We start from the raw sequence: 114,952 nt of genomic DNA, 5'->3' as shown, positions 1-114,952 counted from the left end.
GAGGACAGAGGCTACTCCTGTCTTTAGCAGTCCCTGCCGCAGACCCTCCATCGGTGAACATCCGTGCCCTTCAGCAGGGTCCCCCACCCCTCACAATTTATTTCCTAATCCCTCTCCTTTTTTCTGGAGTGCCCTGGCTAACCTGGGGTAGTTCTGGCACTTCAGAGTTAGAAGGAAATATTTGTCTAACTTTCCTAAATGTTAAAGCTAAGCAAAGCACCAAAAAGGAAAACAGAAAAAGATTTATAAAAATATAATGGGTTCATCCCCCCCCATGCTTCCCGCATTATTTGTGGCATATGAAATGTCAAAATATAACGAACAGACTTTCTAAACATTACTATCTCTTCCCACCCGTATATATCTGAGCTGCAGCAGCCTCGTGACTACCCTTTCACCTCTTAAAACTTCACTCTGTAGAGCCATTATAGAATAAATCTACTTCATCCCACCGACCCCACCTTCCCGAATACATACCCATTTGCAGTTCCAAAGAGACTCTCCAAAAAAATAGACATTTGAAAAAAGTGCATCTGTTCATACTCAGTCTATCTGCATATTACTTCTTGAGATTATTCCTTTTTTTTTTTTAACCATAAAAAAGATTGCATATTGGCAAAATGACGGGAAAACCATGGCGGCCATTTCTGGGTGACAGTGGAGGGTAAGTGGGGTGGGTGTTGAAGCACAGAAGCGAGAGGGCTCAGAGAGGGGCAGGTGTGGTCCTTAGCCTTGAGACCTGAGGATTGAGGTGGAGTTGTCTTGATTATCAATCCTTGGGCCTCTGAGATGTCCCGTCTCCTTAGCCATTCCCTCTCTTCTCTCCACCTTTCCCCATTGCCACTACCCATGGCCAGGCCGCATAACCCTCTGGAAGCAGAGGTGGGATGGCTTTTTGGCATGTGTCCACCCGGGCTGGTTTGAAGACAGGCATGGCATTTGGAGGGCTGTGATATGGGACACACACCAGAGCAAGCTTTGTGACTGTTTCCACTCTGGGAAAAATTGTCCATCACTTCTGTGGCTTTAAAAATTTAAGCAGTTACTAGGCTGATAGGTTTAGAAACAAATCTTTTGTTCTTGTGGTTTTGCATTAATATTAAGCATGAATATATATCATATATTACATTGCTTTCCTTCTGCTCTGGGGCAGACGGCACTCTCCTTCCAAATAGGAAAACTGCCCGGCCCATGGACTCCAATTTTTGAAAGCTGTTATTCCCCCACTCCCTCCCCCCACCCCTAACCCTCCCCTTCCTCCCGACCCCTCAGCTCCGATATTAGAAAAGCCCCTCCCTCCCCCCTCCCAGCAGCCCACCCAGGGTTAGATAGTGCCACATTCTAAGATTCATGCATCACTGCATTTTGCTGTTGCACATAGTGCAGAGAAAGAGGGAGTTGTGTATGTGTGCCCCTCCCTCTCTTCTCCTCTTCCTTAGGCTCTCAGATTCCTGTGCTATTCCCACTCTGCCCTCTCCCAGCCTCCCCCATGCCCCTCCGTCCCAGACCCGTCACTGGTTGTGAACATCCTCCCTGCGGACGATCTTGTAGATGATCCAGTAGAACATGTTGAAGATGAGGAAGGCCATGGGGAAGCCAATGCGGGATATTTTGTCGATCTTCTTGGCCCTCTGGATGAAGAGTTTTCGCATCTCCTCCGGGGACTTAGATGGTGCGGGAGGGGGGTTGGTGGTGTTGTTGTTGTTGGCGCCTTTGACCGAGATGCCATCTTTGGCCTGCAGACAGGCTGGGCCCATCCCATAGGCAGAGAAGTTGAAGCGGCCCTCTCCGGCCTCATCCTCCTGGAATAGATTCAGCATGGGGCTCTACTTAAAATAAGACAGGGGCTGGGCACCCTCCCTGCAAGGCACTCCCCTGGGGGCCAAGCCAGGCCCATCTGGTTCTCCCTGCCCCCCTGCCTCTACCATTCCAGGTTTCTTAAGGCTCTTAGGCTGGCTGGGGAGTTATGCCTTATAGAGGGGCGCCACTTGCATGCTGAAACAGACGCAAACCAGGGGATAGGAATGTGGCCTAGAGTCTGCAGACCAAGTCCGGCTCGGTCACTTGCTGGCCATGTGGCCTTAGGCAAGTCACTTCTCTCTTTGAGTCTCAGGTTTTTTTACTTCATATTTTCCTATAAATGGGGGGAAAGATTGACCCCACTACATCCAAGGGGCCTCTATGACCATCAGAGGTTACAGATGAGCAGACATTCCGATGCTGTTTTGTTAGAAATCGGGACAATTTGGAGAGATCCCCTGCTTTGTCTCTGTTGCCTTCTTGCCCTTCTCCCCCACCCCGTCCCCCCAGTTGGTGTGTTCTCGGGCATGGGTTTGGGGAGAGAGCAAAGGCTGTGGGCCTCAGCCCTGTTTTACACGCCGCCAGGGAAGCCACAGCTGCTTTCTTCCGCCACGTTCCCACAGCCCTGGCACTTGTGACCTCAGACATAGCTCTGGATTAAGTTACTGTTCAAAGCCCTTCATCGTTTGGCCCCAAATTACTTTTACAGGCCTTTGCCCTTCCCCTTACCTTATGCTTGGCACACCTGCCAGTTTGGCTGCACTTTGCCAGTCCCCCCTGTGCATTTCTCTCACCCTGCCTTACGCTCACTACCAACACGCCTCTGCCCGTATTCTTCTAAAGTCTCCCTTTCCTAGCTCGTGGTGATCTTCTCCTGACCTGACTCGTGCAGACACTGTTGTCCACTGTCCTCACATCTAGCTTTGTGACCTTCCCCCGTGAGCTCCGCGCTGGCACCGAGAGGCTCCCATTGTCCTCCCATAGGGAGACAGCCTATCTTCCGCTTGTTCCTGTGTAGGACAGGGCTGACAGAGAACAGGAGACACCGTGTACGAGCCCCTTTCCAGCTCTGTTCCTGCCACCCTTGCTTGGGCCACACCACGGGCTTGTTGTGACAATTTCCAGCCCAGTCTTCCTACTGCCTCCCGGCCGGCCCCCTCAACCCAGCTGAATTGTCATAACACACATCTTATTGGTCATCTTCTGCTTGAACTCTTTAATGGGCTGCCACTGGCTTCAGGATAATTAAGGTCCTTACGTGGTGAACAAGGCCTTAGATGGCCCAGACGCTGCCCTCTCCAGTCTCATCTGTGCTATTCTCTTTCCAGCACCGTATGCACCAATCATCGCAAAATATTTACAGATATTCAGACGTGCCATGCTCTTTCGTTTTTAACCGTGGGCTTCTGCTCAGATTGCCCTCTCTTCCAGGAACGTACTCCTAACCTCTGCTTCCAACACCTTCTCTTTCACTGAACTAATGTCTTACTCAGAAGCCTTCCCCAAGGGCAAGAATAGACGAGGGGCCCCTGCTATGTGCTCCATGAGCTCCCTATACATCCCTTTCTGTTGGTTTTTTAAGGCTCTTATCACATTATGTTTCTTTAAAAAAAAATATATATATATAATCTTTATCTCTTGCAAACCTTTTTTATTTCTATTTTTTAGAGAGCGGGGGTGGGGGAAGGGCAGAGGGAGAGGAAGAGAGAGAATCTTAAGCAGGCTTCACGCCCAGTGCAGAGCCCAATGCAGGGCTTGATCTCAGGACCCTGAGACTGTGACCTGAGCTGAAATCAAGAGACTCTTAACCGGTTGAGCCACCCAGGTGCTCCACATTATGTTTCTTGATTAATGTCTGTTTCTCCCATTAGACTCTAAGCTCCATGCAGGCAGAGTCTTATTCAGGTTCATTGCACCCTCAATACTGAACATATGAACAGGGTTTCTGGACATAAGCTCAAAGCTCAGTAAATATTTGTTGAATAAGTAAATGTTTACCAGTATATCTTCACTCCTCCTAGCTTCCTTTTTTTTTTTTTTTTTTTTTTTAATGGGGTTGTATTCTTGGCACCAGGAGGATTTGAGACATGAAAAATGCTCAAGAAATCTTTGGCAAATCGTTGAATCTGGTCCAACACCCTCATTGCAGAAAGGGGGAAAGAACATGTGCTTGGCAAATAGATCCCAATAAATATTTGTCTATGAGTAGGGCAACAGTAGAGGGTTTGTGCCAGGTCCAAGGAAAGGAGTTGGGGGCAGCTATCCAAATTACTGGACCCTGTGGCTGGAGGGGGTATGGGTCCAGCTCTGTTGCTGCCCTTGCTGCAGGATGGGGTGCTTGAAAATGTTTTCTCACTGGGCTCTAGTTATGCAAGGGAAGCACCAAATTAATTTTATATACAGCTTTGGGCGAATTATTCTCTGCCTTCCTCATCAATTAAACATGGAAGTGGAAGGAGTGGAGGTGTGGCCTGGAGGCCCCATCTAGTTAGATGATCATCAATTTCACACTGTAGCCGGGAGAAAGGAAATTCCCTAGAAATGACGGAGAGAGGCTTGCTATTCCTGTTCTCCCCAGCAGATGGCAGGAAGTGAAGGCTTGGGGATGGAGCGGTTACAATCTGGTCGTCTCCTCCTCCCAGGGAGGTTGGGAGGATGCCTGCCTAGTCTGGCTCACAGATTTCCTAATAATCTGACTAATGAGGCCGGCCAGGGAATTTGAGGACCAGATGCTTAGTGCCCAACAAATGAGGTAACATGGGAGGATGGTGGGATTTGAGGAGCCTGGCGAAGATCACAGGCTCTGAGAAACTCAGGCATGGAGCTAGTTCCTTTTCACTCACCATCTGGGGCTGGAAACCCCCTCTCCAAACTTCCTGCTGAAGGGAGGTTTCTGCAGCCCAAGTTTATACCCTGCTGATGTACAAGCCACATCCAGAGGGGCTTACTCCAAAGGAAGCACTGCTTTATGGTGAACCCAATTCTGCATCCTTTTAGTTTCTGACATTTGGGTCAATTTCAGAGCCTTTAGGAACAAGGTCACACTGAATCAGCTACACACAAGGGGCCACACAGGAGAAATGTGAATGAAGAAATGAGCCAGGGCTGACAAAATCTCCAGTCAGAAGGGACTGTGTCAAAGCAGAGAATGCATTCCCTACCTAAGGGCAATTCCAGTGCCCCAGTATCAGGCGGGATGTGAATTCAGTGGGACCAGAGGCTGTGACTTTTTGAGTGAAGATTAAAGTGTGATTTTTAAATGCTGGCACCTTATTCTAGACTTCTAGACACTGCTAGTGAAATTAAAGACAGTTGCATGTTGCATTTGATTTCTGGCTACTGGTTTTTGACCTCTGCCTTGGGATACGTCTTCGTTCTTATTTTGATCTAATAAATCGCAGGGTTGTTTTTATCTGCTTCAGGATGGAAACATTGGTGAACAGATAAGCAACTGATGGTGTATGGTCAGTGGGAGCCATGGGATCTCCAGCACCTACCCTGCTTTTGCCACTAGTGCCTCTGTGGTCCTAGTGACTTGCTCCTCCTTGCGGTTGTCATCGGCATGGAGGAGTGGACAGGATGCCCTCTAAAGGGCTCTTTCAGCACGAACATGAGCTGTGAGAGAGCAAGGAGGGAACTGAGCAGGGATATCTGATCAAATCTGATAGTGGCTTTATTTATATTTCACCTGGCCCTAGAGAAAGGTTAGTTTTTCTCTGGTGTGTAAAACTGGTAGGGAGTTGGCAAGGGTGGAGGCAGCCTTTGGAGGCACTGTAGGCCCACCATACTGCACGTCTGCAGGGGGCTCCATTTGCATTTCTTTCTCTGCAAATAGTGCCCCCTGGAGTTGTGCAGTGCACAGTCTAGTGGGCTGATGCTAGTCAAATATGGACATAGTTTCTCCAAATAAGTGTCTTTTCAACAAATGTATTAACCCTCTTTTAGCAGAGGAAAGTGCAAAAAACAGCTAGCCAGTGGGGAAAAAGGAAAAATAATAAATTCCCAAGATTGTTATGTTTGGTCAGTTCCTTGCTTAGATTATTTTAATAGAGGCTAAGTATCCAATGGGCAGTAAGGACTAAAACTAGAAGTCTTTTGAGAAATCCTGTCTGGCTTGCTGCACCTAAGATAGTTTTCTCTTCCAATGCAGATTTAGAAGGATGGTTATACCTGAACTCCCATGGACATCTTCTGTCTTGAAATGTCTGCCTCTTGCCTATGGTAAACTGCTAGAAGTTAATTGAATTAGATTGCTGATGTTTAAGGAACATTCTGATGGAAATCTGTGTGTGTGTAATCATTTTATTCCCTGGCACTTGTGTGACAGGAACAAAACTTAAAGCTACTTTGTAATCTGATTTAATCCTCACCCCAGTCCCCCACTGTGCCAATTTAGTCCACTTTACAGATGGAGAAACTGGGCCCAGAAAAAGATGAGTGTGAAGTCACATAGTAAATAGTGATAAAGAGACAGGGTCCTCTGACACAGCACATTGTAGCTGGATAGACAGCTATTTGAAGTAGGTCAGTCTAAAGCTTGGGAGGGAGGGCCTTGGTGTGTGGCAGGGATGTGGCATGGCCTGACAGGTCATAGTGTATGGGTTCTTGTTTGCCCCAATCTGTTGCTGGAAAAACTTCTGGCTAGGCTGTCTGACCGGAAGGGCTCCTCTTTGTTCATGAGTTTATCCCTTTGTCCATCAGTTCAGTAAATGCCAACAGCATGTTCACTGTATGTCAGGCATTGTGTTAGGCACCAGAGACATAGCACTGAGCAAAAGTTGACATGGTCTCCACCCTTATGAAGCTTATAATTCAGTGGAAGAGATAAGCACAAAACAACTGCATCATGAATGTGTGATTATAAATCAAGATGACTGTTCAGAAGGAGGGAAACTGAGTTTTATTAGAGCATGACCTTTGCTAGCTCACACAGCATCCTTGTGCAGATGAGAAAAAATGGCACCCCTCCTTTGTAGACATATGAATTAGAATCCTTCCTCTGGCAGATACTGTCCATGCCAAAGCAGGACCTAGAGAAAACTGCCTCGTTGGCAAGGGGGCCCATGGAGGATACAGTCTGCATGCCCATACTTGACAGCTTTGCATGAGAACCTCACTACAGGACCTCTACCTTGACCCAGGTATCAGGGAAGATGCCTCAGCTGAGAACCTGAAAATGAGTGCTTGGTTAACACTAAGTAAAGTGCACTGGGAGGGCATTCCAGGAGAGAACAAGACATCTGAAGTCCTGTGTATATGTTTGAGCAACAAGGGAAAAAACCAGGGTGGTTGGTGCTCAGAAAGCAAAGGAGAAAGTGAAGATGAGGCTGGAAAGAAAAGTGGGTTCTCTGATCTCCAGGGGGAGAGGTCTTTTGGGGAAATATTTATTGACCAAGGTGTGCAACCAGTTTGTTCCCACAGACAGCACTCTCCCCAATGGCATTTGCTGGTTAGAACACAGCCTCTGAGTTAGCAGAGGGTGGTGACTTTGTATAGATGGTTGGCCAAGTAGTTCTGTATTCACACCCTCATAAAGTGAGAGAATTCACTCTGAGGGAGCATCTTGTGTGATGCTCCTTTCTTGCACGTAGGAAGCAAAGGCCTGGCACCTGGACATTCTACTCAAAGATCTTACCTTTTGTGGTGCAATTCCCTTCTGGAACCAAACCCTTGGAAATAATGCAGCCTTGCTGAAGACACCAATAAACATCTTTCAGCCTGCCAAGCTTCAAGGTCACAGCTCGTTATTATCTTAGCCCCATCAGTGTTTGCTCCATCAGTTCTGCTTCAGGTGTAACCTGATCATTTCTATAGTGTTATGGTTGGAAGAGTAACTCTCTACAGGCCCAACAAGGCATTATTTATGGGAGGGGAAGTTAGGAGTTGTAGGCCTTCAATCCCTATTTTATGTCTGCCTTACCCACTGAGAAGGATGGTCCAGTGAAACAAGTATCACAAGACAAGGCTGCCTGGAACTCTTCTGCTGACCACCAGCTGTCCCTCCTTAGGTAGCGATCCAAAGGCCTACCTTGTGATGTCTTCGCTTCCTCCTGAATCGGAGCAGCTCTTTGTGCTGCCGAGACACAAAGTTGACAGCAGCATACTCAAGCAGGGCTGAGAACACGAAGAGCAGGCACACTGCCATCCAAATGTCAATGGCTTTCACATAGGACACCTGGAGTGGGGGCGGGGAAGAATGCAGGGGCGTGAGGGCAAGGGAGAATTAAATATCTCAATATTTCTGCTCCTCAGTAACTCCCCCATCACTCACTGCTATTCCCTCCTCAGCTGGGATATTAGGAAAGTGCAGAGGAAAACAGAAGAAAAATGCACCAAGAAGACTGTACAAAACATTGGAGAAAATAGAATATGGTACCCAGAAGAGTAGTAAGGAGAGAAGGATGGTGTACCTCTCATGATCGTTGAGTGAAACCAAATGTTGTGTTTAGTCTAAGGGTGATAGGAACAGAAGGGTTTACCTAACATTAGAAGTAAACAGAGAATGTTAGCAAAAGTAGCAGAGTAAGATCTTAAAAAACTCTTCTCCTGTATAAGAGCAATGAGGACAACAGCAAAAATGGTCAGAATCAACTTTCTCAGAAGCTCTGTTAACCAAAGGCTAACAGCAATCTTGAAAGCATTTACTTAAAAAGTCAGCTGAATGCCAGTAAGAGCATCAAAATTTGTGGCATTAAAAAAAAACCACCAGCTTCATTGAGATAAAATTCATACACCATACAATTCACACACTTAAAGTGTACATTTCAATAGTTTTTAATACATTCAAGATATGTGCAACCATCATCATAGTCAATTTTGGAATGTTTTCACCACCTCCAAAAGAAATCTAGTAACTTTTAGCCATTATTCTTTTTCTTATTCCCGCAATTCCTGTCCGCCCCCACCATCACAAGCAACCATTAATCTACATTCTCTCTCTATAGATTTCCCCATTCTGGGCATTTCCTATGAATGGAATCATACACCCTGTGGCCTCTTATGACTAGCTTCTTTCACTTAGCATAATGTTTTCAAGATTCATCCATGTTGTAGTATATATCTATATTCCATTCTTTTTTTAAAAAGATTTATTTATTTATTTGAGAGAAAGAGAGAGAGTGTCTGCAAGCAGGGGAGGAGCAGAGGGAGAGGGAGAAAATCCCAAGCAGACTCCCCTTTGAGCACAGAGCCTGCTATAGGGCTCGATCCCATGACCCTGAGATCATGATCTGAGCCAAAACCAAGATTTGGATGCTTAACTGACTGAGCCACCCAGGTGCCCCTACATTTCATTCTTTCTTATAGCCAAATAATATTTCTTTGGGGGGAGAGGCAGAGGGAGAAGCAGACTCCCTGCCGAGCAAGGAGCCCGATGCGGGACTCCATCCCAGGACCCTGGGATCATGACCTGAGCCAATGGCAGACACTTAACCATCTGAGCCACCCAGGTGCCCCAAATAATATTTCATTGTAGGGATATACCACATTTTGTTGATCCAGTCATCAGTTGATAGACATTTGGTTGTTTCTACCTTTTGGCTGTTACAAATAATGCTGCTATGACCATCTGTGTACAAGTTTTTATGTGGACTTATGTTTTCATTTCTCTTGGGGCCTTGTGATGTTTTAACTTGCTGAATTCTCGTTCTCCTGTGCTAGCCTTGAAAACCAACAGCCTGCAAGCATAGTGAAAACCAGCATCCAGGCAATCAGTGAATGGGGCAGAACAGAGTTGGAGCTTCTTTAAAGCCCCATTCCCAGAGAACTGTCATTATTTGCTGAAAGACCCCACTCACAAGGAAGGCTGTCTTTATTTGACCTGACTTGGAGCTGGCCTAGTGTGAACAGCCTATTCCCTGGGGGCATCTGTTGAAAATAGTCGGTGGCAACTGTTGAACATCACATCAGCCTGAGGCATTAGGTAAAGTTGAAGCAAACAGTAGGTTGATTAACAAGCTTAAAAGGAAAATCTGGGGGAATGAGATATCCACAGGGGGCTTCAGAAAGCTTTGACATATTTCTGGGAATTGGTGTGCATGCTTAGGCCTGTGTGCTCCTCAGGAAAAGGCCTGAGAAGACCCCTTAGCTCTCAACTCTGGCTAACCTTGACATACTGAGCAAGCTGCAAGTGAAGGGTAAGGCAACACTGTAAACTGCCTGGCTGAGTTGTGTCCTAATACGTCCATAGAGCCCTAGGAAAAGGTTGGGAGATTTCTAGGTTCTATGCATTTAAGCAAATTTCTGTCCAATTTTAGCTAACCACCAAGCTAAGTGAGTAGAGACCAGTGATCCCACACAACAAAGAATACAGACCTTACAGAATTAGTTCTGTAGTAACAAGCGTTACTAAACAAACAGCAACAACAAATCTTGAGGAGGGAGAATCTGATTTCCAGAGATGCCACATTACATTATGTAAAACATGTAATTTGCAACCAAAAATTATAAGATATGCAAAAAATAAAGGATGGCCCTGCAATGGACTAAATGTTTGTGTCCCCACCCTCCACTTCGTAGATTGAAATCCTAATTCCAATGTAATGGTATTTGGAGGTGGGACTGTTGGGATGTAATTAGATCGTAAGAGTGGAGCCCTTGTGAAGGGATTAGTGCCTTTATAAGAAGAGGCCGGCTAGCTGGCTAACTCTCTTTCCAGCCTGTGAGGATATAATAATAAGTTGGTGGTTTGCAACTGGAAGAGGGTCCTCGCCAGAACGCTACTATGCTGGCACCTGATCTCAGACTTCAAGCCTCCAGAACTGTGAAAAATAAATTTCTTTTATTTATAAGGCACCCAATCTCTGGTACTTGGTTATACCAACCCAAATTGACTAAGACAGGCCCATACATAGAAAAAAAAAAAAAAAGGCAGGCCAAAGAAGCTGCCCCTGAGGAAGCCCAGATATTGGGCTTAATAAAGGCTTTATTTTTTTTTCAAATTTTTATTTATTAAATTATTTTATTATTTTTTAAAGATTTTATTTATTTGTCAGAGAGAACACAAGCAGGGGGAGCAGCACGTAGAGGGAGAAGCACGTTCCCTGCTGAGCAAGGAACCTGATGCAGGACTCGATCCCAGGACCCTGGGATCATGACCTGAGCTGAAGGCAGATGTTTAACCAACTGAGCCATCCAGGTGTCCCTTAATAAAGGCTTTAAATCAGTTATTTTAAATGTGTTCAAGGAACTAACGGAGACCTGTACAAACAATAAAGTATGAGAACAAAGTCTCACCAAACAGAACATAAGATAGAAATGATAAAAAGAGCCAAATAGAAATTCTGGAGTTGAAAAATAACTGAACTGAAGAGTTCACTAGAGTGGATAAATAGCACATTTGAGCAGACAGAAGAAAGAAACAGTGAAGTTGAAGAATCAGTGAACTCGAGGTTATCTTGTCAGAGGAGCAGAATGAAGAAAAATGAACAGAGCCTCAGAGACCTGTGGGTAACCATCAAGTACACTAACATATGTTTAATGAGGGTGCCTGAAGGAAAGGAGAGAAAGAAGCAGAAAGGGTATTTGAAGAAATAATGGCCAAAATTTTCCTGAATTTGAAGAAAAACACTAATGTACACATCTAAGAAATTCATGAACCCCAAGCAAAACAAAGGGCTCCACACCTACACACTTCATAATCAAACTGTCAGAAGACAAAGAGAGAATCTTTTTTCTTTAAAGATTTATTATTTATTTGAGAGAGAGAGAATGAGAGATAGAGAGCACGAGAGGGAAGAGGATCAGAGGGAGAAGCAGACTCCCCGCCAAGCAGGGAGCCCGATGCGGGACTCAATCCCGGGACTCCATCCCGGGACTCCAGGATCATGACCTGAGCTGAAGGCAGTCGCTTAACCAACTGAGCCACCCGGGAGCCCCAAAGAGAGAATCTTAAAAGCTGCAAGAGAGAAGCAACTTGTCATGTGCAAGGATCCTCAGTAAGAATGACAACTGATTTATCATTAGATTATATACTTTTAAATTGGGGGGTGGGTAGAGATTATTAAAGCATAGGGACAGATCTGGTGGGCATATAGAGCTTCATCATGATTGTGAGGAGCGAGATTTCTCATTAGAATCCAAGCAGTCTAATACAAATGGCTAACAGACACATGAAAAAATGCTCAACATCACTCATTATGAGGGAAATACAAACCAACACCACATTGAGATAGCACCTCACACCAGCCAGAATGGCTAAAATGAACAAGTCAGGAAAAGACAGATGTTGGCGAGGATGTGGAGAAAGGGGAACCCTCCTACACTGTTGGTGGGAATGCAAGCTGGTGCAGCCACTCTGGAAAACAGTGTGGAGGTTCCTCAAAAAGTTGAAAATAGAGCTACCCTATGACCCAGCAATTGCATTACTAGGTATTTATCCAAAGGATATAAAAATAGTGATTCGAAGGGGCACCTGCACCCCAATGTTTACAGTAGCATTATCAACAATAGCCAAACTATGGAAAGAGCCCAAATGTCCATCAACTGAAGAATGGCTAAAGAAGATGTGGTATGTATGTGTGTATATATATATATACATATATATATATATATACACACACACACATACACACATATACACACACACAATGGAATATTATGCAGTCATCAAAAAAACACCCTGAAGTCTTGCCATTTGCAATGACGTGGATGGAACTAGAGGGTATTACGTGAAGCAAAATAAGTCAAAGAAAGACAAATACCATATGATTTCACTAATATGTGGAATTTAAGAAACAAAGCAAAGGAACATAGAGGAAGGGAGGGAAAAATAGAATAAGATGAAGAAAAAGTAACAGGGAGGCAAACCATAAGAGACTCTTAACTATAGAGAATAGACTGAGGGTTGCTGGCAGGAGGTGGGTGGGGGGTGGGCATTAAGGAGGGCACTTGTGATGAGCAATGGCTGTTATATGTAAGTGATGAATCACTAAATTCTACTCCTGAAATTAATACTATACTATATGTTAACTAACTTGAATTTAAATAAAATCTTGGAAGAAAAAAAAAAAGAAACCAAGCAGTCTGGAGGGCAGTGGGATGGCCTATATAAATGAGAAGACATCCTGTGTTTATGGGTTGGAAGACTTGATATCATTAAGATGGCAACACTCTCCAAATTCATCCACAGACTCAGTGCATTTTTTTTTTTTTTTTGATGCAGCAAAGCAAGGTTTATTGAGTGATAGCAAAGTGCTAGTACAAAGCACCCAAGGAGGAGGGGACCCGAAGGGGTTGCTGCAGACTCAGTGCATTTTTAATCTAACTTCCTTTTTTTATTGTTGTTGCAGAAATTGACAAATGGGACTTGAAATTCATATTCAGATTCATATGGAAATGCCAGGGACCCAGAATAGCCAAACTAATCTTTAAAAGAACAAAGTTGGAGGACTCACAATTCCCAATTTTAAAACTTACTACAAAGCAATGGTAATCAACAGTATGGTACTGACATAAGGATAAATATATGGATCAGTGGAACAGAACTGAAAGTCCAAAAATAAACCCATACATTTATGGCCAATTGATTTTTGACAAGGATGTAAATTCAATGCAGGGAAAGGATAGTCCTCTCAACCAATGGTGCTGCAGTAAGTGGACATCCACATGCAAAAGAATGATATCCCTCCCTCATACCTATATGCAAAATGCAAAATGGATTAAGGCTTAAATTTAGGGCTAAACTACAAAACTCTTAGGAAAGAACATAGGTATAAATTTTTGTGACTTTGGATTAGGCATTATTTTCTTAAATATCATACCAAAGGCCAAGCAACAAAAGAAAAAATAAAGAAATTTTACTTCCACAAAAATAAAAACCTTTGTGTATTAAAGGACACTATCAATAAAGTGAAAAGACAACCCAAAAAATGGGAAGAAATATTTGCAAACCATCTCTCTGATAAGGGATTAAAACCCACAATGCACAAAGAACTATTACAACTCAACAATAAAAAGAGAAGTACTTTTATTATAAATTGGGCAAAAGATTTGAATAGACGCTTCTCCTAAGAAGATACAGAAATGGCTAATAAGCACATGAAAAGAATGCTCAACGTTACTAATCACTAGAAAATGGAAACGTAAACCATAGTGAGATAGATACTACTTCACATCCACTAAGATGTTTATAATCAAAAAGACATCAGATGATAAGCATTGGTGAGGAAGTGGAGAAATTGGAACCCCGGTGAGATTATGAAGTGGTGTAGCCACTTTGGAAAATAGTTTGGCAGTTCCTCACAAAGTTAAACATACAATTACCATATGACCCAACAATTCCACTCTTAGGTAAATACCTATGAGAGTTGAAAACATATGTCCATACAAAAACTTGTACACAGATGTTCATAGCAGCATGATTTATAATAGCCAAAAAGTGGAAATAACCCAAATGTCCCTCAACTGATGAATAGATAAGCAAAATGTGATTGTCCCATACAATGGAAATATTATTCAACCACAAAAGGGAATGAAGTGCTGATACAATGTACAACACAGATGAATCTTGAAAACATTATGCTAAACGAAAGTGCACATATTATATGATTCCATTTATATGAGATGTCCAGAATAAGCAAGGTCACAGAGGTGAAAAGTAGAGTAGGGATTGCCAGAGGCTGGTCAGAGTGGGGAATGAGGAAAGAGTGTTGATGAGTTATGGGGGTTTCTTTTGGGTGATGAAAATGTCCTGGTATTAGACAGTGGTGAGGGTGTGCAACTTCGTGAATATATTACTTGCCACTGAATTTTATGCTTTCAAAAAAGTGAATGGAGAAGAATGTGAGGTTGAGTGTTAATAGCATATGGAGCCAAATACCAAGTCTGGTGTTAACAATGAGTGGAGCAGAACGTTGAGTCTAGTGTAAATCATAAGTGAAAGAGAATGTAGCATCAACTCTTAATAGGCAGGTGAGCAAGATGTTGAATCTAACATAAGGAAAAGGAAGCAGATATATCTGCTGTTACAGTTGCACAGAGCAGAATGTGTTGTCACGTGGTAACAGTAAATGGGGTTTGGTTTCAAGCATTTATAGTGAATCTAGAAGAATGCAAAGTCTAGTGTTAATAGTGCAAAGGGCAAATTACTGAGTTTTGTGTAACAGTGAATAGAGGAGAGAGTGGTGTCTAGTGTTAATGGCAGATGAAGCCGAATGCCATCTCTCACATTAAATGCTAATGGAACATGAAATATCATGAAAACAAAACAAAAAAACAGTGGGGAGATTGTTCTAGATTAAAAGAGTAGCCATATACAGAGGTGCCTGGGTGGCTCAGTTGGTTAAATGGCTGCCTTCTGCTCAGGTCATGATGCCAGGATCCTGGGATTGAGCCCCACATGGGGCTCCCTGCTTCGTGGGGAGCCTGCTTCTCCCTCTCCCTCTGCAGCTCCCCCTGCTTGTGCTCTCTCTGTCAAATAAATAATCTTAAAAAAATAAAAAAAAAGTAACCATATACAATATGAATCTTGAGTGGATCCTTGATTGGATCCCTCACCATATTTACTGATGATGTTTTTTGACATTTGGGAAAACCTAAAGTTTCTGTATTAGATGATATTATGGAATTATTTATAATTCAATAATTACTGATATAAAATTGATATATAATATATAAATATAATTGATATAAATATAATTATTATTGAATTAATGTTAACTTTTTTAGATGTGACAATATCATTGTGGTCCTTATTCCTTATTTAGAGATGGCTTGTCATGATGTCTGTAACCATTAAATGATTCAGCAGAAATTATGTCTATCTACCTACCTACCTACCCACCCACCTACCTATCTATACAGAGAACCAAAGTAAATGTGGCAAGATGATAACAGTTGGAATCCAGGTGAAGGATATTAGACTGATCATTGTATAGTCTTCCAACTTTTCCGTATCAAAACAGAATGTTAAATGAGGCCTTAATTGGAAATGGTACAGAATGTTGTATTTAGCATAAGGCTGAAGGGAGCAGAATATGGAGTCTGGCATTAATGGTAGAGCTGAATGTTGTGTTTGCTGGTGAGTGATTAAAACAGAATGTGACTCAAACAGTAGTGAGCGTAGTAGAACGCAGGGCCTAGCATTAAGAGAGAGGAAAGCAGAATGAGGCATCAAGCATTAATAGTGAAGGCAGCAGAATGTTGTACCTCACGTATGGGTAAATGAAGGAGTATGTGGTGTCTGGCATTAATAGTAAATGAAGCAGAACATTATGTCTAGTGTTAAAAGTGAATTAAGCAGAATGTGAGGTTTGGTGTTAACAGTGAAAGGAACAGAATGTTGCATTTATTGTAAGGGTGACTGGTGGAGAATTAGTGTCTGGTGTCAGTAATGAAGTGGAATGCTGTGTCTGGTGTTCGAAGAATGGAGCAGAATGTTGTGTCTAGCACAGAGTGAATGGAGCAGAATGTGTATCTGGCTTATATAGTGAATGGAGTGAAATGCTGTGTCTAGTGTTAATAGTGAATGGAGCAGAGTATGGTTCAAGAGTGAATAGTGAAAATAGCAGGATGTGGTGTTGAACATTAGAAATGTGAAAGAAGATTGAGGTATGGGCAGAAAAGGGTTCACGTATGATGTTTGGGATGAGGCTGCAATCTTACAAAGGACCTACTTGCAAGGTTGGCCCTTGGTTGACAGCTGGGAACTTGGATTTTGGGAATGTTCCCACTTTCCCTAACTGATAAGGATGCCTCACTGTGCCTAGACTGCCCGTACCAACAATATGGATTGTGCTGAATGTCTGCTTTCCTTCTGGGAGTCCGGAGTTTTGCTATGTGCCAGGCAGAGGGGGCCTATGTGACCAGCACCCAATAAAAATCATCCATACTGAATGTTAATGAACCTCAAAACAATGTCTCTATCTCCCTGGGCAGAAACATCCCACACATGTGACTGCCTTTTTATTTTTAGGGTAAGAATGTGCTCTCTGTGGTCCCTCATGGCGGGGAGAAAACAAGGAAGCCTGCAGATGGTTTCCTACAGACCCTGCCTGTGTCTTTTTACTTTATCACCTAGCTGTGTATTCTTTTTTAAAATTTTTATTTATTTTTTTTATTTTTAGAGATTTTTGTTTTTATTTTTTTCAAGGATTTATTCATTATATATAGAGAGTGAGTGCTCGAGCAGGGGGAGGAGCAGAGGGAGAGGGAGAGGGGAAGCAGACTCTATGCTGAGCGTGAAGCCTGATGTGGGGCTCCCTCCCATGACCCTGAGATCATGACCTGAGTGAAACCAAGAGTCCCACGCTCAACGGACTGTGCCCCCCAGGCGCCCCCCCTAGCTGTGTATCCTTAATGCAACACTATAAGAAATCTTAGCCGTGAGTACAGTGATACGCTGCGTCCTGTGAGTTGTATCAAATCTCTGAACGTGGGGGTGGTCTTGGAGACCCCCACCACAAAGCATCTACTGTTAATGGTAAAAGGAGCAGGATGTTGTATTTAGCACTAAAAGTGAATGGAGGAGGAGGTGGAGTTGAGTGTGAATAGTAAGTGAAGCAGGATGTATGTGGAATGTTGGTAGAGAATGGAGCAAAACGTGGGGTTTGGCAACTGTATACAACATAGTGTTCAGTCTGGAGGAGAGGTTTGATGCATCAGAATGCTGGATCCTGCCAAGTGCAGCAGGTGAAGACAGAGTGACTAATTCCTTGTGCTCCCTTTATCTCAGGCAGGGTAGGGAGATGAGTGTCCTTCTTTGTCCAGGTGTTCTGTGCTCTTGGGCAGTAGGACTTACCTTGGGCAGGGATGCTCGGGAGCCAGAGCTCTGGGTGGTCATGGTGAGCACAGTGGTGATGCCCAGGCCCACACGGGCTGGTGCGGCATCCATGTTGATCCAGAAGGAAATCCATGAGAGGATGACAATGAGTAGGCTGGGAATGTACATCTGGATCAGATAGTAGCCCATCTGTCGCTCCAGGTGGAACCGGGCCTCAATGCAGGTGAATTTACCTGTAAGAAGTTAGAGTGAGAAGGCAAAGTAGCCTGGTGGGTAGGACCATGACTCTGAGGTCAGAACAACCTCAGCTGGAGTCCTGGCTCAGCCTCACACTAGCTCTGTCCTCGGTCAAGTGATTGGATCTCTCCGTGTCTCAGTTTCCTCGTCTGCGGAAAATTGGGGATGATGATGATGATGATGAAGATGATACCTACCTCATGTGGTTACCTGCACGGTTACTGTGAGTATAAAATGAGATGATGCCTATAAAGAACTTCTCACAGTCGTCACATCATTTATGCTCAGGGATGTCAGTTGCCATCATCCTCATCAGCCCTGTTTTGTTGCTAAGAGTGGGCCTTAATGGATCAGTTATCTTCCCCAAACATGACTTGATCCTGTTACTTCCTCTTATAAAAACTTTCTTTCCTTCCTTCTCTCCTCATACCAGAAAGTCCCCATTATCTACAGGGAAAAGTTCAAACTTTTCAGTCTGCTCTTCATAGTCATGCTCTAGCCTGTTTTTCCACCCACTTCCCTTCTTTCTTCACCCTAATCATGAGCCCCTCCACTCTATCCCTTGCCTTGAGCATGTCCTGCACTTTGACCTTTCTGAGCTTTGGCTCCTGCTAATCCCTCTGCCTGGGATGCTGGGACTCTTCCCCACAACCAGCCCCCTGCAGCGCGGTTACTAGGGGAGTTCCTAGAGCTCCCTGGACTGGTTGCCCCGTGTGGGCAGGGCCTCGTCAGCCTCTCCCCCTCGCATCCACAAGGCCTAGCACAGAACTCAGCTCTCACTGAAGTGGGAATAGTGAAGAGCAAATGAGATCATGAATGAGAAAACACTGTGTGAACAGTTTCGGGCTGTGGTACGTGAGTCAGTGTGACTATGTGATCCGTGGGAAGTCACTGCTCTCATGGCTGCTAATGGGAGTCCCATCACCTCTCTGCGTCTCAGTGTGCCCAGGGATCAGGAGAGTATCTCTGGAGGTTCTGAAGCATCTCGGAGGTGACCCAGGAAGGGGCAGCTGTCCTCAAAAGACCAGAGCCCAGGCTGCCTGCCCTTGCCCTGGGCCTTCTACTTGCAGCAGAGCACCCAGTGATTTCTCTCAACCCCCCTGCTTCACCTCCTCCCCTCCCTGGCCCCTGTCAGCAGCCTCTTTCATGCCTCCACTCTCCTCAGCTGGGCTCAGCAGCAGCCTCCTGTCCAGCCCTCCAACTGGTGTACTGACTGACTGCCTTTCTTCTGCTGTGCCTCCGTGAGCTCCTTCCCAGCCTGTGTCAGGGCAGGCGAGGCCAGTCTTGGTCTGACCCCAGTTCATTCCTGCATCCCATCTTCCTACAAAGGCTGTGCTATGCCTGGGAGACAGAGAGCTGAGCAGAACAGCCGTGGCTTCTTCCCCCTCTTGCAGCTCGCAGTCTAGGGGGACCCTTTCCAACTGCACTGTTTATGAACCTTAGTGCCACCTCTCAGCTTCCTCCTGCTGGGGTCTGACGAGCGCACTCTGTGTACCGTGTCCTGTCAGAAATGCCAGTTCCCCTGTGACCGACACTGCTAGATGTCCTAAAAGCAGCTCCTCCCTTCCACCTTGGGAATAGGATTCATTTTGACCTGGGCATGCTGCTACCTGGAATGAAGACTGTGTCTCCCACCTACCTTGCAATGAGCTATGGCCTGAGCTTCACTTATGTGCCCCAGGACATCCGGGAAGAAAGTACCAGAGTTTCAAAGACTATGCTCTTAACCACTAGGTAGTAAAGAACTGTGTCCATTACGGGCACCTCATAAGATCTGTTGGATCAAAGGCTGAATGAATGTTTGGACCTACCTGTGTTGTAATGCTTTGTGCAGTATCTCAAGTCCTTCTCCTCTTTCAGGATAAACTGGGGTAGAGTTAGTCCATCTGCCACCTGCACAGCTCCCTGCTCCTGCCACTCGAAGATCAGGTCATTCATGGTATATCCAACTGGGATGGGGGATCAGAAGAAGGAGCGGTCACCACCCAGAAGCACTTATTTGAGGCATGTCAGAGTTGGTTTGGGTTAGAGACTGAGAGGCATCAGGTACTAGAGGGAACGCATGAGACCCATGTTGCCTCACCACGACCCCCTCCTGACTCCCTTTCCACCCTCTCCCCACCTCCCCTGCAACCAAGGAGGTTAAAACTGGTTTTATTGTTTATATCAAGCCCCTGCCTTCTACCTCCCTTCCTGCCCCTACATTGGCTTGTCCTTTCGCCTCCACCTCTTACCCCCGTGGTCCTAGTCAGTTCACGTCTGCTGTTTGGCCTGCGTACCATCCTTGCAAGCTCCCTGCTCTGCTCACAGCAGCTTTTCCTCTGGGGAATGACTCTACAGAATACTGTTGTGGGACTATCAGCTGGGGGCCGAGGTGTTAATGACTCAACTAGACCAGTCAGATGCTCTGTCCCAGGACTTGACTCTTGAGTCAAGTGACAGAAGTTTCAGGAGTTGGCTGGTGCCAATTCCCTTCAGATGTGGTGCTCCACCCAAATCCTCTGCCCTCGTTCCTGTACTTTCAGCTTCTCTTTTAAGTCCGTGAGGAAGCCCTATGTCCTTCCCTTGAATGCCACCTTTTAAATTAGATTGGTTTCTGTTTGCAGTCAAAGTCAGCACCCTCCTCCAGTAGGTTCACTTGTGACCTCCTACATAAAGCCCCCTCCAGTGCCCCCTCTCAATCCCAGTCAGAAGGAAGCACTCTCTCTGCTGGGAGTCACAGCATTCAGACTTCCAACAACACACTTACCACCTGCTGCCCTGTGTTAGAGTTATTTGTGCAGCTAGCTGTCTGTCTCCCCAGCTGCAGGGAGCGTCCCCGGGAGTTCAGGGACCGTGGCTTATTCAAGCTCTTTCTCCTCTGTTCCTGGAGAGCATATTCACAAGGGACATGGAACAGTGCCTCTTGGGAGAATACCGCCGGCTCCAAAGCCGGGCCTCAGCCAGCCAGTAAGGGGGTTAGATTTCTAACGCATTTTCTAAAGCAAAGACCCCCATCTGGTATTTTGGGCTCAGTCATCTCGTGGGGTCCAGCAGTTAGGAGCAGCTGTATGGGAATTTCTGCAGGTCCCATGGGTAAAGGGGAGTCTGGTTCTTTCTAAAGCCCTCATGCAGGGCACTCACAGCTTTCCAGTTGCATGATACACGTCTGGACATCCATGGGGAAATTCTTCAAGTCCATGGGGCAGGCCAGTGTTAGGGTGATTCTGAGAAGAGAAGGGAGTTGAATGATGCTAGAGCCACAGACCAGGGAAGCTGTACCTCCATTCTAGTTATTACCAGAAAATCAGTTATCTTGGATAGGTCAAGGAGGTCAGGGAACTAGTGTTTATTGAAATAATATACGTATATTTCTACATTCCAGATATGGAAATAGAGGCTCAGAGAGATATAGTAGGTTGCCTAAAGTCATACAGTCGGTGGAACTTCTGGGTTTCTGTGGAGTCTGTCTGGCTTCTAGACATCTGCTTTCAGCAAGTGAAATGAAGGCCTGGAGGCCAGGTACTGCCCCTGATCCCTACTCTTCTGCAGAGGCTGAATTCCAAGTTGAGCAGCCCCAGGCCTCAGGCATCCAGGTGCACTTGCAGTAGGGGCTCCAAGTGGTTCTTTGCTGCCTCCCTTCATACACTGGACTCATCAAACATTTTAAAGAGGCCCTGGGTGTCCAAACAGAGCTAGCTCACACCTGTGGGCTCGTCCTGGGGTCAGTTGGGAAGTGGTGGGTGCCCCAGGCTTCTGGGAGAGCTGTGTATTTTGGTTTGTTCCACTCTTGCTGAGGCTGAGCCTTAGAACCAGAGGGAGTCCCCCAACAGAAGTAAAGTCCACAGTTCAGGCTAGGATGCAAGGCTTCAGCTTCAAAGGCTGTGCCCACATTGGAGCACCTGCTGCAGAGAATAGAGAAGAAAGGCTCTCAGAGCCCAAAAAGGCTTAGATCATCAGACCAACTCCCTTATTTGACAGTTGAGAAAACTGAGGTGCAGAGAAGGACTGGTCAGGACTCCTGCAAGGTCACACAATGCGTGATAGCTCAAAGGCAGGATTTAGAACTGTTTCCTGGCCATTGGATTCTGAGTTCATGTGTTTATTTTCTGACACTGCTCTCCTGGAAAGCGCCTCATTGGTGGTGGTCTAGGGACACTTGGCTGCTGGCACCTTACTGCACATGGTGAGCACACGGCCCTGTATCAACCTCCTCCCTCCAGCTCACACCCACTGCTCTGGGTTTGGGCCCCATTTAAGCACAAGGTATAAGCAAGCAGGGGGAAAAGGGAAGGGAAGGGGAGGGGGAAAGTGAAGAGAAAGTGAACAGAGTTGAATTTCTGAAGATAAAAGCTCCAAAGTAGGGCAGCTGTCACACTAGGTTAATTTTCTGAAGTTGAATGACCTTGGGAACATCACTTTCTGCTGATTTGTCCTTCTGTCATGCTGCATGGGGCTTAGCTTTGTAGAGATACCAAACCAGCCTGGCAGCAGCAAAATCCAGGCAGAGTAACCTCTCCTGCCCCAACCATCAGGGCACCTGTGGTCATCCTGAGCCCCCCACCCTTCCATCTGGATGTGCACTGGCAGGATGGGCTCCAGGGTGAGGAAGGCCACGTCCACCTCTGGCTCCACCCAGCCATCCCCTCCTCGGTGCCTCCTTTCCCTGCTGAGATTCTTAAGTCCCCTCTCCCACCTGGCCTGCTCGCAGGAGTCACCCTGAGTCCAGTCACATCTGAAGGTTAGGATGGTTGCAGCCTCGCCTATGGGCCTGGACATTTAAAGCTCATCTCCTAATGGAAACAGAAAGATTTATTCCCCGAAGAACTGGAGGGGGAGGAGGAGTCATTTAGGGCCAGTGTCCCCTTGAAGCTCTTTGAAATAAACACATACTCATTCATTCATCAAATGAGCGCCTCTTGAATGCTGGGCACTGTTCTGCTAGGCTCTGAGTGGGCATCGGATGCACACCAACAGATTGGAATCGGGGCTGTGCTACTGGGTGACTGTGGGAACTTTGGCAAGTCACTTAAATTTTCAGATCTTCACTTGTCTGATCTGCAAAATGGGCGTAATAGAAACTCTTTCATGGAATTGTTAGGAGGATTACAAATAATATATGTAAAATACCCAGCCTAGTCAGTAAATTCTCAGTGAATGCTACATATGTAAGAATCTAGCATGGACATTGGTCATTTTCTCCATGACTTGGGGGAGGGAATGGGGAATTACATGGGAAGAGTTGGCAGGAGACTCTGAAAGTTTGCCCCTAACCAGTATCTGCAGGATACCTCCCAGCTGAGAAGGGGGTCTCAGCTTCATAGACTCAGTACAAGGTATGGAGGATGGAAGGGGTTCATAGAAGGGAGGGAGCAGCCCTGGCTTGTACCTGTGAGTAGCCTGGCAGGCCCATTTTTGTTGAAGTTGCTATGACTTTTCAGGCTTTGTGCCTTTGCTCCTACTAATTTTTTTTAAAATTGTGATAAGAACATTTAACATGAGATCTAGCCTTTTAACAAATGTTTACGGGTACAATATAGTATTGTTAACTCTAGGCACAATGTTGAACAGCAGCTGTCTAGAACTTATTCATCTTGAGTAACTGAACACCCCTGCTACTGAGCACTGTCTTTGAATACTCTTTTCCCTTCTTGTTTTATTGAAATGCTGGGTAAGCTTAGGGGCCTAACCTTAACCCTTCTGTCTCTAAAATGCTTCCTCAGTTCCCCCGGTTATAACGAACCACTCACCCCTAGGACTTCACCCAGTATGTTATTCTTACTCCCTGAGTGTAATTTACAGAGCTGGCTCTGCACATTGTGCAAAGATGTGGGGTTGCCCAGGTCTGTGCACCCGTGGTTGGCCCACCTCTTAGCATCTGCCCCCAGGAGGCCATGGGACCAGGTGCATCCTGAGGAGGATGGCAGGGGTGAACCTGTGTGGAGCTCACCTGATGCTGTAGAGGACATTTCCATTCCGGGAGATCCTCAGCAGTTTGTTGTCGGTGGTGATCTCATGGAAGTGGGCCCCCTTCTCGTTGGCGAAGAACAGGTCAGGCTTCCAGATGGAATCCAACATGGATGGGTCCAGGTCCAGAGAGTCATCCGGGTATTCATTGTAGGCCAGCCGGGGGTCATTCCACTGCTGCCTCAGGAAGATGTTGACCCTATAGTCCTACAGCCAGGAGATAAGGAGGTGGAGTCAGGGTCAGGCCCCGGATGTCCGCTCTTGGAGGGCCCGGATGCTTTCGTTCAGTGCTCCCCAAAGTCCCTTTTGGAGAGTTAATGAGGGTGGTTGCAGCTTATGTGGGTGAGACATAAAGTCTGTGCCTCAGGGAAAAAGTCAGGGGAGTCATCCCTGAAAATCCTCTCCATGCCCTATGAAGTATATTCAGCTCTGAACTGAGATTATTTAAATGGTACTCTTTTGAAAAAATTTAAAAATAAAGTTCCACCTGATAATAATAAACACCTGTTTTCATCCTGTTGACATTGTGTCACGTTTGCTTCATGTTTTCGACTAGAGAAATAGCACATCTCAGATAAAGTTGAAGTCCCCCTTTTATTATGGAGGCTGTCAGGGCAGTAATTCTCATGCACAGTGAAGTTTGAGAATCACTCTTCCAGGTAGATTGATGGAGCAAAAGGAGAGGCTGAAAGCTGCTGCCTGAACATTCAAACTGTTCTGCTTGAAGAAAACAATTAGTTCCCAAGCAGTGAAGGAAGGATGGGTGAATTCTGCGGTGCTCCTCCTGGTTCTAAAGTACATACCACTCTGTTTCAATCCCAACCTTCTGCAACCTTCTATCACACATGTTGATTTATTTGTTTGGGGAGGATTTCCTTTTTAATTTTTTTTTCCTAATGTAAACTCTACACCCAACGTGGGGCTTGAGCTCATGCCCTCAAGATCAAGAGTCACATGCTCTACTGACTGACCAGCCAGGCGCCCCTGGGAGGATTAATAGACATTGTGGAGCCACATCTTACTGGGTTCTAAACTCAGTGCTAAGTCTAATGCTTCTCAGATGGGACTGCAGTGTAGTTATTCTGCTGGAAAAAAAAGTCATGATCAAACCAATTAGGGAAATGTTGGACTAAATCAAATGCAACTGATTTTTTTATTGTGGGACTTCTTGGAGACCGTAATATGCTAATTATTTGTATGTATCTCCAAGAGGGGAATAGAATATATATTTCCCCGATTTATTTTGAGTACAGAACGCTTGCATTTTGGGCATGATGCTTGCCTTCTACAGAATGTATGTAGGAATTGCCGGCCTAGTCGAAACTCCCTCCCCTACCCCCCACCTTGGTTTCTTTTCTGGATGGAGAAACTGAAGTCCAGAGAGTTAAGACTGACCCAGGATCACTCTGAAAAGGCAGGTCAGAGCTGAACTGTGGAGCGTAAGAGTTCTGCCTCCTAGCTGAGGATTTGTTCAGCTGGTCCTAGGATTGCTGAAAGAGTCCATTCAGCAACCAATCACAGCCTGAGAAGCAGTTAGTGGTATGGGTAGGTCTCCATGCCAGGAGAGTGGGTCATGAAGTTAAGAAATATTTTCATGAAGAAATATTTTCGATTTTGTTAGGGAGGCATTGTAAACCTGGGATCTATGAATATTATGATACCACAAGTAGAATTTGGGGTTTATTTGTGTTTTCCCAGGAAGAAGAACATGGCTGTCTATGTTGGATTCTCAAAAGGGTCTATAGTTCCCCAAAAGATCAATAACCTGGGTTCAAGTCCAACTCGGACTGCTGTCCTTCCAGGAATCATCTCCACATAGGAGTGCCTGCTGCCTCCCCTGAAGGTGCTGGAGAAATGAGGTCATGTAACATTTTCTCTTCCTAATCACTCTTGATCTGTCATCAGCAGGGATGGACTAAAACAAACAACCCTCCTCGCCACCCTCACCCTCACCCCTGCCAGGTCCCCCCCAGTACGTGCCTCATTCTGTTTGCGTCCAGAAATATCAATAGCTTCATAAAGTGTTCCAAGGTATTTTATAGGATTGTGCTATAATTTAATTGAAGCCTCTCCCTCCAGCCCCATAGAAAAGGACATTTGGTCTCATAATCTCATGTCTTATAAGTCCCGTGGTGGAGGGAGGGCTCTAGGCCAGACCTGGATGTTGATACTTGGTGTTTCCTGCTGACAGTAATGGACAGCTCCCAATCTGGCCACCTCTGATGGGGGAATTAGAAGTAGCCTCTCTTTCTCTCTTCAATTTTATGTGGAGTGTGTGTGTGTGTGTGTGTGTGTGTGTGTGATGGGGCACTGGGCAAGTCATGTCAGAGGAAACAGACCATGAATGGTAGGGCAGGAAAAGCCTCCAGTCCCCAAATCCCAGCTGCACTTTTGAGGTTCTTGCCAGTGACGTGTCAATGCTGTTTATGTGGCTGGAAGGAAGAAAAGAAAGTGGCCTTTCTTAAAATGGTCTGTTAGGCACCAGGCACCATTCTAGATACTGTCTCACACAATTAATCCTCGCAAAACATGGGCAAGCTAGACATCCAAGTTCCCGTAGTGAGGGGAAGGGGATCAAGGTTTGGAAAGGCTGTGAAACTTGTCCAAGGCCCAGAGCTAGTAAGTGGCAGAGCTGGGCTCCGAAGGCCCGTCAGCCCCACATGCCGTTCCATCCCACAGGGGCGGATAGCCAGCTGGGTGCCAAGGATACTCCTCTCCCCTCGCTGCCTCCGTGAATTCTGCCTGCTCAGCTTCAGCGGCTTCAGCTTCTGCAGGAGCCTCAATGCGCCAGGCTTCCATGGCCTCTTCCTTTTCTGATCTCCCAGCAAAACAGAATCACTGGAAACATGTCCTTTAGCACTGTATGTGTCTTATCTCCTCCACTTGATCAGCAACATTTTGAGAGGATGAACCTGACCTTACATTTCTCCTGCACCGTCTCGCCTACCCACCCAGTCAGTGCACCTAGGAGCTACCCAATACCCAGAGGGAGGAGGAGGCAAAGCCAGAAAAAGTTCACTTAAGAAGAGCTTTCCTCATTTGAGAGTGGAGAGCCTGAGACCCAGAGAGGGAAGGCATTTTCTAAGGTCAAACAGCAATTCAGTAAAGGACCCACGATTGGAACCTGAATTTATTTCTCTAGTGTTAAAAGGAGTTAGGATAGATGGTCTCGAAGAACCCTTCCAAATTGAATAGCTAATTGCTAGTTTAATTTTTTTCCGGCAACATTTAACTGAGCATCTACTGAGTGCTAGGCACTGTTCTAGGCACTGGAGGATCTGCTGAGAACAAGAAAGACATATTCTTGCAGCCACAGAGCCTAAGTGTAATGTTGACAGCACATGGACATAAGGGCTCCCATAAGGATTAAGTATAGGGTGCCAGGGAGGTGTAGAAGACAGGCCCTCCCACTAGACTGGGGGCTGGTGGTCAGGGAAGGCTCCAGAAGAAGTAATACTCAAGGTCAGACGAGATGTGGTTGAGCCAAAGAGGACAAGCCCTCTGGGGCAGGAGGAACCACATATTGGAAGGCCTAGAGGCAAAGCAGGGCATAGTCCTTTGGAAAGGAGAGCAAGCAGATGAGAAAGGGGAGGACCGTTTATGGGGCCTTGCCAACTGCCCTGAGGAATTTGGGCTTCATCCTGAGAGTCATGTGGAGGCTTTGAAGAATTTTAACATTATTATGTTTGTATTTTATGACTGATATTTAAAAAATATTTTCTTTTTTCTTATTATAAAAGTAAATGCATGTTGATGGTAAAAAAAAGGTAAAGGCACATCCCTTAAAAGAAGAAAAACAAAGTAGCCATAGGGTCTCGTGATGAAATGGCTAATGAAAAGTGAGAGCAGGAGACCTGGAGGATGTATCTGGTGTCCTCGGGCAGCTCGACTCCTCCTCCTGGCAGCCCACGCTCTGCCCACAGCAGCTGCTGCCCAAACAAGCTGTTGCATCGATTTTCTCCCCTCTGGTTGGGAAACGGCAGTAGGAAATGCAGTTTGGAGGCAATCGATGTAATTGGTGTAATAGGCTGAAGGCTAAAGGCTGTTTTGCTTAGTTAGCCCTGCAATCACGCTGGTCAGTGTTCAACATGCTGGGGGGCCCTGTTCAGGTTCAGGGGCCAGAGGAGCAACATTTGAGTTCTCTACCCTAGAACCTCAGGTTCCAGCTCTGGTAGTTGGCTTCCAGGTCTCAAGCTCTCAAGGGTGGCCCATCTAAGTCTGAGGTGGGAGGGATTTCCAGAGCTCTAGCTCAATAGTCTTTAGCATCAACTCACCCATCCTCCCTGTGAAGAGTCCCTGATGGTCTGCTTTCTGGTACCTAGGCAACTGCCTTGCTTCTAAGACCAAGGCAGAGCATTAATCCCTTCATTCACTCATTCTGTCATTCAATAAACATTTACTGGCCGCTTTCTGTGGTGCCACCTGCAGTGGGATTTGCCCCCCACTGCCACCCCCACTGTGTCTAATTTCAGATTCTAACCTTTTCCAGTAGACTCCTCTAAACTCAGTACTGTGGCAAAAGAGGAAGCATGAAGTGTTTTAGTAGGAAAGAGCCTGTGTGAGTGTAGTGGTGAGAAGGGGATGGGGTGGGCGGGGTGTTGTTACCTTTGCAATCAGAGCCAAGAGACAGCGCCCAAGCCCTGGACAAAGAACCAGATTCTTAGACCTTCCTAGGTCTCAGCATTCTGGCTCTCAAGCGATGTCTCTTCTCGAGACTCATTTCTACTCTATAAACATGTATTAGGCCTAGAATGGTGATGATGGAGGCATAAGGTCTTGGTTTCTATCCTCAGACAGTTCAAATTATCTAGCGGGTGAGGCAAGGTATGGACACAAATATCTACCGTACAAAACCGACAGTGACAGAGGTCAAGGGGGTTTTAAAACTTTGCTATTAGATATTGCTCTCAAGCTGTTGAGATAGTTTCCAGCCAGGTTGGATGAATCTGGAAAAGCTTTCAGAGAGACGGTGACATTGGAAATAGCCCCCCCCCTTTTTTTAAGATTTTATTTATTTATTTGACAGAGAGAGCAGCAGAGGGAGAGGGAGAAGCAGACTCCCCGCTGAGCAGGGAGCCCGATGCGGGGCTCCATCCCAGGACCCTGGGATCACGACCCGAGCCGAAGGCAGACGCTTAACCGACTGAGCCACCCAGGGGTCCCAGGAAATAGCCCCTTTCAGTTTGCCTCATCCTACTGAAGTTAGCCTCTCTAGGTCTGGTGTTGTTCTGAGATGGGAGCTCTGTCTAATTGCAGCTGGAAAGGAGGACAGGGGTGTGTGAGGAGAAAGTCCGGAGGTGAGGAGCGAGGCTTAGAGCAGGACAGGACTTGAGACCGGGATGTGGCCTCCTCAGTCTTTACATCACGGTGTATATAGCTCCTCAGAGTCTTTACATCACGGTGTATATAGCTCCTCAGTCTTTACATCACGGTGTATATAGCTCCTCAGAGTCTTTACATCAGGGTGTATATAGCTCCTCAGTCTTTACATCACGGTGTATATAGCTCCTCAGTCTTTACATTACGGTGTATATAGCTCCTCAGAGTCTTTACATTACGGTGTATATAGCTCCTCAGTCTTTACATCACGGTGTATATAGCTCCTCAGTCTTTACATCACGGTGTATATAGCTCCTCAGAGTCTTTACATCAGGGTGTATATAGCTCCTCAGTCTTTACATCACGGTGTATATAGCTCCTCAGTCTTTACATTACGGTGTATATAGCTCCTCAGTCTTTACATCACGGTGTATATAGCTCCTCAGTCTTTACATCACGGTGTATATAGCTCCTCAGTCTTTACATTACGGTGTATATAGCTCCTCAGTCTTTACATTACGGTGTATATAGCTCCTCAGCGTCTTTACATCAGGGTGTATATAGCTCCTCAGCGTCTTTACATCAGGGTGTATATAGCTCCTCAGTCTTTACATTACGGTGTATATAGCTCCTCAGTCTTTACATCACGGTGTATATAGCTCCTCAGAGTCTTTACATCACGGTGTATATAGCTCCTCAGAGTCTTTACATCAGGGTGTATATAGCTCCTCAGAGTCTTTACATCAGGGTGTATATAGTTGCAGGTAGAAGGAATCTCGTGTAGAAGGAACAGCACAAGCAAAGGTGTGGAAGTAGGGGCCTTCCGACCATTCAGCTTTGCTCAACCACTAGCCGTAGAAGTAATAATAGGTCCCCCTTATTGAGGACCTACTATGTTCTAGGCATTGTGCTAAGCACGCCACACATTTCCTCTCATTTTATCTTTAAAACAATCCTATAACATAGGTATTTTCAACCTAAGTTATAGACGAAGATTCAGAGAGGTTAAGTAATTTGTCCAAACTCACCCAGTAATCAGTAAGGTTGGAATTTGGATCTGGTTTGTCTGATTATACAAGTTCATGCTCTCAACTACTCTGCTGTGATAAGGCGGTAAAATGGGTTGATTTGAGACTGCAGATATCTTTAACTGTCAAACCAAGGGGTTTGGATTTTGTCATGTAGTCAACTGGGCACTGCTGGGGTCTTAAGCAGTGGAGCAATATCTCTGTTTGATTTCAGAAAGGTCAGTATGGCAGAAAGACCATGGAGTCCTGGAAGTGAGAGAAACAGGCACAGGGGGACCTGTTTTGAGGCTGTTGTGGCAGTCCAAGAAGGGCCAGCTAAGCTAAGACAGCAGGAATGGAGTCTGGGGTAGATGAGAGAAGCATATTTCTGTCATGACCATCATCAAATATTACAGTTAGAAAGAACCTGTGGAGAATTCTGTCTCAGCGTTTTCATTTTACACACAGCCCAGAGAGGGAAAGGGACTCTCCCTGGGCCACACAGCAATTCAGCGACTAAGGTGGGACTTGCATACAGACGTCTTGACCCCATCCCACTTCTTTTCCTATCTCCTTGTACACCTTTGAGGGTAGGAGAAGGAGAACCTAGTTGAAGGTGCCATTAAGCAGGCTCTGCTTTCCTTGGAGAAGCTCAAATGTGAACTTGGCTCTGACAGGATTTGGGATTAGCATGAGAGCTGCACCAGTCTGCTGAAAGCCAGGGCCTGGGGGCATCAGAGTAGAGGATGCCCAGGCTTGGTTTATGAGCCGCTCCTTCCTCGCCCACCTGCTGCCCTTCTTCCTAAGCACTTCCTCAGACCTCTGAGAAGCACTGGGGAGCCAAAGTCATAGACTTTGTGAGACAAGTCAGCCCCAGCTCTTCCCAGTTCTGTGAGAGTAAGGACCTGGCTCATTGGCATATGCAGAGTTTACTAAATCCTGCCCGAGTGCCAGGTCCTGTGCTAAGAGCTTTAGCGGACACTTTCTCTCTAAATTCTCACAGTGATGCCATTTTACAGATAAACTGAGGCCTGGGGAATATCAAGGGCTTTGTGTAAAGTTAGTGACAGAGCCGAGACTTGAATCCATGACTCGCTGACTCCAAAGTCTGCTTTTAAGTAGTATATAGCATTGGCTCCTTTTTATTAATAATGCATCATATTTAGTTGCTGTTCTGTGCCATTTGGCATGAAGAGAAGATTCTTCTCCCCACTGGACAGGTGAGGAAATTAAAGTCCTAAAATCTTGAGTTCCCACCGCTAGTCACTGGTAGATCCAGAATTAATAACAGCGGTGCAAATAATACTAATACTTAAGATTGAGACTTAACCACGTGTAAGGAATGATGACAAGAGCACGATGTGTGTTATTTTATCTTCATAATAATCCTGTGATGTAGGTTCTATTACCATTCCCATTTTACAGTTAGATAAATCAAGGCACACAGAGGCAAAAGTACTGTTTCTGACATCACACAGCGAGTAAGTGCCGAAGCTGACATTTGGACCCAAGATTTTCATGCCAGAGCCCACGCACTTAAGTCCTAGACTGCACCGCCCGGGATCTCCTAGAATTGCCCCAAGTGAGAGTTTCATGTCACCTGAATGTCATCGGATACTGCTTCTCGCTATGATTATGTAGCTGTGGGTTTGCAGAGACCCACAATTATCAGGAAGTATTAAAAGGACAAAGCTTCTGCCCCAAGTCCAGCAGTCCACTAGTGCTTCTACCTCAGTCCTGATCTGACCCTTGAATTTGACCCATCGTCTGCTCTACACTCAAGTCCAGTGCTGGCAGACTCCCCAGATCCCGACCCATTGACTCCTTGGATCCAGATGCTGGCTCTGTGGCTTGAACCTCTCCCAAGTCACCACACTGCCTGGTGCGTTCTCATTCGGATTTCACGCAACCAGAGATACATTTGTTGTAAAGAACTGTGGATGGTTTGGACCAGCGGAGCTGAGCGTCTTTGTTTGTCTTTAGGGAATCACTAAAACACAGCATGAGTTTAATAATTACATAAAAAGCTAATAGCAACTACTTTTATTGGGAGTCTAGCATTTGCTAGAACTTTATATGCATTGTATCTCTGAACCTTTCATCAACCTAGCACATTGGGTATTATTATCCTCATTTTACAGGGGAGGAAACTGAAATCCAGAGAGATCAAATAGAGGTTAAATGTCTGCCCCAAGCTCCCAATAGCTAGTAGGTGTTAGAGCAGGGATATGAATCCAGGAATGTTTGGCTCCCAATTTCATGTTCTTTTCACAACTGCATGCTGCTACTCTAGTTCCTTTTTTTTTTTTTTTAAACCAAATTCCTATGTGGGTAGGTAAAAGAAATATAACAGACATAGTATACTGGGACCCCACTGAGCCCATGTGACAGGTTGGCTCATGCATGTCCTTATAGTCAGTAGCAGGTGAAGAACTTTGGATTGGGATATTAAACAGTGAGGTGGCTTCATAACTGGTTGCCAAAGGGTGCAAATTGGGGGTGGATGTTAAGCTGGAAAGAGGAACGAGGACAGTGTTGGCAGCACGGGGCACAGTAGTGAGACATGCCACTAGCACATTTGGCAATATGGAAACCACAGGTTGCTCTGTGTGGGTTAAACTAACAGCAGAGAAGAATTTTCAGTAGAGGAGTTTGGCAAGGCCCAGCATCAATCACAATGTCCCACGTGTAATCCCGATGATTTGGAACAGGCCTGTGCTTGTAATTTAATAACTGGAACCCTAATTTACTGGACTGTATCTCATTTAGAGAACTGTTTTATAAACATATGGGAGTATTCATTTAGTAGTATGAGAAAGGGTGTTTTGAGGAGCAGGAATTTGGCAGTTGGTAATCTAGCATCATCTGGTGGGGGGGAACACCAACATTTTCATTCCTGCAGAGAGGGTTTCTGTGTGGTGAGGCAGGGATGCTTTCTTAGATCTCTCTCTGGCCTGGATGAAATTTTCCCTAAAGACTGTCTGTCTTCTTTTCCTGTAATTCCAGGTATGTCTAATGTGACTCCTGATTGGCTTCCCCGATATTCAGAGAGCGGCAAGGGAGTGCTTTCATGGAGGACATAGCATTCTTATTACTTGAATGGAAGGCCCCACTGTAAATTAAATAACGTGGCAGTCTTATTTACCAACTTCAGTCTTTTGTGGGTTTGATTGTCCTGAGTCAGCCTTTCTGAATCCGATGATAGGGAGCCAACTCTGAGCTGTCATAAATTCCCGATTGCGACGCCCCCCTCGGTGGTGTGCTGGGAGAGAGGCATCCAGCCCCGTTTTCTGTCTGTAACAGACTCTAATGGCATTTCTGAGCCTTCTCTCTTTGGCCTTCTTTTAGTATTCAGTTTATCGAGGCTTTGTGGAGTGTTGAGCCATATCTAATTGGATGACATTTAATAGACTTTCTGTTGGATTCCCCCAAACCCAAGAGTATAAAAAATGACCTAGCATTAGCTGTGTAGAGAGACAAAGTGTAATGGAAAAAAGCAACAACAACAAAAGGATCTCGTCCAAAACAGCAGCCAACCTCACAAAATATCCACGAATAAACCTAACAAGAATCTGTGACTCATAGATATTTAAGAAAAACCCCAACAACTCTAAAACTTTACTGAAAGGCATAAAGGAATACCTAGATAAATGGAGAGATGTACCGTGTTTATATGATATTGTAAAGATGTCAGTTCCTCCCAAATTAATCTATAAACTCAATGCAACCCCAATAAAAACCTGAGGTGATTTTTATCAGCCTCAACAAGCTGATTCTAAAGTTCATAAGGAAGGGGAAATGGGCTAGAAACATCAGGAAAACCTTGTAAAGAACAACAGAGAACTTTTTCTACCAGACATAGAAATATAACGTTAAGCCATAATAATTAAGATAGTGTGGTATTGGTGCAGAAACAGACAAATGAAGCAACAGAACAACACATTGAGACTGGAAACAGATGTAGGTATATATGGGGATTTAGTTTATGAGAAGGATAACATTTCACAGTGGAGAAATACTGACCACTTAAGAATAATGATGGGGAAATTACTATCTAATTGGAGAAAAATAGAGTTGAACCACCACCAAATACTTTACAGAAAAACAAAACCAACTATATTAAGGAGGTACATGTAAAAAGGGAAACCTATAATATTATTGATAATGCCCAGCACGCAAAAAATATGCAAAGATGCTCAAATTCACTAGGAGTCTGGAGTGAAAATTAAAAATGACAATGAGGCACCATTAAAAAAAATTCCGTTTGATAAAATGAAAAGGCTTGACAATATCTTGGGTCGGTAAGGATAAAGAGAGATGAACACTGTTGTGGGGACAGTGAATTAGAAGCTTCCTTGGAAGTAAGCTGGACAATGAATCTGTCAAAATCACAAAAAGTTGCATGTCCTTTGATCAAGTCATTCCACTCTGGAACATCCTGAGGAAATGTGCAGAGTTATGTACAAGAATATTCTTTGTGGCATTGTTTGTAATAGTAAAAAGCTGCATAAACATAAAAGGTCCACCAGGAAAAGAACTTTTTTAAAAAAAATCTTATTTATTTATTTGAGAGAGAGAGCACAAGCAAGGGAGCAGCAGAGGGAGAGGGAGAAGCAGACTCCCCACTGAGCAGGGAGCCCGATGTGGGACTTGATCCCAGAACCATGAGATCATAACCTGAGTTGAAGGCAGACGTTTAACCGACTGAGCCACCCAGGCGTCCCGAAAAGAGTGGTTTAATACCACAGAATGATGGCCTGTCCTGAGCATGGGATTTTTTTTTTTAAAGATTTATTTATTTATTTGAGAGACAGAGAGTGCAGGGGGAGGGGCAGAGGGAGAGAGAGAATGTCAAGCATGTTCCCCCTGAGCGTGGAGCCCGATGTGATGCGGGGCTCCACCTCACGACCCTGAGATCATGACCTGAGCTGAAATCAAGAGTCCAAAACTTAACTGCCTGAGTCACCCAGGTGCCCCATGGAGCATGGGATTTTACAGGCAGCTTGGAAACAGATTAGAATTATTTGTCCTATCTGGCATGTGGTAATAAACCAACTCTTATATTCCAAGTTGGTGTTGTGCAGAGACCTAGGAATGAGTTAGACCATATGTAGTCACGGGGAGAGAGATTCCAAGACACGGTGGGAAGGGAAAGAACACAGTCCTATTTATACAACGGTTGTGCATATGTACATATATGTATGTGCGATCGAGCGAGGTAGCAGGATGTACATGACTTGTTTGTAGTGCTTAACTCAGGATAGGACAGTGGGAGTTGGAGGAGAGTGGGAAGCAGGGGTCATTCTTCTTTTCTTTCTCTCTCTTTTTTTTATTGGACTGACTACAAAAGCTTGTTTTCATCTGTTACTCAGGTATTTAAAAGAATGTTCCAGAGTCTAGCTGTCTGTAGCATAGTGTGAGTTAACACTGGGACACAGCTACCTAATGGGAAATGTCTTTGAAGTGGTATGCATAGAAATGATTTTTGGGTTCTGAGGAGGTTCCCTGGGGTGGCCTTGGGGAGGCAGGGATTGAGGGAAAAACCAAGGGATAGCCTTGTTTTGGTTTGTTTAATCAGTTTGTCAAAGTGCTACAGAAGATTTAGCTTAAAACTGAACTGAGCTGCTGTTAAAAGCAATGCTTTGAAGCCCACTAACCCAGAATTGGGATGGCAGTGGCCTCACCTTGGGATTGGTTAGCCCGGTAATGGGTATTAAGGAGGGCACGTACTGCATGGAGCACTGGGTGTTTCACGAAAACAATGGATCATGGATCACCACATCAAAAACTAATGATGTATTGTATGGTGATAATGGTGACTAACATAACATAATAAAATTAAAAAAAAAAACAAAACCCCTTCAAATAAAAAAGCAAACAAGACAACAAACAAGTGAATGTTTACATTTGAGATGTTGCTTCAAGGAACATAGTGATGTGATAGTGACTGGAAGGGAGATCATTTTTAGATAGGGAGTCAGGGAAGAGCTCTCTGAAGAGATAGCTGAGCCCTGCAGGATGAGAAGGAGCCATTTCACACAGAGATCTCTCTGGGTGGACGGAACAGAACAGAATAGAGGAAGAGAAGCTGCTGTGGGTCTTGAAGCAGGAGAATGCTGTGATCGGATTTAGGGCTTCAAAAGATTCCTCTAGCCACTATGGGAAGCGGTAGGGGACAGGACGAGGGGAGGCATGGAAGCCAGGTAGGAGGTTGTTTTAGTCAAGCAGGAGAAAGATGATGTCACCTAGACTGACATCAGCAGGGTTGGGAAGAAGTAGATGGATTTAGTTTTATCTTCATGACTCAATGTATCTGCTTTATTCAATCAGTTGACCCCAGAAGTAGGTTGGAGTTGTAAAGTACTGCTTCCCAAACAATGTATTAACATTTAGGGTTGGACTAAGGGGTAGTGGTAGCTGTCCTTGTGTATCTTGAGGTCTCATTTGCAAATATCCAAAGGGATGGTTGGACAAGGTCTTGTTGTGATGCAAGTTCTGATAGAATTGCACAGATCCTACTGATTAACCAGACCACAGTGCAGAAGACCAGGATGAGGTCATGTCCTCCGATGGCCCGTCGTCCCCTTGGCTCTGCCACCTTTCCTCTTGCCTCATGCTGAGCAGGTGGGTTGGGCCAAGAGCAGGGCTTCAGAAGTCAGGCAGCCGGGGGGATAGTAACTGGTGAGGACATTTATCGGCTGGAAAGCCTTCAGTGAATTAAGCCCCTCTGAGCTTCGGTTTCCTCATCTATAAAATGGGATTGTTGGATTGCATGGAATAATCCCCATAATTTGCTAAGCACAGATGCTAGGTTTTCAATAAAGTGATCAATAAATGACAAACACTGCCACCTCACCCTCTCTTCACAGCCAAGCTTTTTGGAAGAATTATCTTCCTACTGTCTTTCCTTCAGTTTGTCTTCTGCTTTCTCCATGCCCCTGATGTTACATTCCCTAATTTCATTCACGCTCCCCTTCCTGCAGCCCCCACTGCCAACCCATTGGATACTATTGTCTTTTCTTACTTGACTTTCCCCCTCCTTTAGCACCGTTGAACACAAACAGGTTTCTTAAAACCCTCTTACCATTGGGTCATTCTGTGACATCATCCTCTGCTGGAAGGTTTTAACATGGAGAGTACCATGATCAGATTTCCACTTTAGAAAAATTACCCAAAGTCACACAACAGCGTTTTCACAGTACCTGGCACATAGGAGGTAAGTGTTGGCCAATATTGCTATGGGTTGTCATGATTCGCTATGTCCCATAGTGTCCTGTGATCTCTCTCATCACACTGTGTTGTCACCTTTGGTTTTGTTGTTCATTGTCTCCAAACGAGAAAGCAGAGACCTACTATTCTGTTTACTTCTGGGGATGTGGGGGGATCACACTTTTCTTCAGGCAGGGCCACGTGACTTCCTTTGGAGAATGAGGTGCTCAAGGCTTCAGTGCTTTCTTCCCTTGCACAACAAATGTGAAATCACATATTGATATGGAGATGCAATGCTCAGCCACGACATCGAGGATAATAGTCTTGGAGAGTCCCCTGGATCTGTAGCAGACTTGAGATGAGTGATAAATCAGTCTTTGTTGTTTTAAGACTTTGAGATTTGGGGGGTTGTTTGTTGCAGCAAGAAAGCCTAGACTAATATGAATAAAACAGAACTCTATTCCTAGAGCTTAATGCCATGTTCAGCACATACAGGACCTTAATAAATGGAGGTGGAAAGCATAAATGAATAAATAGGGAACAGAAGGAAAAAAACCAAGAAGGCATCTCCTCAGGCTTATGTATTGGAGTCCTTGGCTGATTGGTTCAGTAGTTAACAATCCTTTGCCTTTCTATAGCATTCATGAAAGTCTTTCATACCTATTACTCGTGTGTTCTACACACCATTCTTGGAGCCAGATACCTAGCAGGGACTCAGTATCAGTAGCATGAAATGGTGGCAGAGTTAGAACTCAACTCCTGGTCTCTTGATTTCTGGGCCAGGACTCTGTCCATTGTTCCTTAATACCTACAAATGAGGCCAAACTTGTGGACTATAGTTGGATAGGCTGTCACCAATCACTGGGGGTCCTGGACAGAGTGTGCCTGTCTCTATGCCAAGCTGGCCCAAGACTTGGCAAGAGAGGCCAGAGCACATGTCCTAATAATGGACATACTGGGATTCATGCCCAAAGGACATCAATACACACGCACACAGACACATATATACACACATGCACACACTCTGTCTCTCTCCCATTTGTTTACACATGAATCCCAGCTCTCAGTGTGTCCCCACATGTGCACACTCACACGTGCCCCTGCACACATGCATACACATACTTGTACTCACATACTGATACACATTTAAATACTCTTTCACTTATTCACATGTAATTGTGTGTACACACATTCACACGCATGTGCATACACACATAAATGTGCTCACTCAAATGCTGAAGTATACTTAAATATGTGCTCATCTACCCACAAATCCCCATATACAGTTGTGTAACTGAAGACAAGACACTTCATGTACATTCACTCTTAAGTACTTGTACATATTCTTACATATATGTGTGCACACAGGAACATGCAATCCATACTTTTTTACGTGTACGTTTATAACCACAGAAGCAGACATACTTATGTTCATACCTGTACTTGGTCATACACGTTTCTCTTGGAGGTTACCTGTTTCAGTATTTTTAAGCTAGCATATACATGTACAACATGCCTATGTGCATACACATTTGCACAAATACACAGCCCCACAGTATACACAGGGGCATAAATACTACACAGACCCGTGTATGCTTGTAGTATAAGCACTTAGTGCACACTTCTGTGTGTCCAGACAAGCTGGATGGATCCCTCTGAGTTCTAGCTCCCGATCTTTCTCTTGTAGCCTGCCAAGGGGGCTGCTCTAGTTCAGGACCCCCTTCCCTCTTCCCTTTTTTCCATTCCTGTTCCAACCCTACCTTCGTTTTCTGCATCGCCTCAATGAAAGTCCCTGGAAAGGTCAGATGAAGGGCTGGCAGCTTCAGCCCTCTCCTCGTCGGGAATGGGTAGAGACCCCTGTTGCTTTTCTGGCTGCCTCTCTCTGCTGTCAGGTCTATTAGCGCCAGTGAATAAAGCCAGGTGCTGGGACGCAGACAGTCAGGCCTGGGGACTCCAGCTGTTTATACTGCTGCTCTTGGAGAACAGACACAGCCTGGAAAGTTTCTGGCACTGGGACTACGTCCATATCACCACGGGCCCAGGAGGCACAGCTGGCTCTTTGCGTGGTCGGTGAGGCCAAGTCCTGGGCTGGGAGTCCATTCAGTGAAGCTCCCTTTCATCTCTGATTTCCTTATGATGAAAGGAAACAAGCAAGGGCTGGGGAATGCCAAACATCCAGGAATTAAATATTTATATATTTGGCTCAGGAGAAGATGGGCTTTGGGGGGAGATAAGATCTGAGTTCAAATTCCACCTCTGCCACTGATCAGCTGTGTGACTTTATGCAAGTGACTTAACCTTTCTGAGCCTCAACTTACTTATCTGTAAAATGGGGATAACATTTCTGTGCCTCATGGCAGTTGTCATGAGCTCTGAATGAGATGACATATGCAGAAGTGCTCTGCTCGCTGCCTGGCCCGCAGTAGCATTTAAGGCGTGGTTGTGGCTCTTGTTATTAATATGGGTCCAGTCTTGCTCTCTAAACATATTCTGAGTGACAAGGAAAGAGGCTTGAATGGGAAAGTGGTCCAAAGGATTTGGTCGGTGGGATCTAGATGAGAAAGAAGCTGAGGGTGAGGGGAAGCCTTGGCCACGTGAAGAGCATCAGACCTGGGTTTCTGTCACACCTGCTTCATGCTGTGTGACCTTGCTCCATGCTGTCCCCACTCTAGCCATCAGATTCCCTCTCTGTAAAATGAAGGACTGCCTTAGACAATTTCTTAAAGTTTTTCTAGTTCTGAGATATTAGGTTATGTTTTTCTGAAATCATCTGCAAAGTAAATTAAACGCATGTAGATAACTAAGGACCTCCTTTGTGGGGGGGGGAGTCACAGTATTGTGGAATGTACAAGCTGAACATGGTAACTCCTATTTTGGATTAACATTAATTAAGAAGGAGAAAACTATGTCACCTGTGGACCACTCCCAAGGAGGCACATCATTGCCAATTCTTCATTCTTCGACTGTGGATTCTGTTTCTCCACTGCAGGGGGCCGTGTCCTCCGGGCTTACCTTGTGGGCTCTCTCTGGTTTTAGTATGTACTATTTTCCTCTGAGGTGTGCTGATCCTGGCACGAGGTGAGGTTGGATTTCTGCTTTTGATACTGCTTAGGTGGTTGCTTAAGCATGCTGTGTGGGTCTGTGGTCCCTTGATTTCCTGAGTCTTTGCCCTTTGATGTAATGCCAGGGTGGTGCACAGCAAACACCTTCTAGGGGTCAGGAGAACTGGATCTTTATCCGTGCCTGGGGTGTCCATATCTGTTTCCTCAGCTGCACACTGGGGGACATAGTGTCTACCATGTCTCCTGTGTAGAGAGTGGTCGGAAGACCAAGTATTTAGTGAAGGAATCAGATGAGAGAGTGGGTGTGAAATGTGTTGAAAATTATAAGCGGTATTTAATAATAATGGCTGATATTCACTGCGTGTGTACTTTGTGTCAAGCCCCGTGCTTAACATTTTCTATGCTTTATCTCTTAATCCTCACAACACGTCACAAGGTGGATGCTACTCGTACCTCACTCTACAGATGAGGAGGCTGACTCAGGCTACCCCGCCCAGGGTCACGGAGCTGAACCTTAAGTTTTGTCTGTCCATGGAAGATTGTGTCTTAATTGCTGCGCTGTCTCTATAGAGAGCAAAATGCAGCAGGACTGAAGTCTGGAAAGGTAGGCAGGAGACATGGGGGAGGGGAAATGGAGGCTCAGGATCGTACAGCTGACCAGTTACAGCTTTGCAGGCTCCATTATTGTCATCATCATCATCATCAACATTATCATGGGAAACATTAAGAGTACTGACAAAAAGCATTTACTGTGACAAAAACTTTATTGCACATAATTTCCACCCATGATACCTCGATGAAGTCAGTATGTTAGTCACCACTGGGATTTTATAGATGGGGAAACCGAGGCTTAAAGACATGAAGCAAACTGACTCCTTATATATAGTGAGTGAGGCCCGGTCTATGTGATGCCAGAGCCTGGCTTGTAACCACCACACAAGCTAAGGGCAAACTGCTATTCTTTTAGGAGGAATCTGTGTCCAGGAAATAGATCTCTGTGTGGCCATTGTAGGGAAACAAGTTGGGATGGGCTTGGAGAGCAGGTATGTACACCTGTTCTCAAAGAACCAAGTTCTTTACATAACTGGGAGGTCCCTGACTTGATCTGACGACTATGTACCATTCCAGAAGGAGAGTGTCACCACACAGAGAATATGAACAATGTGCTTCTGATTTGGGAGGGACAAGAAGAAAAGCATTAGGAGCTCTCAAGACATCCATTCGAAGTGTGGAAAAACTTGTTTTTTTGACCTGGATACCCAGTGAAAAGCAGCCATGTTTGTTCCTAGTCAACAGGTGGGATCATCTCTGTTTGGAGATAATAGGCCTATTAAATTTTAGGGAGTTTGATCAGTTGTCCTTTGGAGGCAGGCAGGGTCTATTTGACCCTATCAAGACAGGCCTCTTTGCAAAAGGACAGATTTTGGACCATTTGCCCCATGACCTATAGAGCTCAGTGATTTTTACCAGTCCGGGATTGAAAGATTAGATCTAATCTCCATAAATGTTTAGGACCAAATAATTGTGTGAATCAACAGACACTATACTTGATGATTGGTTTATTTATTTTAAGAAGTTATTGAGTACCCATTATTAAATCACCGTGCCAGCTGCTGAGGTTACCACAGGAAATGAGACAAGATTCCACCCCAGAAATAAGTTACGTTATAGCGAGAGCAGGGATGAATAAGCAGACGGTTAACCCTGTTACATGTTACACCCCGAGTGGTAAGTGATATTAAGGCCACTGTAAAATGTGTCACGAGAATGGGTGGGAAGAACTCATCGTAGCCTTGGGGCAAGCATGCAGGTGAACTCACACGTGTACACATGTGTGAGAGTATGCAGGCTGCCTCTGCAGGCAATTCCAGCATAGACTTAGAGGAGAATAGGAAGGACTCAGCAAGGGAAGGGGGGCTGGTGTGGTGCTCTAGGCAGAGTCCTCAATGGCATCAGACAGAGACACACCTGTCTGGAGAACTCTAGGCCTTTCCATTATCCAGAAGGGGAAGCGAGAGAGAGAGAGAAAGAAGAGATGAAGCAGGGCAGAATCACCAAGGGTCTTCTATGCTTTGCAAAGGAATTGGGGCTTAATGCTGAAGGTAAGGGGAGCCACCAGGGAGGTGTTGAACAGGGCAATGGTGTGATTGGATCTGTATTTCAGAAAGACCAGTGTCTGAGAAAGAAGGCTCGGTGTGGGGCCGGATGAGAGTTCAGACTCTTCTGCAGTAATGTGAGCAAGCCCCATGGAAGCCTGAACTTGACTAGGGCCAGGGGGATGTCCAGAAATGGGTGGTTTAGAGGATTTCCTGGCAGTAACATCTGTCTATAGGACTTGGTGACTGGCTGGCTGCTCTCACTTGGCTCATAAAGAGATGACTTTAGGCTGCTTTAATTCCTTTCTCACGAGCTAGATCACTCCCTTCAAAACAAGTACAATTTATTTTTTGTTTTGTTTTGTTTTCAAGGATTGAGAAAAAATTTTTAAAGTATCATTGCATTTACTTATAATCACAAATGTAGTATTTGCTCCTTGCAGAAATTCAAAAAATAGGGAAAGACTGAAAGAAGAAAATTAAAAATGATCCATAAGTCTGCAGTCCAGGGATAATTGCTATTAATGTTTTGGTATTTTTTCCTTCTGGTCTTTTTTTCCAGTATAGTTGATATATTTTAAACTTTTTACTATGAGAATGTTGAAATATATACAAAAGCAGAGAGAGGAGTCAAATCAACCCAGTAGACCCACTGAGGCTTCTAGAAGCAGTCTTCTGCTCTTACAAGCAGCTCTTTACATTTTCTTTTTTTTTTTTAAGATTTTATTTATTTATTTGTCAGAGAGAGAGAGAGCACAAGCAGAGGGAGTGGCAAGCAGAGGGAAAAGCAGGCTCTTCACAGAGCAGGGAGCCCGATGCGGGACTCAGTCCCAGGACCCTGGGATCATGACCTGAGCCGAAGGCAGATGCTTAGATGACTGAGCCACCCAGGCATTTCTACATTTTCTTTTCATCTAAAACTTTAGCCTGTTGCTATAATTTTGTTTCTGTTATCCTGGGTGTTTGGCATATGCTAGCTCTGCTGTCTCTTTGGCCATTTGCAGATGTGTGTCTTCACCCAGAACATTGAATAGGACAGTAAAAATGCCCAAGTCGCACGGTATGCACTGGAGATCTGAAAAAAACACCAGATTCCCCCTCTCCTTGGGGAAGCCCAGTGCAGAGGGTACATAGTTCTGGGAGTGAGACGTCCCCAGCAGGAAATAGCAGCCTGTATTTTGACTCACTCACCATAGTTGTCTCAGCAATGGAACCGAAGCTGTTGATGAAAATGTTGCAGCTCACATTCACTGGGGGACCTGCCAATCAAGAGAGATTTCCTGCTTAACTCCATGGTCAGGAAGGAACCCACAAGATAGGACCCCTTCCTGGAATACTGACTTCAGGGATGGATCCCTCTTGGCAGAGGAGACCCTTACATGCCCTCCACCCCACCCCTGAGCAGCAGGGACTCCCAGCCACATCACTATGCCAGATTCCCTGGTTCCCAAGCAAGCACCAGGTACAGAACACCAGAGGCTGAGCTAGGATGTACTTTCATTAACACAGGATGATTCATCATCCTGCCATATGGCTGAAATCCCTTCCCCAAACCCCATTGGCTGCCTTCTAATTTGTGGCTGAAATGTATTTACGGCTCCAACATTTGGAGGCCATCTTGGGAATCACAAGGAACAGCAAGTTCCTTGCCTTGAACTTATGAACCAAGGATGATTGCCTGAAAGGGCGTTGATGGGAATTACCAGCTGAGGAATCCAGAGGGAACCTCAGGGGAAGTCCATAAGTCTTTATTAAATACTTTCCAGGCAAGGTTTTTGAATTCTACTGCAAAGGATAGGAAAGACATGGAGGAATGTTTGCTCTTTGGGATCTCATTGTTAGGGGACCTCTGTCCAGTTGAAACCCAATCTCTTCGTTTTTATACTATTAATTGGAGCAGTTACCTTCTGAGCATCACAGGGTTTGCTGCTATGCTGAGAATGTTACTGATACTATCTCATTATATCCTCTCAACAACTCCAGAAGATATGGTTATTACCTCCATTTTGCAGATGAGAAAACAGAGGCTCAGAGAGGTTATTTGTTCATGACCACACAGCTAGTAAGTGGTTGAGCCAGGGTTGGAGTTCAGATTTCTCTAATTCCAAAGCTGGTGACTGGCTGTACTTGGAGGAGAGAGGTTCGGAGAGAGGAAGGGGCATGCTCAAGGTCACAGAGTGGTAGAATGCTGGATTTTAAGCACTGGGCTTCCCCATGAGCTGACAAGGGGGCCAACAGAAAATAACCAGAGAGGAGTGTGAGACTATGGGTAAGATTGCTATAAACAGTAGGCGTCTAGGTATAATAGAGGTTCTGGGGAGCAAGGCATTAGGAAAGACCTCATGACAATGATAAACCGTGAGCTGACCTTGAAGGTGGGAAAGACTTGCTCATAATCCTTCACATGAAAATTGCAATGTGCAACCTGTGAATTTTTTCAGGTCTGCTTTCTTGTTGATCCCCATGAGGTCCTGAGGGAGCCAGGCCAAAATCACTGTCCCTGCTGTGGAGCTGAGAGTTTTAATAACTTCCTTGGGCTTATTTAGCCAGCAAGTGGTGGAGCCAGGACTCACACCCAAGTTTTCTGATTGTGGAAAGAAGGAAGCACATGTCTTTGTGTCCCCTGTTATCCATTCCTCTCTGTCCCTCTTTAAAAAGTAGCCCAAACATTTTACCCAAACTCAGTCAAAGTTTCCTCCTTTTCAGAAATCTTGGTGTGCAGGAAGGGACCCAGTCTTGTGGTGGGAATCCAGGTTTTCCCTCCAAGGGAGTGCCGGGCTCCCTGGGTTTTTGAAGCTCCAATACTCATTGGCTATTTGATTCAGGCACGCCCCTTCCTGTTTCTGGGTTACAATTTCCCCATAAGTCTGGGAGAGTAGCTGTTGATCTGGGTAGACACCCTGCACTCCTTTGGTTTGGAATTCCCTTATGGAAGCTATCCATGTGAACTACAAGGTTACAGGATTTGGGGGCTGGAAGGTGTCTTAAGGGTCACCTCATCAATTTCTTCCGAAACTGCAGTAGAATCACTGGGGAACCATTTAAACTGCAGATTCCTTGGCCCAACCCCAGACCCAGTGAACCTGAATCATTGGAGCTTAGCCCAGAATGTATTGTTTAACAAGCTAACAGGGTGATTCTCACGCACAGCCAAGTTTAGGGACCACTGCTATAGTGGCACCAGCTGCCCACTCAAGGCTGAGTGCTTGAACACCTCCAATAGTGGGGAACTCATTTCGTCGTCAGCAGCTCTTTCCATAGCTGGATACTTCTGTCTGCTAAAAAATTTCCCTTTTGCTGAGTGGAAATCTGCCTCCTTGTCACTTCCACCTAAACAAAGACCCATTAAAATTCTTTCCCCCCTCATTTAGACTCAGACCCAGGCTTTTCTTTTCATTCGGTCTCATGCCATTAAAATGCCCCAAAGAGTTACTGCCCGTGCCTTGAAATGACGCACTCAGAGTTCCCACCAGGCCCTGCAAGCGTCTGCTGCTGTGACTCCCATATAAATTAGATCCTGATTTATGTGTGTGAGAGGGCGCCAGCCAAAGGGACCCCATGGGGAGGTGCGGTTCATTGATATAAATCTGAAATTAAATTATCCTCAAGAAAATTACAATCCAGCTGCCTTTGGCAGCAGGATAATATATATACTTCATTAAATATTAAAGTTTAATTTTGCTTTTGTGTATGTGTTTGTATTAGGCTGTGCCCCTGATCCTGGGAGCCATTATTCTACACAAAGTCTTAAGGAAGATTCAGACTCTCAGCGCTAGAAGGGCCTAGATCCTACTGGATCATTTTACAGATGCAGAAACAGAGGCCCAGATATGTCAAGTGATGGCCTTCGCGTCACACTATCAGGTCAGCGGTGGGAGGACTGGATTCCAGTTTTTGCACGCTTTTCTTCTGTATTCTGGTTTGTATTGCCACTGTGTTCTGCAGACCGAGCCTGCTGTTTCTGCCACCCCATCTTCAGGAGAGTCAAGAGCAGGCAAGGTTTCTGGTACCTGAAGGGAACTGCCGGGTGATTAATCACTCTGTGGAGTTTTCAAACAACACAGGCCTCTTCCTCTTGTGTTAGGGTCACGGGGCCTTATCTACACAGCCTTTTCGGGAGCTCTGTGGTTTGTATGGGGTTTTGGGAATGCTATTTGTGCCTTGAGTGGAAATGTGAAGGGACCAGAGGACTCAGGGGCAGGAGAACCCTCATGCCAACGTTTTGGCTCTTACCATGAGGGAGAGCAGAGAAACCTTGCTTCCCAGTTTCTGGGGCATGGGGGTGGGGGAGGGGGTGTTCTAGAAAGATGTACCTTGCTCAGAGCCCAACTTGGAGGGGACTGAAGGGGGTAGAGACACTGCGGGTTTGGGAAAAACCTAAGACATTATCTAGTCCTGTAGATTTGGGGCCCGGATGTTCAAAGTAAGGCTCTCAGACTGGGGAGAAGGGTCCTGATTCAATAATTTTATAGTCTGGGTGAAAGTTTATTTCTTAAAACTGTCCACTGCTAAGCAAATAAGTAAGTAAATAAATGAATGAATAGACAAATCAACAAATCACTAGCATTAGACAAAGAATTGAGTACATGTAGCTAACTGAGCGGAAATCCTCGTCTTGACGGCATCCCTCAGGAAAGTCACTTAACTGCTCTAAGCCTTAGCATATATTTTGGTTCATTCGTTCATTAATTCACTTTTGAAAGGTTTATTGAGGGCCATCTTTGTGCAAGTGCAGTGCTCTGCATGAAGGATGACTAACACATGAACCCTGGATAAATACACATTGAACAAACGAGTTCCTCCTTTCTCAGAGAGCTAGACCGCAGCACTCAGGATGGAGTTCCGAGAGAGCCCACCAGGGGGAGTGGTGGGCCGGAATTCTGGAAAATTGTCCCAGGCGCGGGAGGCAACCTGGTGGTCAGCTCTTGAACGTGTTCGATTTGGCCAATGGTGTTTCTAAAAGATGTCATTTAGCTGCCAACTTGGAAGATTTCACAGAAAACCCTAGACTCAAGTCCTATCTTGGAAGGCCTGCTGCCCTGGGCCTGCATTCCTACCTGGCAGCTCCCTGAGCCTGTGCTTTCTGGTTTTCTCTTATCCCCATCCTGCTTCACTTATGTGTCATACCTGATCCCTCTGGGTGTCTGCGGTTGTGACGCTGGTGAGGGGCTGGGGTCCAGACACTATAGCAGCAACCCTGGTCCTGACTTACCTGCCCTTGAGGGAACCAAGGTCATGCTAAGGATGCTGAAAGATCGGGCCTCAGGAGAAGGGGCCAGAGGAGCCTGGAGGTAAACAGGAGTGGGAGGAGGGCCCCAACGACCCACCCCAGTGCATCTCCCAGGCCACCTTCCTTTTGCAGAGCTCTCTGAGAAAGGTACTTAGAGAACGGGGAGTAAGGTAAGCAAATATTAGGGAGCTGTTACCAGCTGTCACTTCCCTTGTTTGGTCTTGGACTTGAGCCAAACGGAACAGTGAGGAAGGGCGTCTAGAATCAAGAATTGATTAGAAGGCTGGCAGTTGGTCCTTGAAATAAGATTTCTGCAGGGGTCCTGGGAGAACAGTCGGCGTGCACAGGATCCTCAGGAGCTCCTCATGACCACACCTGCAGAAGTCTGCTCAGCGGCTTGAGATTACTGCAACTTCTGGGGTGTCCACGGACAAAGGGGCCCTGCCTCCTCTCGTAACAGACGTCAGGATCTCGTAGGACCCCGAGAGCTCAAAGAAGCTTCTCAGATCACTCTGGTAAGGATTTGTAAATTGGTTGCCCACAGGACATATCTGGCTCACAAACACGTTTTGTTTGAATTTGCATGTTTTCGGGATCAGGAAATTTTGCATAAATCTTGATTTCTGGCTCTTCTTAGAATATTGGATGATCTGGCAACATGGGGCCCTGATTCCTGCAGGGTAACTGTGGGCTGGGGCGAAGGAGAGGCTGTCCCCTTTCGAGGGGCCTGCACCTCTGTTTCTCCACAGTTGCTACAACTCCCTTTGGCCTTACTTTTGGCTCACCTCACTCATTTAAGTGACCTGCCTAATCCCTGTAGCCATTTGAAATTGTGACTCTGAGTTAGACTAGAACGTTTCAGAATTATATATCAATCCCTGGGAACTTTCAGCCGATGAATTTTAGTTGGAAGTTTCTTCTCTAAAACAAATGAAAGTAGGACGGCTTGGGAGAGAAGTGAGGGTGGGCTTGCTCATTATTCCCTCAGCAACGTTTTCGGGCACAGTTTAAAACCCACAGGTAGAGCCACCTCTATCCCGGCAGAGATGAGGAACTGAAGCCCAGAGAAAGGAAGAAGCTTATCAAAGTTCAGAGCATATGTTTGTGCCTGAGGCAAAACGTGGACCCATTTCTCCACATTTCATGTTTGTCTATCTGTCCATTATACCAGAAGGAGCCAATAGGTTTTAATTCACCTGCTAACTCCAGGCAACCAGAGGTACTGCTGAGGGGGATTCTCTGAGGCTTTGTTTTGGGCTTGGCGGGGAGGAGACAGAACCCACTAACAATGTCTGCCTGTGGGCGAGGAAAGAGTCTCGGGATTCATACCGTGTATTTACCATCTGCATACAAAACCATGCTGCTTGGTTCTGTGATACAGGAAAGCAGATCCCTAAGGATCTGGAAGGAAAGTTTACTCACCTTTAAAGTTGGGCCTGATCCTGGCGTCATATCCAGAGGTTCTCCCCATTAGCTTATCCAGGAAATCCGAGGGTGACATAGGCTTGGGCACGGAGCGGGCAGCTTCAGCCTCCTTGGAAGCAGCAAGGCTAAGAAAGGAGAGAGGAAAGCAGGGGTTTGAAGACAGCCGCGTGATCCTACGCCAACCTCGCCCGGAGTGACGGCCGTGCGATCCCACGCCAGCCTCGCCCGGAGTGACAGCCGCGCAATTCCACGCCAGCCTTGCCCAGACCCCAGAATCGCCAGAGTGTTCTCAGCCTGAGAAACGGGCAGTGTGGGTCCTTAATGAATGAGGAAAGGCCAGGTTAAACTGTTTCGTTGGCCAGATACTCGCCAACATGGGATCCCGGCAGGCAGCTGTGTGTCTCACGCTTCGAAGAAGCTGCTGCCTCCTCAGGCTGCCTCTCTGTGGTTCTGTGCAATCACACTCGGCTGTGGGGCCTCCCTGGGGAGGAGATCGAGGGGTTAACTTCCCAGGAGGCCCAGCCCTGGGTTTTAGGTGCCTGCACTCTCATGGGTCTGGGGAATAGCACATCCAGAGAGAGTCTTAGAGATCTCATAGTCTAGCCTTTCCCCAAAGTTCCTCTTCAGAATCAGCCACTAATTAAAAAAAAAAAATGTTGCCCGAGTCAAATACATTCAGGAACGGAAATTTAACCAGGCATCTTTACCTCGAGTCTTCTCAGAAGCTTAAACAAGCTTAGAGGCCTATACTTAGGGGACTACCATCTCATGAAACATACACTTTAGAAAATGCTCAGTTGGGAACATTGAGGTACAGTTAGTGGAAGAGGCTGACGTAGGTCCCAGAGTAAACCAGTCTGCCTCAGTGTGTCCAGACTGGGGGATCTGAGATCAGACTGCTGGGGTGCTTGACACTGTTTCTGTCACCAGCCCCCACGCAACAAAGTACTCTCAGGTCCTCATTCATGCGGCGGCATGGATTACCGATGTCTAAGAACAGTGGCTGTCCCCCTGCCACACTCTCAAAGCTGTGCAGATTTCTAGGAAGAGTCAAGATTGGAAGCTGAAGGGTTAAAGAATAGTCCTTTGGGTTGCTTTGGGCAACTGAGCTTTCCTAGTCCTGAATTGATACCAGGAGATAGCTGGGAGCAAGTGTAACTGTGGTGTGTGGTGCGGTCAGAAGCTAGTACGTTGAAGGACATGCATGCATAGAGGGATGAGTGTGTGCACGCACGTGTGTGTGTGTGTTGCATAAGATGGGAGCTTCTGTCACTTAACCAAGTAGGACATCATGTTCCCCAAGGATCTGTACTCAACTTCTCTTGTTCTTTGCCTTGGCTTGTTTCTGATCTCGGTTGTAACAGTTTAAGTGATCACCTCTAATGGATGGCTCTCAAGTCTGTCTCGCCTGGCCGCTCCAGAAGCCCCCTTTCTTCATTTGCAAACACCTGCAGGGCGTGTCTAGCTAGATGTCCTGCCTGTGCCTAAAATTTATCTTGCAAACTGAATGCCCCAGCTTCCTCTCTGAATGTGCTCCTCCAGAGCCCGCTTCCCCAGACAGCACCAGCATTTGGCCACTGTCTAGCCTACGAGCTCCAGAGCCATCTTGTCTCCTCGTCCCCCTTTCCTGTCACATCCCTCACTCACCAGGTCCTGGACCATGCTACCTGGTAATATAATTACTTGTGTTTGTGTTTGAAGACCAGGAATCATGGTGTTTTTATTTACTGTTTATTTGTTCTTTTAATCCCCTGTTTGTGTCTACCATGGTGTCTGAGACATAATTGATACTCAGTGATTGCACAGTGAATGAATGAATGAATACGATGCTACTTTAATAAAATATTCTGGTTAGTAGGGTATTCATAAATATTCATGTACGGATTAACAATTTTAAAGTAATTAGACTATTCTTCCAGTAAAAAGAATACTGAAAGCAATCTGGTATTCCTGTGCAATTCCAGAAGGTATTTCAGGATTATTTCGACACTCATGTTATGTAACCTGAAGATCCCTTATCCATATACTTAAGAGCTCATTTTGATTGATAGGATGAGGGACAAATGCATTTTACTGTTTTTTTTGTGTGTGTGAGTTTGGATGTTTGTGAGTGGGTGTGATGTGGGCAGGTTTCTAGGTGTGATGTGTGCAAGTGGGTGAATGTGTATGGATGTGTGTGGGGACTGGGATGCGATGGGGTACTTGTGGATGTGCGGTGGATTGTGTTACATAGATACATATGTGCAAACATGTGAATACCTATGTTCGTGTGAAAGTGTTGTTAAGTACGGTGTTTGTGTGTGTGCATGTGGGGTATAGGGTGTGAGTGTGTTGAAGGCTTGTGTGGATGTATGTATGTGGTATGCGCATTGCATGTATGTGTTTCCGAAATGTACTGTGAGATGGAATATAGGCTAGCACAAAAAGAGTGAAAAGAACAGATGACTGGAATTTATCCTGTCTCACTTATTTATAAGCTGTATGACCTTGGGGAAGTTACTCACCTCTCTGAACTTGAGTTGCCTCATAGGTCAAATTAGTTTTACATGAGCAGTAACCGTGGTAGCACAGCTAAAAACACCTAGGACAGTTTTTGGGACGTAGTGGGCTCTCAGTATATTGTTGCTCTTGCCTTGCTCTGTGTGTGTGTGTGTGTGTGTGTGTGTGTGTGTACGTGTGTGTGTGTGCGTGCGTGCGCTTGAAGCAGTTCGGAGCCTTTCTGGGGGCATCTTCTGGTCTCACTGCTGCTTTCAGCTGCACTGTTGGCCCTACATGGCTGGGAAGTCGTGCTGGATGCCTTCCATGGCCCACAGTTAGTACTGCAGTCCCAGCCTTTTCCCCATTCAGCACCAGACTCATGGCTGCTCTGTGGCTTTGGCGTGAGCAAAAGGGACCACAGGCCTGCAACTGGTGATTTACGACTTTTCTGCTGCTATCATTCACTTCTAGAACCTTTCTAGGAGTGGCGGGTATGAAGCTTTCATAAGCTCCTGTTCTCTCCCTAGCCCCTCCTCTCAGATAATAAGATTTGGGAACACAGTACTCCTTCCCAGCAGCTCCAAGAGAACCAGCCATCTCTTGGCCCTTAGGCCTCTTTCATAAGCCTGAATCCTATTATGCCGTATGGGGAGAGAATGACTGTGCCCCAAAGTGTCCCCTACCATTTGCTATTAGCCAAATGTGCCATTTAATACCAGAATCCTCCCCCAAGCTGAGGGGTCCTCCAGTCCCCCTAGCTCTCATGTCTGCAGCATTTGTGGTCTGGTTACCTGGCCACTGACCCACTACAAGCCCTGGCATGGGGAGCTGAATTGAGGGCACGGAGACTCTGAGAGGTTAAGTAACTGCCCTCAGGTCACACAGCACTTTAACAACAGAAGGGTTGCTTCATCCAAAAGCTACAATGTATGGGAAAGCCTTGTAAATTGTGAAGTGTATCCATAACGTCGCTGCTATTATTACTATTTGTCTTGGAAGCTTGTGATATTCTCTGACATCCGGGAACATCAGAGCAGGAGTCTGACTCGGCAATTCTGACGCACACAACTGCACTCACCACACTGAAACATGGAGAAGAAAGAGTTGTGGGTCGCCCCATGACCTGTTTCCTCAAGTGATTCATAGCGAAAATCTTTGAAATTCTGAGGTTCACTAGTCCCAACTGGTATCCCATACCAGTTGGTTTTTGGGGGATCGCTTTCACATTTTCAGCCCTGTTCCTGCGCTACCTCTCCTCGTCAGCTACAATGTTTCCTTAAATTGCCTCACTTCTTTCAAACTTAACTCCTTAAACACCCAACTTGATATTTCATGACTTGCAAATGAAAAAACAGTATTATTTGCCGTGATAGACATAACCCAGATAGGGAAAGCAGTGAAAATGAAAGAAAAAGAGAAGACTAAAATTCTAGTTACCCGCTGTTGATTACCAGCATTCGGAACCCAAGACCTGCCTGGAGTCCCAGGGGAAGACCAGCAAGTATTGTGAAAAGGTTGGAGACACATTAACACCTGACTTAGACCTTCTTCTCGAGATAATGAGAACTTGAAAGAGAACGATCTCAATCATAATTCACTGGTATTGTGTATGAACCACCCCCAGTCATCCCCCATCTCTTACTGCCCTAGACCCAAATTTCCCTAATTCTTTTTCACATACAGAGCCTCCATTTGAATGTGAAACTAGCCATGCCCCTCCACTTGACAATCATTGTACATTTCTGTCTATATTTAGAAAGCACATTTTGCACAGAATTAATTCAAGGGCCCCCTATAGTAAATCTGTGCTCTGTGCTTTTGTGCAGAGTAAATATGCATCAAGGAGCTCTTGTTGCACATTTAGAACCACTACCTCTGGTGAACTTGAAACTTTGCTTATCAACTGTGAGCTACTGAACAGAGAAGCTGGGGATGAATCTGAGAAATGAGACATTGGATTGTTAGGATTTGCTGACCCTATGAAAATATTTGGAAATGATGCAGATTGTTTCAGGGATTACTGTGATGTAATGGAGTGAATCAGACTCAGTTGAGACAGATTTGATTAATAGTAATTTCAGAAAGACAGTGAGGTCTTCTGGGACCAAGTGGTCTGTCCCTCGCTGGGAAGGCTTTATGGCCAAAGCTGCAGTGACTGGACAGAGTATTAAACTCCCTGTCACCTTTAAGTCAGGAGATTTGTCACACAGGGAGACTTTGGTAGTTAAAGGACTCAGTTTTGACTCCTAATGAAAGAGACCATGGAAAGATCCAGGAGTGGGTTTCCAAGCCGGGGGTGGGGGGATGGAGGCAGGGGGACACAGTGAAGTGGGGGCTGTGTGATCTTCAGAGAGTCACTCCCCTTTGTGGCTTTCAGTTTTCTAAGCTATAAAATAAGGGGTTTAGTATAATCTCTAAGAGTCCTTCTGGCCCTAAACTATCATTTTATTAGTCTGTAATATTTCCTCTTTTTTCTTTTTCTTTTTCACACATCTGGTCTTGGCATCTAAATTTGTCTGGAATCGTTTGAGGTAACGTGAACATGTTTGTGACTTGGTTTTTTCCAATCCAGTCTCGAGATTTCTCTCCAATGGAACAACTCATTTTCCAGGGATTTGTTGGAAAAAAGGCCAGATCAATGCTCAGATTCTCATTCTCCTGTTGCAACATCGATTGGAAATAGGGAATCAATATGGAGCTGTCAATCCAAATTTCAAATGAACTGGAGTTGGCAACAATACTGGGGAGAAACAGTTTTCAGTTATACCCGGCATGGCACCACATTCTAGGCTAGCAGAGGGGCTTCCCCCGACAGATTCCATCTCCTTGGTTCAACATGGGTAGACAAGTGGGGAGGTCCAGGGTGGGAAACGGGGAAGAAGAACAAGGTGAGGGGCAGAAGAGAGACTAACAGGCAGAGGGTAACCTAGGGAGAGGTGCGCAGGGCTGGAGGAGAAGCTGCAGGTGCAGGCTGAGAAGGGGAAGGGAGGTGGAGCAGGGAGAGGAGAACGTGAATGGGAAGGTGCCTGGGTGCGGCCAGTGCTATAATCAAGGGGCTTAGTGAGCACAAGGGATGGGCACTTGACTGCACTTAGGGGAGGGTGGGGGCTTTGCAAGAGGCTTTGCGGGGAAAGCGATTTTTACAATAGAGCTTGAAGGTGGGGTGTGGGGTTGGCTTGGAAGAAATAGGGGAGGAGGAGTGCTTTGAGTAGAAGGTACAGCACGTGTTCAGTCTAGAGGTGAGAGAGGACTTGGAGAACTGAAAGAAGTTTAGCGTGTGTGAGGGAGGGAAGGGCGGTGGCGGGGAGAGAGAACAATGTCAAGAGGTGAGGATGAAACATTGAGTCTGTGAGGTTGGGAGTAGTAGGGATTGGCTCCCCTGGTCTGTGTCCTTACGGTGGGTCTAAAAGTTAAGGGACGATTACCCCTCCCTAGTCCCTTTACAGTAAAAGGAATCCATCCTGATTTCTCAGCTGTTTCTGGTTATACTGAATTGTGGTCTGGCCAAGCTTGGGGAATGGGCCCTCCAAAAACATCTCCAAGTGGGGGGTGTCCAACTTGGTTTCCAGGCAACTTGTCCCCAGACGTGGGCTAGAATATCTCTCCCCTCTGTCTTGGCAGGGAGGTGATCCAATGAGAGGGTATTTATTCTGTGCAGAAAGCACCTGGTCAACTAGTCAAAGGTTATTTGAAAGTCTGCGCTGTGCTTCCATGGGTATCTACTATGACACAGTTTTGAAGGTCGCCGTGGAACAGAGGAAAACACACTAAGGTGGGAGCTGGGGAGCAAGGGTGTAGTTGTAGCGCCAGCTCTAACTTCCTATGTGGTCTCGGGCTAATTCTTTCTCATAGGTGGCCCTCAGCTTCTTCACCTGTGAAATGGCAGATTGGCACTAGATCAGGCACAATGCACTGTTTCGTGTTGTGTGCCCACTCCGTTCAGCTGGTGGTGGCTGCTCAGAGAGCGGTTCTGGGACTCGACCCAGCAGGGGAGGTAGGAGGATGGATCATCAGTCTGTCGAGGGACTAGACTGTGGAGTGCTAGTTTGTCTCAATTCTGCAGGCCCTCTTGCTGTGAAATCCTCTGATCTTTCTGATTTATTAAGCACCCACTCTACGTATACGGCGCTATCGGGGGGATGCAGATGAACATGTCATTGCCTACAGAAGAAGCCCTCCATGTGGGCAGAGTTTGTGTCTGTATCCTTAGGTGCTTGGCATGTGCTAGCAATCAATAATCATTTGTTGAGGAGTGGCCTTTGCCCTCTTGTTTATAGTCAAGCAGACAGAACAGATCAGGTACATAAATAATTATCGGAGGTTGCCACCCAGCTCAGGTGGCATAACTGGATTGCTATGGTGGTTCAGAGGAGGAAGGCAGTGTTTAGGGGAAGGTGGGGACATGAATCAGAGAATTTTTCTGAGTTTTATTAATTTTAGCCTCTGCACTTTCAGAGAGAACCAACACTTGCCATTGTCCATGTTGTGCATTTTGAGGGGAAAGCTTTCTTTCTTTCTTCTGCCTGTGGGCTGTCCTGGGGAAAGGTAGGGGGAGAGGTGCTGGGGAGGGCTCCGTGTCCTAGGCTCCTGGGAAGTGGTGCGACTGACATTCTTTGGCCTTCTGGACTTGACCAGTTTCCTGGCCCCTAGCTCGGACATCCGGGAACCTGGGGGTTGCTGTACAGTGTGGGCCCTGCTGGTCGCCCTCAGCTTGGCCTGGGTTGCATCCTTAGGTCAACATCTGGCTTTTCATGACCAGCTGTGAAATTCCAATTTGATTTGATCGCAGTAAGGGGCTTAGGCTGGCCAGGGAGGGCCTGACATCTTATTATTCTCGCTTCATGATTTGCTAAGCACCCCTGGGAGCAGAATGTCACACTCAGCATGCTTGGAGCCCACTTCTCCCTAGGGACTTATGGGACAACACCTCTTTCTCCCTTCCTGGCTCACCTCCCCCAGCTATATCTGCTCCCTATAAGAAAACCTTATCTGTGTCAGAAAGCACATGTATTTGAATACGATTCTCTTGTGCAGGAAAGATAAAATCTTGGATCCTTGGAACTGGAAGGAACCTTGAGACTCCATCTGGTCCTTCCCCTGCCCTTAGGGAAGTGGGAATCTCTAGGGAGGTTTCATATACCTTATCATTGCTTCTGGTCTGTTCCTCTGTATAACCTCCCATCTGCCAACTCTTCTGCTTTATTTTCTGTCTCTCCACAAAGCAGGCTGGCAGCAGGGGGGAGGGGAGGAGGCTCCTTGGGAAATTGAGGGAGGCACTCATTCTCAGGGTTGTGTGTGCCCTTGCAGGGGCCTGAGAGTGAGCCCCTCTTTAAATGTGGTGTTCCGGGTGCCTCACTTGTCTCACCCTAGTCCTGGCCCTGCTATAGCATCACAGAGCCTCAAACCCAGTCCGTTGAGGGTAGAATTTCCTATAGGTCATCAAATCCTGTAGGTGATCTCCTCTAGGAGAGGGAGTCTATACTCCCCACAGCCACTCATTTTACTTCCAAAAAGCTGTGTTTTTATTTTTCTTGTTTGGTTACAAGAAACAGCATTACATATTTTATCTCATTTTATCCTGCCAACAGCCCGAGCAGTAGGATGTCTGTCCCATTTTACAAGTAAGACAATTAAGGCTTCAAACTTGCGTGGTGATCTAGCGGTAGGCACACCACACTGGATTTGCCTAACTGACCTCTCTCCTCACTCCACGTGTCGGTTTCAAGGCTGGAATCACAGCAGCCCTTGGTGTTTTCTGGTTCAAGCTCAACCTTCCACTCTGTAGCCTTCCTTTTCCTCAGGACTGGGGCAATTGAGGGGTTATGTAGGCAAGACCCTGCAAGAATGGTGTTTGCACGCTTCCTTCCAGGCTCCTTCCATGACGCATAGAGCCTGGCCCATGGTCAGGGCTCAATAGATATTTGTTAAATGGGTGCCTAATTACGGTTCTACAACAACCATTTCACTGACGGCCCACAAATGTCTCACTTGGGGAAATTTTCCCGTGCCTCTGACCATCGTGTCATTCTGCAATGAGTTACAGTGTGAGGAATCCAGGGGGATCCTTCAGAGACTTGAGTGCTAAAGAACAGGCCTATGGGGTTTGCTCTGCCAGAGTCAAAGCTCTTAGCAGGCCCTGTGTAATCAGCGTGCATCCCACGAGCTGGACAGGACAGCAAACGACTCTCATTACCTTCAATGCAGTTTTCTTTTTAATCAGATAAATCTCACTGGAAAAGTATGTCTTTGCAGAGAATGGAGCTCAGGGCTTCTGGACAAAAAGTTTCGGGAAGAAAAATTGCTCTGATCAGCAGGGATTGGTCATTTGAGGTTGCCAAGACCTGGGAGTGTAAATATTGAGGAGAAATAACCAACAGGATAAAAACAGATAAAGACATGGTATTAGCTCAAGGTAGGGATAGTTCCCAATCACTTAGCACTTACTGTGTGCTGGGTACTTTACATGTGTCACTGGATTTGATCTTCTCAACAATCCTATGAAGATGACATCATTACCTCCATTTTACAGATGAGGAAGCTGACGCTTGCATTTTCAGAAGTGTAGTCAAGGTTGTATAGCTTATAAAGGTCACCGCCACCAGTCAGCTGGCCTCTAAAGCCCACACTATTAACTGCTACACTCTGTTGACTCTTCCAAGTGATAATGATTGCAAAGTTCCTCTGAGGAGCCACTGTGGTTCATGATAAAATGTTTGCATGACTCTTGGAACTACCGGTGGGAATTCCTGGAACTCTGGGAATCAGAGAGTGTGCGTTGAGAACAATATGATGATCACTCTCATACAAATAATGCTTCCCATGTATATGGCACTTCCAAATCAGTCACTGCATTTGCTCCTTGTCCCATGCCCATGACAGCATCCCCGTGTACAGGTGATGACTTGGAGGTTCCACTGGAAGGTTGAGAGACCTGCTCAGGGTCTCGGATGGCAGAGCCATAACATGACCAGGATCTCCAGGTGTGGTCTGGGGCATCCTGACAATTTGGCCATTCACAAAAGACAGGAAGGGGATGGGCAATCCCTTCTTGGCTGTTCATTAAATTGTTTCTCAGAATTTCTCTGGCATTAGCTTGACTTTCATTTAATTTTTTCCATCTCAGTTCACTCATCTTTAAAATACACCTGACTGTACCAACTGCAGGTGTCATTTGAATGGCCAAAGGCCCCATGCTTTTACAGATGCTGTGGAAACAAGCTCTTTCCCTTCACTGGGCAGTCAGCCTTTTTCATTCTCTAGGCACTTTGAGGTTATGATCATCTCCTTTGAGTTACCATTAATTTATTACTTCATTTGTTTACTTATTTATCCCAAACTATTTATGTAGTGCCTACTATAAGCCAGAGATTGTACCAGGTGACTGAGCAAAATATGAATAATATAATAATAATAGCTGGCCCGTGTTGAGTAGTTATAAAGTACCAGGCATTACACTAAGAGCTTTATTTTCAATATTTAGTCCTTAATATAATCCTATGGGTTGGGGGTCATTATTTCCATTTTACTGATGAGGAAACAGGTTCACAGAGGTCAAATAACTTTTCCAGGTAGACCTGACCTGATAAACTTCTCTCTTAATTGTATCAGTAGTGAATATGCCTTAGCCCTTACTTTGTGTGAGCTCCCAAACTAAAAGAGGAAGGCCTACGTGAAGACATGTAAGTGCTTGAATATCTGGGCCTATTAGAAAAAGACATATCATTTTTCCCTCCCAAGTCGATACCAGGTCAGGCCTGTAGTGGAAAATAAGCCACGTTGCAATGAAGCCATAGGAAATGCATCAACAAAAAGGGGCTATTTATCCCAGAGAAAACAGAGGTTTTCATGAGTGGAGCTTGGATGTGTGTGGCCCTTAAGCATCCAGGAGACTGATTTTATAGGAGGATGTTGAGAAAATAAACAATCCTTCCTGGGCTCAGAGGAAGAATGACCTTAAATTGTAGAAAGAGCAACTTGGATTCAAATGTGAAGCTGCCTTTAATCAACTGAGTGACTTGTCTTCAGAAAGAGAACACTTAACTGTGAGTTGAGAGGGTTTAGTTGAAGTGGGTATTTGTATGTAAATACAGAGTTTTTCCGGAAGCTCCAGGGCTCTAATACTTCTCTAAATAGCCCTTGTTCATTCCCCTGAATCCTCTAAGCAGAGACGCAGCTCTGCAGCTCTGCTCAGTGGGGTGGAACTTCTTTGTCTCACTCAGCAGGTTCCAAAGTCTTGGGGAAGACGAAGGAAGTGGAGTCATAGAATTATGGGACCTGGTCATCTTGTGCATTAAAAAAAAAGACATTTATTGAACACTTGCTGTAGGTTAATGACTGTATATTACGGCTTTACAAAATCAGTAGGGATGACCATCTCCATCTTATAGAGAGGGAAACGGACTCAGAGGTTAGCTAACAGTGATAGCGATCGCCATCAATGCTTCAACACTTTCTAGGTGCCACGTACAGAGCCAAGAACTTTTCCATACACGCTTTCTAATCCATCCAGCAACTCTATGAAGTTGGTACCAGTTTCTCCTCCATTTTTCAGATGAGGACACGAGGGCTTGGAGAGCTTAAATGACCTAATCAAGGTGCTCTGATGGCAGAATTGGTACACGACTCTGAGGTGGAATTTTGGTGTAAGTTTTGGAGCAGCTGTTCACATGTGCTAAAACAGTTCACTCAACTGGAATATGCATTGTGTTAAGTTTCTGTTCCTCTGTGGTTTAGTATAAGTTTCTGTAGGAAGCACTGAATGAGGAGAATTCAGGGGATGTGTCAGTGAAACCCTTGGGACCCAATGAGACGAAAGGAAGATAGATGGACGATGAGGGAACGACAAGGTGCCCCTTCCTGGTTTGAGGATGAAGGAGGGCTAATTGCAGAAGGAATGCAGTGTCACTGCTGCTTCTTTCTTTTCCTTCTGCGGTTTCTTTCCTTTCTACCCTGTGGGATCCTCCAGCAGGGTCACCTCTTTGTAACTAATAGGGGGCCCACCCAGGAGGCCAAATTCCATTGCCTCCTGCTTCTTGCTGCAGGTCTCAGAGGCAAAGAGGAGCAGCCAGGGAATGGGGAAGGCTACAGATGCGGAGTCAGAAATCCCTGGTTTGACTTCTGCCTGTTCCTTTCTTGTGTGACCTTGAGCCAGCCCTTCATCATATTTAAGCATCAGTTTCCTCATCCATAGAATGTAGATACCTTCTGTCCTAACTTATAAATGACTATTTGAAACCATGTTGAAGAAAGCATAAGGTGCTACCCAAATAAGAACTCCCTTCCAGACTGGAACAGGGGTGTGCTCCGTGGACTCTGCCATCAAACTCAGGCTCTGCCATTTATTAGCTGTGTGGCCTTGGACACACCACTTACCCTCTCTTTGTTTCTGCATCTGTAAAGTGGGGTTAATAGTGGTTGCTTCTCATAGAGTTGTTGTAAAGAGTAAAGTAATTCTTTTGTAATGCTTGTTTTGGTACCTGGCACATCATAAATATCCAATAAATTTTTATTGATTCAGAGAGAACTGGTTGATCTAGGCTCTTTGATGAGGGATAAATAGATGGACTTCTAGAAGCTTCTTTGGGCTTTGTGCTTGAATGTTCGAGGACCACGCACTGTCACACCTAAAGGAGTACTCTGGGGGATCCTTCTCCTATGCTCCTAGTAATTTATCTGTTAAGTAGTAAATTAATAGCATTACTTTGGCTTTTCAATCAATAGGATTAAGATGATCTGATGGTAACAGAGTAATAATTGGTGCTGCACAGATGGAAACTGTCCAGTGGCAAAAACTGTTCTTCGCAAGCTGGCTGGCTGCCCTCAGACCAGATTCTTTCAGCCCTTTTAAAAAATAACATTTTCCTCTGATGGTTAAAACAATAAATGCACATTGGAAAAATACAACCAGGTTCAAAGACAAACTAAAACCCACCTGGAAATCCCATTATCTAGATACCTACTGTTAGCATATTAGTAAATTTCTTCTGGGTTTTCTTTTTTCCTCTGTAGATTATAATCGGTTTTGTTTCCTGCTTTTTTTTTTTTTTTGCTGAAGATTCTAAATGAGCATTTTCTCTTGTTATTAAACCTTTAGAAACATGATTATAAATGACTGCCTATGCCAGTGTGTGGCTGTGTTAGCTCTCACTTAGCTATCCCTCTACTGATGGGCATTGGTATTATTTTCAATTTTTAGCTATTATAAATGATGCTGTGAAAACCCCCCTTGGTCACAAACCTCTGTTCATGTCCTAGACGCAAAATTGCTGAGTCAAAGAGTATGACTAGTTCTAAGGCAGAAAAACTACACCAGTGTGAAGGAGCTTCTATTTCCCCCAGCCCCAGGACCAGCAGGCTCCTCATTGAAAATTCTTTTTAAGGTGGAGTCTGCTCGGGGCAAGGGTTGAAGGAAATGGTGGGACAGTGAAAGTTAAAAGAAGAGAGATGACCACTTTTATCTTTTTCCTTTTTCTCCCTTAACTCAGATTGCCCAGGAAGCCATAGTCATTGGCATGTGCTGGAGGGGAGAAGGAGAGACCTTTGTGACAGTGTAGTCCAGAAGTCCAATGTTGCCGGTGCCAGACATTTCTTTTTTTGATATAAAATTGCCCCTGCCTATGTCTTCTGCCTGTATAATATCCAATTTTTTTTTATCCCTGAGAGTACTTAGATATAAGAAGGGGCCCACATGTGCTTGCTTTGCGAGGGGGGTTGGAGTAGTGGGCTCACAAAGCTGAGTGATCTTGGGCAAGTCACTTAGCCTCTTCAAATCTATTTCCTTATCAGAAAAAGGAGGGATTGTCAGGGTTGAAGGAGAAAATGCGTGTCAGATGCTGATGTGGTACCAGACACAGAGAAACCACTTGGTGTGTTCGCTATTATTACAAATAAAAATTAAAGTTTTTGTGAGATTCAAACATTCTTCACTAAAGTTTTATGCTTGTCTGGCTTACACCTAATAATTCTGAAGAACTCCAGAAAAATATAAAGACTAAGAGAGGCAGATAGGGCAGGAAAGAAGGGATGTGGGCTGCACTTCAAATCTGGGCTAATTTATTATATTCCACTGTAGGCCCTGCATTTTAAGAGGGACATTAACAGGTTGGAGCAGGTCCAGAAAGGAACAACTGGGCTGGTAAACAAACTTGAAATTGACCTGTAAGGAATAATTAAAGACTCTGTGGGTGTTTGGCTCAGAGAAGATTTAGGCAGAGAGATCATTTTTTACAAATCTTTGTCGGGTTGTCAGTGGGGAAGAGGGACTCTGTAAAATAATGTTCTTGAATATTTAGTGTTTGCCAGGCACTGAGTTCAGCCCTGTGCAAGTGTTATTTATTTTATCCTCTCCCAAACACTATGGGAGGAATAGTTGTGTTCCTTTTGGCCAGATGAAGAGACCGAGGTGCAGATGGCAGAAGATGGCAGAAGTGCCTTGGTAGAATGTGCCATGGCTGGTAGGTGGTAGGTAGGAATAGAACCAGATTTTTCGGATTCCATAGCTGAGGTACCTTTTACAGCCCACTGACTTGTGCCAGGTGGCCAGGGAAGGTGGAGGGGACTTTCAGAGAGGGAGACAGCTGCCTGATACATGGGAGGAAAGACCGTGTTGACCAGGAGGGCTGCCCAGTAATGGAAGGGGCAGCATTAGGAGGTGGCATGTTTCTTGTTGCTGGAAGTGTTCACGAATTAGGCTGAACCCTGAGCAACGTGCTGTAAGGATGAGTCAGCGGAAGAGTGGACTAGAACTGTGACTTTACCCCTTACTTAAGGGCCTTGAGAGTTGCTTAGCATCTCTGAGCCTCAGTTTCTTCTTCTGTAAGCTAGGAATACTTAATTCTAATTTTAGGATTGTTGGGAAGAATAAAAAAATTCAAATCAATTGCTTAGCCAAGAACCTGGCATACAGAAGTTGCTCATGGTATGTGAAGTGAACAATTATCTATGGTCTTTTCCTTTGTACCCATGGTTCTCATTTATATAGTGCTGCTGTCTATTCACATCTTCCCGGGGGTCAAGTCCGGATTTGGTGCTGTCACCTGCAGAGTGGGTATTCTCCCTCACTTCCACAGAGGCCCGTATCTACCAGCTTCTGTACTCTCAGGCAAATGACAGGTTGGACTTTGAAACAGGGGCAGTGGAATAAACAAAAGGAAGAACGTTTAGACTGAAACGTTAAGCAACAGAATAGATATTATTGGGGGAGAGAAAAGAGAACCATTTCACCTACTGATCAATTATTGGAGAGCTCACTGTGTGCGCAGCACTGTGCCCTGTGCATTAAGGGGGTAGTCCATTAGTCAGAGGTACTGTCTTTGTCTTCAAGGGCCTCAAGGTCTGGGACGGCCCAGAGAACTCTGAAAACTGGAGAATAAGACTGAGTGTCACCCTGTACTAACTCCCTTGGCACAGGGCTATTAGCGAAGGAATGCTTACAGGCAGGAGGTTGGAGAAGATGAACTTGGAAGATCTCTTGCTGGCCTGGGATTTTCTCTGTTGGGTGGCTCCCAGGATTGCACCCTTGCAGGCACAATGTGATAATGTTATAGCTGTAGCCCCCTTGGGCACATCCTCTAGTTTCCCCAGGACATCCCTCAGACCTGGGAATATGCTAATCATTGTCGTCCATTATCAGGCCCAGAGGAGGAGGGGCTGCCCTCCTTCCTAGACAGGGAGAACCAGGTTGCCCCGGCCTGCCTCCCAGGGCTGCTTCTGGCCCCTGTTCTTCAGACAGCCCTGGCCCCCACCACCCCCAGCCATGGCCCCCACCAGGGGGAGGCTTGGAGCTGACTGCCTGAGGATAAAGCTTTTACTGCTGTAATTCTTGATAGGAGAATCCTTTCTTCTCTTTCAACAAGATGGCCGACTCCAACTGATTTGGGAAATACCTCTTTTCTTTCTCCTCTTGTTTCCTCGCCCTTTCATCATTCCTCCTTAGTGTTTGCCTCTTCCTGCCTACACTTCTCTCCCCTTCTGGTCTTCTACCTTCTTCCTTTTCCTTCGTTTGTTTCTGAATCCTAGAATGATGGATCTGAGAGAGATCTTAAAAGTCAGCTAGTCCAGTCCGCCATCCATTTCACAGATGAGAATACTGTGGCCCAGAGAGGGAGGGACACTCACACAGAATGGTCTTGGCTGAACCCAGAGGAGACTCTCCCCTTTTGATTTCTCTGCTTATCTCCCCTTTTCTCCACCCCTCATCTTGTCCCCTCTTTATGTCCTGCCCCATATTATTTCTTACCCTCTTTTGTCTCTTCATGAATCCATGGTGACAGATGGAAACAAAATCAGGATTTTGGGGAGCAGAACAGAGGGAAGCATGTTGTCAAGTTCTCCCTGCCTCCTTCCCTCACTGGGAAGGGCTGTGATTTGGGGTGAGTCTCTCACTTTTCTTCCTCAGAGATTCTACTTCCTCCACTCTTCCCCAGCACATCTCTGGATATGAGGTTTGTACCAGATTTTTCCTTTGCACCCATAGTTCTCATTTATATAGTGCTGCTGTCTATTCACGTCTTCCCGGGGGTCAAGTCCGGATTTGGGGCTGACATTGTACAATGTCTTCTGCCTGTGAAGACTTTGAACTGGATTGGCCTCACAGTGTCCCTGATGGTCAGATCACTGCTTTGGCACGATCTGGCATCAGCCACAAAATGGGGATGATTATAGTACCTACTTCATAGAGTTGCTTTAAAGATTACATAATTAATGGATATGGAGCTTTCAGAAAAGTTCCTGGCATATAGTAGATTCTAAATACATGTTATCTGATAATATTATAAGTATTATTTAGAGGAATTTCTGTTCATAAAGGATTGGGAGTCACAGATGTTTTAACATGAGAAGGGAACAGAAAACTACGAATATAGTTTCAATAGATACTTGTTGGTGACCTTGTCCCTGCTGTGCTCTGTTTGCTGAATGTGCCTACTTTTTACCCAAATGTGCCATCTTTCCTCCAACTATTTGAATTCATAGAGCAGCCCATGTCCATGACTCACACCGAGAAGATGTTTGAGACCTAGAGGTACAGTTAGGCTTCACTCAGAACTGAGTTTCCCAAGTCCTTCTGGTATTTTCCATTCAATCCAATGGCAGTGTCTAAGATGGAATGGTAGAGTACAGCATTCTTCAAACCCAAATTGCCTATATATCATATGACAAATTTTACCCAATTCATGTACTGTTATTTATTTTACCCTTAGTTTGATTTTTTAGCGTAACAGAGACTACTAGTATTACAATGAAAGTGGTAAATTCCAGTACCCCAATAAAATTCATGATAAGTAAAATGAAAGAAAATTATTCTGTACCATTGAAATTTGTCTTGCACACCACCAGTGGAACAATCTTTAGGTTTAAGGGAAAACTGTCATAGTGATAAGAGACTTAAGAGTCCTCAGTCCTTGTCTGGGCTGGACATTAATTCACTGTTGACTTTATAGACAAATCCCTTTCCCTCTGGCCTCTGTTCCTCCCTGGGAATTGAAAGGATTGAGTCAGATAATTCTCTCCATCTCTAAGTTTTGTTTTTTTTTTTTAATGACCAGGAGGATTTTATGAAATTACAAAAAGAATTGGGTAGGGCTTCATTTACCCTGATGAAAATACCTTCCCTCCCTCACTTGTTCTAAAAACCCAAGTCTATAACATAACTCTGGCCTTCCATTTTCCAATGACATCTCACTTCTAGCACAGTGACTTAAGTGGGGGAAGCAACTTCCATTTGCTCAGAAAATTCCTTCAAATACACCACATAGTCTTAGCCTCTAGGCTCATTTTTACTTGGAGAAACCAATCAACAGGATGCTGGTTCAGACCACGCCAAATGTCTTTTTTCCCTACCTGGTGCATGTGTCTTTTATTTAGGTGGGCTCCAAGTTTGATTGTGACACCCTCTTTTGAAAAAATCTTTTTTTTCAGCTTTCAAAAGTAATATATATTGTGACACATTCAAGCATTACCAAAATATTTAATGTAGGAAATAAAAGTCCCCCATAGTCTCATTCTCAAGAGATAAAACAACTATAAACAGTTTTGGGTCCATTTCTCTAGACTTCTTTTTCCCCATATAAAAACAATAAAACATTAAAAAATAGAAATGGGATCTTACTGTACATACTGTTTTGCTACTTGCTCTCCGCATTCCCCCTCCATTTTAATCTTTTATCCTGGATATTTTTGACTTTTTCTGCATGGAATGAGGTCACCTGTCTGTGGCACTTATTGGCCATGAGATTTTAGATGAATCACTGCTCCTCTCAGGGTTTCAGTTTCCTCATCAGTAAAAAGAAAGGGACTTTCCCCACCTGCCCATCTCCCTATGATATGTCTTTTTTTGGTAAGACTTTATTTATTTTAGAGAGAGAGAGAGCATGAGTGGGGCAAGGGGCAGAAGGAGGGGGAGGGAGAGAATCTCAAGCACACTACCCACCGGGTGTGGAGCCTGACGCAGGGCACAATCTCTTGACTCTGAGATCATGACCTGAGCCAAAATCAAGAGTTGGATGCTTAACAGACTGAGCCACCCAGGTGCCCCCCTATGATATAAATCTTAAGGGAGATGATGTGTGCATGTGCAAGCGTAAGCAGCCTGGGGTGGACTCCAGTGGATTAGTCTCTGTCCCATCATCTGATTTACTGGGTTTGTAGCAGTGCCCATGACCAGAAAATCTATAGTTTACCAAGTTGTTTGTTTGTAGACCTCTCTAGAAGTTAAGCTGCATGAGAGCAGGGACTACATCTGTTCTGTTCATCCCTGTGTCTGTCCCCAGAACTTAGAACAATTACTGGCTTATGGTAGGAATTCAGTAAGTATTTTTGGGATAATGAGCAAATTGTCCACTCTCAGGTAGGCTTCCAGTTGATAAAAGTCCCAATGGGAAGGAACAGGGCAGAGCAGGACTGGGCTGAGCCTGGGTGCCAGTGGATGGCTGGCTCCTCCAGTGTCCTTGAGCTCCCCGTCCTCCAGCTTGCCTATTCTGCAAGCCTTCTCTCTCTGCCTGCAACATTCTCTCCTGGCACTATTGCCACCTGGTGAATTAGTCATTCTTTGTGGCCCAGTTTGTGTCCTGGCTTCTTCAACTTTGTGCTGTCTCCCCACCTCCAGGCTAAGTTAAACAGACTCTTCTTGATGCTCCATAATGCTCTGCACCTATCCCCTTTTAATAATAGTCATCATGGTTTTCCTGCTTTGCACAATTTCTTTGTGCCACATGTATGGCTAACACTCTATATACCTTCTCCCATTTAATCCTTAGGATGATTTTTGGGGGTGGGGGGGACTAGATACTAATCATTGCCATTTTACAGATGAGGAAAACCGAGGCTTAGGAATCTTAAAAACAATCTTTGTCCAGGACATACAAGTATCAATCAAGTGATATAACCAGGATTCCAGAATATATCTGACTGATACACAAGAGTTTTTAACTGCTGGGTCTTCTATGAGCCAACTTAATTTAAGAATTATGCAATGACAGCTGGACAGACCCATAGGCTTTATATAGTCCAGTCTTCTTATAAGCATAGAAGAACTGAGACTCAGTGACAAAGGCAGAGCAGGAATTGCAGGGGGAGGAAAATCCTGTTCTCATCTCCAGGATGTTCAATTTTGAGGCAGCATGGGAGTTACACCTTTTATTGGAACTTGTCACCCTTTTTTCTAGGAAGCATACCTTTTTATATTCCAAGGCATATTCAACAAAGTCCTCCAAGCCCCTTCTCTCTGGATATGATACAGTCTTTTCTTGGCTCCTGTCAAGAGTTTCTCTTTTCTGCTAAATGTTTTAGGTCACACCAAGAAAATGATCTCTAATGAAGTTCATGCTTTCTGCACAATTAAAAACCATTGTAGGAAGTTTGCCTTGTCCTATGGAAGGGGCCTCTCTGCAGACCTGGGTCATGGTGGGAAGCAGCTTGATCTGTGATGGCTCAGATGTTTTGAAAGGCCCAGAGTTTTCACATGCTCAGCCAGATAGCAAGGATAAAGCTGAGCAACTCACCTCACTGGCTACTGAGCCAGGGCTGAGCCACCGTGTCCAGCTCACTCTCACTGTGACTCATGTCTTAGAGCAAAAAAGGGGTCACAGTGAGACACAGCAGTGCTTTGGGGTTGGCTGGTTGGAAGTCTTCTGGTCCTGGGCTTCTGCAGAGCCAATAAGAAGATGATGGGGGAGCAGGCATGCGGGGACCAAGTAATTCAACTCAACAGGCACTGAATACCTAATATACATGAACCACGGGGTCACTGCTATGTGTGAGGAAGAAGTAGAACAAGTTGAAAACTCTGGGAAGCATCAGGGGGTGTGTCTTTATCTTCTTGTTGCCCTTCCCCATGTCCCACAAAATGCATTAAGTTCCTGGCCTTGGAAGGGCTTACAGTCCAGTAGGGAAGTTAGAAGGGCACCCAAATGCATGTAAGGCCACTGACAGTGACCTGAGTGCTGAGGGGCATGCCTACATCTCCCAGGGGATTCAGGAAGGAGAGTCTACGGCCAGTTGGGGGATGGTGGTGGTCCAGGGACTGCCTCGCAGAGGCAGTGAGGCTAGAGCTGGACCTTGAGGCATGGATAGGATCTCAGAGAAGTGCAGAAGAAATTGGCATTCATTAAGGGCTTATGCTCTGTGCAGAAAAAGTGCATGAAAGGTAACTTCATTGATCTATTGGTGAAGCTCTTATCTTCAGTTTTTAAGATGGGTGAACTGCCAAGGTCATACAGCAAGGAAGTGACCGAGGCAGGATTCAAAGTCAAATGAGCTTGAATCCGGAGCCAGTTGGTGTGCCTTTCAGGGCAGAAATGAGGGAAGGGTTTTTTCTGGATTTATGGAGAGATAGGGACCAATGTGAGAATAGTACAGGGATGAGAATAAGGGGCATACTACAGAGACCAGTGAGAAGTTCAGTTTGGGCTGTAATTTGGTTTGTGTGAAGGAAAGGGCTGGACACGGAGGTGGGGGCTTTATGGTGGCAAGTGGAGTTTGTGGCAAGTGGAGTTTTGTCCTGCTAAAACCTGGCACGCTTAGCAAAGGGCAGCGTGAATGCAAACGGGTGAGATAACTCTGCATGCACACTGATAACATATTGCTGAGTGAAAAAAGGAAGTTGCAGAGCACGGTGTTTACTATAAGCCCATTTCTGAAAAACAGAAACAGCTCCCTAGTGTAGCACGGCAGGTCAAAGCTCTCTGAAGCCAGACTGCTTGGATTTCAATCCGGCACTGCCATTTCCAAGGTGGGTAACCCGAGGAAAATGATTTAACCTCCCTGTTTCCTCATCTGTAACCTCATCTCTACAATGGGGTGAACAGTGCTTTATAGGATTGTTCTGAAGCTTACGTAGCTTAATACACAGCTTGTAGAAAGATATCAGGTACATAGTAAGCACTCATGTTTTTGTCATTATGTTATTAAAACCATCTGGAAGGCTGAATATCAAACTGTTAAGTGATTTGCCCCAGGGGGTAAGATTTCTGTGGATTTTAGTTTGAATCCAATTTCCCTATGTGGTTTAAATATTTTATAGCAAACCTGTAATGCTTATAATGTAAACAAACCAGCAAGTTTATTTCAAGAGTTGATATTAGGAGACTTTGTTTTTATTGTATTTTTTTCTTCTATTAGCAGCAGGCCTGCTATGGATACACTTGGAGAAGTCTCTGGTGTCACTCAGAGAGCTATTGAAAACAGGTGTCTGAGACAGCATTGTTCGGGCTTCCCACAGGCCAGGTCTGGCTGGAGTGCCGCTCATGATTACAGAGGAGTGCTGGCCCAGTCCTTGCTTCCTGTCCCCATTCTGCTCCCGCCACCCTCGTCAGGCCTGGGCATGGTTTCTTGGATTAGAGATGTTCTGAGAAGCCCTTTGGCCACGCTTTGGGAACGGCCAATCTGGAGTCTGTGGCGAAACCTTCAATGCTGGAGCTTGGGCTGCCTCTCCAACCTCCCTCCCTGGAGAATAAGGGAAACTGAGTATTCTCAGTCTTGTGTGTTTGTGGGTTAGGATGTGAGGCTTTGGTCTGAGGACTAACGACTGGCAATTAAAAATTTTTAAGGGCACCTGGATGGCTCAGTCGGTTAAGCATCCGACTCATGATCTCAGGGTCGTGAGATTGAGCCCCTTGCCAGGCTCTGTGCTGAGTGTGGAGCCTGCTTAAGATTCTCTCCCTCCCTCTGCCCCTCCCTGCTCCTGCTCACATGCACTCTCTCTCTCTCTCAAAAAAACTTAAAAAAAAAAACGGGCCACAGATTATGCTGTTTTTCTTCCTGGCCTCCCAGCCCAGGCAGACATTGTCTTCCAGAACCCTCGACAGCTCCTTCAATCGAGGGCTTTTGTTCATGGTGGGATGAAGGTGAAAGGTACTGTAGTGACCTGTCTGCCCTTAGAGCCCTGACCACGTCCATCTGTGATGGGGGCAGAAGTCAGTACCATTTCCCTCCTCTGTGAAGGGAGGAGAGTGAAAACTCACATCTATTTATAGATGTACGTTAACTTTATGATGATCTAGAACCATCTGAAAGAGATTAGCCCTTGATTATCTAGAGAGGGAAATTAATCTCCTTTCTACCTCTGTTTTCGTCATCCACTTCATTCCCCTCTCTCCTCCCTGGTGCATTCTTGGAGTAACAATATCAGTGCAGTGGTTAAGAGAATGTTTTCTGGAGTCAGCCTGGTTTTGAATCCCGACTTTGCCTCTTAGTAGTTGTCTTACCTTGGGCAAATTACATAACCTCTTTATGCCTAAGTTTTATCAGCTGTAAATGGGAATATAATAGTACTTATGTCTAAAGATTTTTGTGGGGTTATGAGATAAGGCACATGGTGTTGTTAGCACAGGACCTGGCATTCAATAAATGCTCAATAAAGAGTAACAACTATTATTAGTGCATTGTTGCAGCCCAGGTTGAGAGGGAGCATCATGAGGGAGGAAGAAGGGAAGATTCGGGAAGAAAGGAACGTTAGCCTGCAGCATCTATTAGCATAAAAGATGCACGTACTCTGTGCCCTAGCAATTCCATTTCTTGTTCTTGTTATCTGCCTGGGAAAACATCACATGTGTTCACAAAGATGTAGGGACACTGTGATTATTGCAGCACTGATGGCAGTGGGAAATTGAGAAGAAAGTATAGATGCCCATCAGTCGCGGGATGGCTGGAAAACAAGGGGTATACGTAACATCAAATGCTCTGCACTAGTTAAAAGAATGAGGTGGAACTGTATGCCTACATAGGTGAAGCTTCCCAAGACGTGGTAAGACGTGCACAAAAGAAATTGCAGAATGATACAGGCAATATGCTTCCTCAAGATGACAGTATATGTATCCTTCAATAGTTACGCACACGTGTGTGTATGCATCCATACACATACACACACACGTAGATGAATAAAAATTATCAAGTACAATACCTCTTAAAGAAACAAAAGCTGGGATGGACCTGGAGATCCTATCAAAGGGGATTTTTAGGCTGAAGTCTAGTTATTAGATTTTTTAAAAAAGGAATGTATACATATATTGTACAATTACAAATGATCAAGAACAGAGAAAGAAATAACCTATCTGGCTAAGAATCAGAAGAATATGGCTGTCGAACTGAAGGCCTGATGGAGAATTCCCAGCTCTTCTCTTGTAGGCTCCTTTCCATCCTCCCACTGTGGCCCACTGGGGGAGGGGGCCTCTTAGGCTGTGGACTGCACCAGCTCATCAGACCTGCAGCTCTTGGAATGTATATATGTGTGTGTGTGTGTGTGTGTGTGTGTGTGTGTGTATAGTCTTAGGCAAGTCACTTCCCCAAATCTCAGTTTTCTCACTCTAAAATGGGGATAGTAACCACTGTCTTGTATCTATTTTTTAAGGTGACTGGGAAGCTCCTATGGGATTGTGAGTGTGAAACACTGGCTAAGCTGCCAAGTGCGCGTGTAGGAGAGTGCTGCAGGTCCGCCTGGCCGCCAGGGTTGCTGCGGCCGTGCCGCGTTCCTCCCGAGCCGGGCAGTGCTGCAGAATTGAGCACACGGCCATCAACCCACAGCTCTCCAAGGCCGAAGACCATAGCGGTTACTTTATTTGTTGTCTAAGATAATAATATGCTTTGCAGAAAGGATAATAGGTCGAAATGGGTAGAGAAGAAGGAAGGACGTGGTCCCAAGGTCAGACAGATGGTAGGAGGGGGCAAGACTCTGAACATCTGGGAGTCCGAAATGGTACACTAGTTATGTGGGGCTGACAGTGTGATGTGCACAGGGAGACTGATCAGTGAGGTCATCCTTGGTGCGAGAAACCACAGATTTCCTCCTTCTGATCACCTTGATCTACCTCCTCCCTCAGTCCCGACAGACTCACTGCTGTGTCCTTGAGCCCCCCAGGGCTGGGATTCATAGCCCATTCCTCAGGTGCCCCTTCTCCTTATCCAGCATCGCATGGTCGGAATACCCAGGTACACTAGGACTCCAGGGCCCAGACCACCAGTTTGGGAATGGGGATAGCTCTCTGAGGTGTGTGTCTGTGTTTATGAGCCAAAGGAGGAAAGTGCAGAGGCAGAACCCTTAGAGGTGACATGCAGGGGAATCAGTTTAGGGGCTGAATAGAACTGTGCAGGACTTGGGGAGCTCCACCATTCACTCTATAACCTTAGGGAAGTCATTTGTCCTCTCCTCATCTGCAAAATCAAAGGGTTGATCTATGTCAGGGGTCCCCAGCCAGAATCATTTAGAGCCCTACTCCTCAAACCTTGAGTCCATGGAAGCATCAGCATCACCTGGGGCCTGTTAGAAATGCAGCCTCTCTGGCCCCACCCCTGACCTCCTGAGTTTGAATCAGCATCTCAATGAGATTCTCAAGTGATTCACACACACACTGAAGTTTGAAAAGCACTGATTTAGAGACTCTTGCTAACATTACAAGTTTCTGGGTCCCCCTCCTGAGAGATTGTGATTCAAGAGTCTAGTATGGAGGGGGGAAAACTATATGTTTGACCAGCCCCTTACAGCTAGATTTGAGAGCCGCTGAATTATAGACTTGCCTTAAGTCTCTATGATTCTGTTGGCACTTAAAATACTCTGAAGGAACGTGCGACTCTCTGGGGGTGAATGGGTGGGAAATTGAGGAGGACCTTGCCAGGAAAGGAGCAGAGGCTTATACTCTAGGTGCCTCTGGGTTGCCCCGTATGTGAGGCAAGAGCGAAGCGCTGCCCATTTCACGGCTGGGATTAATGACTGTCAGCAGCTCCCTGTTAAGACGGTAAACTCGTTTAGCAACGGACACCAAGAAACAGCCGGATCCAAAGGCAGAGAGTGATAATCTAATTGCACTGAATTAGCCTCAGGAGACTCGGACAATATCAACTTCAGAAAATCACAAAGGGATCCTTTATAAGGAGTTTCAAAAGCTTTGGGGCCTCCGGCACCCCTCATCAGGGCTTGCATTACAAAGCAGAGGCACTGCCGATAAGCCCCTCTCCTCAGCATCTCCGGGCATTGTTCCCTTCCAGTGTGCTTTCTGCATGAATTTGCTGGCTGGCCCCATGGTGTTTTCAGTTGTGTGTTAGGCTTAACAGGGCTGGTTCAGGAGGGACAGCTGGGGTTCAGGGCTGAGAGGCCTTCAGCCATACCGGCCACCGGTCCTGTGAACGCTGTCCGTGCCCATGGACTTGTCTGGAGACAGTGCACTTTCTAGTGGTCTTTCTGGCTCTGACATTTTCTTATTCTGAGGTCTTTCTCACTTCTTAAAATCAGCCTCTTACATAACCAGGTGATTTCTGTTTAATAATCCTTTGTTGCATCGTGTGTGCGCGTGCGCATGCTCGTGTTCATTGCCCAATTTATTCATCACCAATCCATTTTAAAGAATGAAAAGGGATGAGTGAAAGTGTGTTTATGGCATGGCCCAGAGAGCTTACAAAGATCAGAATGGTACTTTGGGGGTCAGGAAAGGAGGGAATAGCAGTATTGTGAAGATTTGTCTCTGACCTGCATTCATTTACTTTAATGCAGTAAATTATAAATCTCATTCCACAAAAGCAGCTTGAATTTCTTCTACATCCTTCCTGGGAGGTGGATTTCTCTGATTTCATACCTCCAGTGACAGGGGACCCTTACTACCACCAAGGCAGCCCATTGCACCACTTGACGGATCTGCCAGAAACTTCCAAATTACATTGAACTAGAATTTGTGTGTGTACATTAAAATAATTATCCATCAATTTGACCCACTTCTTCTCTTGGAGCTGTATAGAATAAATCAAATTTAATATTTCCCAAATGGGGTCCCTGGATATCTAGGGAGTTCATGAAATAGTAATGAGGATTCAGAATCCATTTTAAACATTTCAGAGACTCTAACAAATTGCATATTTACTTCTGACAAAGCTCTATGGACTCACTAAAAAGCATCACGTGTCTTTACTTTTGTTTTCTCTTAGGTCAACTCAGTGTGGCGATATCGCTTATCCCATAATGTTCAGTATTTCTGGCAGTTATGTATGCCTTTGATTAATAAAGATGGGGAAAATAAGTTAATGATGAATAGGATTTGGCAAACAGATTTTTACAAACATAGCTTTTATGGGGGGAGGAAAAAACCCAAATGGAATCCCCAGTGAAAGTATAGAAACTTTTGGTCTCTTTCTCATGCCACTCCTCAGCTCTGTGGGGACAGTAATCAAGCACCATGTTTTCTCATCATCCAAAGCGCTTCCTGGGGAAATGGACATATTTATGTGACTTGTCAATAATCTAGGGTATCACCATCTAGGGTGGGATAACCCTCCACAGTGAAGTTGCTTAATGAGGTCCTCAATTCTTTCAGACTTTTGAGCCTGAATATAATGCAACGTTGCTATTTCTTATAACAATTGAAATATGCAGCAATATTTGTAACCAAAACTATTCTATCACGGAGGAGATTGGAAGAAGATAATCCTTAACTGGCACAGTTAAAAATGATTTTAGAGAGAGTGATTTGTTGATTCCCTTCATTTTACAGCTGGGGAAACTGAGGACCAGAAAGGTCACGGAACCCTCTCAAGGTCATGGCCCTAGCTAAATTCTGGATCCCAGGTCTCCTGCCCTTTGGGCCAGGGCTGCTTTGCCTAAAGCAGCAGAAAGCCTGCAGAATAGCGTCAAGATGGCCAGGCAGGCCATCTGAAACATGATTCTGGCTTCTGCCAGCTGATGAAGGAAATAAAGTTAGTGACGCCCACATAAATGCGATGCTGTTGCAAGACGTGTACATGGGCTGTCTGAAGAGGAGTTCTGTGGGCCCCCTGATGAAGGAAAAAGGTTTTCATGTAGTTTTAAAGGGAGCAGTGTCTCCCCTTTCTGCAAGGACAGGGACTCTGGCATCTGTTACCTCTGTCCCCCCACAGAGTGCCTGGTTGTGGACCGGACACTTCCATACATGATAAATACATGCCTGGTGAAGAAAGGAAGGCAGCGTTGGCACTGAAGCAAATTCATTTTGAGCCTTTGTGGGTATGGGCCTCTTTCTTTTATAAAGACCTTATCCCAGGTGGGAGGGAACTTAGAGGTGTTGGAATCAGTCATTTGAGTTGATTGGTGAGAAAATTGAGTCCCCATGATGCAAAGAGACTTGTTAAAGCCATGCTGCAGGACGGGGGCAGAGCTGACTTTAGAATGGGGGTTTTTCAAATCACAGCCCAACTGCTCCCTCCACTGTACCACATGTTTGCAACCTCTTTCATAACAAGTTGGTCTCAAGAATAAATTTCCTAAATATCCCCTGATAGGTCATCACCAGTTTTGCGAATATGCAGAAGTTATGTGCCAATTCATAACTCTATTTACACCAGCCTAGGGTCCTCGTCTAAGCTGTCCTTCGGAAATAAAAGACGTGATGCTTTCTTTTCTCTTACTCAAGGTTCCTAAGCTCCCAGAAGAGGGTAGACTGACATTTTGATTGGCCCTGGTGCAAACTTGCCCAAGAAACTTCTTTCCTTAGGAAAAGAATCCTTGGTCCATTTCAGAAGCTCTTAGATACTTTCTGTGTGCCCAAAATGCAGTGGGTAAGATTTGAGGGAAAATACAGCTATGCTACCAGGAGGAAAAGATTGAGGTGGGCATCTGCCCCTCTTGGCCAGCTTGGAGAGTGAGAAGCCAGAGGGGCCACCTCAAAGGAAAATTCATTCACCTGGTTTTCCAGGATGATATGAAACAATCTATTTGCCATGTTTCTTTTGATCCAAGTGTGAATAGAAACATCTTTCCTTCAAGGTTTTAGTGACCTTTCTTCGTAAATGAGTGCCATATTTAGCACAAAACCCTGTGCAAGGAAGCATCTACTGGGATGGCAGGTAGAAGTGGCACATAAAGAGAAGCTGATCATCTTCTGGGAAAGCCAGCCATGGATTAGGCTTGGTTTATCTCCTCTACCTTTATTCCCTTTGCATGCATGGGCTAGGTCCCTTTTTGCTTCATTAGGGTGCTTTGTGTGTTTCTTAAGGAGCATTTTCTCAAGGAAACTTGACTTCTTTCTTCATTAAAAAAAAATTAGTACATCAGAACAGCAGATTAAATATTTGGTCATTCTATACTGGTGGTTCTCAGCTGCAGATAATTTTTGCACCCCAACCCTCACCGCAGGATTTTTGGCAAGGTCTGGAGACATTTTTGATTGTCATGACTTGGGGGGGGGGTGCCGCTGGGGCCATGGCACTGCTAAACATCTTACAATGCACAGGACAGCCCTCCTAATAAAGATTATCCAGTTCAAAATGTCAATAGTGCCAGGACTGAGAAACATGTTTTATGCTATGAGTCTATTTGAATTACTCAGAAGATAAAAAATTCTGGGGTCTTCCTGGGGCCCTTCTAGCCATAAGGCACTGTAAAGGCTCTGGGAATCAAAGCAAGTTCCCTTTGGCTTGAAAAGGAGGTTTGAAAGGAATGTGCTTCTACCATAAAAAAACCATATCTTTGCCTATTATTTTTGACCAGTCTGGATATAAAGCCCCATCTCCAACTGAAAATAAAGAGACAAAATTTAGGTTATTGAATCCTAGAATGTCACTCATGGAATTTTAGAACCATAGGCTTTTAAAATACCAGAGCAGGAACTTCAGCCAAATCACCTCATTTTACTTATGGGGTCACAGTTGATGAGCACTGCAATGCTGTGTGCCTCCCAGTGCCCTATGTCTCTCTCCCCTCAGCTCTGTCTAAGGCCTCGATTTGTTCTCTGTGTTGGCACCATCTGAGATTTCTGGCTCACTTCGATTGTTGTTTTGTGTTACCGTCATTATTGCCAGTTTGCTGGTTATGTACTGATGCAGCGGTACTTCTGTTATTGATGGCCTTTCCTTTTCTGGCCCCCAGATTTCCCCAACAAGGTGATCAGCTGGCATCATTTAATCTAAGGAGTACCTGGGTGCCTGAGATGATTGGACTGGCTCATTCCAACATGGGTGCCTGTCCCTTGGGGGAGAAAGGGTTATTCACATGGAACCTGCTAGAGAGCTGCCCGTCTCCATTCACCCCCACATACAATTCTATTGAGTCCCCAGATTTTAATACTTCTGCATTTTTACCTAAAATTTCAAAAATGAGAGAGTTAGAAATGAAAGTGCCAATTATACAAAGACAATACTTTCCCTCCTTTTGACCTTTTTTCCCCCATCTCTCTGAAAAATTCCTGAGGGTATTTCCCTAGTTCAATTCCTAGTTTTATTATTTTATGTTTCAGAACATTTCTGAAACAACATTTACTCCTCAGATGATGTAGCCATTCCTGTATTTTGAAAGTGCAATAGTACCAATCCCTTCCCAGCTCTCCAGAGTCATGACTCTTCTTTCCTTATAAACACAGAATCCCATATACATTGTAGCTCAGATATGCCTTGACACATGTAGGGGAAGGAGATGTAGAGTGAGCCTTTCTGACGGGCCACCACCAGTTTACTTAAAGAATTAACACGGTGGATTCATAGTGTTATCAAAATGAATACAATGCAAACCTTTTAGACTGTGTCTCCCTTTTGTGAAAGACAATGTCGGGGAGAAGAAAATCAAGCATACTGTTCATCAAGAAAAAAGGAATCGGTGTGCATATGGGGGGTGATGTGCTTGGTCCTATTAATTTGCTCTTTAATCTTTCTGGTTCAGTTCTGTCTCAGTAAGCCAAACAGAGAATCAATTTGCATACAAATGTTACCAAGTACCCCACCTCCAAGCATTTTACAGTTCTGTATGTATGTAGGGGAGAAAGGATTTGATATTGTTAAGAGGATACTTCCTGCCCTTTCCCCCATAAAGTAGCTACATTTCACTACAATTCACAAGGCCCTGGATTGTTGCACTTTTTTCATTCTATCTGACTCCCTGACTATTTGCATTCTGCGCTGTGGGCAGGACTATGGCCTATCAAAGAATTATTTGAGCTGGAGATTAGAAGCTTTGGCATTGGGTATCGCAGGGAAGGAGGGGGTTTTTTCTTCATCTCAAGAGAAAGACATGAAGAGTGGTTGACGTATAGACCCTTACAACCTGGGATCTGGGGGAGGTGTCATTCATTTAATAAACCAATCGACAGGTTAGTCAAACCAACAATTCATATGAGAATTCTCTACAATGTTAAAAGGAAAACCAAGAATTAGTTGCTGGTTTATGATGGAGAAAATAATATTTGGTGGTTACTTATTTTTAAAAATAACCTAGAGTGGGTTTTTCAAATGACTATTAATACAATGCTGTGGTAAAACATGAGAGGCAGGTATCTAAAATGAGAAAGATTAATGATCCCTGCGGGTCATGGAAGAAGAAAAATTTTTTTCAATTCATATAAATGGAATTTATCATAACCATCTCTGACGATGGCTGATTCACCCACTTACAAAGGACTATCTATTCCAATGCTTCCCGAAGAGGTGATTTTTCACTTTTCACTTGTACTAGCATAGAAGGCTAAGCCTTTAGGCAGAAAATTTTAACCTGGGAGATAACGGGTGAGGGAACTCAGCTACAGACTGAGGGACAGACATAAATTAAACAAAACAAACAAGAATTGTCCATCAGTTCAGGATCTGCAGCTAACAAAGTAGAGTTTGAAAAGGTGAGTGGGTGAGAGGAAGAGTCAAAGTTTCAAAAGGGAACGTTTCCCAGGATCTGTTCCTAAGTAGATTCACTCTGCACCCAAGCTCAGGGCTTTACAACCTGAGGTCATAACACTATTGTTTCCAAGCACTAAGCCTCAGCCATCCCCCCCACCCACCGCAGAAAAAGAAAACAACAACAAAAGAGGAGAGAAAAATAAAATGTTCTGTGTCCAGCAAGTTCGAGTGCAACCTTCCCCGTCACCGCTAGTTGTCACTTGGCTCCCAGACGGGAGAGCTGAGGTTTTCGGCACTGCGGTTAGAGAGAATGCAGTCCTAATTAAACTGAGTAACTCCTAAAGATTCCCCTTAAAGTCCTCAGCCCAGTAAGAGCCAATATGCAGAGGGGCTGGGGGCCAGTGATAGGGCAGGGGTATAGCAGGTGGAAGGACAAACAAATCACAAAAAACAGGCAAACAGCTGCCAGAGCAGCGACTGTCTCAGACCTCCACGCACAAGCCAGACACCCTGCGGGCGGGGTGGGGTGGGGGAGCGGGGGATGGAAAGACCCGATTGCAGCGGTATACAACAGCCCCCTCCCCCAAAATGGGGGGATCACGGACAGAGTCAGCCTCAGTGCTCCTTTCCCCCATTTCCATTACAGCGATGTGGTCAGTAGAAAATTGCATACCTGAAGAATACAATGGTCTCCCAAAGGTAGAGTCGAAGAGTATTGAAGCTGTACATTTTTCAGGTCCTTGTGCTTTGTAGTCCACGAGTTATGGGGGCAAAAATGTTTCCAATCGGCACTTACAAAACCAGCGAGCGCTACTGAAAAAATAATCCAGATGCTAAGGGGAGGTGGAGAACCGGGGCGCGGAGGAAGAGCCCCAGGGGAAATTGGAACGAGGGGTTTGTAGGTACCACGGACAGAGGCAACCGCGAAGCGTTTCAGCACCACGGAGAGCGTCCAACCCTGCTTTTCAGGAGCGCGAAGAGTATTGCTGTTTGTTAAACTCCAGCTTGTCTGTTGGCTCCCTGCGGCGCTGGGGAGGCACGTTTGGGGTGGGTATATTTTCTTTTTTACCCCTGTTTTTCTGTTTAAACGGCCAGCTCCATGCAAGGAAAAAAAATCTTCTGTGGCGATCAGAGCGCTGGCCTCGGACCGTTAGGTTGGGCGAGCATCTTGGGTAGAGAGAGCTGGGCTTTATGCCCCTGGGCTGGCCTGAGAGGGTTAGGGGCGAGGGGAAGCGATTGACGGTGCTGCCTTCAGTTAAATCCCGGAGAATGTGCCAGCCTGGCGCATCGCGACCGAGTCCCGGAATCTCGTTACCCTGCCTGCGTGCTGGTCGGCTGTCGCCTTGCGATCCCTGTTCTCTGGGTGCCCGCCGAATAAGTTATGATCGTTGCAGGAAAGGTGTCCCATTGCTCGAGGCTGCAGGCGTGAGAGAGCTCAGGGCAAGTTTCAGGGGCTGCCGGGGTCCATGGCGACCCCGCGGGGCTCAGTAGCCCAAGGCTTCAGATGCATCTCGATTTTCTGAGCTCGCCCATCTTCCTTTGGCCCGGACTCCTTCAGATCTTCAGACTTTCTTACTGCATTAATTTAACAAACTGGCGGCATGGGGGTTGGAGGGGGGGCTGGCGAAGGCCGATGGGAGGGGGTGGAGAGGAAAAAAGGGGGGAAAAACTCCTTAGTATCTTCAAACCCTCCCACTCGAGGTGCTCATTGGCCCGCGGCTGCGAAAACCAGATCTTTTCTCAGTGTTTGGCCAATCGCGTATTAGACTCTGGGTTGAGCTTAACGCTTAAAGTGCTGGACGAGATCCGCGTCTCTCCTCTCCTTTGCAAGCGGGCGGTGGGGTGGGGGAGATTATGGAGTTAATCTCTCGAGGTCTCCCAAAATGTTGCCACGATATTTAAAGAATGTAGTTGTATGTGAGTAAAACAAACACCACGCGTCCCAGTTCGAACCTGCTTCTGGGCTCAGTTCATCATCTTAAAAGGGAAGAATTGAACCAGATCCCTAAGTTTCTTTAGAGCTCTGAAGTTATAATATTTGGTACAGAAGTAAAGGAGAGGTTTCAAGAAGTCTGGTCCATAAAAGCCCCCTCCTCTTCCCCTGGGCCACTGCAACAGGAAGATGCAGAAGAAATTCCTTGACCACTGACCAGGGTCAAGAGGGAGCAATCCTGGCCTCACTGCTGGCACCCTTGGCGGAGAAGGAAGGAAGGAAGATATGGAAGATATGCCCTCTTCCAACTGGACAGGAGACAGTTTTATTTACATGTCACAAGCTGGGGCAACAGAGCCTAAGAGAGCTGTGTCTTGTTTCCAAATAATGATTGAGCCAAGCTGTACACACAGGTATCTAGTACTTAACCACTCCTATCCCCCCCTTCTCTGTTTCCCACCTTAGTTGAGTCTCAGAAACCAGCTATACATTTCAGTCTAGAGTCCAGCTGGGGAGGTGGAATTAATCAGATTTTCTCCAAGCTACCAGACTTTAGTGGATTAATAGCCTCTGCAGGATTTTCTGGCTTATTTGAACTGTCTGGGACTCTGGGGTCTCTCCCTCCCAGCCTAGTGAGTGGGGACAACCCTTCCCTCTTTCTCAGCAGTGTTAGGAACTCCTTCTTTTGAGGTTTTGGAGGTTGGTTCTCCCTAGAAGAGTTCTTAACAGCTCAGCTGTCTCCAAGCCCAGGCTTTCTCCCAAAGAAGTCTGGAAAGCTTTGTTCACCAGTCTCCTACCAGCAGGGATCCCCACTTCCAACCTCCACGCCACTGTTATGACACACCCCACATTATTCTTTTTTATTGACTTCCACACACCAGAACAGTGATGGGCTGCTTAGTATTTCCATGAGTTTCTGAGTAGTGACTGAAAAGGAAATTTTGCTTTGAAGGTGGTTATTCATATGTCTTATATACATTTATGTTATCTATTTATCTATCTATATCTACTGCTAACCTTTATTAGCATGCCTTTTATCTATCAGGTGCTAGTGTGCACTTCACATAATCTCATTTACTTCCCATGGTAATACCTTGAGGTAAATGGTATCTTTGTGAATGTGTTTGTGTATATGTGTATGTACATTTGTGAGTAGCTTGGGCAAGACAAACATGTATATTTCTGTATATATAAATTGATTTGTGAATTGGTATCCACCCGTCCATCCAGGTATTCTGAAGCAAATGGGCAGTACACATGTGTATTTGTACATTTGTACTTGTAAATGGGTCTCTATCCACATGGGTTTATATGTATGCATCTACTTGTGTCATTGTTGTACCCCTGAAGATTCTAAAACAAACTGTGATGCCATAACTTTGTCCTTGTTCCTTACCTGGCTAGGAAGCAAGTGGACGCAGTGCGTAGAAGTTACATTTTCTTTTCCTTCAAGGGACGCTGTGTGTGTGTGTGTGTGTGTGTGTGTGTGTTGTTGTTGTTGTTGTTGTTGTTGTTGTTGTTGCTGATGTAGGTGTGACCGGCTCCAGGGCTTTGGGCTGTGCAGGAAAGGAGAATATTTACTACCTGGGGCTCCCTGTTTTCTAGTAGGCTTCTGTCTACACTGAGGCTGCTACTTTTATTTAATCAGCGTGCATGAAGTCAGAGTGTGCCAAGCATTGGGGATCTGCCAATATGTAGGATGAACAGTACTTCGAACCTCCGGACATGAAATCACTTTAGAGGTTCAGTGGGAAAAGTTCCTCATTGTTGTGAATCTACACTTTTTACCCCAAATCTCATGTATTTCTTATGCCTATAAGCAGTATACTTGGATCTTTCTGTCTTGTGTAGGTCACTATTGAAATACCTGCAGGCTTGGAGGTCAGAGATTTATGTTCTTATTTTATCTCTGCCTCAAAAAGCCTGGATGATGTTGGATAAATGACCGAATCTCTTTGGGCCTAAGTCATACAGGGAGAGTAGCATCCATTCTTCTCATCACAAGAAGCTGCATAGAAGATATGGCATTCCGGTCTAATCTTATTCTGACTACCATGCTTTGAAACAGAAATCTCAATGGAATTGAATGGACTGGCTCCCCGGCAGATGGTCCATTTTGTAATGGTAAGTATTCTGTGTAGCCTAATTCCAATACTTGGGGTGGCCCCTTATAGGTAGCCAGATTTCAGCTCTTCGAAGTATGAGTACATTTTGACCTACACCAAGACTTCTTTTATTCCTAGAGGCGATTCATGCTTTAATTTCATTCATTCATTCAGCATTTACTCTGTGTCACTATTCTGGGCACTGGGGATATAGCAGGGAACAAAACAGGTAAAGATCCCTATTCTAATGGAGTGTATCTTCCAGTGGAGGGGAGAGCAGATAAAAAGGTAAATTATGATGTATTAGGTGATCATAAGGTTTATTTATTTATTTTTAATCATAAGGTTTAAAGAGGAAAAAGCATTTAAAAAAATTTTTTATTGTTATGTTAATCACAACATTAGTTTTTGATGTAGTGTTCCATGATTCATTGTTTGTGTATAACACCCAGTGCTCCACGCAGAACGTGCCCTCTTTAATACCCATCACCAGGCTAACCCATCCCCCCAACCCCCTCCCCTCTAGAACCCTCAGTTTGTTTTTCAGAGTCCATCGTCTCTCATGGTTTGTCTCCCCCTCCGACTTACTCCCCTTCATTCTTCCCCTCCTGCTATCTTCTTCTTCTTTTTTCCTTAACATATATTGCATTATTTGTTTCAGAAGTACTGATCTGTGATTCAACAGTCTTGCACAATTCACAGCACTCATCATAGCACATACCCTCCCCAATGTCTGTCACCCAGCCACCCCGTCCCTCCCACCCCCCACCACTCCAGCAACCCTCAGTTTGTTTCCTGAGGTTAAAAATTCCTCATATCAGCGAGGTCATATGATACATGTCTTTCTCTGATTGACTGATTTCACTCAGCATAACACCCTCCAGTTCCATCCACGTCGTTGCAAATGGCAAGATCTCATTCCTTTTGATGGCTGCATAATATTCCATTGTGTATATATACCACATCTTCTTTATCCATTCATCTGTCGATGGACATCTTGGCTCTTTCCACAGTTTGGCTATTGTGGACATTGCTGCTATAAACATTGGGGTGCACATACCCCTTCGCATCTCTACATTCATATCTTTGTGGTAAATACCTAGTAGTGCAATTGCTGGATCGTATGGTAGCTCTATTTTCAACTGTTTGAGGAAGCTCCATACTGTTTTCCAGAGTAGTTGCACCAGCTTGCATTCCCACCAACAGTGCAGGAGGGTTCCCCTTTCTCCACATCCCCGCCAACATCTGTCATTTCCTGACTTGTTAATTCTAGCCATTCTGACCAGCGTGAGGTGGTATCTCATCGAGGTTTTGATTTGGATTTCCCTGATGCCGAGTGATGTTGAGCACTTTTTCATGTGTCTGTTGGCCATTTGGATGTCTTCTTTCGAAAAATGTCTGTTCATGTCTTCTGCCCATTTCTTGATTGGATTATTTGTTCTTTGGGTGTTGAGTTTGATAAGTTCTTTATAGATTTTGGATACTAGCCCTTTATCTGATATGTCATTTGCAAATATTTTCTCCCATTCTGTCGGTTGTCTTTTGGTTTTGTGGACTGTTTCTTTTGCTGTGCAAAAGCTTTTTATCTTGATGAAATCCCAAGAGTTCATTTTTGCCCTTGCTTCCCTTGCCTTTGGCGATGTTTCTAGGAAGAAGTTGCTGTGGCTGAGGTTGAAGAGGTTGCTACCTGTGTTCTCCTTTAGGATTTTGATGGACTCCTGTCTCACATTGAGGTCTTTCAACCATTTGGAGTCTATTTTTGTGTGTGGTGTAAGGAAATGGTCCAGTTTCATTCTTCTGCATGTGGCTGTCCAATTTTCCCAATACCATTTGTTGAAGAGACTGTCTTTATTCCATTGGACATTCTTTCCTGCTATGTCAAAGATTAGTTGACCATAGAGTTGAGGGTCCATTTCTGGGCTCTCGATTCTGTTCCATTGATCTATGTGTCTGTTTTTGTGCCAGTACCATACTGTCTTGATGATGACAGCTTTGTAATAGAGCTGGAAGTCCGGAATTGTGATGCCGCCAGCTTTGCTTTTCAGTATTCCTCTGGCTATTCGGGGTCTCTTTTGGTTCCATACAAATTTTAGGATGATTTTTTCCATTTCTTTGAAAAAAGTGGATGGTATTTTGATGGGGATTGCATTGAATGTGTAGATTGCTCTAGGTAGCATTGACATCTTCACAATGTTTGTTCTCCCAATCCATGAGCATGGAACGTTTTTCCATTTCTTTGTGTCTTTTTCAATTTCTTTCATGAGTATTTTATAGTTTTCTGAGTACAGATCCTTTGCCTCTTTGGTTAAATTTATTCCTAGGTATCTTATGGTTTTGGGTGCAATTGTAAATGGGATCGACTCCTTGATTTGTCTCTCTTCTGTCTTGTTGCTGTATAGGAATGCCACTGATTTCTGTGCATTGATTTTATATCCTGCTACTTTATTGAATTCCTGTATGAGTTCTAGCAGTTTTGGGGTGGAGTCTTTTGGGTTTTCCACATACAGTATCATATCATCTGCAAAGAGTGAGAGTTTGACTTCTTCTTTGCCGATTTGGATGCCTTTGATTTCTTTTTGTTGTCTGATTGCTGTGGCTAGGACTTCTAATACTATGTTGAATAGCAGTGGTGAGAGTGGACATCCCTGCCGCGTTCCTGACCTTAGGGGAAAAGCTCTCAGCTTTTCCCCATTGAGAATGGTATTCGCTGTAGGTTTTTCATAGATGGCTTTTATGATATTGAGGTATGTACCCTCTATCCCTATACTCTGAAGAGTTTTGATCAAGAAAGGATGCTGTACTTTGTCAAATGCTTTTTCTGCATCTATTGAGAGGATCATATGATTCTTGTTCTTTCTTTTGTTAATGTATTGTATCACATTGATTGATTTGTGGTTGTTGAACCAACCTTGCAGCCCAGGGATAAATCCTACTTGATCATGGTGAATAATCCTTTTAATGTACTGTTGGATCCTATTGGCTAGTATTTTGGTGAGAATTTTTGCATCCATGTTCATCAAGGATATTGGTCTGTAATTCTCCTTTTTGATGGGGTCTTTGTCTGGTTTTGGGATCAAGGTAATGGTGGCCTCATAAAATGAGTTTGGAAGTTTTCCTTCCATTTCTATTTTTTGGAACAGTTTCAGGAGAATAGGTATTAATTCTTCTTGAAATGTTTGATAGAATTCCCCTGGGAAGCCATCTGGCCCTGGGCTTTTGTTTTTTGGGAGATTTTCGATGACTGCTTCAATTTCCTTAGTGGTTATAGGTCTGTTCAGGTTTTGTATTTCTTCCTGGCTCAGTTTTGGTAGTTGATACATCTCTAGGAATGCACCCATTTCTTCCAGGTTATCTAATTTGCTGGCATAGAGTTGCTCATAATATGTTCTTATAATTGTTTGTATTTCTTTGGTGTTGGTTGTGATCTCTCCTCTTTCATTCATGATTTTGTTGATTTGGGTCATTTCTCTTTTCTTTTTGATAAGTCTGGCCAGCGGTTTATCAATCTTGTTAATTCTTTCAAAGAACCAGCTCTTAGTTTCGTTGATCTGTTCTACTGTTCTTTTGGTTTCTATTTCATTGATTTCTGCTCTGATCTTTATTATTTCTCTTCTCCTGCTGGATTTAGGCTTTATTTGCTGTTCTTTCTCTAGCTCCTTTAGGTGTAGGGTTAGGTTGTGTATTTGAGACCTTTCTTGTTTCTTGAGAAAGGCTTGTATTGCTATATACTTTCCTCTCAGGACTGCCTTTGCTGTATCCCAAAGATTTTGAACAGTTGTGTTTTCATTTTCATTGGTTTCCATGAATTTTTTTAATTCTTCTTTAATTTCCTGGTTGAGCCATTCATTCTTCAGTAGGATGCTCTTTAGCCTCCATGTATTTGAGTTCTTTCCGACTTTCCTCTTGTGATTGAGTTCTAGTTTCAAAGCATTGTGGTCTGAAAATATGCAAGGAATAATCCCAATCTTTTGGTATCGGTTGAGACCTGATTTGTGACCTAGGATGTGATCAATTCTGGAGAATGTTCCATGGGCACTAGAGAAGAATGTGTATTCTGTTGCTTTGGGATGGAATGTTCTGAATATGTCTGTGAAGTCCATTTGGTCCAATGTTTCATTTAATGTCTTTATTTCCTTGTTGATCTTTTGCTTAGATGATCTGTCCATTTCAGTGAGGGGGGTGTTAAAGTCCCCTACTATTATTGTATTGTTGTCAATGTGTTTCTTTGCTTTTGTTAGTAATTGCCTTATAAAAGTGGCTGCTCCCATGTTAGGGGCATAGATATTTACAATTGTTAGATCTTCTTGTTGGATAGACCCTTTAAGTAAGATATAGTGTCCTTCTTCATCTCTTATTACAGTGTTTGTTTTAAAATCTAATTTGTCTGATATAAGAATTGCCACCCCAGCTTTCTTTTGGTGTCCATTAGCATGGTAAATGGTTTTCCACCCCCTCACTTTCAATCTGGGGGTGTCTTTGGGTCTAAAATGAGTCTCTTGCAGACAGCATATTGATAGGTCTTGTTTTTTAATCCAATCTGATAGCCTGTGTCTTTTGATTGGGGCATTGAGCCCATTTACATTCAGGGTAACTATTGAAAGATATGAATTTAGTGCCATTGTATTGCCTGTAAGGTGAGTGTGACTGTATATTGTCTGTGTTCCTTTCTGATCTATGCTGCTTTTAGGCTCTCTCTTTGCTTAGAGGACCCCTTTCAATATTTCTTTTAGGGCTGGTTTTGTGTTTGCAAATTCCTTTAGTTTTTGTTTGTCCTGGAAGCTTTTTACCTCTCTTTCTATTTTCAATGACAGCCTTGCTGGATATAGTATTCTTGGCTGCGTATTTTTCTCGTTTAGTGCTCTAAAGATATCATGCCAGTCCTTTCTGGCCTGCCAGGTCTCTGTGGATCGGTCTGTTGCCAATCGTAGGTTACATATCTCTTCTCCCGAGCTGCTTTCAGGATTTTCTCTTTGTCTCTGAGACTCGTAAGTTTTACTATTAGATGTCGGGGTGTTGACCTATTTTTATTGATTTTGAGAGGGGTTCTCTGTGCCTCCTGGATTTTGATGCCTGTTTCCTTCCCCACATTAGGGAAGTTCTCTGCTATAATTGCTCCAATATTCCTTCTGTCCCTCTCTCTCTTTCTTCTTCTTCTGGGATCCCAATTATTCTAATGTTGTTTCGTCTTATCGTATCGCTTATCTCTCGAATTCTGCCCTCGTGATCCTGTAGTTGTTTATCTCTCTTTTTCTCAGCCTCTTTATTTCCATCATTTGGTCTTCTATATCGCTGATTCTCTCTTCTGCCTCATTTATCCTAGCAGTTAGTGCCCCCATTTTTGATTGCACCTCATTAATAGCCTTTTTGATTTTGACTTGGTTAGATTTTAGTTCTTTTATTTCTCCAGAAAGGGTTTCTCTAATAACTTCCACGCTTTTTTCAAGCCCAGCTAGTATCTTTAAAGTCATGATTCTGAACTCTAGGTCCGACATCGTACTAATGTCTGTATTGAGTAGGTCCCTGGCAGACGGTACCACCTCTTGTTCTTTTTGCTGAGGTGATTTTTTTCGTCTTGTCATTTTGTCCAGAGGAGAACAGATAAATGAGAGAACAAAAGGCTAACAGGTTAACAACGTCCCCAGCAAATGTACTGTATACAAATCAGAAAAGACCTGAAACCAGGGGAAAAGAAAGGGAAAGAAAGAAAAAAGAAAGAGAAAAAAAAAGAAAAAGAAAAAGATAAAAACAAATAAAAACAGAACAAAACAAAAAAAAAACAATATGATCAAATATGATCCGGCTAGTGCATAGATCAGTGCCACACACTAGATTTTGGGTGTATTTTGGTCTGTTAGAAGAAAGTGCCTCCTAAAATTTTAAAGGAAGAAAGACTTATATATGTACAAAATAAGGGTTGATACAATGAAGGGATGGCAGATGACTGTAAAGATGAAACTTATAAAAGGTTTTATAAACGGAATTGATAAGTTGTTTGAAAGAAGAAAGAAGATTTAAAAAAAAGAAAAAAGAAAAAGAAAAAAAATGGGAGAGACTGTGATCAGGCAGGAGACTAGAACAAAGCCATACACTAGTGATTTAGGGTATATTTTGATCTGTTAGAAGAAACTGTATATCAAAATTTTAAAGAGAGAAGAACTTATATATATATGCCAAAAATAAGGGTAACTACTATGAAGGAATAAAATATGACTCTAAAAATGAAAAATAAAAAATGTTTTTTTTAAAAAAGGGATTGATAAGATGTTGGTTGAAAAAGGGAAAAAGAAAAATTCAAAAAAACCCCAAAAAACAGTTAAAAAAATTAACTTTGAAAAACTAATGAATCATGGTACAAAAGCCATGAATTCTATGTGCAGTATTCCCCTAGCGCTGGAGTTCTCCCGTTCTCCTTGATCGGTAAACTTGGTCTTGGCTGGCTGGCTGTTCGTGCTGATCTTCTGGGGGAGGGGCCTGTTGCCGTGGTTCCCAAATGTCTTTGCCGGAGGCAGAATTGCCCTGCCCTTGTCGGTCCAGGCTAAGCAAGCTGCTTGGGTTTGCTCTCAGGAGCTTTTGTTCCCTGCAAGCTCTCGGCACAGCTTTGGAGGACCAGGGTGAAAATGGTGGCCTCCCACTCTCTGCCCGGAGGAGCTGAGAACTCGGGGCCCCGCTCCTCAGTGCGCCCCCAGAGAAAAGCAGTCAATCAATCCTGTCTCCCTGGTCTCTGGCCGCACTCTGCGCTCACCCGGCCTGTAACCAAGCGTTTCTCCAAACCCAGCAGACCCCTGCGGTGTGCTCCCGTGCCGCTCCTCCTGGGGGAGGGAGGGGAGTCTCCCCAGCTCTCCTGCTTGTTGGGTCCCTGCTGTAGGCGCAGTGGCCCAAGTGGGCCGGGGATCACAGTTTATGGCCACCCTGAGCTGCAAGCCCGCGCCTCGGCTCCATCTCTGCAGCCAGCTTCCCCGCTCCGATACCTGGGAGCTGTGCTGCACTCAGGCACCCCCGGTTTTTCTGTGACCCTGAGGGTCCTGAGTCCACACTGTGCTGCGAGGTTTCCACCTCCTGCTTAGCCACTGGAGTGACGTCCCTCAGTGGAACTGACTTCTAAAAGTTCCCGATTTTGTGCTCCGCGGCTCTATCACTTGCCAGAAGCGGCCGACGGAGGCCCCCTCCCCCGCTGTCTATCCTCCTGAATATCGCCTCTGATTCACTTCTCCGCACGTCCTACCTTCTAGTAAGTGGTCGCTTCCCTGTTCAGAGAGTTGTTGCTACTCTCCTCTTCGACCTCCTGTTGAGTTCGTAGGTGTTCAGAATGGTTTGATCCCTATTCAGCTGAATTCCTGAGACCAGGCGAAAGCCAGGTCTCCTACTCCTCCGCCATCTTGCTCCGCCCCTTTGAGGAAAAAGCATTCTAAGGGGAGAAAATGATAATAGCGGTACTATTTAATATAGGGTGGTCAGATCAGGGAGTGTTTTCTGAAAAGAAGACATTTGAACAGAGGATGGAAAGAAGTGAGGGAATGAGCCATGTGAACCTTAGGGAGGGGAAGAAGAGCTTTCCAGGCGGTGGGAGAGCAAACACAGACCCTGAGAGGGGAATATGCTTAGAGTGTGCAGGAAACAGCAAGGAGGCCAGCGAGCCTGAGTGGAATGAGTGAAGGTGAGTGTACCAGCCGAGGAGGTCAGAGAGTGCTTGGGGGCGAGGCTGTGTACTGCCTCCAGGGCACAGTAAGAACTTGGGGTTTTATTTTGAGTGAAACCCTTTTGGACAGTTTTGAGTAACAAGATCTGACTTAACTTTTTTTTTTAAGATTTTATTTATTTATTTGAGAGAGAGAGAGAATGAGAGACAGAGAGCACGAGAGGGAAGAGTGTCAGAGGAAAAAGCAGACCCCCCCCCCCGCTAAGCGGGGAGCCCAATGTGGGACTCGATCCTGGGACTCCAGGATCATGACCTGAGCCGAAGGCATCGCTTAACCAACTGAGCCACCCAGGCACCCTGACTTAACATTTTAACAAGATTAGTCTGGCTACTGTGTTTAGAGTAACATGTGTAGGGATGGGGAGGGGAAAATGAAAACAGAGAGACTGGTTAGAAGCTACTGAAAAAAGTCCATGTGAGAGATTCTTAGAGACTGTTATGGTTCAACACTTTTATTTACAGAAGAGGAGAATGATATCCAGAGAGGTTAAGTGACTTACCCCTTAGACTAGTAGTAGAGTTGGGACAAGAATGCAAGTACGTAATTACAGCTAATGGGTCTTTCCACTGTTTTTTGCTCCAACTGAAATGAAGGGCATGGAAAGAGAAGGTAAAGGAAATCTACAGAGGAAGGGACTTCACCTGGCTTGTTACTGATCTATGTCTGTCAGCTGGCACGGTGCCCAGCACATAGGAGGAGCTCCATAAATATTTCTTGCAAGGATGAATCACTGAATAAATGAAGGAAGAACAAAAAGATCCAAGTAGAGGGCCTGAAGAGAGAAAGAGGAAGGAATAGTGTTAATCAGGTGAGATTATGCAGGCCTGAACCCGCTAATGTAATTAACACAATGCCAAGCCTCTGACCATAATGACATTCACAGAGGAGAGTGCTGGATGTTTCAATACTGCTTTGACAGGCTTCAGTGATACTTTGTAAAGGGAGATGGATATTGAGAGCAACTGAGCAGCTTGCCTAATTGTGCTGAAGTATTTTGATGAATATGGGTCTTCCAATGGTACTGTGGAAGAGCCTTTCCTCCAAGGAGCGGGAGGCTTACTGCCAGCCTTCCCTAACCTGAGTTAGAGAATGAACTTGCTACCTTTTCCTTCTTTCTTTTTTTTAATTGCAAAGCAATAGTATGCCCTCTGTGCCTTTAAAGAAGGGACCTCAGAACTACTTAGGAAATCTCAGTGGCACTAGGAGAATTTTTAGTCATGAGCAGTGGATGCTTAAAATATTGAGGGACCTTTCCTCCCACTTTTCTGATTAGTAACCAAGAAGCCTGGAAATTGGAATGACTAGCTTAAGGTATCCCTACAAAGCTGAGTCTAGAACTTAGGACTCCTGTCTCTCAAGTCCTGGCTCCCAACACCTTCATTTAGAGACCTAAAATAAAAGAAGAGGAGGTAGGATCAGTGAAGAAGAAATCCTCATATCAAGACTGATCAGCCCTGGCTTTCTGCCCAGAGACTCCCCCAGTTTAGTTTTGCAGCCAAGTCTATACGTGTGTGCTGGACTCCAGAGGCTTGACACCCATGTGGACTCCATGATCCCCTTGCGCTGCTTTCCCATCTTTCCATCCTACCACCTCGGTCTGTTTTTTCCTACTTTCTTCTTAGCTTGTCCTTAACTCTTATTTCATGTTTATTCAGTCAGTTCCTCTTATTGGGTCTCTCACTGCCTACAAGGAATTTTGGCATGAAGAAGGTTTGGCAGAGGTTGTGTTGGTTTTTTTTTTTTTCTTTCTCTTCTGAGTTTTCAGTCAGTGGTTCATTCGTTTAAAAAGTACATATATTTTGAACACCAGCTGTGTGTCTGACACTGTGCTGAGGCTTTAGGTCTCTAAAAAAGAGTTGTTCATTTTGTTTTTAACAAATGTTTATTAACTGCCTTCTCTGTGCTAGGAACTACGGCAAATGGGTCATAATCAGTGTTGGTTGAAGGAAGGAGGTGATGCAATGAGATTCTTGTATTGCATATTTAAAAACCATTTAAAATGGAAATACACATATATAAAATGAGTAAGTTTTGTAAAGTTACTTACAAAATGGATGCTATCTATATCATGACACAGAACGTGGCCAGCACTCTAGAAGCCTGCCATATCCCCTCCCAGTTGTTATATGCCAAAGATACCAATGATTCTAATTTCTATTACTTCCATTTTGCTTGGTTTTTGACAAAATGATAATCTTTGTTCATGAGAGGGATTAGCCTAGAACTTAAAAATGTCTTTTTCAGGTTTTGGTATAAAGATTGTGGTGGCCTTATCAATTGTTTTCTCATTTCTATTCTTTAGAAACATCTATTTGAGATTGGTGTTCTTTCTTTTTTTAAATGTTTGGAAATGTTCATTGGTGAAGCCATTTGGGCCTGGAGGTTTCTTAGAGTAAAGTTTTTATTTACAGATTCAATTTATTTAATAGATATAGGACAGTTAAGATTGTATATTTCTTCTTGTGGTGGGTTTAGTAAGTTGTATGTTTCTAGGCACTTGTCCACTTAATATAAATTTTCACCATTTATTTGCATAAAATTGCCATAATTCTCTTACTTTGTTAGTCTATAGAATCTGTAGTGATGTCTTCTTTTCTATTTGTCATAGGATAATTTGTGTTTTCTTTTTTCTTGATTATTCTTTCTAGGGGATCAGCCATTTTATTGGTCACTTCAAATTACCAGCTTTAAAATTTTTTCTATATTATAAATTTGTTTTCTATTCTTTCTTTCCTTTTTTTCCCCCCCTCAACTTATGCATTTTTTGCTTGTTTAATTTGTTTTTTTTTTTTCTGGCTTCCTGAAATGGATGCTAAGATAATTGATTTTTAACCTTTCTTATTTTTTAATATACATTTAAGAATTTGTCTTTTCTCCTGAGCTTTACTTGAGATGCATCTCACAAGTTATGTTTTCAATATTATTCAGTTCAAAATATTTTCTAGTATCCTTTCTGCTTTAGATTTTGATTCTTAGAGGTATTTGGAAGTGTGCTGTTGATTATGTCATTCCATTCTTTTCTGCCCGATATAATATCTTTGAAAAGTCAGCTATAGGCCTTATTTTTGATCCTTTAAAGATAGTGCATCTTTGTTTTCTGGTGGTTTTAAATATTTTACTGACTTTGGTTTTATCAGTTTTATATCATGTGCCTATGTTTGTTTGCTTTTTTCCAAGGAGTCAAACACTATTTTAATTAATTAATTATTTTGTGTATGTGTGTATATATATTTTTATTGAGTATAGTTGACACAAAATATTACATTAGTTTCAAGTGTACGACGTAGTGATTCAACAAGTCTATATGTTATGCTGTGCTCACAAGTGTAGCTCCCATCTGTCACCATACAACGCTGTTCAGTACCATTTACTGTATTCCCAATGCTGTGCCTTTCGTACCCGTTGAACACTATTTTAGAACCGCACAGGAAAGATTGAATAAAGTTTTATGGCTGAACTTCCTGATACACATTTTCTCATGGGGCTCTATGTAATGGATTACATCAGTCCCATTAGCCACATTTATACCGTTCACAAAGGATGTACAAATTGTGTCATTTGGTTGAAGAGTCAAGTTTGAAAATAATAATCTTTCTATTCTTTCTGCTTTTAGAACAATTCTCAAAACACGTTTATTATGCTTCCAGTCCATAATTGTTCATTTAAGTGTTTCTTCTAAAAATAACTTAGAGCAAAGGAATCATTTACTTTGTAGTTATTAAGAAACAGAACTCATCAATTTTCTCCAGTGTTCCATGGAGGGAAAAACTGGTTCAACCAAACAGATAGAGTAGAAAGTATGTTTTCCATTTTGGCCTCTCTGTTTTAATGACCAGAGAAAATCCTCTTGTCATTTCACCTTGTTTCGACACAGTGGTATCAACATCCTTTTCTTCCTCTGAATCTTGATCTGGCATCCAACACTGGTATTTTACATCCAAAGAATGAATATTTCAAAGCTTGTAGGGTCCTTCCTTCCAACACTGCTGATGGGATTTCCCTTCCTGGAGCACACACTCTGCCCAGACCGATGTATCCAGGCCCTCTTCCAGGCCCGCTGGGCACCACCCTCTGCTCAGTCTTAGGGGTCGCCAGACTGAGCTTCCTGCCCCCTGCCCACTGCCGCCTCCACCCCTGGCAGTCCACAGTGGCTGCCGAGGTTCTGCGTTCTTCGTGAATATCCTGCTGAGACTCACAGAGCTCTTTCAAATTTGTGTCTTGGTCTAGTTCATCAATAGTCGGTATGTCTTCATTATTGTTCCTTCATTCTCTCCTCTCCACTAGAATCCCAATTCACACATAGGCTAAGACCTTTCTGTGATGTTTCTCTGCCACTTCTGCCTGTTTCTGCATTCTCCATTCTTTTCCCCCCCCTTTCTCGGAATCTATCTGGACCTTTTCTACTTTTTTCACTAATCGTCTTTTCTGCTGTGTTTAGTCTGGTTTTTACACTTATATACTGAATTAATTTCAATTGTTTTAATTTTCAGGCTAGCACTTTCACTTCTTTTTTCTTTTTAAAAAATAGATTGCAGCACTCTGGAGAAATTCCCCTTCTTTTCATCTATTTTCTGGAATATAATCATCATAATTATTTTAAAATTCCTGACTGAGAATTCTAGAATCTGGGCTATCTACTGGTATCTCTCTATTGCCTGATATTTTAAAATTGGATTTTGATCATATGTATCTGTTTACTATCATGCCTGGTATTTTTGCAGTAAATATTTGAAATTATATATGAAAAATTACACTGGCTCTGAATCATGTTATCTTCTAGAAAGGATTGCATTTCCTTTGGGCTGGCAGAGTGTGGACAGATCACCTTGATTCAACCATGCATTGAGATGATTTCAAGCTTTGTTTCAAGCTTTGTAAGGAGTGTCTATTTCCTCCCCCCACTTCTTTTTAAGTGTAACTTTTTTGGGCATAAAATTGGTATGTAACATATAAATTTCAGTGTACAACATTATAATTTGATCTCTGTGTGCACTACAAAGTGATCACCACCAAAAGGCTAGTTACTGTCCATCACCATATGAGGGGTGTCTATTTCTGATTTGCTTTACTCCTTGGGCATAGCCCATTAGGCTCTCTGCTGAAAGCCAGAACATTCTCTTTCGTGGGTCCTGACAACTCCAGTTCTTGTTTCCACAACTCTGTGGGACTGCCAAAATCATTACTTAGTGTTTTCACTTCTTAGCAGCTGCTTTTTCAAAAATAATCTTTTAAAATTTTATTTTGTAATGAAGCCCTCCCTGATCATCCTCCCTAAAATATCACCCCCCATCACTATCATTCATTTTGTTTTATTTTGGAATTTACAGGAAAGTTCCCATATACCTTTCACCCAGTTTTCCCTAATGTTAACATCTTACATAATGTGATACGTTTGAAAAAAAATGATACATTTGTCAGAAGTTAAGGAAGCAATATTGACATATTACTATTTGCTGAACTATAAGCTTTATTTGGATTTTTCCAGTTTTTTCCTTTTTTGTCCCTTTACTGTTGCAGACCCCAATCCAGGATACCAGGATACCACATTACTCATCATGTCTCTTTAGTCTCCTCTGCATTGTGCCAGATTCTCAGTCTTTCGTTGTTTTTTCATGACCTTAATGGTCTGAGGAGTGCTGACCAGGTGTTTTATAGAATGCCACTTAATCTGAGTTTGTCTGATTTTTTTCTCATGATTAGACTGAGTTTATGAGGTTTTGAAAGAACATCATAGTGGTGAGGTGCCCTCCTTGTCATGTGATCTCTGGGTACATGTTATTCCATGACTTATCACTGTTGATGTTGACCTTGGTCATTTCATTTAGGTGGTATCTGGCAGGTTTCTCCACTGCAGAGTTACCGTTTTTCCATTCCCATACTCTGTTCCCTCCTGTGTCATTAAGTCCTGCTCTCACTCAAGGAGAGCGAAATTAGCTCCACCTCCTGGAGGAGGTTATCAGCTATGTTTGCTTGGCTACTTAGGCTGTCACCACCTCCTACATGCACATCTGGGAATTTAGCAAAGGCACAGATAAGAAATTGCACGCAGGATGTTGGTCTTGCTTCTCTGTGGTTCCTTTTTCTCTAGGGTCTTATCTCTTCAATTTCTGGCTGCCTATAACTATTTTTTTTTTTTTTTTTTTTTTGGCCTTATACCGCAGTGAAACTCCTAGGCCACTGTTTTTTGTTTCGCCTTTTTGTTCTGCAGTGAGAATCAGAAAATGCCCTGAGTAGAGAAAGCACTTTTTCAGCCTCTCGTGTCATGACTGCCTTGGTGGCTCCCACTTGCCTTGAAACACTAATTTTATTTTTGTTCCAGTTTTTGTAGTTTTTCTCAGTAGGAGAGTTTGTCAGACACAGCTTACTTCTTCATAGTAAGGAGGCAAAAAGGAGCCACGGAAGCGTTCCCACTACTACTCTGCACCATGCTCATGGCTCCCTCGATTGGCTCCCTTAGGACCCCGCTTTAGCTCTGTCTTACCTTATGCTTTCTTCAGGGATTGCTGTTACTTTTTCATTCTATTCCTCCATCAAGCATTTTTTCTTCTCTAGCTCTCACTTTTACTTTTTATACCCAACCCATTGTCCATTCTTTATACAGAAACCAGAGTAATCTTTAAAATATTAAACCTTTGCATTGAATTCCCTTTGTACTTAGAATGAGATACAATTCCTTAGCACGGACTTCTGTGATCAGCCCTGACTCCCCTCTGTGACCATATCTCCTGCCACTCTCCCTTTATCTCACCAAGCTACTGATGAGCCCAGATCTTCACATACTTAGTTCTTTTTGTCATTCATATCTCCGTTAAAATGCTACCCCTTAACAAAGCTTTCTCGGACCATTCTCCCTGAAGTACCTCTCTCCCATTGCTATCATTCATTTTGTTTTATTTTTCTTCATGGCTTTTTTTGTTCATTTATGTATTTACTTCTTCATTTTAAAACATAAGCAGCACAATAATAGGAACTTCCTTCTTCACTGTATTGCCAGTGCCTATAGTAGTTTGGCACATAGTAAGCATTGAATAAATGAATCAAGTCCTACAAGATTTATTGACTATGTGACATGCACTATGCTTCATGCTTCTGATAACTCTCTTATTAAATTATCACAATGACCCTACAAAATAGAGTCGATTATTGCCCCCATTTTAGAGAAATGATGTTTAAGGCACAGAGAGATCAAGTGTCTTGCTCAGTTATAGCAGCCAATGTCATTTTTCAGATTTATGATCTATAATGTATGCTTGAGGTTGTCGTAATCAGTTAGGTTTTCTATTAATTTTATATGTGACACCTTTCCTCAACTGAAGAATGGTTTCCTTGATGAAAAAATATGGCATTATTGTGGCTTTCCTTTTTGGATTTCCACCAGAAGAGTTCTGAGAATAGACATCTGTTGTTTTTGCCCATCTGGCATCCATTTGTCATTCTTCTGGTGACAGCACCTGGGTTTTCCTTGAGGTATACCCCTTACCTCACCTACTTTCAGTCTAGGTGGTTTGGGTGGGTTAGCCCAAGATCTAGGGGTGGGAGGGCCTGACAGTCTGCTTCATCAATATACTCCAGCTGCTGAACATGGACTTGCTCAGGAATAAACATATGACTCAAATCTATCCAATCACAGCTAATTAGACTTAGTGCTTTAAGGATATGAATACGAGACCCACTCCCCCTTCCTCCCACCAAAACAAAACAAAGAGGGTAAAGCCAATATGAGGAAATCAGAATTAAGAGTTGGAGAAAGCCAGTTTCCCAGTGATATTGTTTGAGTGCCCGCATCCAGCCAGCCTCAAATTGTGATCTCCTCTGGCTTTTTTAGCCAAATGGACCAATTAATTGATTTTGTGCTTAAGCCAGTTATAGTTAGATATCTTTTTCCTTTGCACCTGAAAGAGCCCTGATTCGTAGAGTGCTCAATATCTGCCTCTTGACGGTTGATTGACTATGTGCACAAGAAACTTGTACCCAACCCAAGTGTGTGTTCATGTAGCCTGATTAGAGGCAAAAGCATGTTTCATGTGACCTTGCAGAAAATCTCACCATGCACCTCTCTGCTTCAGGCCCTTGAGTCTGCGTGAAGGTGGGCTTTTCTTTCTCAGGTGGAGGTAATAACGAGCCAGGCAGCGTGGTTGCCAATGCATGGATATCAATTAGTGGAGCTCTAGCTGCAGGAAAACCTCTCAGACATGTCCTAAGTGTCTTAAGCTCTCCGTGGGCCTTCTCCTCTCAAGGCTTAGGTGGCTGATAATATGTTTGAGCTGTTGATCCTTTCTTTGATCATGCCTTATAGGATTATTCTGTAATGAGATGGTGCCGAGGAGCTGAACCTGTTATTGGTTGCTTTGCCTCATGCTCCAGCCATGTTGCTTCTCTCTGGATTTCGGTTTTCCTTCTTCTCTTTCTGCTTGTGCTGGAATAGAAGCCCCTCAATGGGGCTTTCACCAAAGCATGTGTCTTCTGATTCTTCCAGCTCTCACCAAAGTGTGGAAGAGTCAGAGCAGAGTAATCTCCAGATAAGAAAATAGGGCTTACCAATCCCTTGCATATGCGGGGCATTTTCCTCTCATTATCATCTTGTTTCAAAACCCTTGCACCTGATCCTCATGGCAACTTGGGGGGATAGTCAGGGCAGGTGCTGTTAGTTCCATTTTATAGATCCTTGTCTGAGGTTCAGGGCGATAGATGCTGTGTAGCAGGTCTGTTCCCAGCCCAATGTTCTCGTCGTTATACCACCCCAGGACCCACCATCCACTCTGTTCTTTGCAACGGCAGATGGTGAGTAACACTTCTCAGGCTTCAAGACCAGGCTCAAAGAGCATCTCTGTGTCATCTTTGCATACCCAGATGGAAAAGCTCTCTCTTCTGAACCCATAGAGCTGTCCTTCAGGTATTCTTACAGTTTCATAATTTTCTACCTTGTAATGTAATCATTTGTGTGTATTTTTATCTTCTCTCCTAGAATTTAAGCTCCATGGTTCCCTTGGCACATAAATAGCAGAGTGTTTGATCTGTGGTCGGTATTCAGACAGTGTTTATTGAGAGTGTGAACAAGTAAATAAATGCCTTAATTTTTTTTTTCCTGCAGTGGTAGGGAGAGATGGGGGTGGTATATCTGAAGAGACCAGAATTGTTGTTTTCAAAGTACGCAGGGGGCTGTTAGGTGGAAAAGGGTTGAATTGGCTCTGCGACATCTCAAAGGGCGGAAATCAGAAGGAAAAGTGAAATATTTCAGTGAGACGTATTTCGGCTCAATGTAGGATTTCCTGTAGCCGGAGCTCCTCAAGGGTGAAGGGGCTGCCGTGAAAGTTAAAGTTTGTGTCATTGAAGGTATGAAAGCAGGTATCCGGTGATCGCATGGCAAAGAGTGCAGAGGAGATCCAATCATCTGAGGAGGCACGGGACTTCTAGGCTCCCTTCCTCTTCACACGCTAGTATTCAAGAGGTCTTCAGTGGCTGTGGAATGCTCCCGGGAGCAAAGCTTATACTCAAGAGGTAAATCCTCACTCATTTAATATACACACAGGGAGTAGTGACAGTGATTAAGTGTGTGGGCTCCAGGGTTCAAATTCTGGCTCCCCTAGTTACTAATGTGTGACCTTGGCAAAGCTACTTAACCTCTCTGAACCTCCGTTTCCTTATCTGTAAAGTGGTGTTCGCAGCACCTACCTCACTAGGATGTTATGTAGTAATGCACGAAGGGCACTTAGCCTGGAAAGTGCCCCACCCACATTGTTACTGTTACCCACTGCTTCCCGCTCCTGCCCTGATCCCTATTCTGGGTGTGTGACCTGCGTTTCCTGGGGGGTGGCTCAGTCCTTCCCTCTGGTACTATCTCAGGTCTCAGGCAGAAGAGGTTTGAGGAGGTCCCCCAGAGACCCCAGAGCTTGTGCCCCTGAGCACTGAGTGGACAGCTGACTGTGAGCCTAGAGATTGAGCCTTTGAGGCCTCCGGCCACTCTCCAAAGCCGATAATGTGGGATGAAAACAGTATCATTTCTCCAGTCTCTTCTGGGATCCTGGCTGCCAGCACTCATTAAAGGCAGTTTTCTCCTGAATTTCAGAAGCAAGGGGTCCTTTTTTGTTTTAAAAGCTTGAAGTCCAACATCAGGTTCCCAAAAGATTGATGGCAGTTTCTTTAGTTTACCCCTAAATCCCTGACCTGAATTTCCAGTGCCTGGGTTATATTAGTGCATCAACAAAACCTGTGCCCTGGGAATAGAAAATCTGTTCTTGTCCTTTGGTCATTGAGAAAATGGCAAGAGGAGATCTCAAGTCCTCAGCCCACCCCTTGGTTGAGAGCAAAATTGCTCCCTAAGTAATTCTCCATCCTGCAAGTTTTGAGATTTAATAAAAGTGGAACAAAATTGACTCAAAGACTGTTATATAAATTCTTTCATATAAGCTCCTTGATAAGAAATTATTACACATGGTAGGTACTTGAATATGTTTTATTACTTAATATCATCTCCATTTTAAAGAAGAGAAATGAAGTACCATTTTCACTTCCACTTAACAACATAATAAAACAAAACAAAACAAAATAAACACAGGCATGCTAACTCCACCCCCCCCCACCCAGCTAATTTAAGGCAAAGAGTTGAGATGAAAGGCAGATCTATCTGACCCCAAAGTATGGACCATTGATGGCGACTCATGTTGCCTTCTATTAGGAGGGCTATAGGAGAGGACTTATTACTTATATAGTAAATCTAGCAAATTAGCAAAAACGGTTGTAGAACTCTCAGACAAGATAACATACATGTCCAACGAGCCAATGTATCCATCTTCGTATCAAGCAGTCAGGCCAACCCCGAGAGCTTGAGGTTCATATTCTTGATTTATAGATAGGAAAAACAGGCACCAGGAAGGTAAGGGGTTTGCTCAAGAAAGCAAAGCTAGGATGCAAACCCTTCTCTGGGTGCAACGGGGCGGATGCACCTTCCATCATCATGGTTGTTGCCCTACAAGAAATATATTTAAAAAACTATGCTCAAAATATGCCTTCTTTAATTTTTTTTTCAAAGCATGTTAAGGAATCTTCTTGAAATCTCTCAGTGATTCAACCAGCTTGGCAGGGCAGGCTTTAAAAGGTGCCCTGTTTCAGTAATGACGGGCCTGAGGCTAGAAGGTTTGCCTAATGTCAAAGAGACCAGGGAGCAAGATGGGTTTGAACCAGCTGTTCTCACTTACGAGAAGCTCTGCTTTGGTTCCCCTTCATTTCATGGTTTGTCCTGCCTGCCTTCCCGATTCCTTGAGTTGTTAAGTTTCCCTTGACCACTCAGGGTCTTCAGTCTGGTGCTTCTTTGAGTCTCTCCCCTGTCTTTAATTCAGTCCACACATCCTATGCCAGGTAGTTGCCAAGGGGAGAGGTGACCTGAAAACCGGTTAGCCTGCTTTCCCCCTTGCTTCTTCCCTACTCCTTCTCTCTCTCCTCAGCCCCACTTACTGGTACCTGTCCTACCCCTCAGGGACCTCAGACCTCAGGAACAAATTGTGTTTTATAGATATTTACGTAAACTTAAGTGTGACTTTTGTGTAACAGAGGTCAGCATGAGGGTCGGAAAAGGTCAATGGCAAATTCCTTTTTAATTTTTTATTGTTATGTTAATCACCATACATTACATCATTAGTTCTTCATGTAGTGTTCCATGATTCATTGTTTGTGCATAACACCCAGTGCTCCACGCAGAATGTGCCCTCTTTAATACCCATCACCAGGCTAACCCATCCCCCTACCCTCCTCCCCTCTAGGACCCTCAGTTTGTTTTTCAGAGTCCATCGTCTCTCATGGTTCGTCTCCCCCTCCGACTTACTCCCCTTCATTCTTCCCCTCCTGCTATCTTCTTTTTCATTTTTTTAACATACGTTGCATTATTTGTTTCAGAAGTACAGATCTGTGATTCAACAGTCTTGCACAATTCACAGTGCTCACCATAGCACATACCCTCCCCAATGTCTATCACCCAGCCACCCCATCCCTCCCACCCCACTACCACTCCAGCAACCCTCAGTTTGTTTCCTGAGATTAAGAATTCCTCATATCAGTGAGGTCATATGATACATGTCTTTCTCTGATTGACTTATTTCACTCAGCATAACACCCTCCAGTTCCATCCACGTCGTTGCAAAAGGCAAGATCTCATTCCTTTTGATGGCTGCATAATATTCCATTGTGTATATATACCACTTCTTCTTTATCCATTCATCTGTCGATGGACATCTTGGCTCTTTCCACAGTTTGGCTATTGTGGACATTGCTGCTATAAACATCGGGGTGCACGTACCCCTTCGGATCCCTACATTTGTATCTTTGTGGTAAATACCCAGTAGTGCAATTGCTGGATCATATGGTAGCTCTATTTTCAACTGTTTGAGGAACCTCCGTACTGTTTTCCAGAGTGGCTGCACCAGCTTGCATTCCCACCAACAGTGTAGGAGGGTTTCCCTTTCTCCACATCCCCGCCAACATCTGTCGTTTCCTGACTTGTTAATTTTAGCCATTCTGACTGGTGTGAGGTGGTATCTCATCGAGGTTTTGATTTGGATTTCCCTGATGTCAATGGCAAATTCTTAGAGACAAGAAGAGAGCTTGGTATTGAGAGATCAGTCTGAAAAAATGTATGTTCAACTGTCTGTTTGGTCCCTTGTTAGCCATGTGACTTCAGGCAAGTTAATGAACTCTTTTCAACCTTGTTTCCTAATCTGTTAAATGAGCCTAATTTATAAGGTTATTGTGAAGATCACAGGAGATAATTAATATGCCCTGTTTAGCATAAAGCGTGTGCTCTTTTATTATAGTAAGTGCTGAATAAATGGGTAGATAAGACTTATATACATTAATTAAAATACAAATCAGAGACTGTATTTTTTAACTTTTTATTGTTATGTTAATCACCATACATTACATCGTTAGTTTTTGATGTAGTGTTCCATGATTCATTGTTTGTGCATAACACCCAGTGCTCCACGCAGAATGTGCCCTCTTTAAATACCCATCGCCAGGCTAACCCATCCCCCCACCCCCCTCCCCTCTAGAACCCTTAGTTTGTTTTTCAGAGTCCATCGTCTCTAATGGTTCGAGCAGAGACTGTATTTTAATGACTGCAGAATCTCAGTGCCTATTTCAGGATTTGGCATAAAGTCAAGGATCTAGGTCTATAGCTGTGGGTGCCATCTATTGAATGCTTTTCTTGCTCCAGGCAGGTGCTAAGAGTTTAGCATGCCTTATGTCATTTAATCCTTCCAGCAACCCTTGGGGAGGGTAGTCTGGCTCTCCTACAGGTGTTATAGATGATGAAGTTGAAGCTTGGAGAGTTTAAGTGACCCACTGTCATGAGGGTTATTCTAAAGTCCAAGTTTGAGGTCAGTTATATCTAACTCCCAAGCCTGTGTTCACTTGTTTATTCCATGAGTGATTTATTAATTCAGGCAGCATTCTTTGAGTATCTCCTTTGGGGGAGGTCCTGGATCTAGTGCTGGGAATGCAGTGGGGATGGTGGCATAGTTCCTGCCCATAAGGAATTCATCATCGGGGAAACAGACCCCTCTAACATGGGGAGGAAAGGACCAGTGTCATGAGGAGGGCACTCATGTGGGGACTCTGGACACACTCCAGAGGGACTTGTTGCCTCCTGAAGGAGGTGGACTTCAAACTTTGGGGAGGGCCAGTGGTAGATCAATGAGGGCAGAGTATTCTAGAGAGTAAGCTTAGTGGGAGCCAGGGGTTGGGAGAACTCCCTTGGAAGATGGCCTATGGGTCTTGGCCAAGGGTATGGAGGAGACCAGTGGGGGAATAAAGCTGACAGGAAACGTGAAGTCCAAACTGTGAAAGTGCTAAAGAACAGTTTAAGGATGGTGAAGGTAAGGTAGGCAAAGGTGAGTTAGAAATGAACCCAGACTTGGGTCCATGGGAGCTCGCACCCTCAGGAAGCATTTGCCAGAACATGAGAAGGCTATGATGAATTTGTAGTGTTTTTGTTTTTCATGAGACAATCTTCCAGGCCAGAGTTGGAGGCTATGAATTTCAGGGAGGTAGGCAGGGTCAGAAAGGCCTTTGAAGGCATTGGGAGTTTGGGGATCATCTCACATCAGGTACTGGGACTCAGCTGTTCTACTTCTGTTTCAGGAAATTGTGAGCATGAAATGAGATAAGGTGAGCTTTTTGCAAACCCCAAAGACCTGTATTCACTGAGGGGTTGACTATCAATCAGGAGGTGTGAGGATGGGCTTTGTTTCTCTGCTGACCCTGCTGGGGCCAGTCCGGCTGCTTCCGTGGAGCTCCTCAGAGAGGCCCTCCTGGGAATTTTCTGCAGCTGCATTGCAACCACGTTGCCTTACGCCGCTCTTCCACTGGCTCCTCCTGAGGTTATCGAGTTATCCAACACTCTGGGAGCTCCGCAGGTGGGAGGCAGCTCCCACAAACTACATTTGCTTCTCGGTGATTACATTGCAGTCTATAAAGGAAGAAGAGTTCCCATATTTACGTATGGGTTTCCAGAGGAACGTGAAAGCAAGCAATTGAACATATGATGCTCTATTTTCTTCCTTTGTTTGTTTCTTTGTTTCTTTCTATTTATTAAATATTTTAAAAATTGAAGTACAGTTGACATACAAGGTTCTATTAGTTTCAGGTATACAGTGATTTAACAATCCTATACATTAAACAATGCTCATCACGGTAAGTGTAGTTACCATCTGTCACCATACAAAGTTATTACAGTATTATTGACTACATTTCCTATGTTGTACTTTTCATCCCCATGACTTATTTATTTTATAACTGGGAGTTTGTACTTCTTTTTTTTAAGATTTATTTATTTATTTTAGAGAGAGAGCAAGTGAACAGGGTGGGGGCAGAGGGCAAGGGAGAAAGAGAATCCCAAGCACACCCCATGCTGAGCATGGAGCCCGACACAGGGCTCAATTCTCGGACCCTGAGATCATGACTTGAGTTGAAATTGAATCAGATGCTCAAGTGACTGAGCCACCCAGATGCCCCTGGACGTTATACTTCTTCATTTCCTTCATCTACTTCACCCATCCCCCCATTCCCCTCCCTTCTGACGACAATGAGTTTGTTCTCTGTATTCATGAAACTATTTGTATGTTTGCTTGTCTGTTTTGTTTTTTAGATTCCACATATAAGTGAAATCATAAGGTATTTGTCTTTCTCTGACTTATTTCACTTAGCATAATACCCTCTAGGTCCATCTATGTTGTTGTGAATGACAAGATTCATTCTTTTTTCTCTTTTTAAGATTTTATTTATTTATTTGAGAGAGCATGGTGGGGGGAGGGACAGAAGGAGAGGGGGAAGCAGGCTCTTTGCTGAGCAGGGATCCTGACCTGGGGCTTGATCCCAGGACCCCAAGATCACGACCTGAGCCAAAGGCAGGTGCTTAACTGACTGAGCCACCCAGGAGCCCCAAGATTCATTCTTTTTTATGGCTGGATAATATTCCATTATTAGTGTGTGTGTGTGTGTGTGTGTGTGTGTGTGTATTTGTGTGTGTATAACACATCTTTATCCTTTTGTCAATCAGTGTACACTTAGCATTCTTTCTTTTAAAAAATTACCATCAAGGTTGTTTCATTCCCCTTCTAATTGCTATTAGTTCTGTGTGATGCAGTGTAACTGGTGGCCCTGCATTCATATTCTGTGCATGGCATCAGAGCAGGGCAGTGGGTTCAGTGTTGAAAGCACTTGATTTGGAACCAGCCGGATTTCTTACTACAGTCACCCAGGTGAGACCATCCCAGTTAATTCTCCTGTCAGAGCTCCTCCTTCACTTTGGCTGGAACTAGAGCAACTCAGTGTGGTCAATACCAGTCTCTCATGACAACTACGGAGAATTGGTTAAGAAAACAGAGGACAATGATCAGAACTTAAATCATGTGGTTTTAGGAGATCGAAGTATGTTGAAGCCAGACATAGCACAGGGGTGAATGTGAAATGGGTCCTCTGTGGTACAAAAGTCAAGAGCCACCAGTCCTAATCTCTCTATGTGCATGAGCCTCTTCAGGGAAACTTTATCAGCATCTCTTTATCTCCCTCATGTAGAAGAGCCTACAAATATAACCTTGAGCATCTGTTGACTTGGGGAACATGGGAGGAAATGGGGCAGGCTGTATCTAAAGCGTGTAGCATACTTTTCCCAGACCACTCACAATTTAGCAACCACAACTCATCTGCGTGTCCTCTCTCTTCACTCCTTTATTCAGTGAATCTGGACTGGTCTTCCTGAATTTGGATCTGATGAAATCCCAGGCATTATTCAAAGTCCTGCTGAAAGGCCATCTCCTCTTGATAGTTTTTCCTGTGTCCCATCTGGATGTTTATCTTCTGTTTGTACAAACCCGCAGCACTTTGCTTGTGTTACAGCAATTCCCAGAATGCAGGCTTCATGAGCCTAGTGGCCAGGAGGATGTTTCACATAGCAGAGATACAGGTTGAAGTACATGGCACAAAAATTAGTCCTTCTTTGGTATTTCTGGTTACATCAAGAAGGTCTCATGTTGGTGATGCTATGTTTTTAACACCTTTTTGCCCCTTTCCAGTTTCTTCTTTCAAATAAAGGCAGAGGGCAGGGCAGGCCTCAGGCCCAGAGTCTTTGACAGTGGTTGTAGGTAGCTACAATTAATAGAACTCATTTAATAGTATTGTTTTTATTTATGTTCATTTTCTATTTTTGGTAAGTAATCTGGGTTTTCCACTTATAAAAGTATTAGAACATTGAAAAATAAACTTATTTAGGTCAAAAAGTGAGTTGGTGATGGAAAAAAGGATTCAGTGATAGAAGTTACCCCACAGATACGGCTGGTATTGTTGAAGTTGTACTGTGGTGATTGAAACAGAACTGAAGCTAATTCTCTAGGAATAGAATCGGTTATGCCTCTCTTTCTCTCAAGTCTATGAGGACAGGGGCTATGCTTCCTTCTTCTTTGAGATATTCTGGAACAGGATTTGGCAAACTACCATCCATAGGCACATCTGGCCCACCTCTTGTTTTCGTGTGGCCCCCCAGGAATGGGTTTTACATTTTTAAAAGGTTGAAAAAAATTAAAAGAATAATATTTCATGAAACAAGGCAGAGGATCAAAGGGGAAGAGAGGGAAAAAATGAAACAAGCCGAAACTAGAGAGGGAGACAAACCATAAGAGACTCTTTAACCTCAGGAAACAAACTGAGGGTTGCTGGAGGGGAAGGGGGTGGGGGGATGGGGTAATGGGGTGATGGACATTGGGGAGGGGATGTGTTGTAATGAGCACTGGTTATTATATAAGACTGATGAATCACAGACCTGTACCCCTGAAACAAATAATACATTATATGTTAATTAATTGAATTTAAATTTAAAAAAAGAATACTATTTCATGAGCATGAAAATTACATGAAATTCAAATTTCTTTGCCAATAAAGTTCTCCTGTAAACACCACCATGCCCATTTGTTTACATACCATCTGTGGCTGCTTTCACACTACAACAGCCAATTGGAACACTTGTGACAGAGACACACAAGTAGTGTTTACTGTTTAGCCCTTTGCAGAAAAAGCTTGCTAACCTCTGTTCTGGAGAGTCATCGGGCATGGAGTCAGGAGGCCTGAGGTTGACCCCCGGCACTCCAACTGTCATGGGGTGACCTTGGGCAAATCAAGTCTTCTCTCCACGCTTCAGTTTTCCATTTATAAAATGGAGCTAATACTAGTAGCTACCATAGGGCCGTTGTGAGGACTGGATGCGAATGCATCCACTTCATAAATGAGGAAGCATTAGAAAACCTAGATATTTTCATTTCCCTCAATAGTTGTAGCTTTTGTTTTATGAGAGACAGTGTGTGCTCATAAATACCAGCTCCATCCAGTCCCTCATCTTTTCAAATGGAATCTGGAAGCCTCTTCTATTCTTAAGGTAAGGAGAGATTATTCTCTACTTGCTTTCCTGCTTCTAACATTCATTACCTTGCTGTTTTCCACATTTTTCTTCCCTGCCGCCCCCCCCTGCTGCCCCCCCCCCCCCCGCCCCCCGCCACCGCCGCCGCCGCCGCCGCCGCACTGGTGACTAAGAAACATTCCCTCCACACCTCTCCCTTTGACCGTCGCCATCTTGGCCATTGTAATCGACTCCGCTCCAACCCCAGGATTCTCCCTCCAGAACAAACTGTACTTAAGGAAATACCATCAGATTAGAAGCAAGAATTCTAGATCTGCTGGGTGCTGTAAGAACATACTGACTTTGACTTTTCAAATAGAATTTACTCCGGTCAGGGAGGGATAATGGAATGAAATTTCAAGTGTGTATGTGTGTGTAAGAGACAGGCTTTGGGTGAAAGATGCTGCAGGAAATTATTTGGCATGTATTGAGCGTCTACTATGTGTTGGGCACTCTGGTGAAGCATTTTACCCTTATTGTCTCATTTAATCCGCTCAATATTATTAAGAGGGGGATAAAGTTACTATCCCTACTTCATAGACTAGGAAACTGAGGCTGAGGGTTGAAGTCCCTTGCCTGGGGTCTCCCAGCAGGAAAGAGATGGTGCTGGGTTGTCTCCACGTCTGACAACTCCGGAGCTGCTACCCGTGCCCAGTAAGCTCCCCCTGAGCCCCAATTTGTGCTCCTGGTGTCCCGGCTCCAGTCCTCGTGACACTACATTGTGGTTGCTGTGTAGGGCTCTGTCTCCCCATCTAGCCTACAAGCCTGAGGAAGGCAGAGACCTGTTCGTTGCTGTATCATGGCACCTAGCCCGGGACTGGTACAGAGCAGGTGCCCATGAATGTTTACTAAATGGATGAATGAATACGCGAGTATAATGAGCATTTCTATAGCTCAAAGCATTCACCTGGAACTTAAGGGGAAGGAAAATGATATAATCCTGCAGCTCACCGGCCTCAGGGGAAGCCTTGGGAAAAGAAAGGAGAAAGGAAGTGGGAGAGCCCAAGTTTTCATTTCAGTTGGAAAAACGAGGCAACAAAATGTATTATTTATTATTTAATTTGAGAAAGGAAAAAAGTTGCACGTTGTCTATTCCTTTCCAGCTAATCCAGTGCTTTGCCTGTTTTAGTCTTTTGTGTACCATCTTTGTGATTTTTTTTTTGCTATACCTATGTGCCAGCCATATTCTTTACTTAATATTAAAAAAAAATCAGCCCACTTTAAGAATCAGACATATATTTATTTTAAAAAGGATTTTTATAACACTCCAATAAATGGGAAGCTATTACCACTTGCTTTTAAAAGTAGATGATGTGGAGACACCTGGGTGGCTCAGTCAGTTGAGCGTCTACCTTTGGCTCAGGTCATGAGCTCGGGGTCCTGGGATCGAGCCCCGCATTGGGCTCCCTGCTCCGCGGGAAGCCTGCTTCTCCCTCGCCCTCTGCCTGCCGCTCCCCCCTGCTTGTGCTCTCTCTCTCTAATAAAATCTTTAAAAAAATAAATAAAAGTAGATGATTTGAAAATAAATACAGCGAACATAAAAGTAATTACATTCTAGCAGGTACTGTCACCCTGTGGAAGGACCCAGGCCAGGGCGTGCTTTTTGTTGAAAAGGATGATTCAGAAGTGGGAGAACAGGGTTAAAGACACATTGGTACCAAACGGAGGCTTTCTTCTTCATAATGAGAAGAATTTAAAGAGAGTTGGGAAGGAGATAACCTCCTTACGGAATGAGTCACTGTGATTTAAGGTTGTGTCCGCATCTTACCAAAAGTCCTCTGTACTGTGTAAAGGCGGTGTCACACTGGTTGGCAAATGCCGAATCAGTGGAAGCAGGCCGCCTCTCAGGTGTGAGATCTTAGACAATTCTGATAAATTCTGCGCTTTTCCTCATGAAAAGAATCACAATGGTTTATTTCTTCCTGTCTCCACATACAGTTCTGTCCCAGGGCAGGGAAGAGGGTAGAGGGCAGGCTGCCAATGGTCAGGGCCTTTCTGTCCAGGCCTTCAGAGGCTCACCTTAGGCCACCCTGGAGGGCCTGGAAGGCCAGCCGTGGTCCCAAGCTGGAGCCCACAAACCAAGGGGGTCCAGGAGCCTCTGCCAACAAAGCATATCTACTTCCAGTCACCTCTTCAGCCCAGAACATTTTATTCTAGTGAAATCTCTCTCCTGCCCCAATTCACTCACTGCAAAAACCAACATAATTTATCTTCTGGAGGGAAGGGTGCAGACTTCAGCTTGGTGGTTTTTTTTTTTTTTTTTTTTTTTTTTTGTTCAAGCAACAGCTCAGCCTAAGTCCCTTGGAGAAAAAGGTGAGAAAAGGCTAGAGTAGATTGCCAAAGTGCAAGTTTGAAAATAAAAGCCCACGTGGATATCATCTCAGAGGTTGGAGAGAAGATTGCCTTAGTGTTCTGGAGAGGAGGGAAAGGAGGTTTCCAAATCCATGTTCTGTTTGACCTATTTCTGTTGGAATCACTGACTTTTAACACTTTTATGAACCTTAGGATCAGGGGATCTTGGAATTCTGTATATTCCCTTAGAGGGAGAGAGGGAAGGAACTAATGTGCACTGAGTCCCTATGTGCTTGGCAGGGGGCACCCCATGCTAACCCAAAGAGGTAGAGGAAGGATCAGCCACATTCTACAGATCAGGAACACTTTCCCCGGGGTCATCCCGCCTCTGAATAGCAGAGCCAAGACTGAACTGCCTTATCCTTATCCTAAAATCTATGCTCTTTATACTGCTGCCCTCCACGAATCATGGGAATAGAACCTGAGGTTTGGAAGGACCTTCAAGGCTTCTATCTAATGTTCTACCCACATAGGATCTGCTACAGGGGCCCCTACAGATTCAGCCTCCACCTGACTCCTTGTCCCATAGAGCCTAACCATTCCGTTGACAAAGGACATTAGTTGTTAATGGGCTTTCACTGAAGTCAGGATCCCCTCCCTTCTCTGCTTTCCCCAAAGACCTCCTTATTCTTCATGGACATATCATCAGAGACCTTGGGGTGGGGTTACCATCCTTAACTTCCATAGCAGAGGGATCCCAAGAGACTGGGATTTTAGAATCTCCTTTTGTATAAAGACAGGTCAAGCTGTGATTGTTTTCCTTTCAAACCTATAAACCCTACAAGATTTATTTCCTTCTTTTCTTACTGTCAGGATTTTAAAAAAGTATTTTCCTGACCAAGAAAGCTATTCATTACAGAGCAGATGAGAGGAGTCTAAGGTGATTTATTTAGGCCATGCAGGGGCTAAAGGCCTGTGTTAGGTTAGGCCAAAGGTGCTCACTTGCTGGGACTGGCACACAGCTTGGCCAAAACATCAAGAAATCACAGTCCTCTCATTAAGGCTCTGTGCAGACAGTGGCACCCAACCTTCTTGCACATGGTGTGTTTGTCTGCAGAGGCTGGGGACATGCAGGGCCAGAGGCCAGATGGCTGGGGTTTCCCAGGCTGCCTGTCCAGTGAGTGACGGTCCCCTGCCCAGGCTGCTGGGTGCTGCAGACAGTGTTTCTGGGGAAGACAGGCTAACGGGAGGATCTCAGGGTTTGGTTCTTTGTGCTAATTTACTCTGTTGTCAACGCCTTCTCCTCTCTGGAGCTTGGTTTTATTTTCTCTAGGAAGGGGATGACTGTATTGGCTCTGTGGGATCATAGAGTCCCTGCAAAAGAGAAACACACACACTAAGTCCGTGTCCTTCATCGGAGACTTAGGGTGGATGGGCAGCCCCGAGCTAAACACAGCAGCCTCACGCCTTCCACTGGGGTGAACAGAGTCATCAACACTTGCTCTCCCGGCACCTGCCGCCACCTCTTCTCTGCATCCCAACTCTGCCACACTCTGGTCTCCTCCCTGGTCCCTGGCCGTGGCCCCTAATGACAGTTCTTTGGTCCTGGTCGTGCCTCTGGGAGATGTCCTGGTGTTGGTTGTAAGACTCTCTGATGAGCCTGGCTGGGGGCCTGTCAGCATGGAGTCCTGGAGCGGTCACCTTCTGAGTGTCTTGCTCTGGTGAGTCCCCTGACTGACAGTTTTGTTGCTTTCTTTTAAGATTCCTGCCTTTTTACGTTTGCGGGTTGTTATGAGTCTGAGCGTGAGCGGAAATTGAGGAGCCATTTGTAAAGCAGCATGGAAGTGGGAGGCAGGGCATTGGGGTGCTACGGAGGGAGCGCCGGCTGGGACTGACCACCCAGGTTTGGGTCCTGTCCCCGAACGGCCTGAGCATGTGATCTGGGAAGGGTGGCCTGACTTGCTGTTGTCGGGAGGTGCTCTTGGGACTCAGTTCGCAGGGCTGTTGTAAGGAGGACGTTTTACATCGGTGAAACATTGAGAACGGAGCCTAGCATTTCAATAAAAACTATTATCGCTGGGACTATCTTCATAGTTTTATTGCTAGTGTGTGCTGCAAACTGTTTAGAGAGGGGACTTCAAGTGGGGACAGAGAGGGATGAATCAGCAAGACTTCCCGGAGGAGGGAAGCTCTAACTGGTCCTTGGAGCCTGGCTAGAGAAAAATTTTAGGCAAAGACAAGGTTGAAGTCAAATGCCAAAAAATGGAAATGGTGGTGGTGGTGGAGAGAGTAAGATGCCCTAGAAGGAGATCTAGCTCTGAAATGCTAAGTTGTTGAACGTATCTGTTCTTCTGGAGCCTGTGTGCGTGCGTGTGTTTGTGTGTTGAAGGGGGTGTCTTTTTGTTTTGCTCAGTCAGGGCCAGGCTGACCCCCTGCGGGGAGATGTGGAGGAGGAAGAGGGCAAGGGCCTCTCATTCACACATCCAAGGCCTGGGTTGGAATCCTGGCTCTGCTCCTCGTTGGCAGAGGGACTTTGAGCTCAATTATTCACTTCCTTGAGTCTCTGTTTTCTCACGTGTAGGGATATTGGAAATCACTTAAATGAAGAGATCTCTTTTCTCCCCCCGGCCCCATCCACTCTTTGGGAGAAGGGAATCTCTTGGACCGCTCCTACAGCTGCCTCCCATGAGCATGTCTGGTTGCCAACTGTGGCAGGGTGCCACGGGGATGGTGCCGTGGGAGAAAGTGGTAGGTACCACTGAAACAAGCAGCAGGAGAATTGCATAGAATTAGAAAGGCCCTAAGTGGCTCTTTAGTGTGGATCACAAACAAGGAGACACATGGGAGTTTTGTTCTGCTGTGTTTTTGTTCTACCCTTCCAGAGTTTTGGTCAGGTGACAGGATAAGGAGCTTAGCACCCTTGCCATCTGCCCACTCATTCTATGTATGGATGTGAACTGCCTCCCCAGCACCAAAGCATGGAAATGTGTGCACCCTGATCTCATCTCCATTTTTCTTTTTAGAGATGAGGTAACTGAGGTCAAGAGGGCAGAAGCCACTTGCCCAAGGTCAGTCACACACTGGTTGGGCTGGACCACTTGGGTCTTAAATCTGAGCTCTTTTCCTTGCACAGAGAGCAGTGTCCAAAGCTCTTGGTGTGAGGAGATGCTTTGTAGGAAGAAGGGAAGTTGTCATATAGGTGAGGTCAATTTTTCCTAGATGATTTTGACTGTTCAGACTAGAATGGGTGTTCCTTTTGGATCATGCTTGTAGAATCCTGCGGATTGGATGTTTCTCCCCATTGTTTTAGGCTTGGTGAAAAAAGAAAAAAAATGATTGCAAGCCTTGAATTTCTCTGAGAACCTGCGGCTTCAGCTCCCCTGCCTCCTTCCAGGACCCCTCCCTCGGGCAGGTTTTTA

The 114,952-nt window shown here is 44.6% G+C and overlaps 1 protein-coding gene across 2 annotated transcripts; it reads right to left on the bottom strand.

Moving 5' to 3' along the window:
* Positions 1-1,511: 1,511 nt before the first annotated feature.
* On the bottom strand, positions 1,512-80,300 carry GLRA1 (glycine receptor alpha 1). 2 transcript variants are annotated; one of them, XM_028106487.1, is made up of 9 exons: positions 80,245-80,300; positions 49,047-49,174; positions 43,586-43,653; positions 23,685-23,908; positions 20,879-20,961; positions 19,567-19,704; positions 17,537-17,751; positions 7,829-7,975; positions 1,512-1,826 (listed from the first exon to the last, which is right to left on the bottom strand). In XM_028106487.1, the coding sequence occupies exons 1-9, from the start codon at positions 80,298-80,300 to the stop codon at positions 1,512-1,514; spliced, it is 1,374 nt and encodes a 457-aa protein (XP_027962288.1). The 2 variants fall into 2 exon arrangements, with proteins under 2 accessions (XP_027962288.1, XP_027962289.1); XM_028106488.1 differs by having other exon boundaries at positions 1,512-1,802.
* Between the last annotated feature and the right edge of the window lie 34,652 nt (positions 80,301-114,952).

This window comes from Eumetopias jubatus, unplaced genomic scaffold, assembly GCF_037043125.1.
Source record: "Eumetopias jubatus isolate StellerSeaLion01/CBP00866 unplaced genomic scaffold, mEumJub1_p1.0 scaffold_5, whole genome shotgun sequence".
Taxonomy (NCBI): Eukaryota; Metazoa; Chordata; class Mammalia; order Carnivora; family Otariidae; genus Eumetopias; species Eumetopias jubatus.
The sequence above is the reverse complement of the archived record's forward strand: the minus strand, read 5'-3'. Positions and strand labels throughout refer to the sequence as shown.

Coding starts and splice junctions, on each gene's coding strand:
- GLRA1 (XM_028106487.1), bottom strand. CDS start 80,300: ATGTACAGCTTCAATACTCTTCGACTCTACCTTTGGGAGACCATTGTA. Junction 19,705..20,878: donor TATCATGCAACTGGAAAGCT/GTGAGTGCCCTG, acceptor CCCCCATCCCAG/TTGGATATACCATGAATGAC. Junction 1,827..7,828: donor GGAAGCGAAGACATCACAAG/GTAGGCCTTTGG, acceptor TATTTTAAGTAG/AGCCCCATGCTGAATCTATT.